The sequence below is a fragment of the Anas acuta genome, chromosome 19 (genome assembly GCF_963932015.1).
Source record: "Anas acuta chromosome 19, bAnaAcu1.1, whole genome shotgun sequence".
Taxonomy (NCBI): Eukaryota; Metazoa; Chordata; class Aves; order Anseriformes; family Anatidae; genus Anas; species Anas acuta.
Window position 1 is genome coordinate 6,796,166 of NC_088997.1, and position 133,703 is coordinate 6,929,868.

Below are 133,703 nucleotides of genomic sequence, written 5' to 3' on the forward strand. Positions count from 1 at the left end.
CAGGGTGGGGGAGATGGTATTATTTGCTCTGTGTAGCCTCTCAGGACCTTTGTGCTCCTAAGAGATGGAGGTGTCCATAGAAATAGAAAATGGCATTGAGACTCAGAGCTGAGCTCACAAATTTTTTGCCTGCTGATAGATCTGCGACTCCTGAATGCTTACAGCAGACTCAGAGGGAAAGCTCATATGCTGTGCTCCCCCTTTGCTCCCAAACAAAAGTATTGAACCTGGGGTGGGGAAAAGATTTCAGATTTCAGACCTCGGCCCCCTGCTCATCCCCATCGGCTGAGAGGGAGCTGGCAGCAGGGAGCGTTTGTGGCACTGGGTTGCTTAGGGCAAGGTGGGAGCACGGGGAGCTGGATGAGGCGCGTCCCTGCTCAGCTCCCACCACTCTCAGAGCAAAGCCTCTCTCTTTTTCTCACTTTTTTCCTGCCTCATCCTTCTCACACAGGTCCTTCCCTGGCCCCTTCCTCTGTTGTTTCCTTCAGGCAGCGGCGTGTCCGTCACGGAAGGGGAAAAAATAAAGAAGGGAAAGGAAAGGAATGGAAAGGAATGGAAAGGAAAGGAAAGGGAAATAAAAAAGGAAAAAAGGAAAGGGAAATAAAAAAGGAAAAAAGGAAATGGGAAAAAAAAAAAGGAAAAAAGGAAAGGGAAAAAAAGGGAAAAAAGGAAAGGGAAATAAAAAAGGAAAAAAAAGAAAGGAAAGGGGAAAAAAGAAAAGGGAAACGAGGTTATTAACATTAAACAAAAATAGAAAAGGAGGAGGAGAATCAAAAGTTTAAAAAATAGAGAAGGGATTAAAATTAAAAAAAAAAAAAGAGAGAATGGGGATTAAAAGTTAAAAAGAAAAGACAAAGGGGATTAAAACTTTAAAAAAAAAGGAAATGGAAAGGGGATTAAAAATTAAAAAAAAATAAAAAATAAAAGAGGGATTAAAAGATAAAAAAGGGAAAAGCGAGGCCCGTCGCCATGGCAACGGAGGGCCCGCCGCGCCTGGCGTTGCCATGGTAACGGCGCAGGCCTTCCGGCGGCGGCCGGAAGCGGGGTGGCGCGCGGCAAGATGGCGGCGGGGCGGCGGTGCCCAGCGGCCGGCAGCGCCCTCACCCTGCTGCTGAGCCTCGGCGCCTCCGGGCCCGCGCTGCTGTGGGGCGGGGGCGGCACCGGCGGCACCCCCGAGACCCCCCTGAGGGAGGGGGAAGGTGAGGGGGAACGTGCGGGGCCGCCTCCTGCCCCGGCAGCGGCGGGGAGCGGGGCTGCGGGGCTCTGGGGGGGGGCCCTGAGGTGCGCAGGGGGCTGGCGCTGGGGACCCCCAGGGCTGCTGCTGAGAGCAGCCGGCCTGAGGCGATTTGGTTCTTTATTTGTTGTGGTAGCTGATTAGCAGGGGAGGTGTGGTTGCTGGGCGGTCGTTTTTGTGTTGGAAATGAGGCGTTTCTGCTCAGAAAGGGCAGTCAGGCACTGGGACGGGTTGCCCAGGGAGGTGGTGGAGTCACCGTCCCTGGGGGTGTTCAGGGGAAGGCTGGATGTGGTGCTTGGGGACAGGGTTCAGTGGGTGACACTGGTGGTAGGGGATGGTTGGATCAGATCTTGGAGCTCCTTTCCAACCTTACTGGTTCCACGTCTCCTTCCTTCTCCTTTAATGAGACCAAAATTTACTATAGAAACCGTTGACTTTTTTCCAGTCACCACCCCAGGAAGCACCCGGAGTCAGTCCATCAGTGCAGTGCCCCCCTCTCCTTCTAGAATGTTTCATTATTTACGCCTGGTTTTAAACACCCCAAGCTCCCCTTTTGCAGCAGGGTAGAACAAAAAGCAATACTTTCTGCAGGCTCAGTCTCACCCTGCTCCAGCTAACCAGATCTATTTAAAACAAATCCCCCTTCTGGTGGCTAAAACAAACCCCTCGCTGTCCCTGCCGCTGTGACGTGCTGCTGTGCTCAGTCCACAGGCTGCTCACCTATGTCTTCAGCTACGACGACCTGATATCCCTGAGCTGCGGCGCTGTTCTCGTCTGGTACTTTGCAGGCAGCTTTGAGAAGAACGTTGGCACCGCCAAGCACTGCTTCCTCACCGTCCTGTTTGCCGTCCTCTCCGCCCTCCTGTACCTCCTGCTCGCGGCTGTCGTCTCGAGGGTGGTGGAGGTGGAAGACCCCAGGGGGTTCATGCCGGTGGCGTTTGCCATGTTGGGGGTGTCGACCACGCGCTCGCGGATGAGGAGGGCTCTGTTCCTCGGGGTGAGGGTCCCGGTGGTGCTGGTGCCGTGGTTTCTGCTCTGCGTGGCGTGGTTTATCCCCCGCTCCTCCCTCCTCGGTAACATCTGCGGGCTTCTAGTTGGGGAGGCTTGTATCCTTCCAGGGCCCAGCCCTGAAGCACAGCGTGGGGTCGCTGTTTGTGAGCGTGCTGCAGCTTTAGGGCATTTCCTGGGCTTTTTTCTGCACCGAATTCTCACCGGCTCTACTTGCCCGCAGCACACCCAGCTCTGTGTTGGTCTCTCGCCCTCTGCTTCCACTTCGTGGCTTCAGGTCGTGCAGAGATCCCGGAGCTGAGGAGGGCAGCGGGCTGTGGGGATGGCACTGGGTAGAACTGGGAGAGTTCTCCCGGGAAAACGGGTTTGGAGCCGGAGGGGGATGGTGCGTGGCTGTGTCAGAAACGAGGATGTTTTGTCTGAGGGCCTCCTTGACGTGTTGCTGGCTTCAGATGGGCTCGGCTACTGCTTCTGCCTGGATATTCCCGAGTCGGTGAGCTCTAAGCTGGATCGGCTGTTCCCCTTCACCCTGCTGAAGAGAGTGCCAGGGCTGAGATACATCCCGGGGGCCTCGGCGGAGAGGAGAGCCTCCGAGAGCATCAAGTAAGTGCGGGAGCTCCCGTGAGGGTTTCTTGTCAGGTAGAGAAATTTTGGGGCGTGAGGTGGCACTGAGCCACCCCTAAGAGGTTTGTGTTTGTATCGACGCACGCAGAGGTAACAGCAGCGTGAGAGCAGAGTCGTGCAGCTCTGCCCTGACACCAGGGCTCCTGCCATTTGTTCCTGGCCGTGTTGTGCCCCGGGGTGTGATCTTTATTTGTCTTTGCCCCGCCTGCCAGCAGCGCTGTGAGGTTGGTCACGTCCAAAGCTACCGTTGGGAACTGGAGGTGCCACCTTGCTGCGCTTGTGTTCAGCATCAAGCAAGGCAGCTCTGCCAAAAAGAAACCTTGGCACTTGAGCTGATGTTTGGGGGTTGTTTGAATTTTGTGTCTATCGCAGTCCCTGAGAATTCACTGGTATTTTCTGAAGCTCAGAAATCCGGTTAAATTTTTTCCCGTCTCTAAGATGCCACCTGAGTTTGGCAGAGGAAGGCTGTTTCTCTACGAGGAGTTAAATTCCACGTTCTCTTGAAGTCATAGGCTCATTCTAAAGCATCCTGAAGTGTTTGCACCTACCCTCACCTGAGGGGAAGCCATAAAACAGAACCTCCCTGGCAGGAACACGCTCCCAGATCCTGTGGGGCAATCAGCCTGAGCCCGAGTGCTTGCAGGGGAGCCCAGGCAAACCCAGGAGCGTTTTGCCTCCTCCTGTCAGCGCTGCCCCTGCAAGGAGGGTCGCTCTCGCTGCAGCAGAGCCCTTGTCTGCACCACTCCAGTGCTGCTGCTGGTAACTTGTGCTCAGTCTGGGCTCTGCACCTAAACCTGCTCTCCTTAGGTGAGCTGCCATCAGCGGGCGGTGCGGGCTCAGAGGTGTTTACAGAGACATTTGGCTGTCGAGCAGGGTGTGGGAAGGCGTTTCGAGGATGTTTCCATTTCTGCAGCTCAATTTGCATCTCTCTGCGGCTTAGGTGCAAGTCTGCTGCTTGCTTCTGGGCCTTCATGCTTCTTGCTTTGATCCCTTATTCCCGAGTGCGAGCTCTGAGCGGGTTTTCAAGCTCCAGGAAGCTGCAGGCACCGAGTTGCCAGCAGGCAGAAGCCGTTTCCAGGAGGCTCTGCCTCCTGTATCGCGCCTGCCTCCACAAACGGAGCTGTGGGGGGAGCAAACCCAAGCTCCCAGCCCCCGGCGTGAGCCAGCCCCTTTTTTTCACTGGGATCTGGTGGTCACAGCCGTGTGAGCGCTGCCTCGATGCCCTGCTGAGCGTGTGCGTGGGCCGGGCAGCGCTCCTGGAGGCCCCGAGGCTTTGGCTCTCAGGCAGATCCTGCTTGCTGCAGGGTGAGTCGTGCCTTCTGCTGGCAGAGGCTGCTTCTAGACCTCGCTTCTGAAGGATTCATCTCATCTGTAGCTCTCCTCCTTCCCTTTTGCTCTCTACACTGGCTCCTGCTTCCACCAAAGGCCTTTATGGTTCTCGATAGGTGATGCTGGGCCGCTGTGGCTGCTGCTGAATGGCTTAGATGGGAGGCAGGGGGGTGTGCGTGGAAATTGGGAGGCCTCGTAAAGCCAAACCTTGCAGTGTGGCTGGCATGTGCCCTTTGGGAAGAGATTTAGGGCTAAACCTTGCTTGTTCTGGGGGTTGGGAGTGGGCACATCTGTCCCGGGTGACCAATATCCCTGTTTTTACCCAAAACCTGCTTGTAATAGGGGTTCCTCCTGTTGTAAGAGACAGCATTTCTCTGATGGATTGCAGCAACTTCTGTGAGTGTTGGTCAGGAGGAAACCTGCCCTTGGGGCACTTCCAGCAGCAGCGAGGCAGCGCCAGTTCTGGAATAACCTTCCCTTTTCCTTCCTGCCCAGGATCACCCCTCCGCCAGGCTCGTACCCCACGCAAAGCTCCTGCAGCTCCTCGCCTCCAGCTCTTCCCACTTTCCCCCCGCAGCACCCCGCTGCTCAGAGCCCGGGCTTCCAGCACAGCTGCACGCCAGGACACAGCCCCGCGGGGGGACACACAGGGGCTCAGCACAGCTCTGCAGCAGGACACGGCCTCCCTTCCTCCCTCTCCCAAGCCAGAGGTGCCTTCGGGGACTTTTACCCCCAAACCCACGCCGGGGCCTCGCCGGGACAGTTCTGCCAGCTGGGCAAGTTCTCCATCCCACAACACGTGTGCCCACCAGGACTACAGGCACCCGCGGGCCCAGAGCCCCTGGCTGGGGTTCAGCAAGCCCCAGGGCATCCAGCAGCCCCAGCACCGCTCATTCCAGCTGAATTTTCCAGGATCCAGGTGTACTGATCCTCCCGAGGGCAGCAGGAGGACTGTGTATGGTGCTCGTGTGGCAGCTGGCCACTGTTGCTGAATGGGTTATTTAATTGTTTCCTTTGGAATTTTGATACTTTTTTAGTGTTTTCTGCCCCCCTAAACCCCCCTAAACTCCTCAACAAGGCAGCTCAGACACATGAAAAATAGTGTAAGGGTCCTCAGGGGGGGATTTTGGCCGTTTGTGCAGCGAGCATGAAGCCAAGGAGTTGGGAGGGACCTTGAGAGTGGGTTAGAAGAGTTAACTGGAGCGATGCCGTTCCACTGGGGTGCTCACATGGCTCAGCTGGAGGTGTGTCGCCCACCAGCACTAGCACAACCTCTCTGTTTCCTTCAGAGGGGGTGGGAAGATGTGTGGGAGAGGAGTTTCCAGCAAGGGATGGAGAGCAGGGCGCTGTGCGGTGCTGGTGGCAGAGGGCTGGGGTTGGTGGGACTTGCTGGGCTTTGTTTCCCACCGTGCCGTGCCTGGGAGGAATCTACTCTTTCTGTCTGTGAAACGGGCAGGATCTCAGCTGCTTGGAGGTTTATTCTCAGAGAAAATAACAACGAGAAGTGCTGCGTGAAGCTCCAGGTGCCTTTGTTGCTCCGGGGAATGGCCTCGCCGTGCCTGCCCTGCCTCCTCAGGGCTCCTCCGTGCTATCCCAGCCCGCAGGTAGGAGGCAGCACGGATGGCTGCGTGCCCCAAAGCACCCACGTGCCTTTTCCTTTCCCCCTTTCCCCTTTTTGGGTGCCTGAGGAGGCCCCGTGTTGCTGCACTGCCCCTGTGCCAGCATCTCAGGATCTCAGGTGGGTTTGGTTTCGTGGTCCTGTTCCTCCCGAGCTGCTGGCAGCAATGGCGTTGTTTAACGTGGAGCAACGACAGGACGAGGAGCTCACCTGAAACTTAACAGGGAAACTTCAAAAAGGAACTTTAATACCAGGAAGGAGCTGCTAGACGTGATTGAAGCCCTGATGTTCCCCTCGATTAGTGCCTTGGTGCTCTCCCTCGTGAGAGCCTTCCCCCGAACCGTGACGTTTTCCCACTCTTGTTTCCAGAAACGTGCAGAGAACCCAGGAGGGTGACGAGGACTTCCAGTGTCGTGTACCCTCAAACCAAAAGCTTGAAATACAACTGGAAACAAACCGCTGTGTCTCCTGGTTTGCTTTCAAGTGGGGAGAGCTCTCCTGGGGTGGGCTCAGCCCCCAGGGACTGCAGGGTGGGGCCGGGGCAGCAGAGCTCCTTCCAGGAGGAATCCAGGGCTGGGATTTGGCTCAAAACCCCTTAAAAGGGCTGGGAGGGAGGGGTGGGACAGGGTGGGACGTGGGCAAACGCGGCTGAAAGGAGGAATGGGATTGAGGAGAGGGAGGCAAACATCAGCTGCTTGGGGTTGGAGCTCTGAGATGGGGTCACTGATGGCGAGTTGCAGTTCCAGGTCCCTTCCTTGGAGGGGAGGCAGAGAACTGAAGTTCCTCGTTCCCTCTCTGCTTTTCTTTTTTCTTAAAAATCAATAAAACTGCGGGATGGCTGCCCCCGGGAACACGCTGTCTCCAAAGGTTTGTTACTCCGTGTCCTGCTGCGTTCCCAGTACAACCGGTGCTCTGTCAAAGCTCAGGGTCGCTTCCGCACCTGGAAGCGGGGTGAAACGTGACCCCGGAAAGCCCCTCGGTCACCCCTCTGTCCCCAGGGGGTGACAGGAGCGTGGGGAGGAGCACCGGGAGCTGGCAGGGTGCTCGCCCTGCACACGGGACAGCGGGATGGATGTTCTGGCAGAGCCCAGCTCCTTCCTGCTGCTTTGGGGTCTGGGATACCCACTCCCCTGCTCACCCCCCTGCCCCACAGGGTGTCCCCGACCCCTCTGTCACTGCGGGGCCGTGCCTGGGGACCTGGATCTCCGCAGCTCGCTGCTTCTCCTCGGTGCCCCTGGTTCACCCTCATGGACTTTGCGCCCTCCCCGTGGGCGTCATCGGTTCTGATCTCGGCCATAGGTGATAGCAGCGGGACCGTGGCCCCGATGGCACAAAATCCCCCCTGGATGCCCCACACCTCTCCTGCAGCCCTGTCGTGGTGGCTCACCCCCCAAGCCCAGCCCGTCACCAAAGTGTTCCTGTGGGGTTTGCAGTCACGGCGTGGGGAAAAACCCCAAAAGAGAGCCGTGGCCCTCTGCAGGTTGTGAAATTTCCCCCCAAAAGAGGCATTTTTGGAGCCTTTTGGCGGCGAGGCGAGCTTTGCCTGGGAGCCCTGCTGAAATGCCCAAAGAGCGTGCCTTGTGCCCAAAGCAGGGCGCTGAGTCTGTCTGTGTCCGTCTGTCTGTCTGTGCACACCTGTATCGTGCCCATGCACCTCTAGCTGGCCTTATGGCCGTGTACCCCTGTCTGTCTGTCCGTGTGCCTCTGTCTGTCTGTCTGTCTGCCCACATGCTTCTATCTGTCCGTGTACCTTTGGCTGTCCGTATGTCCATACACCTACACCTCTATGTCGGGTACCTGTCTGTCTGTCCATCTACCTACATCTGTCTGTCCGTCTGTCTACGCACCTCTCTGTCTTTATGCCCGTGTACCCATGTCTGTCCGTGTGTCTGTCCATGTACCTACATCTCTTTATGTCCGTGTACCTATATGTCCGTCCGTGTACCTATATCCATCTGTCCATCCACATACCTATGTCCATCCATGTACCTATGTCTGTCTGTCCCGTACCTATGTCCATCCATCCGCATACCTATCTGTCTGTCTGTCCATATAGCCATCTGTCCATCCATGTCCCTATATCCGTCTGTCTGTCCCCCCATACCCATGCTATATATAGGGTGGCAGGCACTGTATACCTACCATACCTGTCTGTCTGTCCCCGTACCTCTGTCTGTCTTTATCCCCGTGTTCCTATATCCGTCTGTCCGTCCACGACCCTGTCCGTCTGTCCATGTCCCTATATCCATCAGTCCATATACCCCTATATCTGCCCCCCATACCCGATGCTGTATATATGGCAGCAGGCAGGGTATATCTGCCATCCCTATACCCCTGTCCATCTGTCCCTGTACCCATGTCCATCTGTCCGTCTGTCCCTATACCCGTGTCCCTATACCCGTGTCCCTATACCCGTGTCCCTATATCCATTCCCCCGTCGCTGCCCCTTTAACGCCCCCCCCCATTTGGCGCGCCGGGGCCGTACCACCTCGGGCAGGACGGGGGGAGCCAAACATCCGCGGGGCCGCCCCCTCCGGCGCCTCCCATTGGCTGCTCGGCGGGGGCGGGGCGGGGCTCCCCCCCGCGCGGGGTCGCGGTGGTGCGGGCCGGGCTGCGCGCGGCGGCGGGGCCGGGCCGGGAGGGGCAGAGCGGGGAGAGCAGGTGAGGGGGGAGGGGGGGCTGGGGGGGGGCTATGGGGTGAAGGGGGGGGTGTGGGGTAAGAGGGGGGGTTATGGGGTGAGGGGGGGGTCGTGGCTACTCTGTTGGGGGGTTTGGGGTGTGGGGGGCTCGCTGCTGGGGGGTTTGGGGCGAGAGGACCCCGTTTTGGGGGGGGTTTGGGGGTGTTAAGGGGGGTTTGGGGTGCTGGGGGGGGTATTTGGGGGGTTGGGGGTGAGGGGGGGTGGGGATGGGGGGGGCAGGGGCCTGTAATGGGGGCTGGGGGTGTGGGGTGCTGTTAGGGGGGTTATTGGGGGGCGTTATTGGGGGGCTGGGGTAATTGGGGGGGCGTTAGTGGAAGGATTGGGGTGGGGGGGGCCCACTGGGTGGGGGGGTCTGGGATTGGGGGGCTGCGGGGAGCACAATCCTATTAATGGGGGGTTGGGGTGAGCAGGACACCGGTGCTGGGGGGCTTGGGGCGAGGAAGACCCCGGTATTGGGGTCAGGTCCCATTAATGGGGGGCTTGGGGTGAGCGGGGCCCCATTACTGGGGGGCTTGGGGTGAGGAAGACCCCATTATTGGGGTAAGACCCCGGTATTGGGGTGAGCGGGGTTACTGGGGGCTTGGGGTGAGCACAGTCCTTCTATTTGGGGCCTTGGGGTGACGGGTCCCCGTTATTTGGGGTGCCTGAGGTGATGGGACCCCATTACTGGGCTGCCTGGGGCAGGCTGAGCCCTATTATTGGGGGTCTCCTGGGGTTTGGGGCTCCCCCACTGCTGGGTTCCCCCCTCTGAGGGGCTGCTGTGCCCTGGAAGCCCCCTGGGGGCTCCCCCCTGACCTTGCCCTGGGAGCAGGGGGGCTGATAATGATGGATAATGGGTTGATAGATAATTATAGGTAACGATTGGGAGGAGAAAGGTGACATTTAGGGTTTCTGCCTAATCTCAGTAAATTACCCTGCTGCAGGTAACGAAATTGGGGAGCTGCCCCCCCCCCCGGAGCACCCCGTGCTGCCCCAGCGCTCGGTTTTCCTTCGGGCTCGTATTTTGTGGGGTGTTTCTGGGGTGCGCACAGCTCCCGGTGCCTGGTTTTGGGGCCGTGCTGGGCACCCTGCAGCACGTGGAGGTGGCTCCTAGGGTGTAAAAAGGTGGGAAAAAAAAAAAAAAAAAAGCCTCGGAGAGAAGGAACGGGGTGGGCAGGAGGGAGGAGCTGCCGCCACCCAGCTGGCTTCACCCTTACAGAGCTCGTAAATCTCCTCGTGCAGCCTCTCCCCGCGGATCTCGGAGGGAAATCTCCTGCCCTGTCATCGCTTCGAGCCGCCTCCCGTTCAATCTGCGGGGTGGTGCCTGCGTGGGGTTGAGCAAGTGAGTGCTTTCTGCAGCTTTTGCTTTGCTTTCTCCCCCCCCTCCGACCCCAAGCAGCTGCGGGGGGTGCTCGCCGGGACCCCCGGTCCCATTGAGGCGCTTGGTGCCACTCGCCCTCCGTGCTGGGGCTCCTGGGCACCCTCAGCGCCTGCTCGCGGAGCGGTGGGAGCGAGGTAACGAGTTTTTTCTCACCCCACGGGCTGGGGGGGCACCCCTGGGTGCTGGTGGGGGTGTGGGGACGAGCTGGCAGTTACCCCTGGTGGCACTGAACTTTGTGCTGTTGCCCGTGCGCCCGCCGGGGTTGGTTTCTGCGGGGTCTGAAATTTCCCAAAACGGAGCAAATAACGGCAGGCTGCTCCTAATTCCTCACCCAAATAAATGTTGGGGTCAGCTGGGTGCTGCCCGGTGCTCGGAGCCCTCGAAGAGGCAGGGAGTGCCCGCGGCTCTGGTGGCTTCTCCGAGGCCACCGGGTCCAAAGGGCGGCCGAGTTCGGTCCCTGGGGGCAGGTCATCAAAGTGTGCCCAGAGTTGTTCCTTTGCGAGGAATTCGGGAGGATTACTCATTAATTTCCCTTTTTCCATCCAGACCAGGGGATGGGGAGGATGGGGCTGGGTTTTCCTCCCTGGAAAATCTCTCTGAGGGGCTGGTGGGCAGCTCGGGGGGTTGGGGGGTCCTGGTGGCGCTGGGTGACTTTTTGGGAAACGTTTGAGCGAGCTCCAAGCTTCGGAGGAGGAAGCTGGTGGGGCGCCCACGAGGATTGTGCAAGCCCTGGTTGTGTAACGGGGCCGCGTGTGATTACTGGAGGTACGAGGAGCAGCCGGGCGTGCGGAGGGGAGGAACAACGGTGAGCCGGGTGCCTTCTGTTCTGTAGGGCTGGTGTGGGGCCGGGGAGCCACGGCTCTTCCAGGAGACCTCCTTTCAGCCTGGGTTTTCTTAACTTTTCCTCTCTTAAGTAAATCAACAACCCCTCCAAACACACCGCTCCCATCAGAGGTCTGTACGGACCTCAGGGTTAGGGTCAGGGTTAGGGTTAGGGTTAGGGTTGGGGTTGCTGGATGTGTTTTCGCCACGTCCCTCTGGTGCTCACCCAGCCGTTTGGTTCGGAGCAAACCTCTGAAGGAGAGCAGCGTTGGAGGCTTTTGCCACCCGAAGGTGGCCTGCAGCTCCTCCAGTCCTGCCCCAGCTTCTTGGTGCTCGTTCCCCGTTCCAAGCGTGCCCTCGACGCCCTGGGAGGGGAGGCTGGGGAGCAGGATTAGCCAGCGGAGGAGCTCAATTCACCTGCCCCGTCTCAGGTTTTGTTGATCCCCTAATCCTGCAGCCTTGTTTATCCGCGCTGGCTCCTGTTCATCGGGTTTAGGTGCCGGTGAGATGCCTCCCACCCTTGTGCAGGTTTTTTTTTACCTGGGGAAGGGAAGGGACAGGACAATGCCTCAGGTCCCCTGGTGTCCCCTGGGGCAGCGCCCTGCCCTCGCTGCTGGCCCCACCGCGGCGTGCCCGTGGTGCCGAGGCGCAGCACCTCTCCTCCTGTTCCCTTCCTGGCTTTTCCAGCTGTTTCGTGCTGAAAATAGCAATTCTGTGATGTCTGGGCCGGTGTGTCAAGGCCTGCTTGGAAGCGACCTTGCACAGCGAGGAGAATTTGTTTAAAGCTGTGGGTTTTATTTTTAAGGCTTCTTCTCCGCGGTGCCATACAAGAGCGGTCACCGTGAGCCAGCAGGGATGTTCCGGGGCACGCCGACATCCCCGGCACGGAGCTCCCGGCGCTGGGATCGTGAGAGCTGTGCTTCTGCTTTCTGTGCTAACCCAAAATCTGTGCTGAGTCAGTGGCACGAGGGGCGTCATGTGGCTGCAGGGAGCCAGAGGGGCGCCGTGCCGATTTCCGAGCTTGATTTGGCTCGGAAAACCCCCAAAAAAGCTCAGCTGGCTGTGTCCGTAGGCTCAGCGCTGCGGGAGGTGGATCTGGGGCAGGAGGCCACGTCCTGAGATGCTCGAAAGGCCCCCCAAGCACTGCGTAAATCAAATCCAGCTCGTGGAGAGCCAGCTTCCTGCACAAAGAGCTGAGCTGAGGCTTTTTGGTCTCCAGCAGATAACACGAGCAGTCTGCAACCCTCAGAAGTCCATATATGTGGTGGGACACTTTTTTTTTTTTTGGTGTCATCCCCTAATGCTGCCCCCAGCCGCGTGCAAGAGAGGGAGAACAGTGGTTCCTTTGGGGTTGCTGACTGCTTGTTTTTTTAGGGCACTTCCCCTTCCTTCTTGCTTGTTATAATGTCATTTAATACCTCCATACTGCTATCCAGAAGCACCTTTAGTCCCCATGGAAATCCTGGGGGATTAAATCAGCCCCAGGGATCTGCAAGCTGCCCTTACCATGCAAATTCCCAGGTTTGGGAGGCTGAAAAAATGGGGGAAAATGTAGCAGAGCTGCCTCGCTGCAGCCTTTCTGAACGGGTGAGTGGTTTGGTACCTCGCGTCCTGGCTGAGACGGGTGCTGTGAGCAGAAACCAGGAAATTAAAAAAAAAAAAGTGGGAAGAGATTGAATGTCTGCCTTATCTTGGCCGAGAGTACAATAAACATTGGGGATAGAAGAGCTGGCCTTGAAGCTGATGGAAGGGGAACTCGTGCATCGTGCCTTTTGTGCAGGAAAGGGGGCTGAAGATGGGCTATGGCTGGGGATAAATGTGCTGGGGATAAATGTGCTGCCCCGAGGTGGGCTGTGTGTCCTGGAAAAAGCATCCTGAAGGCTCGGAGGTGTTCCTGCAGAAGAGCTGGGGGTTTCCCGCGTGTGAGCAGCCACTGAGGCTCCCTGGGGAAGCCCCCGTGGATTTTTTTCTGCTGTAAAACATAAAAAAGCAGCTTGAGAGCTGAGCAGGAGCCCGGGCTGTGCGCGAGGGGGCGGCTGCCTGGCGGGGGCTGAGCTCTTCCCGCAGATGAACCGGGGTGGCAGGGAGAATTTGGGGTTCGTCAGGAGGGGAGGCAGCGAAGGAGCAGCACTTCCAACACTTCTCCTCCCCGGCATTTCCCTCCCTGGGTGCCAGTGGCTGGAGCAAACGGGGAGGAGGAGAGGAGGGAGCCCGCGGGGAGCTGCTGGCAGCCGGGCTCCCTGGCCTGGAGGTTTAGTCTGCGGCTGGGCAGGAGCACGGCCAGCCCTCGCCTGGCTCCGAGGGAGGGGAGGACGGGGTGCCCTGCCCAAAAGGAGCGGGCGTTTTGCTCGTCTGCAGCCGCATTGCTCGCATTTTTCTTCCCACCCCCTGCCTGGTGCCATCTCCGCCAGCCCAGTGGTAAATGGGGAGCTCTGCGGTGCTGTAGTGCCTTTGGTGGGGTGGTGTGCCGAGCTCCTGGCTAAATTAAACATCTGGTGGGGCTGAGGACCTGTTGGGATGCAGAAATGCCCAGGAGCCCGTCTGGGATGGCAGGCAGCAGGCTGTGGGTTCCCCCGAGCTGTGCAGGAGCTGGATGCGTCCTTAGCAGGGGTGGGCTGGGGTGAAAACCAGCTGCTGTGTGGTTTTTGGGGGATAAAATGATGGGCTGGAGGGAGAGCCTGGGTGTAGGTTGGGCAAACTGCCGTGAACAAAGAGTTGGTGGCTGGTACCTGCTCTCACATCCCACAGGATGCTGCCCCGGGAGTGCTTCTGCAATTTTGGGGTCCTTTGGTGTGGCTGGGGTTTGGTTGGGGTCAGCACCTGGCAGCAGGGCACACGCAAGGGGAACGGGGTCAGGGAGCCACCTCTTCCTCCCGACCCCCTGCGTTCCTCTTCCAAGAGCTTCCCCCGTCCCCCTCCTGCCCCCTGAGCATCGCCTTCTCTTCCCTTCCCAATTCCTTGATGCAATAACCTGAAACCTCAGCCTCTTTTCCTTCCCAGCCCAGGCACAGCTTGGAGTTTGCTGCTTCTCCCTCGGTCCTTTAGGACAGCCACCCAGGAGCTCCTCTAGCCGAGCCTCTGCCCCTCCTGTCCTGCCCTGCCACGTCCCATCCGCGGCTCTGACTCACTGCTGCGTGCGAGTTCAAATGTCCATGGTCTCCCTCCCGGCTTGGCGAGCTGCCCGAGCCCGAGGAGAGTCACTTTGCCCCCGCCAATCGAGTTTGGAGTTAATTATCTCTTTGCCTGGACACGGTGTGCCCTTGCGTGCCCGGATGATAAAGCTGCTATCGGCGCAGCGGGGTTCAGAGCCGGGCAGGGCAGGGGGAGGGGGCGAGGGGTGGCTCAGGGGGGGCAGAAATTGAGCTGGGGAATTGTGCGAGGGGAAGGGACGAGCTTGGCAGCACGGTGAGCCACCTCGGGACGTGCAAGCGCCTCGCTGGGCATGAAAGGACCTCGCCGAACCTGGTGGAAGCTCTCCAAAAATGCCATGGGGCTGCCTGGTGCTCCTGGAGCTGGATGCGTAGTGGAAAAGCGCGTTCCCAACAGCCTTCAGTTCTGTTCCTCTGTGCCCGTGTGCTGCCGCAGGCGTTCAGTTATTTATTTCTCCGTATTTCTCTCTCCTTCCAGCCTCTCTGATCGCCATGGGGGACGCAGGCGTGGAGGCGCCTCCCGCGGGCAGCGTGCAGCAGGACTCCTTCTTCAGCATGACCGACGTCTTCCTCATCTCCCTCATCACCGGGCTCTTCACCTACTGGTTCTTCTTCCGCAAGAAAAAGGAGGAGATCCCCGAGCTCCCCAAAATCCAGACAGCGTAAGTAACAACTCGGGGGGGCAGCAGCTTTCGGTCTTGGTGCCAGTCCCCCTGGGGGCTGGGGCTGCAGGCTCCCGGCAGCAGGGGGCTGCTGGCTGTGTCTGAGGGTGTTTAAATGGGATTTCCAGCCTTTCCCTCAGCTTGTTCTGTGGGGTTTCCAGATGTGGGGTCTTTTTGAGCCGTGCGTTTCCTTCACAATGCTGAAATCCCCGTGGCAGAACCAAGCTCCGGTTCTCTTACCCTGCTCCGTGGCTCAAATCAGTAATTTGTCTTGCCAAGCGAGGCGGGAAGAGGCTTTAAAATCCCCTGGCTGCACTTCAAAATGCTCTGGGATTGCTTTGGCTGTTCTCTTCGTTTTCTGATAAGTCACAGATAAATCTGAAGAAAGATGAATTTGTTCTTAAGCAGGTTTCTTCTGTCGGAAATCTTATCTGCTCTTAGCTGTCAGGAGAAGAAATAGGGCCTTGGGAACTGGGGGATAGTTTCTGGGCACGAGCTGCCTGGCAGCTCTTAGGAAACGTGCCCGGCTTTGCTGCCTGGCCTCTGCAGCAGTAGGAGGTTGGGGAGGGACGGGGAGGGGTCCTTGTTCCACCCCGTCTGCTCCCAGGGATTTAGGGCCAGGAGCGAGCTGCGCCAGGGGAGGTCTGGGGGAGGTTGGTTCTTCGCCTGGCACGTACAAAACTCAACATCAATTTTCTTGCTGGCCTTTTTAAGCCCGTTCCTTCTGTTTCTCCTGGGAGCAGGATAACACGGTCGGTACAGGCTGGAAACCCTGCCCCGGAGAGCTCGGGAGCCGGCGCTGTGCGGTACCGTCCCTCCTGGGATCCGCTCTGAGGATGCAGTTTGCCCTGGGGCAGAAAGCCAGCTCAGCGTTGGGTCTCTGCAGAACCTAACCCTGTGTGGGGTGAATCCTCTGTGTCTGTAGGGCTGGGTGCAGGCTCACTGCAGCTCCCTGCTGAGCTGGGAGCCGGGTGGGTGGCCGCGGAGCCACGAGGGGCAGGAGCTCTCCGTGGATGGGTCAGGTGGGGCCGTTTGGTGATGAGCCAGGGCACTGCGCAGGAGCCAAGGCATTTTGTACTCCTGTTACCCCGTGTGGACACAGCATGAGGTTGCGGGCCTCTTATCTCTTTTATCTCCTCGGCTTCTGTAAGTTTTGTGAAGCCCCTGGGTGATGGGAAGAGCAGCACACGCCTGGTGACCAGCTGTAAGGCAGGCTGCACGCACACCGGTGCGCATTTCCTGGGTGGAAAGGGTTTGGGAGAGGAAAAATGTCCCTGGCCGCAGTACCACGTGGCAAACAGGTGTGTACGAGGCTGATAGCAGCTATCAGCGAATGATTCCCAGCCTTATCTGGGGCATTTGTTTTGTTGAATCAGTGAAATACTTTCCCTCCCGTGCCCGCAAGAGCGTGTGGATGTGTGCGTGCGGAGCAGGGACCGCGATGGGGCACGGCCGGAGATCGAGCAGAGCTGAGCTGGCTGCAGGAACAGCACCAGCAGCTGGAAGTTAGATCCTGACCGACCCCAAAACTCCCATCCTGGCTGTCCTTGTGACACCCCACCAGCACACGCAGCTCTTCCCCAGGGCTGCTGTGACCTTGCAGAGAAGTGGCGCCGTGGAGGAGCTCGCCAGGCACCCCAGGTGTCTCCTCCTGCCCCGTTGTGCTGCGGGACCCCGAGCTGTGGGCATCATTTAGGGACCATTTAGGGACTGCCTGGTGGGTTTGCCCACGCTGTGCTGCCTCCTCTGCTTGTGAGCTGCTGGGGAGGAGCAGCACCTTGTGTCCCCGACAGCCAGGCTGGAAGGCCGTGGTGCTCCAGACCTCGTCTGACACGGTCCCGTTTTGGCAAAGTGACAGCCAGGCAGGTGAAAAGTGAGAAAAAAAAAGCCTTGAAATAGGTTTTTCTATACGGGAAACCTGCCCCTGCCGCAGCCCTGGTGTGGGCATCACAGACCCGTCATGGGTGATGGCACATCTGTCCCCTGGGGAGGGGACAGCAGCCTCCTGCAGCTTTGGCACTGTTATCTCATGGCACGTTTGGGTCTGGGAGGGAAAGGAGTTGGGGAAAATAAGCTCGTTCAGCCTTGGATTTCCTTCCCTGGGGTGGGGCTTCCTTGCTGTTGAGCAAGCAGATGAGGAAAGCAGGTCACTGTGGGGCAGGGCAGGGAGGCCTGGACCCACGGAGGCAGAGGAGCCCTTGGCTGGGGCTGTCTCAGGCTGACGTGGGGAACCTTGGCCTTTGGAGGTGCTGCCTTGCTTCAGCACTTTCCCTGCAGCTGCGCCTCGACTCACCAAAACGTCCCGATGTGCCTTATCTGGCAGCGCTGGGGGACGGTTTCTGACACGGCCCTTTAGCCCCCAGCTTCAGCCTTGAGAGATTGGGGGACAAAAAGGTTGGATAGGGGTTCAGATGCGTCGTGAGGGGAGCTGCCTGGATGGGTTTGCTGCAGGGTGTGAGAGTGCGAGCAGGGGGCTCCATCCACACGTGGGCTCTGGCTCCGTGGTGCCCTCCTGGGGCTTTTGGGAGCTGCCCACACACCTTGACCAAGCCAAGGCAGAAAGAAAATGCTTCTGCTGCTGACTGTGGAGGAAGAAATGCACAAAATCCCCTGTTCTGGGTGGGATCTGGGTTGGGTTCACTTTCTGTGGCCCCGCACAACCACGCTCCCCCTCTGCCTGCGTGTCTGGGGTCCCGGAGAGGGGACAGAGCTGGGACCAGGTACAAGCTCCCTGCAGGCAAGACGTGGTGTACCTGTGCTGTGTGACACACGTGGGGCAGCCCGGGGTGCTGCCACCGAGGATTTCTTGCGTTTTGGCCATTTCCAGAAGTAATTGAAGCCACCGGTGCGTTCCCAGCCGCCTGCTCTGCAGATGTCCCCGGGGAGAGCAGCTCCTGCGCCCTGTGCAGCCACGGCGAGGGTGGCTGTGTGCCCTCTCGGTGACATGCCTGGGGCATGCACTCCTTTTCCTATTTCCTTCCCCTCGGCCAGGCCAGCTCTGCGTGTTCCTCAATCAGAGATTTCCTCCCTCCCTCCCTCGTGTGCCTGCGGTGCACAGATTGCTCCCCCGGGGAGCCGCGGGTGAGCCCCCGATGGGCGCACTTGGTGTCAGCGCCCCCATCCTCCTCCTCCTCCCCCTCGTCTTTGACATTGTTTGGGGCAGAAAGGGGCTTATCTCAGCTCTGCAGCTACACAACCCCCTTCCCTGGTGCTCATTGGGTTTCCTGTGGCAGGAATCGCTCCAACTTCTCAGCCTGATCAGCTCGCTGCTGCCTGCGTGCGTCAGAGGCAGAGACCCCCTCCGATTCCATTGGGATTGGGATCCCGGGGGGAACAAACTCCTTGGGGCCACCCCCGGCGTGGCACTGCTCACACAGTGCCTGGAACCCTTTCATTCAGCTGCGACGCCGACTTTTGGTTTTGTTTTTTTTTTTAAAAAAAGGAGATATCTAAAAGCAGCTGGATACAAACCGTTTCCAAGGTAACGGGGCCGGAGGAGGGTTTTGTGCCCTGTCCCCCCCCCTCTTCCCTCAGCTCCATGGGGACGGGAGAGGGACGAGCGCTGCGGGGAATCCTGGGAGGTCTGGTTCCCTGCTCCTAATTCCTCGCTGCCCCTGCTGCCAGATGTTGCTGCCGCGGCTCGGGGCCGCGCGGATCCGCTCGGGACCTCCCCGAGCTCCTGCTATGACCCGCGCCGGGACCTCTTGCGCCGCCTCTCTTCTCCTTAACAAAAGGCTGACGCCCGGCTTCGGAGCCCGGGGGGAGCAGAATGGAGAGGCCTGTCCCTGAATCCCCACCGAGGAGCTAAGTTAGAGCCTTCCCCCAGCGCTCCCCCTGCAGACACGGCCGCCCCGGGACTCTTTGTTTGCCTGTGCCCTCGCCATGGGATGCGCCTACTCGGTGCCAGGAGAAGAGGCGGCCGTGGCCAGGTGAGTTCGTCTGCCCCACGAAGGGGATGGCTCGGAGCAGGGGGGAGCTCCCGCTGCCCCCAGGGAGCTGCTTGGGCAGGAGAGTGCAGGGAGAGCCGTGCCGGGAGGCATCTTGCTGCCAGGAGGTCCCCGAGCGCACGGAGAGCTGTGCCGGGGGGCACCTCGCCACCAGGAGGTCCCGGCCGTGGTGCCCGAGCCAGAGCAGTGCGTGTCCAGGTTGGTTTCTCTTCGGTATCTGCCTGTGCCTTCAGTAGGCAGGACGTTTTGGGGGGCTCTGGGAAGGAAAGGTGTCCAGCTGAACCGAGACCGAGGCTTGGTGGAGCGGAGGCTTTGGTAACGTTGCTGAGCTGCCGGTGATTTCCTCCCCTCCTCCTGAAATCGAACCGAAAGGGAGCTCTTTGGGCTTGGGCTCTCACCGAGGGCTTTCAGCCTGCACACACTAAGCTAAGAGCTAATCCCTCTCCTCCACCCGGCACTCTTTCTAACTCTCTTACAAATGCTACCCTGAGCTGTCAAACTCTAAGAGCGGTCGGTGCTAAAAACGTGATTTTCTGCTACGTTTTCTTTTCGTTCTCCGAGTAGTGAAAACGAGCGTCCTTTCCGTCTTCAGGATCTGTGCTTGGATTGTCACGCCGCCGTGCTGAGGCGGTTTCAGGGAGTCCTGGAGCTCTTTTTTGCAGAAGCCAGACTCGTTTCTTCTGTGCCCGAGCCGCAGGCTGCTCCACCACAGCCCCTCGGTGCGGGCTCTCCTCCTTTGAAAGCCGACCAGCTCCATGCGTGCCCTTTCCTCTTCTAAAGGGAGCTCACTGAAAAGATCCCAAACTCTTTTTTTTTCTTTTCTTCTTCCTCTCCAAGTGTTCTGTCAAGCTGCTGACCCAACAGCTATTGTAGCTGGATCTGATTGCCAGGGGGCAGTCAACCAAAGGGACGCACCCGCGGCAGCTCGGGAAGGCCGAACGGGGGCACAAAGCGTCCCTCCTGGGAGCACAGCCTCCATGGGAAGCTTTTTTGGGTAGCGTTGGCTCATCTTTCGTTCATGCTGTATGGGAATGTAAGCGCTGGGAGCTGTGGGGCCTGGTTACGGAGCTCCTTGTGGGGTTGGGGTGCTCGGGGGCGTGCTGGGTTGGACGCCCCCCACCCCGCTGCTCCCTGCGTGCGCTCTGCGAGAGCCTGCACAGATCCCCCCCTCCGAGCCACGGGGTTTAGGAAACTGTTAGTGAGCTCTGCACATTCTCACATGGGCCGGAGCCAAAACCATTTGTTTTTTGCCTGGAGGCTTCTCTCTTCCCACAGGAGACCCAGCCTTGCATTCTTCCATTGTGAAAGAGGAATGGGAACGGGTCCCGCGTTCCCCCCTCTTCCACAGCGGGGCAGGCAGCAAGTGAGCTCCTGGCACTTGTCCTCCTGCCTTGAAGAGGCTCCGGTGGCAAATCTGCTGCAGCCACGGGGCCTGGGGGTGCCCGGCTTCCACCGGGGCTGGGTCACTCTTGTGCTGTGACACTAAAAACTGGTGAATGCGCTCAGGGCGCTTAGGGCAGCCGGGTTCTCTTGGCGTCCCACCTAGCAGGGTAGCCGTAGCAGGGTGAGCTTGTGCCTGGCTGATCCTGACACCAGTGTGGTTCATCCCTCGTTCCAAGCAAAGAAAGCCACCTCCGTGCCCGCTGTGCTGGGGACAGGAGCCCTGCTGTGGGGCTGAGCACCGCAGGACCTCGAAGGGCAGCGGTCGCCTTGCCAGCGGCTCCGATCCGCCGCGGAGCCTCTGTGTGTCCCTGGGGCTCCTGGCTCTGGGATTCGTGTCTGGCACGCTCTGGGAAGGTCTGTTTTGAGGTCAGAACAGCTGGTTTTTAGCCTTGTGTGACTTCAAGCTTGGAGAACCCGCCCCTGGGGGCATGGCTGAGAATGCAGGCGGGGGGGGGAGGCAGGGAGCGCTCCCGTCCCTCCTCTCACACCGTGGTTAACCTGAAGGCACCCTCACATCCCAGCTCCGTGAGGTCCCCTCAACCTGCCCAGCGGTTACGGAGCAGTTTTCAGAGTTAAAAGTTTCCTGCTGCCCGGGGCTGAGCTGCTGGGCTCCTCCTAGCAGCTCGCTGTCCTCTGCTCCGTGGCTGTGTGTGCAGAAGCCACCCTGCAGCTGAGCTGAGCGCTGGGCAGCCCTGGGACAGGCTGAACACGTGTTTGGTGGGGAATCTCCCTGCTTTGAAAACCTTCCCGAGACCTGGGATAGGTTGGGGAGCTCTTTTTTCCCTACTTGCTTATTCCTGACCTTAAAGAGTGTGCTCATCTGAGCGGGGATTCCTCCTGTCTTTCAGACCAGCCTCGCCGAGAGACAGCAGCTTCATTGAGAAGATGAAGAAGACGGTAAGCTGCCTGCGTGCACGCTGTGCTGGGGGGGTGACGGAGCTGGTGGCATTCCCTTTCCCCTGGGGACTGCCAGCTGCCAGCAGGGGGGACCTCTTTGCCCCCAGAGACGTGTCTGCTGCAAGGGGCACCCGCAGACGGGGAGGCAGGAGCAGCTCGAGTGGTCTGTGCACGGGGGTTGCTCTTAGAGAAAGTTAAAGTGACAATTGGATGCAAGAAAAAAAAAGAAATGTAACATGAGATGAAGTCAGGAGGGAAATGGCAGGGACTTTGGGCAGGGACTTCAAAGCCGTTGGCTGCCAGCTGTGTGTCTGCGGGGCTGGTTCCCGAACCTGGCTCGCTCTGAGCTGGGAATTGCACACAGAGCTGGCAGCTGCTGGCTGCTGGACGGCACGCAAGAGGAAGCGTTGGGAAAAGCAAGGGCTGGATACGTTTTCTATTTTACATCAAAGTAGCTGGCTTGCTGCAGAGCAGGAGCTCCTGTGCTCGGGCGCTTCCCCAAAGCTTTGGCAAAGCTGCTCTCATCCAGGGAGTTCCCCGCTTCCAGGAGGCACCGCACAGCCTCGAGGCTGAGAGCAAACCTCGAGGGGTTGTCCTTTGCTTTGGGTTTTTGAGTCCCCTCGGAGACGAGCAGAGCGATATTCCTGCTGACAGCTCAGCCTTGAGGTTTCTGCCACGATCCTGGTGGCAGCTCCAGGACGAGCGCAGGCTCCTTCCAGCTGCAGGGCTCCCGGTCCCAGGCTTTTCTACAAGAAGCACTTCCTCTGCGCCTCTGCCAGATGAGTAATCACCATTTAACGGGGATTTCTTCTTCTCTCCAGGGACGCAACATCGTGGTTTTCTACGGCTCCCAGACGGGCACGGCGGAGGAGTTTGCCAATCGCCTCTCCAAGGACGCTCACCGCTACGGCCTGCGCGGCATGGCAGCAGACCCCGAGGAGTATGACCTGGTAACTGGGACACAAACACGGCCTCGGGATGGATCATATCCACCCAGCAGCCCCCAAAAAGCAGAAAGGACTTGGCCACGGGGCTGTTGCCCTGTTGGCGGTGGTACTTAGAGGAGAAAAGGACATTGAATGAGGCGGAGAGGTGCTGAGGTGGGCTCGGTCCTCGTCAGTCTGTGGATTTGGGGTGAACTCTGCAATGTGTCTGGAAAGGGAGGGTAGCCCGGGGTGTTTGGGAGCCGTGTCACGCTGTTGTCAGTGTGACAAATGCTCCGTGTTCATTCTGCAGTCAGCATTGGTCCCGTGGGCCTGCAGCAGCCTGGCACAGACGCACTGATGTTCCGCGCTCAGGATAAAACAACAATCCTGTCCCGTACAGCCCAGACAGAAAACCCAATCGCTTTTTTAGGGGGCAGCAGTGCTGATTTCAGCCCAGTGAGGGTGTGGTTGGCTTTATTTCCCTTGCCATTTCAGGTGGCTTTGTCCTTTCCCCAGCCCCTGTTGTAATTTTTTTGCCGTGCCGTGGTGCTGCTCTGCGCAGCGGGGCTGTGGCTGTGCTGTAGGAACAGCTGTGCCCGATCCCCCTCTCGTGGGATCCCTGGAGCTTTATTCTCTGCTGTGTTACAGTCGGACCTGAGCCGCCTCTCCGAGATCGACAAGTCCCTGGCCGTGTTCTGCATGGCCACGTACGGGGAGGGCGACCCCACGGACAATGCCCAGGACTTCTACGACTGGCTGCAGGAGGCAGACGCCGACCTCTCGGGTCTCCGGTTCGCAGTAAGTCAATTCCTTCCCATTTCTGCTGCATTTGGGCAGGAAAAGCCAAAAACCCTCCGCTGTGAGCTGCTCCGTTCCAGTTTCTGCTGCATTTGGGCAGCAAAAGCCAAAAACCTTCTGCTGTGCTTGCACGTGGCTTGGGTAAAGGCACAACATGATGCCTGTGCCTCGTCTGGATGCGGTCCCTGTTGTCTCTGTCTGCACAGATATTTGCAGGCACGTATCTGGGGGCTTGAAACGCAGCTGCTGGAGCCCTCTCTCCACTCCCTAAATCATGAGGGTTCGCTGGTGATGCCTCGCCGCAAACAGCCCAGCAGGCATCGAGTGTAAGGTCTGGAAATGAGTTACAGGCTGCTGCTGTTCAGAAGCTAATTGAGCAGCCCTTGGCCACATCTTCTCCCACAAATTAAATCACTCGGAGGAGTGCGTGGCTCTTCTCCTGTGCCGAGCTGAATAATTGGCGGAGACACAGCCACCTCACCTAAACCCCAGCCAAGTTCCTCAGGCTGCATCACAATTGCAAAGGGAGGGGAAAATCCTCTGCTGGAGAGGCGAAGCTGCTCGGCACAAAGCAGCCAGGAAGCGTTCGCTGGGCGGTTTTTGGGAGGGGGGGGGACACAAGTGGTCTGCTGGCAGCACAGCCCCTCACTGGCCCCTGGGGGAGCTGGCACGGGCAGCTCCTGCCTGCACGTCCCCTCGCTGTGCCTGAATCCTGGCTCGGAGCAGAGCTGAAAGCTGAGCAAAGGGGCAGGCTGTAACTCAGAAAGTCCACAAACAGCTGGTAGGGACCCGGGAGAGTTACTGCTGTCTGCCTTCTGCGTTCCTTATCTCATCATCCTCTGCCTGCTGCTGGCCGGGGGAAATCCCCTCCTTGCTGCTCCGTGCTTATCAGCATTCTCCTCCAGGTCTTCGGGCTGGGGAACAAGACGTACGAACACTTCAATGCCATGGGGAAGTACGTGGACAAGAGGCTGGAGGAGCTCGGGGCTCAGCGCATCTTTGAACTTGGGCTGGGCGATGACGATGGCAAGTGAGTGGCTCGGCTCTAGGGGCGGTCTGAGCTGGCTAAAGCAGCGTGGAAAGGACCTTGGCAGGGAGCTGGATCTACTGCCAAGGCAGAAATTAACTCCTCAGGGCTGGTTGTGGCAGCTGGCGTGTCCCTGAGCGTGTGTCTGGTCCCTCTCCTACAGAGATCAGTCAGATCCCTGGCTCCCTTGAGCATCCTGGGGAATCCCGAACCTGGGGAAATCCCACATCAGCTTTAAATGCCCGTAGCTGTGTTCTTTGCAAGGCTTCACAGCCTCCTCTGCCTTTGCCCTCCTGCAGCTCCCCTGATACCCCAGCCATGGATAAATTCCTCCATCCCCGTGGAGGCGCCAGGCTCCGTCTCCTTGTGAATTGTTTGTTTTATGCCAGAACGCAGCCCTGCTCCAACTCAGAGCTCCAGAAATGTCTGTGCTCACCTAACACCCTTCTGGCAGGAGCTTAAGCGTGGAAATTACATCAACCTGAGGCTTGGCCTCCAAGGACTGCAAGATTTAATGAGAGGGCTGTGCCGTGTGTGGGAGGCTCTGAGTCTAGGAAAATGAACCTTTCCAGGTCGGAACCTGCCGTGTAGGACGGCAGCTTAATGCCAGGAGTGGGCAAGGGGGAGCTGAGTTGGGCAAAGACCGAGCCTGAATAACAAAACCCTCCTTGGCAGAGCGCAGAAGGGAGGGGTGGGTGGTGCAGCAGGCGTCCCTCCCATCCCCTTCGTGCCCTGAAGATGCTCTGAGGCTGGTCTGGGGGCACGTGGAGGTACCAAAACTGCCCGGCTCCGAGGGCAAATGGTGAAGGAGGGGGTTCAGAGGGATCTGGGACGGTTCCTCTGGGAATGCCCCTCTGGGAGTGCCCCTCTGCTCCCTCGTGGACAGCATTACTGAACCCCTCTTCTGCCCTGCCTAGCCTGGAGGAGGACTTCATCACCTGGAGGGAGCAGTTCTGGCCGGCCGTGTGCGAGCACTTCGGGGTGGAGGCCACAGGAGAGGAGTCCAGGTGGGTGCCAGGGGGATCGACCCCCTGTAAGTGGTGGCTGCAGCATCAGGCTGGAGCCACTGCCCAATTCCTGCGGGCTGGGGGGCGCACAGGGAGCAGGTCAGTGAGTGGGGCTCTTGGGACTGAGCCTGTCCTGGGGCAAATTCGAGTGCAGCTCCGGATTTCTGGTTTGAAGGGTGGATGTGCTGGGTTTTTTACCTTGTTGTTCCCACTTTGACTTTTTTCCTCTTTCCTTTCCCCGTTCCCTCCAGCATCCGCCAGTACGAGCTCGTGGTGCACACGGACGTGAACATGAGCAAAGTGTACACGGGTGAGATGGGTCGCCTCAAGAGCTACGAGAACCAGAAGCCGTGAGTGCCGGGCTGCCCTACACAGGGTGTGAGGGGTCAGGCTTCAGCTGCTGCTGCTCCTGGTGTTTCAAACACCGCAGGCAGGGTCATTTTGGCAGCACAGCCATGGGGTGGATGTCTGCCAGAGAGATGTGGGCTCAGATCTCCCCTGGGACTCTTGGGGATTCCCCAGTTAATGAATCATCGGTGTTTGAGAAGTCGGCTGTGTTCACAGGCGCTGTTTTGGCTGCTAAGTTCCCAGTATTTGTGACGAGGTCAGTCTGGAGCCTTTCGTCCCCCGGAGTAATTAACGCACGATGGCTGCTTGCAGCATTGCTGGGGGGAGATGAATTGTGTAAATGAATTCCGACCTGAAATGTCGCTCTGAGACGTGACACTCCCTCTAATCCCCTGTTGCATCACTTGTTCTTCATGGGGTAGGAGCTGTTGACTGCTGGGCTGTGCTTACAAGGAAAATAATCTGTTTTCTTTGCCAGCGTGGGTAGCAGCAGGGTTGTAATTTGTTTCGTGCTGTGGGGTGCTTTGAAACAAGAGCCGGGGCAGCCCCGTGCTCCGATGGTGGGAGCCTGCTCTGGAGCATTCCTGGATGAAAGCAGAGCTGCGAGCCCGCGGGGGGGTAACCCAGAGGTCTTTGTCTTTCCTTCCAGGCCTTTTGATGCCAAGAACCCCTTCCTGGCTGTGGTCACAGAGAACCGTAAGCTGAACGAGGGCGGAGAGCGACACCTCATGCACCTGGAGCTGGACATCTCCAACTCCAAAATCAGGTAGTTGCCCGCGGGAGGCTGCTCCCCTCTTCTGGCTGGAGCCAAAACTTAACAGTGCCCCCTCTTGGCGCCTGGACCACACACCAGGTACTCCAAATCGGGGTTTTCTCCCACGTTTTGGGCTGTACCTGGCCACCCTGAGCCCCTCCATAGCAGGCTGCGCATCCGTCCCACCTGGGCAGTGCCAGCTGCAGGAATTCCCTAATTCAAAGAAGAAGGGGGCAGACAAACTGTGAGAGGCAGGAACTGGGATGGCTCATGCCTGTGTTTGCTTGGCTTAGATGTACGAGCAAAGGGAGGCTAGAGCCCTGCTCTTCAGCCCTCTTGCTGGCTTAAATTCATCGGTGTGCTTGTGAGAAAGCACAGGGCAGGGAGCTGGCCTGTCCTTGCTGGAAGTCTGGCCTCGTTAAAGTCTCTGGCAAAATTGCAGTTATCTTGGAGCTTCCCCAGGTTGTTAAAACCAGTATTCCCCAGTGGTCCCGTGCTGCTCTGCCTGCCAGCTCTGGGGTCTGGCCCTGCAGGTGCTGTGCAGCCTCTCATCTCTGCTGTCCTGCTGAGCCCCAGCCTGCTCGGCGTGGGCGAGAAGTGCCAATTTTCATCTCTTCTCTTCCTGTTTTTGTATCAGGTACGAGTCTGGGGACCACGTGGCCGTGTACCCGGCCAATGACTCATCCCTGGTGAATCAGATCGGCGAGATCCTGGGCACGGACCTGGACACGATCATGTCCCTCAACAACTTGGACGGTGAGTGTGGATCTCCCCCGAGCATCTGCAGCTCTCCTCCTGCCACGGCCTCTTGTCCTTGCACCAGAGCAGAGGTCAGATCCCCTTTGGGACTGAGGCAAACGGGGACATCCCGCGGCCACTCCGAGTGCGCAGCCATTTAGCGGCAGCGGCTCGGAGCCTGCTGCGAGCCAGCCGAAGTGGGTCAGTTGTGAAATGTCCTCGCTGTGCCCATCCAACAACAAGTTACGTAACAGCACGCTCCTAACCACGGAGCACCAGCCCACCAGAGCATCCCTCTGCTGCTGCTGCTGCCCCAGAGCTCGGGAGGAGCTTTGGAGCCTGAAACGCTGGTGGTGAGCCCCTGGAGGACGCCCAGCCCTGGGGACAGAGCTGCAGGAGGAGAGCTCTTCTCAGTGCTGATTCAAAGAGCTTCTCTTGGGCACCGTTCCCAGCAGAGCTGGCCTCTGGCAAGAGGGAGCTTGCAGCTGCTGCCCATCTTGCTCCCGAGGCGGTGAAGCCTGCGCCAAGGCATCAGAGCTGCTGGCCCAGGAGCTGGCTCCTGGTTTCCAGGGAGCAACTGGCTTTAATGCGCTGCTGGAGCTCTGTCCCAGTCTCTGGCCTCATATCATCGTTCGTGTCCCTTACGGTGCTCTTAGTTTGCTAAATTGAACAGCTCCAGCCTTGGCTGCTGCTGCTTCACCTCCCCGGGGGGCTGTGAGCACAGATGGCCGTGGCCAAAGGATGCTTCTGAGGGCAGGTCTGACGGAGGCATTAAGAGCATGAGGCCAAATTAGCCCTGCAGAGCCCCCTCCTGCTGGGCCTGGCAGTTCTCTGGGTGTCTCTGCCCTGAGCTCGCCCTGGGAAACTACTCCCACCTCTGCCTGGACCCCAGGGTCGGAGCACTGCTGCTCTCCAGGCTGAGGGCAGTGCCTTCTGCGTGGCCTTCCCAAGGTGTCTGTGCAGTGACGCTTCCCATGGGAGGCAGGGAACAAAACTGCGTCCACCTCCTGTGCTGCACACAGCTGCTGGCAGCAAATCTCTAATTTAACAAATAGTTACTGGTTTACTTTTTTTTTTTTATTATTTTTTTCCTCTTTCCTCTCATCTCCTCCAGAGGAATCCAATAAGAAACACCCCTTCCCCTGCCCCACGTCGTACCGCACAGCCCTGACGTACTACCTGGACATCACCAACCCGCCCCGCACCAACGTGCTCTACGAGCTGGCGCAGTACGCCACCGACAGCAGCGAGCAGGAGCGCCTCCGAAAGATGGCATCGTCCTCTGCGGAGGGCAAGGTGGGAGCTGCAGCCCTCCCAGCGCAGCTGCTGGGGTGAACTGGGGCTGGGGAGGGGGACCAGAAGGGGATGCGGGGCTGCTGGGCGCCCTGTGCGGGGAGCTCTGGGGGTGTTTGGTGGCTGCATGGGGTCACCGTGCGTGTGCCCTCCTCTCCCGCAGGCTCTCTACCTCAGCTGGGTGGTGGAAGCCCGGAGGAACATCCTGGCCATCCTGCAGGACATGCCCTCGCTGCGCCCCCCCATCGACCACCTGTGTGAGCTGCTGCCCCGCCTGCAGGCCCGCTACTACTCCATCGCCTCCTCCTCCAAGGTGAGCTGCGGCACCACGGGGTCCCTCCGTGCCCGAGGAGCGGGGTTACCCCGACCTGTGTAGGGTCCGCAGGGGGAAACCGGGTGTCCCACGCTGCGGCCAGCTGTGGGGGTTCCCCGTCTGCCTGCATCTGACGTCCCCTCCCCGCAGGTTCACCCCAACGCCATCCACATCTGCGCCGTGACGGTGGAGTACGAGACCAAGACGGGGCGGCTGAACAAAGGGGTGGCCACCAACTGGCTGAAAAGCAAGGTGCCCAACGAGAACGGCAGCAACTCCCTGGTGCCCATGTACGTCAGGAAGTCGCAGTTCCGCCTGCCCTTCAAGCCCAGCACGCCCGTCATCATGATCGGACCGGGCACTGGCATAGCTCCCTTCATCGGCTTCATCCAGGAGCGCGCCTGGCTCAAGCAGCAAGGTGAGCGCCCAAAAACCTCCCCGGGCAGGAGCTGCTGCAGGGCTCTGCTCTGCAGGGCCGCCCAGCGCCTCCAGCCTGGGCTGGCCACACGCTGATGGGTCAGGGATGTGGGCCTGGCAAAGCAGGGGCCGTGGAGCTGGGTGAGGAGCTGCCGAGTGCTTTATCACAGCACCAGGATGCTTTGAGCTCTTCTGCTGGCTGCAGAGGATGTTTGAGGGGCAGACAGACCTAAGGCAGTTTTTTGACCTCTGCCACCACCTCCCCAAATAGCCACTCGGGTCACTTACACTCATTTCTAACACGTGTAGCTATTGAATGAGCTTCTCCCTCAAACAGAGGCAGCAGCACAGCGCTGCCAGCCCCGAATCACACAATCATTAGGTTGGAAGAGCCCTCCAAGATCACCCAGCCCAACCTCTGACCCAACACAAGTCCTCCACTAACCCATACCCCTGAGCTCCACATCTAAACGTCTTTTAAAGACCTCCAGGGATGGTGACTCCACCAGTTCCCTGGGCAGCCCATCCCAGTGCCTCACAACCCTCTCAGTAAAGAATTTTTTTCCTGGGCGAGCTGGATGGGGGGAGGTGGGGGTGGCAGGGCCGGGGGATTAACGCGTGCCCTGGGACCCCGCAGGCAAGGAGGTGGGCGAGACGGTGCTGTACTACGGCTGCCGCCACGAGCGCGAGGACTACCTGTACCGCCAGGAGCTGGCCCAATTCCAGCAGGAGGGCGTCCTCACCCAGCTCAACGTCGCCTTCTCCAGGGACCAGGCTGAGAAGGTACTGTCCTGCCCGCTCGTCGTGGTGCTGGGGGGGGAAATAAGGCTGGAAACACGCAGCCCGCTGCCAGGGAACGGCCGTGGCAGTCACGGGAAGCCCCAGCTCATCTGGGTGAGCTGTGGGCCCTGTGACAGCTCCTGGGGGCACGGGGGCTCTGCCCCTCTCACCTCCCCCTCGTTCCCTGCCAGGTTTACGTTCAGCACTTGCTGAAGAAGAACAAGGAGAACATCTGGAAGCTGCTGCATGACGGAAACGCTCACATCTACGTGTGTGGGTAAGTCGAGGGGCGGGGAGGGGATTTGGGGAAAACATTCCTGTTTTTTGGCAAACGGGCGTGACTCAGCTTACCCACTGCTCCATGTGCTGGGCTGAGCAAGCCCCCCACATGGCATTCAGAGCCAACCAGGGCTCGGTGGCCCCGTGGCCCCACCTCGCTCATGGTCCTCTCCTTTCCAGGGATGCCCGCAACATGGCCCGGGACGTACAGAACACTTTCTACGAGATCGTGGCTGAGTATGGGAACATGAGCCAGTCCCAGGCCACGGACTATGTAAAGAAACTGATGACTAAGGGCCGCTACTCCTTGGACGTCTGGAGCTAAGAGCGGGGCTGGTGGGGCCAGGGAGAGAACGGGTCCCTGGGATGGGCCTGTGGGAGGCAGGAGGTGCCTGCCCGCTGCCCCCGTGGGCGACTGCCCCATCCCCAGCCTCCAGCGACCCCGGTGTCACCCCCAGCCCCTCCTGGGCCGCAGCCGACTCCAGGACAGGCTGGGTGGAAGGGGCTGAGAGGGGCAGGGGGGTGGCTGGGGCTCTGTCCCCGGTGTTCGCCTTGGGGTCGGTGACAGCCGAGGGACGGGTGGCACCGGGGGAGCTCTGGGCTCCTTCTGCACACGAGGTGCTGCCTTATTCCTGGTGCTGCCCAATTCCCGGAGCCCCGGGGCTGGCGGCCGGCTGCTCTGAGGAAAAGGCAGAGCCAGCGCCCAGCTGGGACCCCGCAGGCACCCCTCTCCTTCCCCTGCCACCCTCCTGGTGGCTCCTGTCCCCTCTGGAAGAGACCTGCTCTGGGGTCACGGCTGCCGGGGCCCCGCTGGCTCCCGTGGGTCCTGCAGCCGCCGGCTCCCCTGTGCCCAGCCCCCTCCGTCATGCTGTGTAGGCTCATTTTTTTAAATACTATTTTTATTTTAACATCTTTGTGATTTAATCATGGAAAAAAAAAAAAAAAAGAACTTTTCAGGCTTTCCAATGACTGTAAATTATTTAAATATACTCGCCCTTGGAATAAAAACACTGTTTCTGGAGCTTGCTTCCTGCCCTCCCCTGCACCCCCTGCTCAGCCAAAGGAGGCAGAGAGGCAGGAGCAGCCTCGCAGCCTTCCCTGCGTGGAGGGGACCCGGGGAAGAGGCAGCAGCTGTGGGATCAGCTGGCAGGAGGCTTGGGGCTCCCCGAGGTGCCAGGTGCAGGCAGGGAGGTGAGGACAGCAGCGGTGCTCAGCAGGCGGCTCGGGATGGAGAAACGGCTGCACTGGAAATGCTCTTTGGTTTCCTGCATTTCAGGAGTTCCCTGCAGTAGTACCGGGCTTTGGGGACACTGGATCCTGCCCGGGGTGTCCCTGCTCTGGAGGCACGGGGGGGAGCTGGCAGCTCCCAGCCCCGCTCTGCTCAGCCCTCCCAGCCCCAGAGCACCCCATGCTGGTGTGGGGGCAGCTGGGGATGGGTTTCCTCCCTCCCCACCACCTTCCTGCCACAGCCCACAGCCAGGCCCCAAGTGCAGGGCAGAGCCTGCAAACTGTGCCACAACCCCAGCAGACCGAGGCAGCGCCTTCCCTTTATTATTTCTGCACGTGCATCCTGCAGAGATGCAAGCCCAGGGTGCTGCTCACACAGCTCGAGTAAAGCCTGGGGCAGGCTCATGGTGCTCTCACCCTTTCCCCGGCCCCAGCTCAGCGCCCCCCTGCAGCAAGGAGGAACTGGGGGCAGCCCATGCTGGAAATCAGGGTGTCTGCACGGCCCCCGACCTCCCCAACAAGCCCAGGGGGCTGCAGGGGCAGCGACTGCTCCCTGCTGGCCTCTGCCTTCAGCTCCGGGAGCTGCCCTGGCTGCAGGGCTGGGGACAGGGCCAGCCTCACACCCAGCCCCGTCCCAAAGGGTGCTGATGCCAGCTGGGTGCCCCAGGCTGCTCCCTGCCCGCAGCAGGGTGAGGAGGATTCAGGCTCCACCCCAGAACCATCCCCGAGACTGTCTTCAGGGCAGAGAGGAGGGGAGCGGCTGTCCCAAGCCCCCCTGCTCCTCCCGGGGGAGGAAGGCAGGGCAGGACAGAGGTGCAGGGTGCTCCTGCTGCCAGGTGAGTGACACGGGCACAGCTCCAGCACCGCAGCCAACGCTTCTATTCACGAGCAGCCCCCGAGCTCTGTCCCACGGAACGGGGAGAGACACCTGCGTCCGGACGGCATCGAGGCGAGGAGCTGGGAATGGAGGACGGAGCCAGCGGGGAGAAAAAAACAGTCCTGGCCCCCGCTGCGCCCCGCTTCAGTCCCGCTTGGTGTCTTTGTTCTGGTTCTGAAACTTCTGGTGGACGACGCGGAGGGTGGTGAAGAAGTTCCCCAGGAAGAGGATGAAGAAGGGGAGGCCGCACATGAGGACCTGCAGGAGGCGGGGGTCAGCGGAGGGACGTGCCCGGCGCAGACGCCCCCTGCCCGGGCAGCTGCTGGAGCCCCCCCCTTACCTGCCACTCCTTGCACTCCGGGTGCTGGAGCATCCTGAAGAGCGTGACGGCGTTGTACAGCTGCCAGAACTGCAGAGACAGGAGGCTTAGGGCTTTTCCAAGGCTCAGCCCCGTGCTGCTGCTCATCCCAACACCTCCTCCAGGCACAAGCCTTGCATGAGGCCAGCCTGCCCCGGCACGGCACCGGGATCACAGCGCTCAGCCCCCAGGGGACCCAGCTGGGACATTTTCCCCCTGCCCTGCCACCTTCTGGAGCCCTGCAGCAAGCCCCCCACCAGCCCACTGCTTTTTCAGCCATCAGCCTGACCGAGTCAAGGAGGAACTGGACCTCGGGCAGCAGCTCGAGAGCTGACGTTTAGCAGGGTTTGGGGAGGGTTGGCAGAGCCAGCCCCGCTGCTGTACTTTGCACATCGCTCGAGCGCTTGGCACAGCTGCCCCACCTCGCTAGCCAGGCTGTGGAGGTGGTGCTTGGGAGGGAAAAGGAAAGGCTCAGCCTCTGCAGGGCACAGCAGGAATGTGCTAAGACTCAGCCCCGCCGAGGCTCTGGCCTCCTGCAGGTCCCCCCCGAGGCTCGGTGCGCACTCACCTGCCCAAAGAAGAGGAAGGGGAGCAGGAACGTGAGGCCTCGCCACATCCAGGACTGGAAGCCCTCTGCAGAGGATGAAGGTTTGCTGAGAGCACGCTCGTTACGGGGCCGCGTGGAGCCAAGCTCCTGAGCTCAGGGGCAGGGAGGTTTGGTGGCCGTGTCCCTCACTGAGGCCCCGAAGGCTCACGCAGCCTCCCCACGGGCACTTGTGCGTGCAGGGAGGACTCAGGCAGGTTTTCGTAGCCCTGGGGTCAGTGGGGACTCTGGAGGAAGCTCCTCTCGTGGGACCACCCTCCCAGCGAGCTCCCTGGGCTGCAGAGGCCGCCGTCTAGATTGCTGCTAACAGGAACCACAGTTCCCACTTAGCCTAGCACCAGTCGTACTGGGAGGGAGGCTGCCAGAAGCTGTGGGCCCAGGAAAATCAGTGACAGCAGGTTTGGGACAAGCAGCAAGAGGAATCCTGGCTTACCCACAGTGAGATCCATGTTGTGCCTCTCGCCCAGCGCTCGGAGCCGGTACAAGCACCCGCTCTGGTAGTAGTACTGGAGGAACTGCACAAAGCCTGCAAGGAGAGGGAGGGTGAGGGCAGAAGGCATCAGTCTGCGGTGCTCAGCCCCGGCATCGTCCCCACCCTGAGACCTTCCTCGCCCCGGGGAGGCCAAAAAAAGAGAAGAGCCAAGGGAAAAGCCAGGAGAGCTGAGAGCTGTGAGCAACCACAGCCAGTTTGCCACATGTCGAGCCCAGCAGGCCCGGCAGCACTTACTCTGGTACATGGAGAAGGAGAGGAACTGGTTCCTGAACATCTGGTACATCAACCCATCTGGCCTGGGGAGAGAGGATGCTGGTTGGGGCGTGCGGGGCTGCGAGGAGATGCCTTCAGCCCTGCCTGCCCCACGGCTGCGGTAACGGCACCGCTGCCACCAAAACAGGGGGCTCCCCAGCTCGGGTACCCCAGCGCAGCTCCCCTGCGTCAGTGCCTTGTAGAACAGTGCTTGCAGCATGAAAGCGTCCAGCCTGGGGAGCCAGCAGTGGGGAGGCTGGTGCAGGGGTCAGGAAAACACTGCGGCAGCCCTTGGAGGAGGATTGCAACACTTTGGGGTCGCGTTTCCCAACCCGGAGCCCCGAGCAGTGCTGCCTGCCCCGCTGGGTGCTGGTGGCTGCTGCTCTCTGGAGCGCTTGGGCCCGGTGAGGGCTGCGTGGAGCTGCCCGTTAGATCTCAACGTCCATGGAGCAGGAATAGAGCTACTGGTCAGAGCTTGTAGGGCCAACACCCCATCAGTGGGCAGGCTGCGGTCCCTACCCCCAGGAGCCGAGGGGACGCAGGCTTACCAAGTCAGCATGACGCCCGACAGGAACGTGGAGACGTAGTGGTGGAACACCCACCAGCCCTTGATTCTGGAAGGCAGACACAGGCCAGGGGTCAGGAGTTGAGATCCAAGCACGGCCCAGGAAGGCAGAGCCAGCCACGTGCCAGCCACCCCCTGGCTCCCAGGGCAAGGCGAGGAGCAGGGATGGCCACGAAATGGCTGCATGCGGAGCGGGGACCCAGTGCCTCCCATCCAGGTGGCACTTGGGGGCTGCTCCGGCTTCCCTGCCACCTCCACACGGTGAGTTCATCCCTCCCACGCCAGCAGCTGCCTCCTAAAGCCAGCTCGTGTGGCTAATTACCGGGGTTTGCTACACGCCCTGAGTAGGAGGCATCAGCTGCTCCCTTGGGAAGTGCAAAGCTGCACCGTGGCCCCACAGGGGGGGGACCAGGTGGCTGCACGCCCCCTCCCAGCCCCCTCCCCGAGCCCCCAGGGACTCACTTGGATCCGTTGTTGATCAGGATGCTCTCCCGGATGGTGAGGGTGCAGTAGTACCACACCAGGAGGAAGTTGAAGACGGCGTCTGTCACCCTGGGGTGCAGCAGAGCGGTGTCAGAGGGCAGCAGCGGGGCTCAGGCACCGAGCAGCAGCAGCTGCAAGACGCCCAGCACCCAGCCCAGGCTCACCTGGAGTTGAGGAGGAACCGACAGGAGAAGGACACGATGAGCAGGATGATGGTGAGGTAGAGCTTGAACTTCTCGTACTCGTCTTTGTAGGCAAACCTGCGGGGAAGCACAAGCTTGGAGCAAGGTGGCTGCTGCCAGTCTGCGTCCTCCCCTCCCGTCCTGCCCGGCCGGGCGAAAGCACTGCTCTGCTGGGAACCTCTCGGAGGTGTGAAGGGAAATCCCTGTCCCCGGGCACTTCTGGGAGAGCAAACCACGCTGCGCTCACACTGGTGAGCAGGGGAGCTCCCAGAGGAGCCGGGCAGATCGGGGTCTGGTCAGCATATTTTGGGGAGCTGATGGAACTGGACGGGGTCAGGGCTCTCTGCTCAGCACCTCCCTGCGTGTGGGGGCTGAGGGCCAAGCCCGGCGTTTCCCCAGGGGAAGAGGAGGGGGATGGCCATGAGACTGTCCCTCCTGGAAGTCCCTGACGTGGGGGAAACTCTGGCACAGCGTTGGTGGCAGATCCGAACGGTCTGTCCCAGCACGGCCCCGGGAGCTGAGCAGAGCCCAAGGGCCAGTTCTGGGAAAGGAAGAACTGAACAGAGCAGGGACGGAATCTGCACGAGGTGGGCCAAGGCAGCCACGTGCCCGGGGGAAGATTTATGGCTTCCTTGTGACGAGGGGCTCCCAAATCCCCCCCCAAAGCACACGCCCGCCGTGACACAGGGGCCGTACTTAGCCTGCTTGCTGAGCAGCGTGACGTTGACATTCCCGAGCACCAGACTCAGGTACAACCTGGAGAGAGAGAGCAGAGGCGTGCGGTGGGCGCCTGCCCAGGGCTGGCTGTCACCTCCCTGTCCCCATCCCTGTCCCGTGCACGGTGACACCGGCGAAGGGGCACACGGGATGTTTTCCAGCGGGCGCTGCCAGGAGGCGTGCGTGGTGCTGGCATCCCGCCCTGAGGGTGGCAGGGGGGTGGCTGAGGGCAGAGCCACCCCCTCTGTTGGCACCCAGTGGGTGCTGGCCAGGGGTTCAAGGGCAGGGGAAGGTGGTGGCGGGGCCCGGGGAGGCCGGGGCTGGCTCCGTCCCAGGCGTCCTGGGGCAGCGAGGCGGCTGCAGCCAAGGGCAGGGCGACAGCAGGGTCGTGCCTTGTGGTGTTACAGCTGCTGGGGGCTTGTGCTGCACATCGAAGGTTTTTGTCATCCCAAAAAGGACGCTAAGGTTCCCTCCAGGGGTGGAGGTGAAGGATCCGGCCCTGGGGACAGCTTCCAAGGGCAGCAGCCACCTCCCAGCCCTCCGCCTCCCCCAGGAGCTCCTCTGGCAGGGAGAGGATCAGCCACGGGAGGACCCTGGCACCCGCAGACCCCAGCTGACCCAAATCCCTCTGGAAAAGGGACTGTGAAGCACCTCTTACCCATTCTTCTTTGGCAGATAGGCCTCCATCTCGAAGAAGACGTTCTGCCGCTCTTTGATGAGGCTCTGGGTCTCCTGGATGGACTCCTGCTGCTCGGGACTCGCGTGGGCCTTGCATCTGGGGAGGAAAGGCAGGTGCTGGCAGCAGGGTAGCCTCGGTCACAGCCCAGCACGGGTTGGTGTGATGCGAGGCAGTGTCTAGGACAAGGACACCCCAAGGACGGGAAGGACACACAGGAGGGGAGTCGGCACCTCCAGCTGCACGGAGAGCCCCTGCGGGAGTTTTTTTGGGGGTTGCTGGAGGGAAGGGAGCAAGGGTGAAAGGGAGGGGGCAGCAGCTCTTCCCCCCACCAGGCGGGCAGCTCAAGCTCCCAACTGCAGCCTGAGCACAACTGGGGAAGGGAAAGCCGAGCAAAAAACCTGCCTGGGTACAGCCAGACCTAAACAGCCCTTTTTTAACATTTGCACTGGGGAGAGCTGGGAGCGCGTGCAGTAGCCCCGTCCTCGTGGCTCTCTCCTCCCCGGCTGTCTCAGGACGCCAGCTTACTTTTTGAGGGACAAGGACAGCTCCTTCAGCCGCTTCTTCTGCCGTGCGATGGAGCTGGAGATCCCGTCCTGCAGCTTGGTTAGCTCCTCCAGCTTCTGCTTGTACAGCTTGTGATTATCCTGGGCACGAGAGAGAGCAGCGCGCTCCAGATACCTGCTCCAGGAGGGCGCAGGGTGCCTGATGCCCACATGGAGAAACTGGGCAGGCTCTGTTATTTCGGCAGAACCCCCCAGTTGCAGCCAAAGGGCTGCGACTCAAACGCTGCTGTGGGGGGCACAGAGGTGGCTTTGCTGCTGCTGTCACCCCAGGTGCCCGTGGTTTGGGCCAGGCCCCCCCGGTCCTGCCCTGGGATGTTGGAGGGAGCCCCTGCTCCAGGAGGGCTCGTGGTGGGGCCAGCTGCAGGGCGCCACGTGCCGCTGTCACCCAACAGCACCTGGGTAACGCTAGATGCCATTCTTCTGCTATATTTAGACAGGAAAGGAGAGAACCGCGCTGTGTCAATGCTCCTTGTCCCAGTCAGCTGAAAAACAACCTTAACCCGGCCGCGGGCAGCCCCGGCGCCGCCACCTCCAAAGAATTCCACGCTGCTCGCGACAACCCTTGGACTAGACCTTGGTGCAGACGCGTTTCAGGCTCTGCGCTTCTTATCAAGCACTTTATCAGCAGCTGTCAAAGCCCTTCCCAGCAGGGAAAGGTGAAAGCAAGGCACAGAGGAGGGAAATACCTCAGTCTCCCTCCTGGGGCGAGCGGCGTGGCCGCAGCGGGGGGGGGGGACAGATCCCAGATGCTCCCCGCTCCCCCAGCAGTGATTTATGTCCCGGCAGCACGTTTGTGCTCCACAAACTCCTTTTCCTTGCTCCTGCTGCTCCCAGGTAGCCGGGACCCAGTGCCGTGTGTGCCCCCCGCTCCTAAAGAGCTTCAGGTCTGGGTCCTGCTGCTCCAAACCACCCCGGGACCACTGCGCTCCGAGGGGGCTGCTGGAGAGCCCGGCCAGGCCGGGGGGGGCTGGGGGCTATAGGATGGAGCTGTCACATCCCCAGGGCTGGCACCAGGCTGTCCCCACAACCCCTGTGGAGCAAGAGCGGGTTTCTCAAAGCCTCCCTTGCCCCAGATCTGGGCACAGCCGCCTGCAACAGCCGGGGGGGGGGAAGGAAGGAGGGGAAAAGGGAACCGGGGCCGGCCGGGAGGGGGGGGTCGAGCAGGAGGTGCCAGCCCCTGCCCAGGGGCAGAGCTCCGGGGAGGTTTCGCGGAGCAGAGGGGCACGGAGCCATGGGGAGGGGTGGTATTAAAGGGGGGGGTCCTGAACCTTTTGGGCACAACGGGGGTGCGGCTGGGTGGGGGCTGTGCTCGGAGCCCGGCGGTACCTGGATGCGCTGGTAGCCCTCCTGCAGCTCTTCCCACTCCCGCAGGCAGTCGGCGGCCGAGGCGCCGCTGGCCATGGCGGAGAGGCAGCGGAGGCTGGAGGCCGGCAGGGAAAGCAGCGGAGGAGGAGAAGCAGCGAGGCTGGAGGCCGCCAGGCACCGGGCCCGGCGCTGCCGCCGTCTTCCGGGCACGCCCCGAGCCGGGAGAGGCGGGACCGGCACCGGGGGGGGGGGACCCGGAGGGGGGCTGCCGGCACCCGGCCTCCCCCGAGCAGCCCCGGTCTCGGTTTGGGGTGTTTGGGTTCGCAACGGGGGTAACGGGTGGAGCTACCCCCCCCCTAACGATGCTGGGGGTTAGGGGAGGATGGGGAAGGGCAGGGAGAGGGGGGGGAGCACCCCGAGCCACGCGGTGATAAATGCTTAGCATGGAGTGCAGGGAGAGCCCAGGAGGGTTTTTGTGTAGGGTTTTTATTTTGTGGTGTCCGTGGAAGGAGTCAGAGTGCTGCAGGGCAGAGGGGCAGCAGGGCTGGCGTGGTCCTATAATATTACCAGGGCCTCGAAAGTGGCTGCCAGGCAAGGTCAGGTCGCTGGATTTGGGGGGAAGCACGGTCCTGCCTGCCAGCCAAAACCAGAGGGGGAGGGTCCGGTGCCTGCCAGGGTCTGCAAAGACTCTTATGGAACAGGGGAGCTCCTGAAATGGGGAGGTTCTGCCCTCGTCTCCCTGGGCTGGGACCAGGTGCAGTCAAATTCTAAATTTGCCTTTCAGAGAGAGCACTGATGACTTCCCTGTAGCTGGGGCAGGAAGCAGGCCCGATAATGTGGCCATAAACCCGCTGGCTTACAGAGGAGGCAAGTGGTGCTGAACGGGCTGCATCCTGCAGGCCTTGCCTTCCCCAAACCACCACCTTCAGCGACAGGCATGCTCCCCTAACGGCTCCAAAACTTCACCCAGTATAATAAAAGCTAGAGATGAAGGAATTCCATAATGTTAAGAGCTTTTCCAACTGCTTTCCGTTAACCTTCTACCTACGGGACAGATGGTGGTGCGGACAGGGAAGCGTCTTCCCCTGCTGGGTGTTCCCTGTGCTGTCAGTAGTTTGGTTCGGAGATGTCTGTGATCGTGGTCCCATAGATCTGGGCCTCCCAGTCCGAAAGCTGTTTCACAAAGCCGCGGTGCGGTCTCATGTTCTCTTTGCATTTCAGAACGTGGTCCCAAGCTTTCTGTAAGTAGAAAGAAAGCAAAGAAGTGTTAGAAATTCGAGCTGAAAAATAATTTATTGTAGTTACACTAAGCAGCTACATTTGTGAACAAAACAGCTTTGTATTTACTGCCCGTGATAGACTTTGGCAGATAAGACTTTGGCTACCAAAGCAAGGACATAACGGATCCAGATGTGAACTTCAGAGAAGCCTTTCATCTTTATACCCGGCTTTCCTGGCTATGAGGATAGCTCATGCTTCTTTCATTAGCTGATGTGTTTCTTGTATTGTTTACGCTGACAGAGCAGTGCAGTCCTGGATTTTCTATGCTAAAAAGCCATTTCTTCCATGGGTGATAAGCGAAGCAGTGAAGTATCAGCTATTTTCAGGCAAGAAACCAAGGTTTGCACATTTCTGAACTGGTGTGACCTGGTGTGGCAGAGCGGATATTAAGCTCCAGTTATCCCACCACGTTAATTACAGCCATCTTAATGATTTGTTAGTTCCGTGTAATCAGCTAGGAACTCTGCTGCACAGAGGGCAAATCCGCCAGCATTACTCTGCTTTGCTCAGCTACGTCCTGGGGTTTACCCAGTAGTGCTCATCTTCCTGCTGATTCCCCCCAGCAATCAGAGGATTGCTTAAGTGTAACGAGACCAAAGGTCACAAGATAGTGCTCCATTGGTTTGCTTTTTTTCTAATCTCAGCAATTCTGTAGGCTCTGAACCTCATCTTCCAATATTTACTCCTCTGCCCATGGTATGTGTGTCTGTAGTTCCCCTGAACCCCGCAGATCTACTCAGATCGATCCCTAATAGACTAAGGGGCCACACGTCCCAAATCTGTGTTTCTTTTGCAATATCTCTGAAAATTTTCACAGATCTCTGCCCAGATTGGGCCAAGGGTCACACAAAAATCTGTTGTGCTGCTTTAGTCTGCAAGAAACAAACTCCTCTGCCAGGAAAATCCCCCAGGAAGGCTTTGCCCAGGCCAGCTGCAGGACACCACGGCGCTCAGCAAAACGCTGAGACCAACCTGTTGATACCAACTGGGAGAAACTGCAAGGATCAGCTTTGACTTTTGCTCTGCCATCACAAACGTCTCTGGCAGTTTAGCATGCAGGGGAAAACAGCAAGGGAATGGTTATCGATGTGCCGGGGCAATCACACCCAGCATTACTAGCAGAGACCAAATAGTGTCTGCTGCCCAGCTGGCACGCTCAACCCGAAATTACCCTTTGGCACACACCGATGGTAAGAGATTTCCTCTTATGTTGCAAATGTTTGCACAAAATCAATTAAATGATTAGATACAGACCCAGCTCCAGTGAAGCTTGAATCAATCCTTTCAGGCTCCCAAAGGAGGTCACGCTTTCCAAACAAAGACAAGACTTTTAAGGAGAAACCTTCCAGTTCTCATGGGAAAAAGGCTGCTCTGTGCCAAGCAGGCAGCACGAGCTGGTGCCTACAGCAGCACAGTGACCGTGTTTTGTACCCAAAGGGATAAAGGGCTGGCATCTGGGGAGACGCTGCCAGTCTCACCACGCCACAGGGTCATTCTCAGCCTTCATTCCTTATTTTTCATATGTTATTCAGAGCTCTGGAACAGAATGTACCATCCTTTTCACCTGGGTGTCCCTCCCAGGCTAGTGTTATCCCGTTCCAGATTTCTTTACAGTGGTGTCTGTGGGAGGGGATTGCTTCTGGGGAAATATAACAAGGTTTCAGAAGTCAGTGCTGATGAGCCCAGCGGTAAATCAGAGCTCTGCAAGCACCGGGGTGTGAACGTCCCTGTAACCACCTGGCATTAAGAGACGGGATTAAGTCTGGTAGCTTCCAGACACTCTTTTTCTCAGATCCAGGAGAGTGGAAGAGCTAAGATCTGTAATCTGCTTTATTTTTATAGCCCTGTGGTTAAGTAGGGAAATACAAGAATATCACAGGTGCCAGGTAAGAGCTCAGAGATCCAAAATTGCACCTAAGCCGCCTCCTTAAAGGTACAACTAATGTAAGAGAATCTCTTACATTGTTAGGTGGATAGTCTGCATGAATGCACAGATAATTTCTTTCTTGTTAACACAGCGATGAGGCTTCGGGAACAGAAATAAACTGCAGACCCAGCCAGTATCTGTGGGAAGAATGACAGTGATGTACCTTCAGGGAAAACTGGTGGGAATGCATAAGATAGGCCATGGTGACTGTGCTGCTCCGGCTTATCCCCAGGGTGGAGAACACCAGCACTGCTCCGAGATCCAGCTGAGCATCTGAGTAAAGAAATGCCAATCACAGATTAGTGATCGGGGAAATCAAAATTCCAGTTGTAAAGTCAAGCTCTAATTCAGTGAAAACTGACAGGCAGCTAGCCTGAGAGACAGGAACCGTCATGAACCTTGATAGGAACAGATGGGCACTGCCAGCTTTTGTTTCTGTAACCATTTGCCTTTCTTAAAACCGCACTGAGTTAAAAAGTGGCTTTTTTGAGGACCAGAATCAAATGACAGTGATCAGTCAATGCTTCGTGACAGATCAGTGTCACCTTTTTAGCAGGTGACTGTGACAAAAAGTGGCCCACCAGGACCAAGCAGCTGTGGTCAGCATCACACCAGCAACTCAAAACTCTTCCAGGTAGGTTTAAAGCTAACAAAATGTCTGTTGAATGCAAACCTCACTGTTGTCCACTCAAGCTGGAGGAATTGGCTCTCAAACTGGCAGGGACTTGGACTTCAAATCCCTTACCCCTCGTGGGGATCACCAGTGGGAAGCACGTGCATGGCAGTTAGGGTGCTGTTTTTCTCATGTTGTGCGTGCTTTGCATGGAAATCTGTAAGGCCAGCAAACTCATTTTCTACAGAAGCCAAGCTCACTTGGCTTGAGGATGCTGTCATTCACTGCTAACCACATCAACTCTGCTACCTATTTCCATAATTTAGTAATAAACCTTTTAATTCTTTCCCTCCCTCTCCAGAGTAGACAGCACAACGTGTTTTTGGAATATCAGCAACTGTGCTCTAGAATTTGTAGGGCAAAGCCTATTCTGCTGTTGCTGAGAGGTTGTTTTCTTTTTTTTTTCTTTTTCTTCCAAGCACTCTTCCAGGCTGGGTAAAAAAACGGGGCAAAATGCAAGACAAGTAAGTGGATATCAGCGTTTGGGTTTCAATGCATGCAAGTCATGAAATTCAGGTTAGGACTACAGGATTATATCCTCAGCTTTCACTTCCTTGTTTCTTTGTGTCCAATTGTTATTTCTGACTTTGTACTTGCATTACAAGTTCTGTGGGGACAGGGTGGTCTTTTGCTCCTGGGTCTGTAGGGCACTTAGCACAGCAGGGCCTCAGTCTGAGGCAGATGCTGTTTTGTAGGTGCAATACAAGACAACGACGCAGGTGGACACCATCATGGGATGAAGCTGCAGGAATTATGCCTGCCGTGCTGCTGCAGGTACTGAGCTAGTATGTTTTTCTTTGCCCTTTCTGATATAATCAGCTGAAGGCAGGTTTATGTTGTCCAACCTGAAAGTTTCCCTAGGCCCTACAGCGAGTCTGCACAGCAAACCCCAAGGGTTGAGAGTGTCTCATGGTAAGTTCTCCAATGGGCATCACATTCCTGCTCAAATAAAGCTCTGGTGGTTGAAGATTTGGGCTGGTGAGTCAAAGAGTTGTATTTAAAAACAAAGGAATAGGAGGGGATCCTGTGAAGCCCTCACAGACATCCCATCCCAAAGCCTTCTCACACCTAGTGGAAAGCTCACTGCTATCACAGCGAGGTGTTCTTTAAAGCGAGTACTCTCTGTCAGGAATATCAGTGTCAGATGCCCTCTAAAATCTCCTCTCTGTGTCAGGCTGGTTACTGAGACACCTCTGGTGTACATTAGGGTGTGGGCTGGCTTGGGAGTATGCTGAGATCTTGAAAGATTACGACCCTCCCGTTTGAGCTTCCTGCTGGAGTCAATTGCAGTCACTCCCATTTAATATCTCAGAGTGAACAAGGGCTCAGGAATTCCAGATCAGGAACAACTCACCTATGAAATGACAAATGGTGGGAAAGGAAGAAAAAAGATTTGCTTCGAGTGAATCTGGAACAGATATATGGAGATATTTGTCTTCTGCAAACCTGTAAAAAGAGCACGCAGCATTACATGGGCCAACAAAGCAACTGTGGGGGAAAATTGTTTGTTAGAGGCAAGCTGATAATTTTGTTTGCTGTTACGTGTGTGAGTTTTTCATCATTAACATGGCAATAAGGGATTGTTATGGTAAGACACTGAGGCACACGTAATACAGAACCAGCTTAATTACTGATTTCCATTCCACGTGGTATCAGCATTGATGCCTTAACTTTATCCTACAGCCTCCCTTATCTGAGAGCTAAATGAAAACAGATGAACTGAAAGCAAGAGTGCCTTCGCAGCGTGCACGTTAGCAGTTATGGCAACAGGGCTCCATGATTCACTTCATGTGGTTCTCTGTGACAGCATCCTCCTGCTTCTAGAAGCTCAGAGAACTCAGCTCAGAGAACTAATGGCATAAAACACTGGTGAGGCATTTCTGAAATGTGAAAGCACGTCACACAGACAGCATGGGGAGATCACACAGGGTGCAGAGACCTTTGATATCTTCTGAAACCAGAGGCAGGAGAAATGCCTGCTGGTACACGTGTCGTGAGGTAAGTAACTGGACTTGTTGCTTACTTTACTTTGGCCAAGACCCTGAGAAATGCCACTGGATTTTTCATTGGATGAAATGACATTTCCAGCACGGCCTGACTGAGCTGAGTGGTCATGGACAGAAGAAGGTAAGGAAGGAAGATGAACAATGTGAAAAATCAATGATTTAGCTTTTACACTGATGTGTTTGTAAGATTTTTGTAAGATTTTGCTCAGAAGGCTACTCAGTGGTGTAGGTTCTACCTGAAGGATGTGGCATGTAACAGACTGAAAGTGCCGAGGACCTCCCAGTCCTTTCACCCAATCCATCCATGTCACAGTAAATGGCTACAGGAACACATTGCTGCTGTGCAAACTCTTGCTATGCAAGTACAGATCACAAAACTGAGTGTGAAATAGCACCCAAATCTGCAGTGAAAAAACAGTTTTCCTTGGAAGTTTATAGGCACTTGCTGCTGTGATGCTGTGCCACCTCACAGGCACAGACGTCAGTGAGAATACACCCTGAAAACTTACAGTGTAGAAGGCTGCTCAGAAATATTGACTTGAGCTTTGATCTTCAAATCCTTCTGAATCTGTTGGTCACAGGCCTGCTTGAAATTGCCCATGTATAGCTTTGCAGGCAGTATTTCTACAGGGTACAGCTGGAAGTTGTCTAGTTCCTGCAAGGAGAGAAGCCGTGGGTTCAGTTCAGAGCATATTTGCTCTTTTAGCTCCTTAAACAGAAGTCACGTAGAGAAATGAACACACACTTAGTCAGCAGCCCATGACACATTTGAATGTAATGATGCATTCAATCACCCGGACATTCTGAAATGTGGAAGTCTTGCTAGATTTAGTGAGAATAATTAACAAAAACACTGTCATTGTGGCATTACTTGAAACAAATCCTAACCAAACAGGGGAAAAATATATTCTTTGCAATGTCTGGAGGAACCACAGCATAACGGATTCATTTGATGTTTTATTGTTCACTAGGCCAACTGAAGTCGTCTGCCACCTGCAGAGCTGCAGGTGCAACGTCGTGGCACAGCACAAGTCCACAGAGATTTTGGCTCTGTGCTGCCGAAAGGCTGAGAACAAAAATATAGAAGTAGGCAGCAGTGCTTCTACATCCATAACCGGTACTCCATAAAGCTGCATCGGAACAAAACTGCAGCTCAACAGCTTAAAGCATCAGAGAGCAACAGCTTAAACTGAGCTGAGGAGGTAATTCTGTGTCCAGCTGAATCTGCTGGGGGAGTTTAGCAGTTTGCTGCCCCTCACAATGGAGCACAGTGAATTCATTTTCTGTGCTGTGGCATCCCGCAAGGTTAGCACTGTGTCGTGGGCTGCTTCGTGTGAAGCAGATGTGAAGTAGTAGGAATCAGACACAAAGGATGTTGCTGTACAGTGCCCTCTAAATCTGCCCTGCTGCAGGTCCTGTCCTAGATGTGAAAATAGGACAATTGTTTCTCCCAAGTTAAATAGATCAATGTTTGCAGGTGAAACCAAACAATCAGGGTACCAGTGTTCCAGTGGATGGCTCCTTTCTTTCTGGGCCTGTTGAAGCAATGCTCCAACATTTGCTTTGTGACCCTTCCAGACAAAAAGCTTTATAGGCATGAAATACAGGGCTTGATAGTTGCACCTCTGTCTGGAAACATTTACTGTGTAACATCTCAGATAACCTCATATAAAAGAGATTAAAGCGGAGCCTGCCTTATTTCATTGTTTGCTACTGTTTGTTTAGTTATCTGCACTCTCCAGTAGGCCAGTTTTGGGGTTATCAGAGGAGGCTTCCTTGGCTGCTTCCACGAGCTAGCTTTCACGCAATAGGAGAGGAAAAAAAAAAAAGACAGTGTGGCTGCAAAAGAATTTGTGGTGACACTCGGGGGAAGAGCAGTAATTTAAATTACATTTAATTCCTTTGTTTGAAATTACTCTGATAGCAGGCTTACAGCACCACTTAGCTATTCATTAGCTATCATCAGATGAATACGACTGCTCGTTTTTTTTACTTGCAAATTGGCCTAGTCTCACCTGAGGCATCCACAGTATCTTCTGAGTCCTCAGAAAATGATAGCAAGCGGAAAACCGCTTGTATCCTCCCCTCAGGACCAGCACGGGATGGCGGGTGAATTGCTGCAAGCTTCTGGCGTGTCGGACGGCAGTTCCTTCCTCAGCATCTAATGAGATCAAAAAGCTATTTGCTGGGGCAGGTTTAGTGTGCCTCCAGCAGCCCTGGGGGTTAAATCTGGCCCTCTGGCACCACCAGCAAACTCCTTTTCATTTCATCTAATGGTCTGGAGAAAGCCTTGTTAAAAGCCAGACTTATTATTTATGTAACTGTTGCTGCAGGTCAATAACAAGCTGCTGCTCACCTCTAGTCCTATTCCTCTCCTGTTTTCTTTTGTAAGTCCAATTAAAGCTTTTATTCTCTCCCCATTATTCTTTGGGAAATGCTTGTAATAAGTTCCCATAATAGCAAAGCATTATTAGTATAAATCTAGTAATTTTAGTTGCATGGATACCCTTTTCTATAGCCTGCAAAAGGAAGTGAAAGAGGTGTCTTGAACACATTCTTCCCAAGCGTTTCAAACACTCCCTCAGCGAAGCAAATCATATGAGAGATGGTTTTGCCCCCTCCTTCTTCCCCTGGATCCATCCAGGTTGCCTCTAGCTCTGCCTGCTTTAGAAACAGATGAGTGCAACAGAAACCTGCTGCTGACTCTTCACACCTTCCATGCTCATGTCTCATCACCAAGTACTTCTGAATGCTTGCTTTGTCCGTTCTGCTTATACTCCCAGATTTTTTTCTTTAAAATTGGGGTGTGGGCTAGATGTAGTCTTTGCTAAAACTGCAGTAGCCTTTATAAAGCTAGTTGGAGCCAAACAAATGTAAAGAAGTCGTTCTGCATAGAGCAGCACTCCTGGCTAGAGGATGTGTTGCAACTATACATTTCCATGGTTCAAAGAAGCCTGAACAATTACAGGGAGAAGTTTCCAGCTTTTCACACTTTTCAGTGAACTCCATTACCTCAGCACCCACGTTAAAGCTACGTCTTCTTCAATGTGATAACGTGAAGGTTTCGTAACCCTCAGAGAAGGAAATACTCACTCTGTGAACATACGGAGCTTGAGTCAGTGTTTTCAGTCTCTGAAGAACCATTGCTCCCTGAAAGGCAACCGTTGGACAAGCTCAATTTCAGTGAGATGTGAAAAAATAAGAATAATTTAAAAGATCAATTCCTTTCAAGCAACAACTTCAGAGGGGTCAGTCTACAGATAGGAAAGCAGGCCTGCCAGGAAGCTCACTAAAGTAATGAGGAGTGGGAAGAATACCCGTCCTGCAGTGAGGTCTTCACTGACATGAGTCACAGGTACCTTTTTCTTTCTCCTCTTCCTCATCGTCAGGCAAGTCTAAAGAGCTGGTCTCGCAGTCATACACCACGCAGTATTTGACACACGCAAGCTCCTCTGCATCTGGCACCAGGTACTCCCCTGTAGGGCTCTGACAAAATCACAGAATTCTATCAGGAGCACAGCTCCACGCTTTTCTTGTGGCATCATTACAAGGAGAAGGGACTAGGGCTACGTCTGCGCTTTATGCCGAAAGACCCAGGTAGAATTCAGAAATCATGCAGGCTGCTCCAGATTGCTTCATCTGCTGCAGTGGTAAAGATGTCAGCACTGTCCTTTGTGAGACAAGCCTGCAATATGTCAGTTCTTGTGCAATATTTTCTTGATACACAGCCTCAGCGTGCCAATCCTCTGGGCTACTGAAGCCAGCTCTTCTGTGTGACAGAACACATCCCCCCAGCGGCAGAGCTGGAGCATGGCTGAAGGAGGCAGGGGAGAGGCGAGGACAACTCCCTTGTTTTTTAAGCCCATTTCATGTACTGCTAATTGCTAAATGCAGAGATTATTTACACAAACTGCAATCCTTCCTCACCTGCTCAATCCTGCGTGCTGTAACAATGTGGCTCTCGTTGTACTCGCGCTGAGTACGGGCATCTGGAAAAAAAAAAAAAAAAAAAGATAACCAAGGGAGAGCAATTGGCTTATTTGGTGCTTTTAAGGTAGAATGCTGCTTCTAATTCAGCAAGTGGGAATTCAGGCACCAATGTCAGCAAGAGAAAGACTCTGTTTCCTATAAATGGAGACTTTACATGTGGATAAACAACCCCCAACACTGATGTAAGTATGAGCAACACAAGGCGATGCCAACAGCCCCAGAGCTGCCCTGCGCATGGTGCTGTGCCCTCCAGCACCTCCTGGGGAGGGCACACGGCAGGGCCCCCATCCTGCTCCCGATCTGTCTGACCCCCTGACCAAAAGGTGCAGTGTGCGGCACCATTTGTGGGCTCTGGGCTCCCCGAAGGACGCAAACACTTATCGGGATGCTTTGTGTGATGGCCAGCACCTCTCGTCTGCCTGCCTGCACCGCTGGGAGCAGGGCAGGGGGATGCAGGGGTCAGGGAGCAGGGAGCTGGATGCGGGATGGAGTTGAAGCAGCAGCCAGGATTATAATTAAGTAGAAAACCTCCTTATTTATATTTTGCTCTCCCTGTGGGGCCAAGTGCCACACGGGGCCGCTTTCCACTCCACATGAAGAACGACAGCAGCACATCCCTGCCTCACAGCGAGCAACGGGGCGGCCACACACCCCTCAAGCAAGGCCTCGGTGACCCACAGGAGCCCTCCCTACGCCTTCACGAGCCCCGTGAGCCCGCACAGCTCCTGCCCGTGGGCGTCCTCACCCAGCAGGCTGAGGTAGTTGTGCTCGGCCAGGCGGGGCAGGCGGCGCTGCTGCTGGAGGGCGTTGTAGAGGCGGCCGGGCTCGCACAGCAGCACCCCCGCCATGGCTCCCCGCGGACCAGGCCGCGCTCCGCCCGTTGCCATGGCAACGCCTCCCCCCCTTCCCGCCCAGCCCGTTGCTAGGGGGTGACGTCACGCGCCGAAACCTCGCGATGCTTCCTCGCCGCGGCGGCCGGGTGGATGCGGGGTGAGGGCGGGGAAGTCTCGCGAGAGCTGGCGGCGGGAGGGGGCGGAAGTCTCGCGAGAGGCGGCGCTGTGGAGGTCGTTGGAGTCGCCTCAGCCGCCGCCGCCGCCGCCATGCTGCCCCGCATCGCCCGCCCCGCCGCTGCCGCCGCCGCCCTGCGCCGAGGGTTGGCCACCTCCGGGCCCGTGGGTGCTGGGGGGACGGGGAGGGATGAGGGGGAACTGGGGGGGACGGGGGGGAGCGGGGGGAAGCGGGGAGGGAGGTGGGAAAGCGTGGGGGGGGGTGGAGGGGGAGATGGGCCTAGTGGGGGGGGCTGGGTCCTGTCAGGGGAGGTGGGGATGGGAGGGGAAGGGGGGTGGGGGGGGTCTGGGGGTGATGGGGGTGATGGGGGGGGCAGGGAGGTGGGCACAGGCAGGGGAGGTGGTGGGGGGTGATGGAGAGGGAGCTGGAGGTGGTCCTGGCAAGGGGGAGGGGGTGAGGGAGGGCTGGGGGTGATGGGGAGGTGGTGGGGGGGTGAGTGGGGGTGATGGGGGGGAGCTGGGAGGTGTAACCGGCTAGGAGGAGGTGATGGGGGGGAGCTGGGAGATGGGTACAAGCAGGGGAGGTGGTGGGGGGGTGACTGGGGGTGATGGGGGAGCAGGGTCCTGTCAGGGGGAGGCGGCAGGGGGTGTCTGAGGGTGATGGGGAGGGAGCAGGGGGCTGGGAGCAGGTTGTAGGGATCGGCTGGGGTGGAGATGGGGATGGGGGAGGGCTGGGAGGTGGCAGGGGGGTGCCCAGGGGTGATGGGGAGCAGGTTGTGAGGTTTGGTCTAGGGTGGTGGTGGTGGTGAGGGAGCTGGGGGCAGCTGGTGGGGCTTGTCCCAGGGGTAATGGTGGTGGACAGGGAGCTGGGAGCAGGTTGTGGGGCTCAGCCCACGGGTGATGTGAGGGAGCTGGGAGCCTCAGCCTGGCCCTGCACAGTGCGGGCTGTCCCTGTGTGCCTCCCGGATGGGGAGCTTGCAGCTGGCCACCCTCACAGTGGGTGCTCAGTGTCTGAGCGCTGGGTGAGCCTGTCAGTGAGGGTGTGTGGGGAGAGGTGCCAGGCTCTGCACTGCTCCCTTCCCCTCCTCAGTGTGTGCCCCAGCTCTCAGTGTGCTGAGAACTAGGGTGGCAGCTGCAGCTTTAGCAGTAAACCTTTAATACGTGGTATCCCTGAGCTGAAGGAGAGTTCACACAACGCTCTCAGATGCATGGTCTGATTTTTGGGTGGTGCTGTGCAGAGCCAGGAGTTGGACCTGCAGGTCCTTGCGGGCCCCTTCCAGCTGGGGATGTTCTGATTTGGGGCTCCTGGGGGCAGGAAGGGCTGGGTGCTGGGGAGCTGGGGAGACCTCTGCCATGGAAAGGAGACAGCTCTGCAGTGCCATGTGACAGAAGGGCTATCGGAGCCATAAAGATATGCCCTACAAGAGAGAACTGTGTAATTATTAGGAGTCGTGTTTAATTGCAATGAATTTTGACTTAATGGCATCAGCCCAGCCATAAATACGGGGCACAGCACTGATTAATGCTAGACTTTGCTTTCCCTCAAAGAGTTTTTTTTGCTAAATTGCATTTGTTGCAGTAGCAAGGACGTTGAGCTAAGCCGAAATTGATTAGCTTCTGGGCGGATTATTTGTTGTCAGAGCATAATAATTAAGCTGTTCATGTGGGGCCTTAAAGCAGTTAGGGCTTTATCTGGTGAGACAACGTGATGCAGAACGTCACTGATCATTCTGTCAGCACGTTCTGTCTGCAGGAGCCTGTGGTCCTCACCGAGTGTGTCAGAACATCCCATTTTACAGTTCCTCTCTCTTTTAAAGGAGCTTTCCTCTAATTTCACAATGGGAGTGAGTCTTCAAGAGAAATCACTTTCTTCCAGAGAACACATTTGAGTAAAATTGGTTCACCAGGGCAACACAGCAGGGTTGATTTTACTTCACACATTTGACCAAAGCTGGGATTTGGTCCCTTAATGTTCTCAGAAGCCTGCAGCTGAGGAGAGCTGATCCTCTGGTTGCTCTGCCTGGCCTTGCTCCTTCCTCAGCTGCAGATCCCAAAGAACATCTGTAGCTGATGTGTCCGAGCAGGGAAGCTCAGAAGTCCTTGGGAAGGTGTTACGATGATCCCTTTGTGTGCTTAGGCAATCCAATTTGCGTAGTGCTTGATAAGAAGTTGGGAAACAGAACAAAAAGCAAAGAAAGCGTGGTGAAATCCCTGGGGTCGCTTCTGCAGCCACTAGGAAAACATCTCCTCAGTGCTTTTCTCTCGTTTTTTTCCTCAGAACAATGCCAAGGTGGCAGTGCTGGGGGCGTCGGGAGGGATTGGGCAGCCGCTGTCCCTCCTCCTGAAGAACAGCCCGCTGGTGAGCAGGCTCAGCCTCTACGACATTGCTCACACCCCCGGCGTTGCAGCTGACCTCAGCCACATTGAGACGAGGGCGACCGTCAAAGGTTTGTGGGGCTGCTGCCACCCCTCGTGGGAGCCTAAACCTGCTGCAAGGCTAATTAGGGCTCCGTTGATTGGATTGATGTGTGTGGAGATGGGACTAGCTCCTGGTTGCGCTGTTGGAGGGGAATTCATAATAACTGGCAGGAAATATCCAGTAAAGTCATCTCGAGGGGAAAAAAAAATGAGCATTGGATTTGAAATTTTGTCTACAAATGGACTGATGCTCTCTGGGTGCCTCCATGACCTGTGTGTCACTAAAAGGTGACATTTTACTTGGGTGTGCCTGTCTCTTCCCCCTCTGCTCTGCTCTTTTGAGACCTGCCCCCAGCTCTAACACGGAGCTGTTAGAGCAAGGCCAGAGGAGGCCACGAGGATGCTCAGAGGCTGGAGCACCTCTCCTACAGAGCCAGGCTGAGGGAGCTGGGGGTGCTCAGCCTGGAGAAGGGAAGGCTCTGGGGAGACCTCACAGCGGCCTGCCAGGGCCTAAAGGGGGCTGCGGGACAGCTGGGGAGGGATTCTGTCAGGAATGTAGGGATAGGACAAGGGGGAATGGCTTTAAACTAAAAGAGGGGAGATTTAGATTAGATCTAAGGAGGAAATTCTTCACTCAGAGGGTGTGAGGCCCTGGCCCAGGCTGCCCAGAGAAGCTGTGGCTGCCCCAGCGCTGGCAGTGCTCAAGGCCAGGCTGGATGGGGCTGGAGGCAGCCTGGGCTGGTGGGAGGTGTCCTGCTCATAGCAGGGGCTGGAGCTGGGTGATCTTTTATGTCCCTTCCAACACAAACCATTCTGTGGTTCTGTATTCTGTGAGCACTGGCTGTAGTGCCCAGCCCAGCTTTTAGGACAGTGCATGTTGTGTATACGCGGTGGGAAGGCCCTGTTTTCACACAGATGGAGGTTCCCACCACTCCTACTCCTTGAATTGTGAAACAGTGAAGATAAAAAATGAAATTGGGTCCACCCATAACTTTACTGCTTTGCTTCTCAGTGTGAGTCTGAATTGAAGGGTAAATTAAAATCAGGATTGGGTGCCTTTAGGTATAATTTTGTACTTCAAGCTGTCAGATACTTACAAAACCATAACATCTGAATGCCTTCCACTCCAGGCTTCCTGGGACCTGAGCAGTTGCCAGAATGTCTGAAGGGCTGCGATGTTGTAGTTATTCCTGCCGGAGTCCCCAGAAAGCCAGGTATGTTCTTCCAGGGCTTCACTGCTGTGTCGCTGCAGTACTTCTGTTCAAGGGGCTGGTGCTTCACAGCACTTCCCTTGTTGGTTGGGATGGGAGTGGGCTGGTAATGATGCTGCCCTAGAGCTTGGTGTGGTGTCAGGCACCTCAGTTAGCTTTTGTCACTTGTAAAACAGGGACAAACACTGATTTCTGGGGTTTCTGCATAAGGGTGAGGAGCAAAGACGTACTGCAAGTGATCCTGAATCTCTCATAGGATTTCTTGCCCAGAGCATTACCATGTTCAACAACTGGTTCTTTGTTTCCTTTCTCAGCAGAATAATAATAATCCATTTGTTCTGCGTTAATTGTGTGGTAACTTCTCTGAGCATCTCCGAATGAATGCTCTTAAGTCTTCCTCATCTCCCTGATTCGTTCCATTTCCACTCTTGTTTTCAGTACCCTATTGGGAATGCTACAAAAGCCTAGACTTTAATTTCTTTTTCATCCTCACTGTGTACTTTTCATGGTTAAAGTGGATGCTGCAGCAGAAACAGAGGTTGCCACTTCTGCATCTAGCAGTATTTTGCAGAGAGCAGTTAGCATTCGAGCTGTAGTTGTGGAGGTGACTTCAGAGGGGAGGAGAGTTCACCCAAGAAGCCATTAGGCTGCGCTGAGCACCCTGGTACTGATGCAGGTCTGCAGGGTGATGCACCACCTCTGGCTGAAGGGCAGCCTGATAGCTGGCAGCCGGGCCGGTCGCTGCTGAAAAACGCTGATCTGTCTGAAAGGGCAGGTAGCCTTTATCAGTGGGTTACCTTTGGAGCCAGTTCCTTATTGCAGCAGGGGAGCTTTCTCTTGATACGTGAAACCAGGAGCTGAAGCTGGCATATCGCTGTCCAGAGCAGGACACTCTGATTGGGTAGCCTGCCCTTTAGTGAATAGGCTGCGGGTAACTTAAAATACTCTGCTGGGTGTGTTCTAGGTATGACCCGCGATGACCTGTTCAACACCAACGCTAGCATTGTTGCTACTTTGACAACTGCCTGTGCGAAGCACTGTCCAGAAGCCATGATCTGTATTATCTCTAACCCGGTAAGCGTTTCCTGGAGACCTTCAAAATGCAGACAAGAAAATCCAAACTGAGAACACTGGAGTAATCTGTGAACTGCTGTTAGTTTGGAGCAGTATCTTTAAGGTCTATAAAGTACTTGTAGGGGAAAGAAAACCTAAAAGCCTGGCTCTATCAACACATTTTTTTGGGCTGTATCAAAATCAGATTAAACTTAGATATAAAAGTGCTTGATATCTCAGCTTCTGTTTGACTGTGGTTAATAGTACATACTGCTGTGTTAGCTGCAATAGAACAGCTCAGGAAGGGAGGAGCCTTTGTAACATGAATGAACAAGTTACTGCCTTAGTGGTTATTTAAAATGCGCTAGTTTTGGCCTGACTGTAAATTGCTCTTCCTATTAGGAATTGAAGTAATTGGCTAGAGCTGACGTGGAGATGCACTGTTTAGTTACTGGCCTGTTCACTTCATGAATTGGCTTCATTATTAGCCTGGTTCTAATGAATGTTTGCCTGTTTTTGCTTGCAGGTTAATTCAACCATCCCAATAACTTCAGAAGTCTTCAAGAAGCACGGTGTGTACAATCCCAACAGAATCTTCGGTGTTACAACACTGGACATTGTCAGAGCGAATACCTTTGTGGCTGAACTAAAGGTACGTCGTAGAGAGGGGTGCTGTGTGCTTCTGTCATCAGATCTACCAAAAATGCCTCTAAAATCCCTGCACAGAGCTAAAGCAGCTCAGCTTTATGTGGAGCTAGAGCTAGAAGCAACGATTCCCTGTTCCCACTCTCTAGAGGAGCCCAGGGATAGGGTTTCTTGCAAAATGTAGTTCGAGAGGCTTTGACCTTTCCTTTCATAGCTCTCCCCTGTGAGCGAGCTGCATGTTTGCCTTAATTCTCTTGGCATTTTCAGCCCTGCTGGTGCAACCAGAGGAGGGGGTTGAATTGTAGTATATCTTCCCAAGTCATACTGTGCTGCCAGTTGCAGGATATTCTGTGGGGTGTCAGGAGATGCAGCAGTTTCACTGCTCTTAGTAGCCCTGGTGGGGTTTGGATCTTTGCTGCTGTTTATCTTGCATTAATGTTGCTCTGTACTACCTGAAGTTGTCAGAGTGAATAACCTGGAGCTGACTGTGTACATCTGGCTTTGTCCATGGACTGTTGCTGCCTCTGAAACTTCTCTATGTTTCATGGGAGTTTGTGGATGTGTTCAGATACAGAGGGAAGAAAAAGTGTAGTGGCTTTAAATGGTTCTCTCGTTCCTGTGTCTCAGAATCTGGAAAACTTCATGTTTCCCCTAGGGTTTAGATCCAGCTCGAGTAAGTGTTCCAGTCATCGGTGGCCATGCAGGGAAGACCATCATCCCTCTGATCTCTCAGGTAAGTCACGTAACTGTTGCGTGTGGCGTTGTGCTGCGTGGTGTTCCTCCTCAGTGAGTTACAGCTGATGTGAAGTGCCTTTGTGATGGCATGTGGCGTGCTGAGATACGAGAGTAGGGAAGACTGTCTCGGCTGTGGCTCATTTTATTCCGAGATGAAGTGCAAGCTACTCGAAGGTAAAGAGCTAAATCTGAGCTCCTCTGGGTGGCTTAAATAGCAGCACTCTTTTTTTCCCTAGAGCAGTTCTGGAATAAGAACTGAGGGGTAGTGTGGGTGTTCAGATATCTTGGCAGTGTTTTCTTTTGTCACTTTTTTGATGGCAGTTGTATGGTATGAATGCTTTGCTACAGCAGAAAAATTAAACTGCTTTTGCCATGGTGGACTAGAAACCCTCCTTCAACAGCCAGTGTTGAAACGAGGAGGCACAGCTCATCTTGTGTGGGGAGATTGCTTCAGAAATGACCGGTTGTCAGAGGGAGGCTCCCTTCACGTGTCTAATCCAGAGTGAAATGCAGCTCTAAAGCCGGCTGTAGCTTCGTGAAGAGATGGCCAAAAGCAGCCAATGGAGAAAGGGCAAAAAGCTCTGCTCTCAGCGAGGAATAAAGTGCCCTTCACAGAAGGAGGGTCTTAGGGAATAAAGCTGAATGCTGAGCGGGTGCTTTCGCTAGAGGCAGTCAGGGCAGCCCCAGCTGTGCTTAGCAGACCTGGCTAGCTGTGTGTGAAGGTTCACTGACTTCTTAAATACCTCTTGCAGACGGGATCCTCCATAAGGCTCTAGACTTCCATAATGCCACAGTGACCCAAATATTTATAAGGTGTTTCCCCCCCCCCCCCCCTAAAGGTTGTTACATGCTTGGAGGGCACCTGTCTAGTGCAAAGGACTAGATGGTAGCAAGTAACCATGGCCAGCCCTGGTTTTGCCATCAGGCTGCAGTTTGTCTCTGAGCAAACTAGGCATGACTAGCATGCTGTTAGAGTTCTTGCAACAACCAGAAGCCTTAGTGAATGCCTGCAGCTGCTGGCCAGTCTGTCACACCATCTGGGAGCTGGGGTAGTTGATTTTTCCCCTCTGAGAACTGTTGGTAACGACTGTAGTGGTAGGAGAAGTATCACGTGGGTGGCCTCGTGCTGGAGGGGTGCTGGTATTTAATGCTAATTCATTTTTTCTAATCCAGTGCACACCAAAAGTGGACTTCCCCCAGGATCAGCTGGAAAAGCTTACAGGGAGGATTCAAGAAGCTGGCACTGAAGTTGTCAAGGCTAAAGCAGGAGCAGGTTGGTTCTTGGCTACAGCTTCCAACTAATTCTTGTCGTCCAGCTGAATGGACGCAGTCCTCTTTGGTTTAATCTTATTTACAACTGCGAGGCAGAAATAGGAACTGCTGATTGCAATCCTAGCTGCTCTCCCACGTCAGTGACTGCCTGAGCTGTGGCACTAGAAGTAGCTCAGTATGTAGGGAAGACCAAACAGTACTGGATCCCTGAACGTGTGTGACTTCGAAAATCATCTTCTCTAATTAAGCTCTTTCCTCCTGTAAATCTGGTGAACTGCATAGCAGGTGGCTTCTGCCTTCTCAAACTGTCTATGAGCTTGAAGTCAGTGACGCTGCAGCTCTGTAAGCATAACAGTGTGGAAGCCTTTGATACTAAACCAAGTACTGAATTTAAATGTGATCTGTTCTAAAAATGGTTCAACTCTTACAGGATCTGCTACCTTGTCTATGGCCTACGCCGGAGCTCGCTTTGTGTTCTCCCTGGTGGATGCCATGAACGGAAAGGAAGGGGTTATCGAATGCTCCTTTGTGCGGTCGGAAGAGACAGAGAGCCCCTACTTCTCTACACCTCTGCTGCTGGGAGTATGTGGTTCACGTGGTGGGGCTTAGAAACACCAGTTCTTGATGCAGTCTGTAGATTTTGTGTTTTTTACTCAGTGATTTCAATTCAGCCCAGTGCTGGATAACAGGAGTACTAGATAACAGCTGAACACATGTTTAAGAGTTCTTGGGTATTTGGGTATTGCAGGTAAGCACATATCCCATGTTTGGATGTTTGCTGCTGCTTTTATCTGCTCTCAGACTGCAGCTCACTGAGTAACCAGCGATTCAGACCTTTCTTAAGAGGTCGTGTGTGCCCCAAGTTGGTGCCCAGTTATGAAGAGCTTTCTCATGGTTAAGGAGAGTCAGCAATCTGGTCTCCTCAGCTCGATCTGCTACAAGGAAGTTACTCAGAAATGGAGGCATGTGGGGAAGCACTGTGTGAATTAGGATTAATAGATTTCCTTCCAAGTTCAGTAGAGGTCCCAAAAGCAATGTTATCCTAACCCCGTGGGCAGAGTGAAAGCAGTGACATGGCTGCTGGATGCAAGGGATGGTGTACGTTGGTTTGGGTGGTAGCAGGTGAAGGAATGGATGTAGAGGAGGATTAAGGGGGAAGCGTTTGGATTCAGGCATGAGATTTTGGAAACCCAGGAGTGCAACTCGAAGCAGTTTCGGATTGCAAGCCAGTGGTAAACGAAGGGTGTAAACAGAGGAGAGCTGAACGGTGGTTCTGAGGGCAGGAGAAGGCACAAAGGAGCAGTGGGTATCAGTCTCCCCTGGAAGGAGCCGAGGGGCTAGCTTCAAGTTTCACACCCCAATGAGAACAGTGAATGAGAAGTTTGTGAAGGGTCTAGAAGTCACTACAAATAGCAAAAAGCCTCACAGCCTTGCAAGGAAGCACAAGGTTTGCAGGCGGTAAAAGTGTCAGAGGTCCTAGGCTGGGTCTCCATCTCAGTTGGGCAGTAAGTAATCAGGGCTGTTAAGTTGCTCTCTAGGTCACTGAATGAATGGTTAATCCTTAAATCCTCTTTCCCTCAGAAAAATGGCATTGAGAAGAACCTGGGTATCGGCAAGATCACCCCCTTTGAAGAGAAGATGGTTGCTGAGGCCATGTCGGAGCTGAAGGCTTCTATTAAAAAAGGAGAAGATTTTGCGAAGAACTTCAAGTGAAGCGTTGATGATGAGGAGGAATTCCAACTTCCTTAATTTATTAAGGCATCATGTCACTTTACAACTTCGGGTTCAAAGCTCAGGTTTTGACTGAAGTCTGTCTGTACCAGTATAATGATTGTTGTCAAAGCAGAGTCTAATCATCAATAAAATGGCCTCATTTTTTTCAGCGTACCAGCTGGAGTTGTCCTGTTTCTGTCTTCTGAAGGTAGAAGCTGCAGGTCTCTGAAGCGTTACCAGAAATCAGCCTCTTAAAACGGGTGAACTAATTGCTGGATTTTGTGAGAGACATTCCAGGGAAGGGGCTCAGCTGTTCTCTGCAGAAGGAGAGGTGATAATGCAGCCTGACAGTGATGGGCACTTCAGGGTTGTTAAGGAAGCTTAAAGTTGTATTTAGTATTTAAAATAGTCCCGTATTTCTTCCCCAAATCATGAGATCTGACTAGGTAACACTGCTCTGTGGACAGAGGTGATGGAGCCAGGGGAGGTGGCCAGTTTACAAAGCTTCCACCAGTCCTCAGACCTCCTTATATACTTCCCCTGGTCTCTGAAAGCTGCAAAAGAAGCTACCTTTGAAGGCAAGGTTGGCGTTTCACACCCCTGAAGCAAGTTTTTATCTGAAAACCCAACCAGAGAGACTCAGTGCTGCAACAGCAATTGCTTGTGGCCACCCCACCTGTAATCTGGGAAGGATGTTCCCTGCGTCACCTTCCTGGTCCTGCTGCCTGGCTATGCTGCAGCTCCTCCGAGCTCGCAGCTGTGCTGCTGCTTCGGTTTTGTCTCGGGCTGCTTGTTCAGCACAGCAGCTGGGAAACCAGGGATGATCAAACAGGACCGGGACAGGTTGAAGAGGCTTGCAGGAGGGTATCTGATCAGAGCGATCCCAGGGGTGTTTTTTCAGGTCGGCGCATCGCCTCTGATACATTGTGTTGCCGGAACCCTTACGTAAGTTGACTTTTAAAGAGTTAGTGAAAGAGCACAGCGGTTGCAACGTCAGTCCTGCTGTAAGAAAATAATTAAAATGCTGAGAGTGACTTCTTTCTAGTTAGGAACAAAAGCCTTGATTTAGCATCTGCATAGATTTCTTTTACATTCATCCCCTTGTGCATATAAAAATAAACGTCTGCACGAAAGCGGTGATGACAAGTTCTATCACCGACTTCTTTGAAGGTAAGCTTTAATGAAGGAAGCTATTAATTCAGTCTTCCTCCATGCTCTGTGGGCTGCTTACCCTATTGCTTTGAATTGCTCTAATCCACGTAGGCTGAATTCTAAGTTGAGCAGACGCTGTTTTGATGAGCTGGAGGAAATGCCAAAGCCCAGCACCTCTGGTTTGAGCGAGACAACCTGATGTTGAAGGTTCTCTTAGGGAACAGAGCTAAAGGCAGGAGATACTGTTTGGTAACTGGCTTAATTTCCTCCTTCCTCTTGTATTCTAACTCTCCTGAGCTATTCGAACTATTTATTTTTTATTTATTTTCTTATTTTGATCCAGCCCATCATCCTGAAACGGATCACACAATTATCACGCTGCTGAAGACTGACAACGAAGCGCTTGGCTCTGTCCCTCTGTGGAACATGTAGGCAGAGAGGACAGCAAGCCCAGCTCTTGTGCCTCTGTCTGCGGCAGCTCGATGTGTTAAAGCTTGGTTTCCTTACAGAAATAGTAATGAAATGGAAGGGCCGGCACTCATTACTCAGCAGGCTTGGAACAAAGTGGTTATTAGGTGGTATTAATAGAATTAAAGATCACGCTGGGGGCAGGGGAGGATGTCCCAGCCGAAGGACACAGAGGATGGGTGGCACAGGCCTTGCACGTGCGACCTCAAGGTTGTTCAAAATGTTCAAATTGAGGACTGGGAAGCATGTGGTGGCCTTGGCAATAACGCAGGCTGCTGGGAGGGGGCTCTTGCAGAGCCATCAGCAATTCTGTACCCAGGAGCAGGCGGTGGGTTATTTAATCAGGGTGTTTGTCCTCTGCAGAGCGAGTGGCCTGCTCCTCTTGCTCGTGCCCAGGCTGCTGGGGAAGCCTTGCCTTGGACCAGGAGGGATGGATGTGAGCTGTGCTTGTTCCAGTCCTGCTCCTTTATGTGCAGCAGCTAGAGCAGATTTCCGAGGGCTGGAGTGTTTTGGGACTTCTGATGCAGGGTGCAGTTTGAGCCCTGGGGAGGGAATCAGGGCGCACCCTGGCAGAGGTTCCTGGAGGAACAGGAGCTAACTGGATGCTCCTGGGCGAAGTGGAAAGGTCCATGCGCAGGTATCCTCAGAGAAACAACCTCGTTCTTCTGTTTTATCCATTTGTGTGGATTAGGGCGATGTGGCAAAGCACAGAAGAGGATAAAACGAGGAGAGAAGCAAATGGTGAGGCTTAGGGCTTGGCTATTTCATCACCCTTGGTGCCCAGGTGCCTTCAGGTTGGCAGAGTGCAGGCTGGCAGCCTTCACCCGCGTTTATTCCTGGGAAAACAGTTTTCCCCATTTCCCTTCTTGGTCCCCAAGCACACGTTTGTTTAACGGGACCGTGTGTCGGGGCGGGGTGCCAGCACCCGTCCCTGTCTGAACCCTGCTGGGATGGAGCCTGCAGTCTCCAACGCATCTCAAACCCTCACGGTGAGCACAGCGGGTGGGTTTTAAAGGCAGATTGGGGAGAATGAGCGCTGGTGCAATATCCATCCCCATAAGGAGCCGTAATCCTTCGGGAAAATCCAGCCCTAAGCCCATGCGTGGTGGCTGTGCCCCCTGGAGCCTCCTCTCCCCGGGGACACTCAGGAGATGGCAGCAGCAGCTTGCCTCGGGCAGGGCTCACTCCTGGCATTTCGGTGATATTTGGGAGAAGCAGGGAAACAGCAAGGGGAAGGCGTTTGGGTGCTGCTTTACGCAGAGCATCCTCAGCCCGTGGAGATCACAGGGGAGAGGAAAGGGGCCCAGAGGGTGACGCCAAAGGGTTTGAGCATCGTCAGGAGGATCAGAAACCACCCGAGCTGCGGCTCCAGCTTGGCAGAGGCCTCTCTTCCCCCTCCTCCTTCCCCTCGCTCCCTTGCCTGGCCACGGGCACCGTTAATCCACCACGGCCACGTTCGCTCTCGATTTACTCAAATGCCTCCGAGCTCTCCCTTCCCTCCTGGGCGCCTCGGAGCGGGTTTGGAGCGCGGCGCCGAGACGGGCGGGTTTGTTTGCATTTACAGGGAAACCTGTTAATAAAGGCCACCGAAGGGACTGCTCTTTTCCCGGCTGCCGGAACAGATGGCGGGGTGAGGGCAGTGCAATTAATGTGCAGGGGGACTCCTGCCGGGGCGGAGGGCACCCCGGCGGCACGGGGAGGTGGGCGATGCCCCTGTTGGAAGGGCTGTGATGCGGGGAAGGGACGGTGGCACGTCCACCCCAAATCGATGGGAGCCTCCAGCCGCGATCGAACGCCCCAAGGTCACCCCGGGACGCCCTGTCCCCATCGCAGCCACCGCCGGGCTGCCCCCGAGCCCGAGCCCTTTCTCTGCGCAACTTTTTCTTTTTTTTGCAGCATTTCTCGGCTTTTTCCTCTCCCCCCGCTGCCTCGCTGGGCTGTGTGGGGTTGCTGAGCACCACACGGGTTTGGCTGGGCGGGATGGGGCCGTGGCCGTGCCCGCAGCACGTGGCGGGGCCGCTCCCGGCCACCCTCCCTCGTGCGTCGGGAGGAGGCTGGCAGCGATTTTTTTTTATATTTTATTTTATTTTTTTGGACCCGCAGCGTGAATCCTCGCAATTAGGCCTTGTTCTGCTGCCTGCCTCGTTTGATCTCCTTTAATTATTTATCGCCGATCTTTCCTTCCCCGGGCCTGGCTTTCTTTCAAGTGAGGCTTTTCTCCCGCTCCCCCTCCGCCGCGCCTCGCTCCGGCTGCCTCTTCTCCTGCAATTAGCGGCCCCTCTCCCCGCTCCTTCCCTTCTTCTCCCCCTTTTGTTCTCTGCCAGCTCTTTCCCTGCACCGCAGAGCCCAGCTCCCCCCTCCAGCTCCCTGCCTGCGGGTTTCTCTCCCCTTTTTCCCTTTTTTTTCCCTTTTTTCCCTTTTTTCCCTTTTTTCCTCTCACCCCCAGCCCCTGCCTTCCTCCAGCCCCAATGATGCCGCAGCAAACCCCAAGACGGCCCCGCTGCGAGCCCTGGCTCCCCGTGGCAAGGTGCCGGGGGGCTGCTGCCCTCGCAGCGGGGTCTCCCCGCGATGTTTTTGCCGCGGGGAAGCCCGGCCACGTCTCCCCATCCTCTTTGTTTCCCAGGCCCTGATGCATTATTCAGCGCTGCGGACGCTGCGGGTGCTGGAAAGGGAATGGCGCCGCGCGGGGCACGTGCTCGCCCCGGGGATGCCGGATTTTTTTTTTCCCCCCTTTATGGGGTCTTTGTCCCCTCTGCCATCAGAAAAAAAAGAGGGAGCGAAGCACCCCGGGGGGCTTCTCCCATGGGGCAGCGTCTCCTCACGTCCTGGTGGGGATGCAGAGGGGAGAAAGCGAGGAGCGGAGAGCCCTAAAAACAGCCTGGGGATGCTGTGGGGTTGTGCTCGGCCCCTTTGTCCGGCCCCAAAGTGCCTCCTCCATGGGATGGGGTTGGGGACAGGGATTGGGGTGGGGTCAGGGATGGAGATGGGGATAAAAATGCATTTGGGGATGGGACAGGGACGGGGATGGGAGTGGGGAGAAAGGAGAGGGGCGGCTGTGCCCCAAAGCCTCCTATAGGCAGCAGCCAGAAGCAGTTTGTAGGATGGATCCTCCCTCACCATCCCCATGGGGTCAGCAGGGTGCCTTCGTTAGCTCCCCGCATGCTAACGAGGAGCCAAAGCTGGGGGCAGCTCCCCAGGGCTGCAGCCAGCAGGTGTGGGGCGGTTTGGGGCTGGTTTGGGTAACCCGCCCCTTGCTGGGAGCACAGCGGGTGGATTTGGGGTGCTTCGGGCTTCCAGCCCTTCCCGTAACTGTGCAGGGAGGATTTGGGGTCTTTGGGGCAGCCTATTCCTTGCCATGACCGGATTTCAGGCAGGTTTGGGTAATCTAAACCCCACTATGGGGGCGTAGCGTGGCTCTGAGCATTGCAGCACTTTCACCTGGATTTTCTCTCATTTTGGCCCTTTTTGGGTTCAACACAAACCTTTTTGGGTTCAGCTCTCCTCCTCGGGCCTAATCCCGCCCACTGTTGCTCACGGTCAGCCTGAGCAGGACCTTACTGGGGGCACTGGGAGCTCCCCCCCCAAACCCTCCTGCTACGTGGGGTATGGGAAGAGGTGGGGTACAGGGTGGGGTGTGGGGTGGGATGTTGGGAGGGAAATGGGGTTGGATGTGGGGTAGGGTGGGCTATGGGGTGGATGGGATATGGGATGGGATATGGGATGTGGGATGGGATGAAATGGGATATGGGATGACATACAGGGTGGGGTAGGATACGGGATGTGAAGGTAGGATGTGGGATGTGAAGTGGGATAGGATGGGGTATGGGTTATGGGATGGGATGTGGGATGAGATGGAATATGGGATGGGATACAGGGTGGGGTGGGATATGGGATGTGAAGGTAGGACGTGGAATGCGAAGGTAGGATATGGGGTGGGAGGTGGGATACAGGAAGAAATGGGATATGGGATGGGATAGGACATAGGATGGGATTCAGGGATGGGATATATATGATGGGATGTGGGATGGGATGGGATATGGGATGGAATGTAGGATGGTATGGTATATAGGATGGGATAATGTATAGGATGAGATTTAGGGATGGGATATAGGATGGGATGTGGGACACAGGAAGAAATGGGATGTGGGATGGGATATAGGATGGGATATAGGATGGGATGGGATATGGGATGGGATATGGGATGGGATTCAGGGATGGGATATAGGATGGGATGGGATATGGGATGGGATTCAGGGATGGGGTATGGGATGGGATATAGGATGGGATTCAGGGATGTGATATAGGATGGGATGTGGGATGGGATATAGGATGGGATTAAGGGATGGGAGGGGAGGGGAGGGGGGTTTGGGGTGGGAGCCGGGCTGAGGTGCAGGACGGTGTGAGACAACAGGGGCCTGTGCGGGACGATATGGGATGACGGGGGCCGATTGATACGGGATGATACGGAACGATAAGGACCGATTGGGGCCGATAGGGACCGATAGGAGCCGATAGGGACCGATTGGGACCGACAGGGCCCGCGTGAGGCGGGGCAGGCCGCAGGCCCTGTGGGGGGAGGTGTGCACTGCGCCCTCCGGCCGCCAGGGGGCGCTGCGGGGCGGTGTGAGGGGGGGGGGGCGCTGGGCGGGCTGAGGCGAGCGGAGCCGAGCGGAGCGGAGCGGAGCTGTCCGCTTCAGCACCGCCGGGAGGGGCCGGGTGAGCGGGGCCGGGGGGGCTGGGGGGGCCTGGGGGGGTCTAAGGGGGATTTGGGGGGGATGTAAGGGGGATTTAAGGGGGTAAAAGGGGGATTTGGGGGGGTATATAGGGGATTTGGGGGGGTATACGGGGGGTATGGGGGGGCTCAGGGGGGGTATAGGGGGGGTATATGGGGGGTATGGGGGGTGTTGAGGGGTTTGGGGGGGATTTGGGGAGGGTGTGGGGCGTTAAAGGGGGCTTAGGGGAGGTGTTGGGGGTTTAAAGGGGGGTTAAAGGGGGTTTATGGGGGTTTTGGGGGGTGCAAGGGGAGCACGGGGGGGGAAAGGGGGTAGGGGGTGAGGGGAGATGCCATGAGGGGGGGGTTGGGGTTTTTGGGGTTTGGGGGTTTGGGAGTGTGGGGGGGTAAAGGGAGAGGGGTGGTTGTGGGGTGTTACTTGGGGAGGGGTCAGAGGAGCGGGGTTTTGGGGGGGGTTGGGTTTTTTTTAGGGGACACACGGGGAGTAGGGAGATGCTGGGAGACCCCATGGGATGGGGGGGGTGGGGGGTACCTAAAAGGATAGAGGTGTGATTTGGGGATGGTGTTATTGGGATGGTGTTACTGGGGGGACAATGGGGTTGGGGAAGGGGGGTCGGACAATTTTGGGGCTCCTCAGGAGCACCCCGTGTGCACGGTGGGATGGGGATGGGCCGGGAAGGGCCCAACAGCCCCATGAGACCCCATAGGGGGGGCTGGGGGCTCCCTGTTGGCCTAGAGCTTGCGGCGAGGGGAATGCACAAATCACCCCAAAACCCGGCCCCAAAAAGGGGCAGGTTCCTAAAACCCTCTGTGGGGTTTGGGGGGGGCAGAAGGGGCAGGGCTGGGCTGCTGGCGGGCTCCGTTATGGGGTCGGGGTGGCTCGGGGCCGGGCTGGGGTCCTTCATCCCCTTGGTGTCCCCACTTTGGGGGGGCTCGGGGCTCGGTGTCCCCGCTGTGGCCCCCCAGGTCCCGGGGGTCCCATCCTCAGCGTCCTGATGGAGGCAGCCCCACTCCCTACGGCACGGGGGGGGGTTACAGGAGCTGGTGGGGGGCTCTTGGGGCCAGAAGGTGGCCGGGTTTTAGGGCAGCATTGCCGGGGCTGTGCCTGTGTTCCCCCCCCCTTGGTTTCCTGCCCCCTAAATGGGTTTTGTCCCCGCAGGGAGATGCGGCCTTGCCCCGATGAAGGGCTCCCTGGGGTGCCGTGCCTGCTGGGCACCCCGCAGGCATCCTCAGCCCCCCCAAATTTACGCTGTGGGGATGCGGTGCCCCCCCACCAGCACCCTACAACCCGGGAGGCGGTAGCTGGGCTGCGACACGCTGCCTTAACCCACTCCCGGCTCCTCTCCGTGGAGGAAACCCCCAAAACCCCCCCAAAATCCCCATCCCCAATTCCCCTGCCCCAATTTTGGCGTGCCGTACGGCGCCGCGGGCAGGCGGATGGGGCCGAGGGGGGGGGGACACAGCGGGACCCCCGCTCCTCGGCGTCCCCAAAGCCCTTCGCCTTCCCTCCCAGCTCGTGTCTTCTCCCGGCCAGGTGGCCCGCGGCTTATATAACGTGCTCAGCCCCGGAACAGCTCCTCCCGTTACACAACGGGCACCGCGCCCGGGGGGGGGGGCCCCCATTGCCTGCCCACCCCCCCCCCGGGACCCCCCCCTTGCACCCCGTTACCGCCGCGGGGAGGCGAGCCAGTAGGGTCGGGATTGGTGCCGCAGCCCCCTGCTGCTCTGGGGGCTCAATATTTGCTGCTTTTATTATTATTTTATTATTTTATTGTTATTATGGCCGTGCCCCCCCCCACATCATCTGCTGTAGGGGCGGACGGGGTGAGGGTGCCCCCGGGGGGTTGTCCCCAGCCTGGGGGTGTCCTTAGGGAGGGCTGGGGGTGTCAGGATCCATCCCTGGCCCTGCTGGTGCCTTGCTGCTTCCCCCGAGCCCCCGCTGTTTAAGCACCCCCCCTTGGGGTGAAGGCTTTGGGGGCAGCATGGTGTGGGGTGTTGGGGGGTTCCTGGGACAGGGGCTGGGTGAAATTTGGGGACTTTGGTGTCACCCGTGCCGTCCTGTGCTGTGCCGTGACACCGGGACTACCAAAACCCATGGATTTCGATGCTGCCTGCTGGACACCCTCCCTCACACATTTGGTGGTGCCCCCCCCCCCACTAATAGGTTGCTTTTTGGGGCCGGGAGCACACCCCAACCCCTCTCCTCCCTTCGGGCTCCTGGCTCCCCTGCAGAGCATCTCCCCGCTCCTCGGAGGACCCGTGGCACCACCCGTCCCTCTCCACGCACCACCGTCCCCCCGTGCCCACCATCCCGTGGGGTCCTGCCCCTCTCCGTGCCCCCCCGGACCCCCCCGGTCCCATTTTTTGGCACTCCGGGAAGGAGCCCAGTTGCTTAGCAACTCTTTGGCTTCTCCGCCAGCCTCCTCAGCTATTTAAAACACGCAGCCACGCGCACACGCCGCGTACGCACGGGCAGCAGCGAGCCCTCGCCCGGCTCGCCAGCCCCCCGTTAGCCCTGACGGGGTGGTCCCAAATCCTTCGGGTCCATCCCGGTGTCCCCCCAGCTCTGGCCGTGCTGGGTTTTGCTGCGGGATGGTGCGGGACATGGCTGGGGTGTCCCCAGGGATTGGGTTTTTGGGGTGCCCTTTGGGCGCCCAGCGCTTTTCTGCTCCCCAAATTGTGGGGTCCCCGCGGGCTCAGGGCGGAGCTGATGGGCTGAGCCTTTGCAAGCTGCTCTCCTTCTGTTTTCTTTTTTTATTTTTTATTTTTCCCCTTCTTGGAGGTCTGACTCATGGGTTTTGGCACCGGTCGGCCCAATTAAGAACAGCAACCCGAGACTTTTCCTCCTGCTGACTCCAGCCGGGTTTTCTGCCTTCGTGCAGCCAGGCGGAGGCCTTCTCCGGCCACCTTCAAATAATTAGCAGCCTGTAACGAGGCTGGAAATGCTTAGGGAATGGGGTGACTCCTGCTGTGGTTGGGCACAGATTTGGGATGGGACGGGGATGGGTGGAGGATGAGGATGGGAATGGAAATGGATGGGGATGGGATGAGGATGAGGATGGAGATGGAGGATGGGAATGGGATGGGGATGGGGATGGGATGGGATGGGATGGGATGGGATGGGATGGGATGGGATGGGATGGGATGGGGATGGGGATGGGGATGGGATGGGATGGGGATGGGATGGGTGGCGGATGAGGATGATGATGGAGCTGGAGGATGGTTTGTGGAGGATGGGGCTGCTCCCTGGAGCAGGTGGGCTCTCCTCCTTCCAAACTGTGCCGTCTCGGCGCAAGCTGCCAGCAGCAGCTGAAAGCTTCATCCCCCCGCTTCCTGGTGCTGCTTCCCTCCTGTAAACAAGTGGGAGATTTTAAAGGGAAAACCGCTGCTCTTCGTCTAAAGGGCAGCCATCCCCTCAGGGGACCCCGCAGCAGCTGGAGCCTCCCCCGAGGGGATTTTGGCCTTTGGGGGGGCTCAGCGCCGGCCTCAGGCCCCGGCCAGAGGCTCGCCGCCATCGCCCCGTGTCTGGTGCAGCTGGATGCGGCCAGAATTAATTGAGCACCGGCCGGAGGCGGCTTTAATTAGTGCAGCAGCAAGGGGGAGGCCAGCTGGGTGGGGGGCACCCGGGGGGGTGCTTCCCTGCCCCCAGGAAGGGGGTGCCCGGCCCTGGGCACGAGCAGGGAGCTGGGTGGGGAAGGATTGGAGCAGGCAGCTGGGGAGAGGTGTGTTTGTGGGCAGGGAAAGCTAAAGGCCAAAGAGGTTTGGTGGAATAATGTTTGTGGGGATGGGATGGGGATGGGGTGGGGACGCAGCACCTCCAAACGTTTCCAGAAGCTGAACGCAGGCAGCAGAAAGCGCCTGTGAGGTGAAAACCTATTTTGATTTCCCTCTCCCCAGCCCTAATGGTGGCTCTTGGAGTGCCAGCGGGGAGGATCGGGATCCCAAAACACGAGCACAAAGGGCTCAGCAAAAAGGGATGAGCTGGATTCACTCGGGAGTTCCCCCAGAGCTGCCCCCAAAGCCCTGGCACGGCGGTGCTGGGACCTCAGGCGGCTCGGTGGCACCGCGGTGGTTTGGGGACGGGTGGCAGCACTCGCCCCGAGACACCTTCTGCCCCCCTCTGCAGGGCGGCCGGGGTCTGGCTGCCAGCGCTTGATGATTTGTGGGTAATTACTGCAGATAATGAAATATTTAACCGTCGTGGTTAGAGCTGTGGAGAGCGCTCAGCCGGGCAGGGAGCCGCTGGCCTTCGGGCAGGGCTGATATTTGGGGAGGGGGATGGAGGCTGGGGAATGGGGATTGGGAACGAGGATGGGGATGAGGCCAGGGACTGGGGACGAGGATGGGGATGGAGGCTGGGGATGAGGTTGGGGATGGGGATGGAGGCTGGGGATTGGGACTGGGGACGAGGATGAGGATGGAGGCCAGGGATTGGAGATGAGGAGGTTGGGATAGGGCTGAGGATGTGTTTGGAGGCTCAGGATGAGGCTGGGGATGGGGTTGAGGATGGATTTGGAGGCTCCAGGCCATCCCCGCCGTGTCGTGGCCGATGACTGAATGCTGCGGAGCTGACAGCCCCCCTCCTGCAACGTGTCCCTTGCAGACGGGGTGTTTTTGGGGTATCTCCTCTGGGGACAAGGGGGCACAGACCCAGCCCACCCCTCCGGGGGCTCCTTCTGCCCCAGCACGCTGTGCTGTTGGCACCAGGGGTGCAGGGTTTGCTCCGTTTGCTTTTTTTTTTGTGGTGTGTGTGTCCATCCAGGGCTTTTGCTCGTGGCTCTGCTTCGCTATTTATAGCCGGGTGGTGTTTGTGGGTAGTTTTTTTTTTTTTTTCCTCTTCCTTTGTTTTCCTGCCTGTGCCTGTGCCGTCACCGAGGCAGGATTGCTGTTATTAGCTATCATGGGGAATATTACTCACGGCGGAGCACTTCCCCTCCCTGCCACCCCCGGCCCCTTGTCCTCAGCTGCCTGGGGAAGGCTTCGAGCCAGCCGGGGGGGGGACTGGCTGCGTGACACCCACCCGGGCACCCCACTGCTCCCCCCACCACCACCCCGAGCCCTCCCGGGTACCCGCGAGCAGCCAGGACCCATCTGGGGACCACCGGGTCCCAGCCCCTCTCCCCCTGCCCCGCAGGGACCCTGCGGAGGGGATGGGGACACGGATGGGGACATTGGACGTGGCTGCGGTGATCTTTGAGCAAATTGCTCGCCGATCGACCCGGGGGTGTTGCACAGAGTGAGGGCTCTGCTCTGCTTGCCTCCAGCTTCTTGTGCAGAAACCGGGAGGCTTGAGGATGAAATTAATTCCTGCTGGGGGAAGCAGGCAGAGGCTGCTGCTGCAGGAAGCATCCCCTCCTTCCCCCTCTCCATCCCCCGTGGATGAAACCCCCCAGCAGGGGAACGTTTCCCGTTTGGAAGCTCCCCCATCCCCACATTTTTGCCCTGATGGGGGAAAGGCAAAGATTTTGGGGAAGAGCAGCCCCGCAGCCGGGTTTCCTGCAGCATCTCCCACCCAGAGCCACGCGGGAGCTGGGCAGCTCCTTGCTGCAGGGCATTGCAGGCCCCGAAATTCGGGCACTGCCCTGCTTGCTGGAGCAACAATCCCAGCCCCTCCGAGGGCTTTTAAACCCAGAGGTGCCTCCTGCAGCTCCCTGTGCTGCTGGGGGTCCCCGTGTGGCTGGGGTCCGAGGGGACTTGGGGCGTGCAGAGCTCCCCCCCCCCGCTGTGGAAACGCAGCCTGCTGGCTCCTGTCGGCGCGGTAATAACGGGGAAAAAAATAGAAGGAAGAACGCCGTGTAATTAAGCAATCAGCTGCCGTCCTCGCCGGGCAGGGCTGTCAGGAGACAAATGACGCGTGGGGCAGCCGGGGGCAGCGGGGAAGCCGGGATGTTCCCGGGGCCCCCCGTGGCACGGCAGCTCTCCATGCTGAGCCCCCGTTTTTGGGGTGCTGGGGGCACCCCTGCCTGCCAAACGGACCCCATTGTGCCCGTTTCTTCTCCGTGGCTGCCCCAGGCAGGGCTCGGAGGCTCTGGAGGGGCGCAGACAGCAGAGCTTTGCCCTCAAACCCCGCTGCCCCGGCTCCGTCTGACCCCACACGGCTGCGGGTGAGGGCATGCTGGCCGGGAGGTGACATCTCCATAGAAATCCTGCCGTAGCCGTGCCGCTTTCCGCGGGTTTCAGCCATGGGAATCAATAGGCTTTAATAATGCAGGAAGGTGCGCGGGGAGGACGGGGATGTTGGGCCCTGCTGCTGCTTTCACAGCCGTGCTGGAGGAATCAGAGCTCTCCACCGGCTCCGCGTCGCATCCCGAGCTGTGGGCAGATAATTTTACAGCCGGGGGCGCTGGGTGACCCGCTGGGTGTGCAGCCACAATGCCGGGATGTGGCAGGGCGTGCTCGTTCGCTCCTTTTCACTCCTTCTCTCCCAGCCCTTCCCCTCCTCGTCCAGCTCTCCCATCCCTGACTGTGCCATCTCAGCCCCTGGCGTGGCCGTGCCAAAGGGACTTGGCTCCCCTTCTCCCTGCCCTGCTTTTTTTTTTGGTGTGTGATGGCATCGACGCCCACGTGCCCAGGTTGCGTTCACGCTGCTGTCCTTGTCACCCCTGTGACAGGGTGTGCAGGCAGCGCCTGTCCTCAAAAAAGCCTCTCAGGCAGGGTGCTGCCAAGGGGAGCACCCCCGAGGTTCAGCTGTGTACACAGAGACACGTCTCCGAGTCCAAAATGAATGTGGGGGGAGCGTGTGTGCATGGGGGGTGCTCTGCCTGTGCCTTTGGTCATTTTCCTTTGGGTAGGGCTTTGTGGGAGAAGCGCTTGTGGGAATCTGAGGTGCAGCAGGGGGGTTGTGCGCTCAGGGGTGCTCCAGAGCTGCTGGGATCGGGGCTGTCACAACCTGCACAGACACCCAGTGGGGCAATTTGCGCCTTTCTGGCTGATTTGGGATTTTTGGGATCTAAGCACGGTCGCAATTCTCCTTCCCCACGGCTTGGGGACATCATCCAAAGCCCAGCACAGCACTGTCCCCTCCAAGGGGCTATTTCTGGAGCCTCACAGCCCACACCAACATCCACCCAGCACCATCCCCAGCGCTGATGCACCTCTCTCTGAGATTTTGGGTCACGGCAGAAAGGAACGAAGCCAGGGCAAGGAACTGACCTGTGGCTCTTCCTCCCCCCCCCAGGTGCTGCGTGCCTCCAGGCCACCCCCCCAGCACCATGGCTCTCTACAACAACGGGGCCAACGCGCCCTCGCCGCAGGAAGCCTCCAACGGCTTCGCGCAGCCCGGCGCCTCGGGGACGTGGCACAAGGCCGAGGAGGAGGTGAGGCTGGCGGAGCCCAGCCTGGTGAAGAAGGCTCACCGCGAGATCCTGGACCACGAGCGCAAGCGGCGGGTGGAGCTCAAGTGCATGGAGCTGCAGGAGATGATGGAGGAGCAAGGGTGAGTGCTGGGCGCTCGGGGCTGGGTTGGGATATCCTGCAGTTGGGCACCCCCGTTGGATACCTCCTGGCACCTCCTCCTGCCCCTTTTTCTCTCTAAACCACCCTGAAGTGGCAAACGTCCTCATTTGGGGGAAAAAAAAATGTCTTTGGGTGGATTGGGCTGGTCTCTGCAACGCCTCATGGGGTCTTTTGGGATGAGAAAGGGCCAGTCTGTGCCTCGTGGGTTAGGGAAATGAAGCAGAGCTGTGGCTGAGCCCCAGGTGAGGCCGGTCCAGTGCTTCGGTTTGTCCCTGCCTCCCCTTTCACCCTCCAGTTTTGGGGCTAAAGACTAACTGATGGAGCAAATTCTTCAGCGCACGCAGGGCGACGGGGACTGGCATCAGCTGCGGAGAGGGAAAATGGATTGAGGGAAGGCTTCGCCAAGGCTTTCATTAAGAGCGCAGCCGTGACCTAGAATTAAATTGTCTCACACAGACTGGAATAATGATTACGCCTAATTTGTCGTTATGGAAATAAATAAGGCTGACCTGGCGCCTTGGGGAGCCCGGGTCCTCCTTTCGGGTTCCCGTGCCCTACGAGGAGCCTTACTATGAGTAGTAGTAGTAGTGCAGCGGGTAGTAGCGCCGTGGTGATGGGTATTGTTGCTGCTGTAATTGTCTTTGCTGTTATTAAGGCTATTAATAACAGTGGGGACAGGGATCCGCCGAAATGATAATGTAATTACAGCAATAATCTTGGCCGACCTGGTTCACCCCCCTCTGCGCGGGGGCTCTCCCGGGGGCTGCAGGGGAAGCTCCTCAGGGGTTTGTGCCTGGCCGTGGCCCCTGCGCCTCAGGGATTTGTCTCTAAGGGCAGAGACCCTGTGGGGTGAGGTTCCGTGACAGCAGGGGAGGTTTTTGGGGATTGAAGTGCTCCCTGGTTCCCTTCAACACGGATGGATCCTGCCTGCTCTGGATCCGCCCGCTCCAGGCTGCCTGCGGGGTTACTTGCTGGCTGGTGCCTGGATTTCTTCTCTGGAAAAGGAGCGTCAGCAATTTCTGGTTCCTTCCCCACCCTGTTCTCTGTGTTAACAGCAAAAAATCCTTCTGACAGGGTTAGGAGCAGCCGCTCTGCAGCCAAACCTCAGGCTCCCCTTGCTGCAGGGCTGGGGGGAGCCTTGGGGCAGGAACGCCTTTACGGGCAGGATGGAAGCAGATTTTGGGAACCTGCCAGCCCCCGTCCCTCTGCATGGCACAGCCAGATCCAGCCCTGAGGTGCTGCTGTCCTCCTGCCCGTGGTTCTGATGACAAATCCAGCCCTTCAGCCGTCTGCAGGCTGCTGGAAACGCCTCGTGGCAAGCTCTGAGAGCGTGGTGGGGCTGCTGGAGCAAGCGGGGAGAAAGGCAGGTCCCCAGAAAGAAAAGGAGAATTAAACGGCCCCTTGGTGGCCGTAAACTTGGCCACGGTCGCCTGTCCACCACCTCCAGCTTGATTTCATGTCCCCACTCTGAAAGCACTGCCCATGTTAATACCCCACTGCAACAAATCTTTGCCAGCTCCCTGCTCGCCAGTGGCCCTGGGTGAGGTGCAGAGCTGCGTTTTGGGGTGCTGCTTTGTTTTTAGGGCCCCCCAGCCCTGGCGTGCTGCAAGGCGTAGGGAAGCAGCCAGGGCTGCCTGGTTCACTGCCCTCCTCCCGCTCAGCAGCCCTTGCCGGCTGGAGCATTAATGAGCCCGTTTCAGTGCAAATGAGCTCGTTAATATTAATCCCCATCTCGTTCTGGCGGTGGCAGAGCTCTGCACCCCCCTCACCCTCCTGCAGGACGCAGCCCAGGTGCCACCCTGTGCCTCCCCCTCCCGGGGACGCTGCCGAGTTGCTCCACATGGGCATTTCCAGCACGGCACCGCTGGGTTTTGGGGTCGGGGATGCGCCCGGTGCCCTTGTGCCGCTGCGGGATGCGGCACAGGGCTGCCCGGCGCGGGCTGTCACCGATCCCTCCAGCGTCTCAGGGACAGCTGGAGCGCCGTGCTTTGCCGCGGCTGTTTGCAGATGCCAGGGACAAAGTGATTAGTGTCTCTCGTTAATAACCCTGCAGTGGCCTGAGTCAGCGTTCGGTGCTAGTGCAGAGCTGGCTCGGCTGCGGGGCCGTGGCGCAGCGCGGGGACGAGCGAGGGGATGGAGGAGAATCCCAGCCCTGCTGGCTGCGAGGACAGCCTCGTGGTCATCCTCCTCCTGCACCTTCCTCGTGGCCCCTTCGTCTGGAAGAAGGGGAAGTGGGGCTGAGAAGGGCACGGAGGGTGGTGGCAGGGCTCCAAGTGGAGGGCCCTGCTGTCCTCCACGCCCTGATGGCCGTCCCAGTGCCACCTCTCCTCCCCAGCCCCTCTGGCCACGCGCCAGTCCTGGAGGTACGGAGGTCATCAGCAGGGCCCTGCCCTGAGTGCCCTTCTGTTGGTCACCCTGCTCCTGTCCCAACCCTCGGGGGACGTGCAGCAGCCCCTGGAGGGCCCGCACAGCATCCCCGCCTGCCCTGACCACATCTCTGCCCATCCAGGTACTTGGAAGAGGAGATCCGGCAGAAAGTGGGGACCTTTCGGCAAATGCTGATGGAGAAGGAAGGCGTGCTCACCAGGGAGGACCAGCACGGGCGCCAAATGTAAGTGAGGCAGCTCCAGGTCGGCCCGTCTGCGTGTCCGACTCGTCTGTCACACGTTGTGCTGCTTGTCTGGGAGACACAACCCGGGTGGCCACCAAGGATGGATGGATGGATGGATGGACGGAGGGTTTGTTAGATGGTTGGTCGGTTAGCTAGTTAGATGGTTAGATGGTTGGTTGGTTAGATTGTTGGTTGGTTGGTTAGATGGCTGGTTGGTTGGTTGGTTAGGTGGTTAGATGGTTGGTTGGTTACATGGTTAGATGGTTGATTGGTTAGAATGTTGGTTGGTTGGTTAGATGGCTAGATGGTTAGATGGTTGGTTGTTTGGTTAGAATGTTGGTTGATTGGTTAGATGGTTGGTTGGTTAAATGCTTGGTTGTTTAGATGCTTGATTGGTTGGTTAGATGGTTAGATGGTTGGTTACATGGGTGGTTGATTAGACGGTTGGTTGGTTAGATGGTTGGTTGGTTAGATGGCTGGTTGGTTAGATGGTTGGTTGGTTAGATGGCTGGTTGGTTAGATGGTTGGTTGGTTGATTGGTCTCTTTGTTGCTTGGCTGGTTGGTAGGAGGCAGGTTTGGCCTCTCTGAGGCAGGGTACTACCTCCGGAGGGGTTCTCCTGCCCCGGTCTTTGGGCAGTTTCTCAGTGCCCATCACAGAAGATGAAACCAGAGCGCAGGGTGCTCAGCTCACCCATCAGCTGGTGGCAGAGACCAAGCCGCAGGTTTGGGGTGCAGCACGGGGTGCAGATGGCTCCAGCCACTCGTGCCCTGCCTCTGCCTGGCCACAGCTGTCACCAATGTCACTGGAGCAGAGCAGGCACCAGCTTGGTCCTGGGGAGAAAGATGAGATGTTCAGGCCATGCCTCACTTCTGCCTGCTCCTGCTATTTGGTTGCCTTTCCTGCTCTCTCCAGGGCTGAAATCACAACTCTGCCTCCATCCAGGCAAGGACATCGATTTCGAGTCCTTGCTATTAACTCCATAATGCAGAGTAATCCTCCTGCCCAGCTGCAAAGCTGGGGTAACTCACCTTGGGGATGGTCTGGGAGGCTGCCTGCTGTCCTGTAACCCCAGTAATATTCGCGTTAGCAGTACTAATCCTTAATAATAGCAACAATAAATAATGTAAGAGGCCCAGGCAGGGCTTGAGCCTGCTTTTCACCAGCACAGACCCAGAGCAGTGCCACACCTCTGTCAGACTGCCGTGAAACCCAGGAACCCCATGGAGAAAGCTTCCCCAAGCAGCTCTGCCCTGTGCTGCTGCCTCCTCATTGCTCCTCGCGCTGCTTCTGCCCCGGGATGGCGCCTGGGGCTGAGGTTTGCTGTGCAAAGCAGCCCTGCTGCTGCTGGGGACGTGCCACCCGCTCCTCCCGCCCTGCACGGGACCATCCCCAGCCCCGCGAGGGGCTGTGCTGGCTTGATGATGATTTATCTGTGCGCTGCTTAATGGCCCAGGCAGCGTGGCTGGCCCGGCGCACACCATCCATCAGCCTGGAAACCAGGTCACTTGGGACAGGAATAGATGCTGCAGGTTCACTGAATATTAATGCTTCATTAGGGTCAGGAAATCAGGGCGAGGGGGAGGCGGGGAAGCCGTGGCGGTGGGGGCAGCCTTCCCCTGCCAGCAGCCTCCCAGCGGGGACAGGGCTGGGCTGAGCCCGTCCCGGTCGGGGTGCGCAGCCCCATCCCCATCCTGCAGCAGCCACGAGCGTCTGGGGTCCTCCTCCAGGCAGGGATCAGTGGGATAAACAAGGTGTGGGATAAACCAAGGCGCCTGGGTCACCCAGGTGTCCGAGCATCCAGGTGGCGTGTTAACAAGTGGCCTTTGCCCGTGGGACCTGAGTCATCTTCAGGGCATCTTCCCGAGAGGCTGCCCAGCTCGTTAGGGCTGGCGCTGTAACGAGCACAGGGGTGCGTTACGGGTACCCCAGCAGCCCTAGCTGTCACCTCTCCCCACTGGTAGGCTACCTCTGCAGTCTGAAGGGTAATCGTTAGATTAGCCCCGGGGCTATAAATAATAGTGCTGAGCTGGAGGGAGCGGCCTCAAAGCACAGGAGAGCTCCAAGGAGCACGGAGGTGCTTGGGGGAAGCTGGGAGGGGATCCCAAAGGAGGTGGTTCCCCATGTGTGGGGACCTGGCCTGCAGAGGTCCCCGCCAGAGGATGTCCTGGATGCAAAAACCTCTGCACTTGTTGAAGGAGAGGCTGAGGGAGGGAGCTGCAGCAGTGCTTCAGATAAACACGCCCAGCCTTCTGCAACGGCTGGAGGCTGGGAGAGCCCCAGCGCAGGCACCTTGTGTGCTGGTCCTGTTCCAGCACCTCCCTGGACGTCTACAAATCAGCCACTGGGCTGGCTGGGCTGCGAGCCCAAACCAGCTGCTCTCGTTTCAAAGCACACGCGAAAAGCTCAGCATCGGCTGCGGAAATCCCCAGGGGAAACCGAGGCACCGAGCAGAGCCGTGACCACCTGAGCCCCGGCTTGCTCTCTGCACCCTCGCAGCTCCTGTCTGTGCGTGCACAGCCCAGCCTCACGGCCCTCTGCTGGCTGAGGGGCTGCTCGATGGCCAGGTTAGGGGGCCTGAAACAAAATGCAGGCGTGTGGCAGGAGGGGAGGTGTGAGAGGGGCACTACAGGCTGAGCACAGCTGGCAGCAGGAGCATGAGGTCCAGCACCGCGACGTGGTGCCGTCTCAGCTGCCCACCGAGCAGAGGGTGCAGCAAGAAATTATCTCCGTTTGCTCAGCTCCCTTCTTCCTTCCCCCTTTCCATGGTTTGGTTGCTGTTCGAAAGGCATTTTCGTGGAAAAGGAGGGTCAGGAGCCGAGGGGCTGCGCTTCTCCAGCAGCTTCCCCTGCTGCCAGCCCCCCGGCTAGCACATCTGGAAGAAGCCAGGGTGGGACACCAGCTAAAAATCCTGCTTCCTGAGGCCACATCTCCTCTGGGGGGTGAGAGCCTGGGCTTGCTTGATGTCAGCACCCCCAGACACTGCACCACCCAGTGCAGTTACCCAGAGGGGATGGAGAAGTGTCCCCAGTGCCTTCACTTCCCTGGGGATCTGCCCTCGCCCAGCACCCGTGGCAGCTGGATGCCGTGGGCCGTGTCCCGGAGCACCCACAGCCTCTGGGACCCGAGGACATCCAACCCACGTGTCCTTCTGCTGCCAAGGAGCTTGAACACCACCTGAACTCTGGCAGAAAGGGAAAAACAAAAAAAAGAGGGGGAAAAATAACATCTGGCACCATGTATCCTGCACCCAGAACTACTCCTGGCTGTGCTGGTGGCACCGAGACGCCCTGAGCCCAGTGCCACCGGTGCTGGAGGCAGCTCGTCCTGTGGGTGGCCATCCCCAGTGGTGACATTGCTAGGAAAGATTTCATCAGGGCTCTTTGACGTGCTTTTCCTGCTCCACCTCCCTCTCCTGGCTGCTGTCACCGAGCCCCCAGACCCCTGGCAACATTTGGGGCTCGGGAGCTCAGCCGCTGCCCCACATCCTCACCAGGACATCCCCAGCCCACCTGATGGGGATGGATGCTCTGCCCCGGGGGGATTGAAATTGGTCCTGGGGCTGATGGCACAGCAGGAGGGGGGGAGCTGGGGAGCTGGGGGCAGCAGGGAGAGGCTGGCCAAGGGCTCCCGGGTCCCTCCTCTCCGGGTCCAGCCCGCAGCCCCGGTAGTCAATGGCAACCTCCTGTCCGTTTCCATGGCAGCGGGAAAATTAATGTTGACGAAGCTGCTCGAGAGGGAGAGGAGACCCTGGTGGCTTCAGGCCTGATGTCCCCCCCTTCCTCGCCTCGGCTGGCTCGGGGGGACGTCACCCATCACCTCCCGTGCCAAGCCTGCAGCAGGCTGGGCACCGGTCCCAAAGCCCGGATCATCCCGGGAGCTCCTGCCACCAGCCGGATAATCCCCGAATCCCCGGTCTTCCACCAGCTCCTCTCACCCTAATCCGTCCCCTGCCACCCACCTGGGCTGACCCCGCTCAGCCCCGCAGGGCAGCACGGGGCTCTGAGTGATGCTGGGGACAGGGAGGTGGTGGCACGGCCCTGGGGATGTCCCTGCGGCAGCCCAGCGGTGACGTGCTGCGGGGACAGGACCCTGATGATAACTCAGGTGTCACCAGGGTGTCCCACCCAGAGCTGCCAAGCATCCCCTTTCCCGGCCCCGATTCAGCTCCAGCAGAGCCCCGAATTCATCCCGCGTCTCCTCCTTTGGCAGAGTGATAGAGAACCACCACGGGCTGGACGGGGAGGACTACGCGGCGCAGTACCCCGAGTACGGCGAGGGCTGCCTGCTGCAGTGCGACTGCTCGGCCGAGTGCTACCGCGACGACAGCAGCCACCGCGAGTACAGGTCCGGCCACGGCGGGCAGCGGGTTTTTGGGGGACAGGGGGATGGATGTCCCCGCGTGGTGACCCCCCATGCACCCCAATCCTCATGCTCTGCCTTGGCACAGCCACACCGCGCTCAGGACACCTAGGTCAAGGTGTGATGGCCACGGTGACGGTGGCCAGGGCGCAGTGACAGTGGCCAGGGCACGGTGGTGGTTTTCTGTTCTCACCCCAACGCTGCCTGTTCTTTCCCTCAGGCTGAAGAGACGGTCCAGCAGCTCCACCTCGCCGCCGCCCAAGAAGAAAAAGAAAAAGAAATCGGGTCACCGCCGGAGCCGGTGAGTCCACGCTTGTCCCCATGCTGCCCCCGAGACCTGGAGGGTTTGACCCTGCAGCTCTGCTGGGTCTCCCCAAGCAGGTCCCCTCCCTGCTCACCCCGTCCCAACAAGCTGAAGGCTTTCAGAGGGGATTTAATGATTTTGGGTCATTAACCCAGCCCTTGCTGTGCTCTCGGGTTGTGGCTGGGGGCTGCAGGGTGCTGGTGCATCCACACCCAGCACCATCAGCACCCAGCCTCCCTGGGAGGGCAGAGCACAGCCCCGCGCAGCACCGGGCAGGATTTGGCTGCTGGGAAGGGGCCGGCTCCGTCCACCACCCAGGTCCTGCCCCAGTTTGCATGTCCTGGAGCAGTGGGAGGATGCTGTCCTTACTGTCCCTTTCTTCTCTGCCTTTCCCGCGGCAGCAAAAAGAGGAAACCCGGCTCGGAGCGCAGGTGAGTGTCCCGCTCCCAACCCCCCGGGGGAATTGGCTGCTCCAGCCCCGGCTCCTGCTGGAGGCTGTGGAGCCCACGAGGTGGCAATGGGACACAACGGGATCTGGCTGCCCTGGCACCGGGGTTACCCTGAGCTGGACTCTCCTTTCTGCCCCCTGGAAATAAATCCCATGCAATATTCATGCGTCCCAGGGGCTGTCCGGCGACGTGGGGTGCCAGGGGTTGGTGGGTCACGAGGATGGGACTTGGGGTTCCTGCTGCACCCCAGCTCCTTGCTCCCACCCTAAAGGCACCCACTTCCCCCCCCTCAGCTGCGACAGCTCCTCACCCATCCGCAAGGAGAAGAAGAAGAAGACTGGAAAGAAACACAGACGCGACAGGTAGGATGGATACGGCTCCTCCAGGCGCCGTGCTCCTGGGGCTGGGGACAGCGGGGCTGCTTGGTGGCTGCGGGGAGGGCTGGGGACCGTGGGGAAGCCCCCGGGGCTCTGGGACTGGGGTGGGTTGGCAGCATGGGCAGGGCAGGGTGCTGGGTGACCCTCCAAGGGGGCAGGCAGTTCTCCGAAACACAGGCTGTCACCTCCTGATGGCCAGGCTGCCCCGTCCAGTGACCCAAACTGGTGGTTCCCAGCCCCCTGCCCTTGTCTCTGTCCCTGCCATCCCCTGGGGCTGCCCAACCTTCGCCCCCCGCCACAGCTCACGGTGTCTCTGCGTCCTCTCCATCCCCAGGTCTGAGTCGGGGTCCAGGAAGAAGAGAAGACACAGGTGAGAGCGAAGGCAGCCGGGAGCCATCCCACCGCCACCTGTGCTTGGTGCCAGCGTCCCCCTTGCCCCATGACAACTCTGCTGGTTGTCCCCCACCCTTGGAGGTGGCACGGGGCCACCCCACGCTCTGGGTGCGCGTTGGCCAGGGCTCAGCAGGGTGACCCATCGCGCCGGGCATCATCACTGCCCCTCTCCCCCTCTCCCACCTCTGCCTTTTCACCTCTCTGCCCTCCCCGCAGGTCCCGCAGCCCCAAAAACAAGCGGAAAGAGAAAAACAAAGAGCGCAAGAGGTGAGGCGCCGCGGGCAGGCAGCTGGCAGGGTGCTGCCCTGTGGGGCCAGCCCCCCCCCCAAACCTCTGAGCTGCCCGGCACGGGGGGGCTCAGCCTGCCCATCGGCCCCGGCCGTCCTCCCCGCAGGTCCCGCAGCGAGTCGCCGGCCTGGCGGTCGCACCGGCGCAGCAGCTGCAGCTCGCACAGCGCTTCGCTCTCCTCCGACTACAGCAACTCCAAATCCCCCGGCAGGTAGGAGCACCCCCGAGGGGGTGTCCCCAGGGTGGGGACCCTTGGAGAAGGACGGGAGGGGAGCGGGGCGATGCTGCAGCACCAGGGGTGCTTGGAGGGGTTGGAAATGCAGCAGCAAGGTTTCAAACCAGAAAATGTGCACTGGGAGAAACTCCAGAAGCAATTTCTTGCCCCATTTCTTGCTTTGGCAAAGCCTGTGCTGCAGCCCCAGCTTGGGTGCCACCTCCGTGCCGGGTTGGGGATGGAGGGGACACATCGGCCACCCCCCTGACCGTGCCGTGCCCCTCAGGCTAAGCCCCAAGCACCGCGAGGACGGCCCCAAGGGCAGCAGCGCCCGCTCCAGCCGCAGCCCGTCCTCCTCCTCGCCGCGCCGCTCGGCCTCGCCGCACCAGAACGGGCACAAGGGCAGCGCCCAGAACGGCCGCCACAGCCACGGCGCCGCGCTCGAGGAGCCGCCGGATGTACGTAGGCTTTTCTTGCACCACGGTTCGCTGCCCTCTCCTCTTCCTCCTCTTCCTCCTCCCTCCGCAGGACCCCCACCCCCCGGCTCTCCTCTCCCCTCTTTCCCCACTCACCCGGCCGCCATCTGGGGGGCACCGGTGGCGTCGGGGTCGGGGAGATGGATGGGGGCACCGGGTGCTGCCCGTCCCCCTCCCCGGCCGTTCTCTGGCTGCACAATGTCCCCCCCACCCTGGGGGGTGCCAGCCCCTCTCACACGGCCGCTCCGTGGATGTCACACCCCGGGGTGTCCCCGATGGCTCAGTAGGGTCACCACCAGGCTCAGCGCTGCCATGGGAGTGGATTGAGCCCAGATGGCTGAGAAATGGCTAAAAATGGAAAAAATGATTTCCCTGCCGCTGCCAGCCCATCCCAGCACCAAGGTGCTGGTGCCAGCGGGACCCCAGCACCAGTCTGGGCACTGGTTTAAGGCCAGGAGAGGGCTCGGAGGGGGGGCTGGGGCTGGGTGCTCACATTTTAGGCACTCAGGGTCCCCGCGGCGGGTGACTCAGGGCTGACTGTCCCCAGCCCTGCCAACTGCCCCGGCAAAACCCCGCTGCGCCGGGGCCGCTTGTCCCCACAACGCTCCCGCTGCCCCAGCGGGACGAGGGGGCCAGCCCCAGTTTAACCAGTAGAGGAGGGGCTGGGAGACCACCGGAGCCCACCTCTCGGGCCCCCCTCCACTTTCTTCTTTGCTGTGGTTTCGGCTCACCTTTTTGGGGGTGCGGGTGCTGAGGAGCCCCCACCCTGGGCACCCAGCATCGCCCAGGCCGCACGAGCTCCCTTGGCTCCCCGGCTCTAGCGGGACTTTTCTCCGACAACTTCTCTCTCTTTCTCTCTCTCTTTCTCTCTCTGTTTATTTTTTTATTTTTGGTTGTTTGTTTGTTTTGTTTTTTTCTTTTCTTTTTAATCCCATCTGTGTTTTTCTTTAGCCTCCCATTTGAAAAAAATCCCAAACGGTAATATACAATTCCATTTCTTGCTCAGCAGAAGCAGGGAAGAGGGGGAGGGAAGGGCAATGAAACATGCTTTTTTTTCCCCCCTTGTTTTAGTTTCCTTTATCATGATTTCTTTTCTTTTCCTTCGTGATGTACAGAAATGCAAACGATATATATCTCTTATTTTTTTTTCCCCCTGTCGTCGTTGTGTTGTTCTAGAATTTTTTGCTTTTGTGTGTGTTAATGTGGAGAAGAAAAACAAAAACAAAAAAAAAAAAGAAAAAAAAAAAAAAGAAGATGTGTTTTCTAAATATTTACGACCGTTGAACACTGTATTTCCATTCTCTATATTTTGAACACGGAATTTAAAAGGGAAGATAACCGAGCAGCTCTGAACCGAAAAGGGAGCGCGCTCACCCCAAAACCCAGCCGCAAATTGCCCTTTGCCTCCTCAAATTGGCTGTGGCCCCACTGCCCGTATGGCAGCCAACCCTGGCACCATGGGGATGTTTTCCCCGTGGGTCCCCACGTGTGATCCCGTTAGGACGGGGCCGTGGGGGCTGTGGCATCCACCCAGCCATGACCCCTCCGGGCTGGGACCCCCGTGCTGCTCCCCGAACATCCTCAGCATCCATCCTGAGCTCGGCCCCACAGACCAGCAGCAGCAGGGCTGAGCGCCCTCCGCCTGCCTCAAACCCTCCAAAACCACCAAATTCAGCCCATTTTCCCCCAACGTCCACGCCCGGGCTTCCCCAGCTCCCCAAGCCCCCCAGGTGCCCAGGGCCGGGGCGCTGCGTGGGGTTGACTTCCCTTTTAAATGCCCAGTCCCGTCTCCATCCATCCCTGCCTCCGGCTGCCTGCCCATCCTCCTCGCGCTCGCCCTTCCTCCCCATTTCTCTCTCCTCCTCCTCGCTCTCTCTCCCACACGCACTCTCCGGCCCCAAATTTCTCTCTGGTTTTCTTGGGGCCGCTCCCGGTGCCGACGCCGCCCAACAAACCTCCACGCGTTGCGCTCCATCCGCCGCTTTCCTTGCATGACGTTTGGGATCGGTGACGTTCGGCAGCCACCTTCCAGCCCGAAAAACGCTGCCGGGTAGGGGCCGGGCACAACACGCAAGCCGGCAAACCCGCCGCAGCCGCGAAAGCCACGGGCTTTCCATTGAAGTGAAATAATGTATAAAAAAAAGATGCAAACGAGACCAATTTAAAAACAAAAAAAAAAAAGTCTAAGCAAAGCAAACTTGATTAGCAAAGGGGTCTAAATCACATTACTAAAGAGTCATTGTCTTTTTCCCATTCTGCACTCCAAATGTGGAGATTATTGTTTTCTTTTTTATTATTGCATTCCTGTCACTGCCAATTCAGAAGGTAGGTATTTCGTCCACCTCTGCACGTTCACTTCTGCAGATGAGCCTGTTGAAAAGCACCGTAGCTTGATTTAATGTTATTTTCTCTTTCTTACTTTCTTTCTTTCTTTCTCTTTCTTTCTTTCTCTCTTTCTCTCTCTCTCTTTCATTTTGTCTCTTTTTGGTGGCTATATATAATTTTTTTGATTTGTATGGTTTTCCCCAGTTAGCTGCAAAGCCATGCTCTTCTCTTACGTTCTTCTCTTTGATTTTTTTGCCCTGTCCATGTAATATTTTTCTTTCTTTCCGCCTTTTTCTCTTCCTCTTTTCCTCGTTCTGTTGGTAGAATGCATTTCTGTGTGTTTTAGCCCTCTGAGTTTGTGTTCGTTCCCACAGACGGTACAGTTACCATGAGTCGGTTTGAGTTCCTCCGTGCTTCTTAGGGGCTGGCTAATGAGACCGAGCACAATTAGCGAAAAATAGAGGCAAAGAGCAGCAGGTGAACCCCAGTGCGTCACAAGGAGTCGCTGGGGCACGGGTGTTTTGGGGCGAAGGACTGGGAGGGAGGATAACGAACGAGAAATTTGGGGAGATTGGGATTTTTTTGCCCCTCCTGGGGCTGTGGTCATGGTGGTGAGCTGGAGGACCGGGGGAGAACATTTTGGGGCAGCGGTGGTGAAAGGCTGAGACCTTCCATGCATGGGAAGGAACCAGGTGAGGTGAGAGGCAGGACGGGGAGCACAAGCACCCCGAATGCATTTTCCCTTTGGGGCCAGACCTTTGCAAAGGATTTTTTTGGGTTTGTTTGTTTGTTTTTTTTCAATAGAAGCCCCCTCTGCCCTCCCCATCCCTCTCCCTGCCTTGTGGGTGTGAAGCCCACATCCCCACAGCATGGATAGCAAATATGTGTGCGAATAATGCGCTCGGGAAGAGGACACCTCGCTCTGGCTTTCTCTCTCTTCTTCTTCTCCTTCTCCATTTCCAGTTTTCCCTCCCCAAAAGTAGGGGTGGGGACAGGTGTGGCTGAAGCCCCTGTCCCCTGTGAGGATGCTGCTGGTGGGGCATCCATTGCCCCCACCACTTCTCTGCCTTGCCGGAGAAATTGCAAAAGAAGTTAATTGTTAAAGCAATCATAAAAATGCACCAAACCACCCCATTTTGGCTCCGGCAGGTGGGGCGCACTGCTCTGTGGCTGTAGGGGCTGGCTCAGCCCCCTCGTCAGTGGGGACAGGGGCATGATGCAGGACAAGCCACTGGCGGGGTGGCCTCGTGTCCCTTTGTCAGCATCTTCATCGCGGACCCGTGGTGCATCGTCTGCTTCTCTTTTGGGGGAGAAAAGCAGCGTTTAGGATTAATTGTATTTGAGGCAAAGGGACGGCAAGGAAACGAGGTCCCCGGCTGCCCCCGGGTGCATCAGCACCTCCCAGCTCCCCGTAGGCCCCACCAGGTCACGCAGGATTCACCCCTCTGTGGGCACTGGGGGCTGCCGGGGGCGAGACCCCAAAGCTTCCCCATCGCCCTCTGCCCCCCAGACCACGTTCACCAGCTCGGTTGGGGCTGGAGCCCCCTGCTCCCCAAATCCCAGCCCAGAATTCGGGGCTGTCACCGTGCCGGTGGCCCGATGTCACCGCCAGGTAGCTAGGAGGGGTCCTCCCGGTGTCTGAGCGTAGGAGAAGGGAGTTGTTTTGTTTTATTTCTCTCCTCTCGCTGTCTCTGTCTCTCCTCCTCTCTCTCTTTTCTTTCTCTCTTGCATTTTTGTGAATCTAATGATGCACTTATATTGCCCCGCTTTTCCCTTCTCTTCATACCTTACCTACTAAAGGAGGAAATGCCACTTTTTTGGTAAGTGGATGTTAACCAAGAGGGACTTAAAAAAAAAAAAAAAAAAGCATATAATGGAAAAAAAAAAAAAAAAAAAGGAAGCAGAAAGCAAAGTCTGTGTTGAGTGCTGATGAGGACTTAGCAGTTCCCTGCAGAGTCACAGCTAACAGATCAATGCGTATCCCAGGAAGAGTTCAGAGACATTCGTTTATCTCAGTACCGATGACATTTGTGAAGTTTTGGTTTGGTTTTTCTTTGATTTCGATGTTTTCTTCTTTCTTTTGGTTTCTTTTTCCCTTCTCGCCCCCCGCCCCCCGACTCCCTGCCTTGCCCTCCATCGTTGCTCTGTGCCGTCTTCCTCGTTTCTTGATTTGTTTTAAGCCAAAAGCCGTACTATCTATAAAACCTATGCATATATAAACGTATAGATATCTATATATGTGCATGCATCTGTGTGAGCAGACCTCCCGCCCCGCGCCCGCCCGGCCCCATCACCTCTTTGGTTTCACCCTCTCTCCCACTGCTCACTCTGATTTATTCCCCCCCCCCGCCTCCCCTCTTCTCATTTGTTCTTTTTTTTTTTCTCATTTTCCTCAGTTTGTTTGGGTTTTCCGCCCCTTTTCCTTTCACCTTTCTTGTTTGGGGCGGGCGGGCACCGGGGGTTTGCTTTATCTCCTCTCCAGGTGTCCGGGGGGGGGGGTCGTTTCTTTCCCCTCCCCGACGACTTTGGGGTTTCTTGGATTTTTTTGGTCCCTCCCTTCTTCCCCAAACCCTTCTTCGTTTCTTGGTTGTTTTTTCTTTTTTTTTTTTCTTTGGTTCGTTTCCTTATTATTTTTTTTTTACGTTTTTGCATGCGGAGGTTTGCATGACCCACGTTGTTGAGGGCGAGAGGCTGAGGAAGGTGCAGGGTAGCGTCTGTGTAGCCTGCCTTAATGCGATGTGCGTTGACGTTGTGCGCCGAGCCCCGGCCCGGCGCGCCCCGTTAAAAACCTCTTTCTCCTTCTTTCTTCTCTTCTCCCCTTTCCGCCTGTCCCCCCTTTTTTTTTTCTCTCTGTCTCTCTTCCCCCTGCCAGAGGCCGGCCTCGCCGTCCCCCTCTCCGTGGCCTCGCGGCAGGACGGACCCGCCGTCCCCTCGCACCCGGGGCAGCCGTCACGGCGCCCGCTCGCCCTCGCCGGAGCGAGCCAAGCACGGCCACCGGCACCGCTCCCGCTCCGCCTCGCCGCCCCCGCGACACCGCGGCCAGGCCCCCCGCCAGCCGCCCCCCACGGGGCTCAGCCCCAGCGGCTACAGCAGCGACTCGGAGGGCTCGGGCTGCTCCCACCCGCTCGGCCCCGACAGGACCCACGGCGCCCACGCCAAGAAGTAAGGGGCTCTCCGGGTGCCGTCACGTAGGAGCCACAATTTGGTTCCATAGGGTTGGGGCTCCAGGGTTGGGTGCAGGTTGGGGGACACCAGGATGGAGGTTGGGGAATGGGGGAGGCCCATGGTGGTGTCCCGGTGAGCAACGCAGTGCCTGGATGGCTCTGTGGGGTTATGGAAGATCCCGCTGTGGTGAGGCTGCACCTTGAGTGCTGTGTTCAGCTTTGGGCCCCTCACTACAAGAAGGACGTCGAGGCCCTAGAGCATGTCCAGAGAAGGGCGACGAAGCTGGTGAGGGGCCTGGAGCACAAGGCCTGTGAGGAGCGGCTGAGGGAGCTGGGGGGGTTTGGGCTGGAGAAGAGGAGGCTCAGGGCAGAGCTCATTGCTCTCTGCAACTGCCTGAGAGGAAGGGGTGGGGAGCTGGGGGTCGGCCTCTGCTCACAGGTAACCAGTGATAGGAGTAGAGGGAATGGCCTCAAGTTGTGCCAGGGGAGGTTCAGGTTGGGAATGAGGAGACATTTCTGTCAGAAAGAGCAGTCAGGCACTGGGACGGGTTGCCCAGGGACGTGGTGGAGTCACCGTCCCTGGGGGTGTTCAAGGGAAGGTTGGACGTGGTGCTTGGGGGCATGGCTCAGTGGGTCATAGAAGTGGTTGGGGGACAGTTGGACCAGTTGATCTCAGTGGTCTTCCCAACTTTAATTATTCTATGAGTCTATGATAATCAGGGTGTTTTCAGGGTGCTTCTGCTCCCCCGTGGTCACAGAGGGAAATGAGGAGCAGTGGGGACACCCTGGGGACGTTCCCCCCCTCTGCCCCTTGCAGGGTGAAGGAGCGGCACCACCGGGGCCGGCCCAACAGCAGCTCGGAGTCGTCGGCCAAGCACTCTCGGCACGGGGCCTCGGAGCGCAGGAAGAGCCCCTCGCACAGCACCGGGCACCGCAGCAGCTCCTGGAGCTCCAGCGGCTCCCTCTCCAAGTCCCGCTCCCGCTCGCGGGAGAAGAGGGCCGGGCGCAGCCGCAGCCGCTCGCCCTCGCAGAAGAAAACCGCCAGCAGGTCAGCTCGGGGGGCACGGGTGGCATGGGGGGGCACGGCTCGGGGCTTGGGGTGTCCCGGCTGGAGAAGGGCTGGGTGTTCCTGCAGCCCGCCCCGGTGCTCCTGGTGCCCCTGACACCCCTCGTCTTGGTTTAGAGAGAAGGACAACGAGCCCCGAACACGCCACGGTGACCCCGATCCCGCCCGGGCCCGGCGCCGCTCCCGAAGCTACTCCCCCATCAGGAAGAGGAGACGCGATTCCCCCAGCTTCATGGAGCCCAGGAGGATCACCAGGTGGGGCCCGGCACGCGCAGCCACCACCGCTGGCACGGCCCCTGGCTGAGCTGTGCCCCCAGCGAGCCCCAAAGGGGTGGGGGGTGGCAGAAAGGATGGGTGGGTGTGTGGGTGGTCTGGACCTCAAGTCCTGTGAGGAGCAGGTGAGGGAACTGGGGGGGTTTGGGCTGGAGAAAAGGAGGCTCAGGGCAGGCCTCATTGCTCTCTGCAACTCCCCAAAAGGAAGGGGTGGGGAGCTGGGGGTCGGCCTCTTCTCGAAGATGACTGGTGATAGGACCAGAGGGAATGGCCTCAAGTTGTGCCAGGGGAGGTTCAGGTGGGAAATGAGGAGACATTTCTGTCAGGAAGAGTGGATAGGTATAGGGACGGGTTGCCCAGGGAGGTGGTGGAGTCACTGTCCCTGGGGGTGTTCAAGGGAAGGTTGGACGCGGTGCTTGGGGACAGGGTTTGTTGGGTGACAGTGGTGGTAGGGGATGGTTGGACCAGATGAGCTTGGAGCTCCTTTCCAACCTTAATGGTTCTGTGAGGCTGTGGGTGGCTGGCAGAAAGGATGGATGGATGGGTGGATGGGTGGATGGATGGACGGACGGACGGACGGACGGACAGATTGACAGACAAGGAGCTTTGAGGACAGACACACAACCCTGAGGATGAATGGGAGGATGAACCAGGCTGGCCCTGCAGCTGGGTACCCAGCCTGCCTCCAACACCACAACCTTCTGCTCTCCTCCCGTTTGCAGACAGCAGATACGAACTCGTTTTACTTCCAGCAAGAAGCCCAGCCCCAGGGCGTTGCCTCCTGCCCTCCAAATGCCATTTTCTCCTCCCTGAGCCCTTACTGACTCAGGATGCGGGGCTCCAAGGCGGGCAGTGCTTAGTGCCAGATGAAGCAGTGTGCATTTATAGCATCTCGTTAGCATGCGGTGCTGGCCGCACTACGGGTGCGGAGCTGAGATCGCCTCCTGTCCAACCTATTTGTCTCCCGTGCTATCAGCGGGGAGATCGGGGGCTGTAGCACGGAGCTGGCTGGATTTTGCTTGCTCTGGAAGGATTTTGGTTTCTCCTGGGCTGGACATAAGGAGAGCAGGCAGGAGAAATGCAGCCTGTACGCTGCGCTAAAGCTCTCTGCAGGCTTCCCCTGTGAAATACATGGGCCAGGAGAGGTCCTCCCAGCCCAGAGGAAGGTTTCTTGCTCGGGTACCGGCTGGTTCTGCCCTTCCCCAGCTGAAATCCCCCAGGGACAGAGGGGCTGCCAGCACGTGGCCCCGAAAGTGGCAGCCTCACATGGATGCAGGCAGCAGGGACACCGTGGGCATCCCTCCTCGCAGTCCTGAGCTGGATTTTCCCGGGATGCCCCGAGGAAGGTGGCAGGGAGGAGCTGTGGGGACAGGCTCGAGGACACAGCCCCTGGTCCTCACCATCCCAGGGGACACCAGCCCCGTAGCCTGGCCAGAAGCCCCCTTCCTTCGCCCTCCTGCCCTGTCCTTGTCCCCCTGCCTCCCCGGGGCCCAGCACCGCGTGGTCCTGCCTCGTCCCTCAGTGATGCCAACGTCTCCTTTTCCATTTCATCCCAAGGTTCCTCTCGGAGAGCATCGCCGCGGGCCTGGCTCCCAGGGTAACCTCCCCCCTTCCTCCTCCTCCTCCTCCTCCTCCTCCTCCTCTTCCTCCCAGACCTCTCCGTGTCTCCCCGGCTGTGTCTCTCTTCGGTCCCACTAACACCGCTCACCACGACGTGGGGCTGCGAGAAGGGGGCAAGGGGCTGCCTTGTCCCCCCTCCAGCCTCCTCAAGGATCCACAGGGCTCCGGGCTCAGTGTCCTGCACCAGTTCCAGACGTCTCTGCCCCCGGTCCCCCCCTCCCCGCTGTCCCCCTGCTCCCCACGTCCCCGTAGGAGCCGGGGAGGGTCGGACCGCGGGCAGCCCGGCGCTCGTCTCCCGCTAATCCCTAACGTCTCTTTTTCAGCAGCTTTCAATCTTTGGTGGCTGGGGAAACACAAAAGCCACATTAACCTGCTCACTTTCTGTCCTCGCCGCTGCCTAATCCAGGACTAACAGCCCGGGGGGGGGACCCGGGGAGGAGGAAGGGGCCGAGGGGGGGCCGGATCCTGACATCCCCAAACCTGGGGATGCGCGGGGCCGGTGCTTGGTGCTCCCTCCTCTTCCCCAACCTTCAGCAAGGCCCTGACTCAGTTTCCCTTTTCCCTCCGCAGCGCTCGCAAGCGTCCCATCCCCTACTACCGCCCCAGCCCCTCGTCCTCCAGCTCGCTGAGCACCTACTCGTACAGCCGCAGCCGGAGCCGCAGCTACGACAGCTACAGCACCAGCCGCAGCCGCAGCCGGACTCGCAGCCCCCCCAGCCGCTCGCGAAGCCCCAGCCGCAGCCCCAGCTACAACAGCCGCAGCAGCTCGGAGAGCGCCGGCTTCTGAGCCCCGCAGCCCCCCCACCCCAGCCCCGGGAGAACCCCCCCAGGAGGTGGAAAACCCCCTGGGGGGAAGCTGCAAAGGATGGACCCGGCGGTGTGGGGGGAAAGTTGGGGGGCGGATGGAAACCTTGCGGGGCAGTGGGCGCCCCCCAGCCCTCCCGGGTATTTTGGGGGTCGGGAGAGGGGAGGGGGGGGGATGGCTTCTTATTTTTGCAAACGCCAGGGTGGGGTGGGACGGGGTGGGCAAGCACAGAGCGAGGGAACAAATTGCTTGGCACAGACCTTGGACCGAGCCGGCGGGGCCCCCAGCGCGGTGCGCTCCCCCCGGCGGTGCTTCTTTTGGCTCGGTTGGACTTTTCTAGCACGCCCGAAATCAGCGTGTTTCTGCTGCCGACACCGAGAGGGGAAGAGGACACCCCCGGGGACAGAGGTGACACCTCTCGGGGGGGGTCCTGGCAGCCCCAACACCCGCGGAGCCGCAGACGAACAAAGCGAGGAGCAGCCCGGTGTCACCCCGTCTGCTCCCACGTGGGGCTGGGGTCCCTCTGCCTTGGTGCTGTGCGCCCCCAGCCCCTGCTGAACAAATGCTGCCGGGTCCCCTGGGTGTCCCCGTGAGGGGGAGCTGACAAATTTGGGGTGAGGTTATGCTTTGGGATGTGCCCCACAGCGCTTGTGGGGTGCCCTTTGGGGTGCTCCCCGCCTTTCCCTTGCTTTGGACGCCTCTGGGCTCGTGCGTGGTGCATGGAGAGGCTCCTCCGAGCGCTGGAGCAGGGGGACCCCCGGCAGGGCACGAGGGGACAGGGCTGACCCCGAGACCCCCCCTGGCTACCTCCTCACCCTGGTTTGCCACCCACTTCCCGATCCTAATGGCTTCCCCATGCCACTTCCCCGAAGAAACGCGGCCCCGAGTGAAGGCTTTGACTCCTCTTCTGGAAGATGCTGCCACTGGTGCCCTGGCTGTGGCAGCCGGGGTTTTGCTGTGCCTCGGGGCCCAGCGGGCAGGATCCGGCCCCCCCTGCTCCCCTTCGGCCTCCCCCCGAGCATCCCTGCGCCCCTCCAGCAGCTTTTATAAATTTCATTTTAAAAAGAGAGGCGGGGAGGGGGGATGACAAGCACGGGCCGGCCGGGTGCTTTGCTGACAGCCCCGGTTCTGCGCCGTTTTGCTGATTTCCCAAAAAAAAAAAAGCCCTTCCTGGCTGTGGGGGCTGCTCCCCAGCCCCGCTGCGTGCCGGCCCCGGGGCGCTTTGCATTTAATCCTTGTTGGCCACGCGTTTTCCGCCTGGCTGGAGGAGGACGAAGCAGCTGAGCCTCCCGGGGTGGGGAGAGCAGCTGCCGGGATTAACGCGCGGCCCCGCGGGGAGAGCCGGGCTTTGTGCGGCCCTCGGACACCCGCCTGCAGCCAGCCCGGGGGCACTGGGGGCACTGGAGGGACTGGGATGCTGTTTGGACGCCAGCCCAGGTGGTGACGTGGTGGTAGAGCTGGTGAATGGGTCTCCGGAGGGCTGCGGGTGGGCACCTCGTGCTGGGTGCTGCTCCCACCTGCCAGCACCGGGGCGAAGAGCGGGGTGGGTGCTGTGTGCGTGACCCCCCCGTGCTGCCACCAAGCCAGCAGGACCCCTTGGAGCAGCGTCCCCAGGAGCTGGCCGTGCCCCCACCCAAGTCCCTTGGTTCCCCAGCCCTCCCAGCAAAGCCTGAGCTGGGAAGGAGGCCGATTGCCCAGAAAAGGAAATCAGAAAGAAATCGGCTTTCCTGGGGATGGAGGAGAAACACCTGCAGCTCCCCATGGCTCGGGGCTGGCAGTGGGGTCTGGGTGTGCCCATGGTAGGAAAAAACGGAGATCCTGGACCCCGAGCTGGGACACGAAGGGCGTGAAGTCCCTGCAGCCCCCCTGCCACCCCCACAACTGCGATCCCCCCAAAACCATCCCTCTTTCCTCTGGCCATGGTACCCAGCCCTGCACCCCCGCATCCCCCCAGCATCGCCCCACTGCTGCACGGGGACGCTCGGAGGCCACCCCCAGCCCCGTCCCCGTCCCCACCCCAGCGGCCACGGCTCCCGAAAGCGACAGAGCCCCGACTGCAGCGACGGCGCGGACAAGACAGCACATCAGGGAAAATTTCCAGTCTTCCTCTTTTACAGTCTCTGTCTCCTGCCGTGGAGGGAGCTCACTGGAACAAATACTCTGTAGAAATACTTCAGTATTTTCCTCTCTCTCGCGCGCGCTCTCTCTCTCTTTTTTTTTTTTTTCTTTTTTCTTTTTTTTTTTTTTTTTCCTGGGTTGTGAGTACAGCTGTAGATTCAGTGAGCTGGTTCAACTACAATAAATATACAGTATATATTGTAAATGGCGCTGCGGGGCACCGAGCGGTTTCTTTGCGGGGTTGATTCTGCTCCTTCCCTGCAGGCTCAGCCCCTTCTGCCCCTGGGACCCCCCCCCAGCTCTCCTCCCCTGCCCCCTGCCACCCATCCCATCGGATGGGTGCCCCCAGACTGTCTGACTTAGGTGCTGGGGCCCCAGTGGGGTTGAGGGGCTGGAATCTGGCCCCAAACAGGCACCAAGGGCTCCCAGAGGGGTGTGTTTGGACATGAAGGCAAGGGACTAAGGGAAGGAGCCATCCTTCCCCTGCCCCAAGAGGGTGCTGCCCCCACCAGCCCCTCTCCAACCCACCAGCCCCATCAAGCCCTACTGGCCCCACTGTGCCCCAGTGAGCCCCATCTGCCCCTATGGCCCCATCAGCCCCTACCAACCCCATGGCCCCCGTTGGCCTCGATCAGCCCCATTGGGCCCCACCGACCCCCACCAAGCCTTACACCCCCCTTATATCCCCACTGACCCCCACGGCCCCCACTGCTCGGAGTTTGGACAACCTCACCCCAACTTGGCCAAGCCCCGGGGGCCACCTGGGGGCCACAGAGCTGGGGGGGTGCTCCAGAAGCTTCTGGCATGGGCTGGGTGACGCAGTGGGCACAGGACCGAGCACGGGCTCCTCCACTGACTCATCCCCCCCGCTGTGCTGGCCCCCCCAGCACCCTCCCCACGCCGGCGCAGACGGCCCCGGAGCTGTGCAGGGCAGGGATTGTTTTACGGGAAAGGGCTGGGAGCGCTCCAGGGACCATCCATCACCCGCCAAGCAGCCGAGCCCCCGCCGCGGGGGTGTGCGGCCGGGGGGCTCCCAACACGGCTGCGCACGGCCTGGGAAAGCTTCTGGTCCCTTCCCGGGCCCTGCTGCAATTTCCATTAATAGCCAGCTGAGCCTCCCGGCTAAAAATAACCAGCGGGACGGCTTCATAAGGCCCCGCGCCGCCGGCCCCCTCCCAGCACCACGGCCCCCGCGCATCATGGCTGAGCGCCGCGTGCCCTTCACCTTCCTCAGCAGCCCCAGCTGGGAGCCCTTCCGCGACTGGTACCACGGCAGCCGCCTCTTCGACCAGTCCTTCGGGATGCCCCACATCCCCGAGGATTGGTACAAGTGGCCGAGCGGCAGCGCCTGGCCCGGGTATTTCCGTCTGCTGCCCGGGGAAAGCGCCTTGGTGCCGGCGCCGGGCTCGCCCTTCGGCCGGGCGCTGAGCCGCCAGCTCAGCAGCGGCATCTCCGAGATCCGCCAAAGCGCCGACAGCTGGAAGGTCACCCTGGATGTCAACCACTTCGCCCCCGAGGAGCTGGTGGTCAAGACCAAGGACAACATCGTGGAGATCACCGGTGGGTCCGCGGGGTGGCAGGGTGCTGGGTTGTGGGGCTGCGGGTGGGGGATGAGGGGTGCGCCGGGGCTCTCCCCGTTCCCTTGGGGTGCTGGTGGTGGGTGCGCAGGTGTCTGGGTGCTTGCTGGGGAGGGAGGGCAAGGCAGAGTGAAAAAAGGGGAAAATAAGGAAGAAAAGGGGAAAGGGAAGAGGAAGGGGAGGATGAAATTAAAGGGAAAGGGAAAGAAAAAGAGAAAGGGAGAGGGAAAGGGGAAGGGAAAGGGAGAGGGGAAGGGAAAAAAGAGAAAGAGAAAGGGAAAGGAAAAGGGAAAGGGAAGAAAAAGGGAAAGGGAAAAGGAAAGGGATAAAGGAAAGGGAAAGGGAAAGATGGAAAGATGGAAAGAGGGAAAGGAAAGAGGAGGAGAAAGGACAAGGCAAAGTGGAAATGAGAAAACAGCCGAGGAGAAGAAGGACTAGCACTACAAGAGCATTCTTGCAGGGTGCAGACCCCCCGGGGGGGCACAGGTGGCTGTGACGAGCCCCACGGCATCCCGAGCATCCCCGGAGCGCCGCGGGTGCCTGGGCGAGGGGCGTGGTGACAAAACGCAGGCCCCCGCGGCACGGAGCCAGCAGCGTGCGCAGCGTGCTGGGGAGCCAAAACAAAGGCGTTGGGCACGGGTCGGGGCCGTCACCGCAAGAAATTCAGTCCCCTGGGGGTTGGGGGATGCTCCTGGAGGGACCCAAATCCCTCCTGTGGGTCAGCGTGGCTCCGGGGTGTTGGTAGGGCACAGAGATGTGGGATGGGCAGGATCGGGCCCTTCCTGGGGAGGGGAGCGGTGCGCCCTGAGCGTGGAGACCTGCTGGGCACTGACCTCCGCTGGGTTTCTCTCTTCCAGGCAAGCACGAGGAGAAACAGGATGAGCACGGCTTCATCTCCCGGTGCTTCACCCGAAAATACACGTAAGTACCGGGGCAAGGAGGAGACGGGGGCCCCCGGCACCCTGGGGACCTCCTCCCACCGCCCACCCCGACCCGCACACACCGGGGTCGCCACCAGCCCATATGGGGAGGGCGATGTCCATGGCCTCGGGGCCGTTCCCGAGCTCTCCCCCTCTCCCCCGCAGCCTCCCCCCCGGCGTGGAGGCCACGGCCGTGCGCTCCTCGCTGTCCCCCGACGGGATGCTGACGGTGGAGGCGCCCCTGCCCAAGCCGGCCATCCAGTCGGCCGAAATCACCATCCCCGTCACCGTGGAGAGCCAGGGCAAGAAAGACGAGCCGGCCAAGAAGTAGGAGGCACCGAGGAGGAGGAAGAAGAGGAAGAGGAGGAGGAGGAGGAGCCCCCGCCGCTGCCCCCGTGGAGTGCACCCTCATGCCTTGCCCCCCCCCCCCCCCCCAGCCCCCTTTGTATTTTTTATTTTGTACTCGCCCGGTCACCCCAGTGCCTTGAGTAGATGGGAAGGAGAAGGTGGTGTCAGTGGGAATAAAAAGTGGTGAAAAAAACCTGCCCCGTGCCCGCTGTCTGCTGGCCAGAGCCCCCAGCCCAGCCCTCCTCACCCCAGCCTCCAGCACCCCGGGTCTCCACCTCCTGGGTCTCCAAACCCCGGGGTCTCCATGTCCTTGGTCCCACATCTGGGGTCCCCAGCAGCCCAGGCTCAGCACCATGGGGCTCTGTACCCCGGGCTCTGACATCTCAGGTCTCCAAAACCCTCAGCATCACGCCTCCCGCACCTCAGATCTCAATTTCCCGGACCTCCAATATCCCTCGTGGCTCTGACATCCTGGGGCTCCAAAATTCGGGGTCCCCACAGCCCAGTCTCCTCCATCCCAGGTCTCCACAACCCCACACCTGGCACCCCCGGGCTCCCAAATTCCAGGTCTCAGCACCCCCCAGCTCTCCAAAACCCCACCTCATCCCTCCATCCCTCCACGTGCCCAACCTGCCGGGTCCCCACACCCCTCAAAAACAAGCTGCCCCCCCCCAGGTCACAGAGGAGACCCCCAGAAGGTGGGAATGGGCCCCCCCCATCCCCTACCCATGCCAGGGTCTCCCTGCCCCGCTGTGCCCCCTCCTCTCACCCCGTGGCGATGCCTCAGGTGGATGGGGGGGGGGGCTCCACGCCCAGCCCTGGCCCCAGCTCAGGGTCTGGTGCCACGCAGAGGGGGGGCCACGCTCCCCGTGCCCCCCACGTGCCCGTGCCTCAGCGCAGGGGCTTAGGGCTGGCCCTACATGGCCGCGGGCAGCAAATCCCCCTAATCCCCCCTGAGTCATCCTGCAGGCAGGCAGCCGGTGACCTGAGAGGAATCCTGCGGCCGGGGGGCCCTGCTGCCAGCCCCCCCCCCACCCACAGCATCCTCCTGCCCCCCCACCACCACCCCGCTGTGCGTGCTGTGCCATTTTGGGGATGGGTGGCCACGGCAACCGGCGCGATGGAGACGGTTGCCATAGAGAGAGCAGCTCCAGCATCGGGGACCAGCAGCCGGAGCTTGTAGGGGATGGGGATGGGGGTGTCGGTGGGTGCTGCCCCCCCACCCTGCAGCACCCAGCCCCTGGCAGGCTGCAGTGCCCCGGTTTAGGGCCAAATCCTGCCCGGAGAGCAGAGACGCGCACAGGCACTGCTGGTGTGCACGGTGCCGGAGCTGGGGGGGGCGCTTCCCTCTCCAAATGGGGAAACTGAGGAGAGGGGAGCATGGGGGGGGAGATGTGGGGCTAATTTGGGGCTTGGGAGATGCTGGGCTGGGCTCAGCCCCAACCCCGTGACACCCCTGTGACACTGGAGCCCTGGGGAAACCGAGGCACCACGATGGCGCGGGTGCCAGCCCCCAAATGTGCCATCGGGGGGGGGCCAGGAGAGATCTCCCACAGCACCCACCCAGGTAGCCCAAGGGATGTAGGGACACAGGGACAGCAAGGGGGAAACCAACAGTGTAAATCTGGGTGATGGATGGTGCAGGGGAGGTGTCCTGGCAGCGAGGGGGGGCAGTGAGCACGGGGAGGTGGCCGTGGTGGCGAGGTGGCACTGGAGGTGGAGGTGGCACCGCTCTCCTGTGCCCCTTTTGTCACCGTCCCAGGGGTGTCCCCAGCCCCTTCCCCAGGGTTTTTTTGGCAGCCCCAGAGGCAGGGGCCCAGCCCGTGCCCACCCCGCAGGGCTCAGGAGTCACCGAGGGGTTCCAAGGGAGGGGATCCAGCCCCAGGACCCCGCCGTGCCCACCCTGAGCACGCAGAGACCCTCCCCACCGAGCCCTTCCCTCGCCATTTCGGGAGCCCAAGCACCACCAAGGTGCCCGGTGGGGACCCAGCCGTGATCCCAACTCTCCCCCCACCCCCAAACTGCCATGATTTGGGGCTGGGGTCCAAGCCCCCGACCCCGATCACGCCACCCCCTGCCCCGGACCCCCAGAAACTCGACAGACGCAAGAATTGAGCAGCGCTGACGTCAGATCTGTAAGTTTATTTGCTCAATGTACGACGGCTACATAATGACTCACATTCATGATATTCCATCACTGAGGAAAACTGCTAAGAATGGTCCGTGTGTGAAATAATTCCTTACAGAAACACGGAGTTGGAAAAATAATCACTGATTAGACCTTAAAAATAGTTCACTGCATAACATGACAAAAAGCACAAACAAAGGCTCATTCAAAGAACACAGTCATTGTTCTCCTACACTGTAATAGTTATAATTTCACCATGACGAACACCAGACATTAAGATTAAGCTAACACTGGTGTTTTCTTTTGCTTTTTTTTCCTTTTTAAAAACAAAATCATATATAATTGCATGTCACTATAGCAACATCCATAACAGATCAGTTTGTTACGATCACTATTTGGTAGAGCAAACTTTACCCCCAAAAGAAAAATAAATTAAAAAACTTTAAAAAATTTTTGAAGACTATTTTGTCATAGGAATACATAACATCTACAGTATAAGTTAATAAATTTCAAGCTACTGTATAGAAATACGACACTAGCATGCACAATATTGTATCAATAGAGTAATGGAGCAGTAATCATTTCACTGGAGAGACAGTATCATAGGCAAGTGCATTTCTTAAAAAATGAAAGAAACCATTCAAGCTGCTTAAAAATCAAGTCCCTGACCCCACTCCCCTTTTAGCCCTCTTGTGCGATCTCTCCTGCGTTAAGTTTCCTAAAGCAGCCAGAGCAAAAGCCGGAAAGAAAAAAAAAATAAAAATAAAATCGGTTTTGTAATTCCAGTAAATCACTTCCAAATCATACAGCTGGGACAACACTGCTCACTGGACACGACGGGGACTCAAAGGAAGGTGAGAAGCCTACACAGATCTTCCAAGTCCACGGCATTTACCGGCGGCTTGTCGGCCGCGGCTGGGGCGCGTGGCACGCCGCCGACTGCAGGGCTCGGCAAGGCTCTCCGTGCAAAGGCACCCGATGGGAAGCTTGGCTAGCGTGGCCGGGGCAATCTCACCTCTGAGCGGGGAAATCGCGGCCCCTGCGGCTTCGTTGGAGGGCAGCGAGGCAGGGCGGGTGCCCCCCTGCCACCCCGGCGGGACCGGGGGGTCCCCGATCACCGCCGCCGCCGCTCGCTGCCTGCGGACGGGCTCTCGGGAGGGAGGATGAAAGCCTGCTTCGAAATAAAGCTGCCCCGAGTGCCGTCCTCCCAGCCACGAAGCTTTAGTTAAAAAGCTCCGCGGGGCAGCACGCCGCAAGCCGGAGACCAGCAGTGAACTTCCGACAGTTATGCAAGGGGGGGGAAAAAAAAAGAAATAGAAATTTTACGCAAAATGGGGTAAATATTACCTGCTAAGCAAACTCAGATGCCCCGTCTCCCACCCCCAACCAGGTAAGACAGATTTGGAAAGGATTTTGTTAAGAAGAGAACTAAGTTCCTGGGCTCCCGATGCTTGATAGAAATGTCTATGATTGTAGCTCTTCCCTTGAGGATTTCTCTACCAAATTAGTTTCTAAGCTCCTGAAGTTCACTCATTACACCACAAGCTTCCCCAGGAGAAAGAAAACGCACCTGGCTTCCCTGATGACAAACAAGGGAGCCTGGGTGCTGCGGATCTGCTGACAAACCTCATGGTACAGTGGGAGAAAGTCAGGCAGAGTGAAATGGCAGTGCAATCCCTGAGGAAGCAGCTGTGGCACCTTAAATCAGGATGGTCTTTGAAATACCAAACACAGTACATGACATACAGACCTGAATTCTCTTTTTTTTTTTTTTTTCCTCTTAAGTGGCATTTTAAGTTTAAACACTTCCCCCTTTTCTAATTAAGTTCTTAAACCTTTTGCTGTGGACTAAAATAGTTTAAACAGCCGCTAGCCAAGCACCTGTTAAGCTGTTGACCAAAAAACTAGAGCAGCTTTGATGTTCCTCGGGCGGGCGGTCTTCTTGCCTTGGGCGACACAGAATAGCTAAGCCAGTCCACAGGCGAGGACTGATCAGGAAGGCAAGCCAAAAGAACTAGCAAAAGAAAACAGACAATCAAAGGCTTGATGTCATATGGCTGTAATGTAGAAATACTGTAAACTGCAATTTAGTGTTAATACTGTAAGCTACCCTAATAAATATCTTAAAAAGATTAAATGGCCTAAATCCCGGGGCTTTGCAAGTCCCAAATTCTTTAGTCTTTTTACTTATTCTGATTCCTTTTCAATTTGGGGATTTTAAGCTATGCCCTGACAGGCAGAGCGCTCCAGGGAGACGCCCCGCGACGTGGTACAAACACACGGCACTTGAACTGAAGAAACAAACGCACAAAGCCTTACTGGAACCACAGAACTTCCTTTTTGTGTTGCTTTTCTTAAAAACGAGGGCCATTCCGTTCAAGTTAATTCATCTTTAAACCCTTTTATTTCTAGCAATAAAGTTAAATTAAAGACAGCTCCACTTGTATTAATAATCTACAGAACAGTCCATATGCCAGTGAGGCTGCTATTCCATACCAGCACAGCCAGCCTGACTTCCACTAGTGGTGTTTTGGCAAAAATGTCAAAGAGGCAATCAAAGACAGGTTGTGGGGGGCCTCCCTGGGAAGGTGTCCCCTCCCGTTCCCTCCCCCACCCCTGACCCCCCCACTCGTGGGAAAAAAATAAAGACTGCAGTAGTTAGCATCAGCGTGCGGCTGCCAGTCCATCTGGGGGTCTAATTGTTGCCTTCTCCACCGTCGTCGTCTTGCTGATCGCTTGTCCAGAGCGTTAGGTTGTCGCGGAGGAGCTGCATGATGAGCGTTGAGTCCTTGTAGGAGTCCTCGTTGAGGGTGTCCAGCTCGGCGATGGCGTCGTCGAACGCCGTCTTGGCCAGGTGGCAGGCCTGCTCCGGGGCGTTCTGGATCTCGTAGTAGAAAACTGAGTAGTTAAGTGCCAGGCCGAGCCGGATGGGATGGGTCGGCTGCATGTGCTCCTTGCTGATCTCATGGGCTTCGCTATAGGCTTTCTCCGAAGACTCCACCACGGTCGCCCTCTTCTCACCAGTGGCCACCTCGGCCAGGTAGCGGTAATAGTCCCCTTTCATCTTCAGGTAGAAGACTTTGCTCTCGTACTGCGTCTCGCTGCAGTTCTTGATCAGGTAGTTGTCCAGCAGGCTCAGCACATCCTGGCACACGGCTTCCAACTCCTTCTCTATTTTCTCGCGGTAGGCCCGGACCATCTCGATCTTCTTCTCGTTCCCATCGGCAGAGGTCTTCTGCTCGATGCTGCTGATTACTCGCCAAGACGAGCGCCGTGCCCCCACCACATTCTTATAGGCTACAGACAAGAGGTTCCTCTCTTCGTTGGACAGAGGCTCGTTCAGTTCTGTCACCTGTAACGAGAGAGGAAGAGAGAAGAGAGAAACTTGGGTTAAGCCACAGCCACTCGCCATTCCCGTCACCGTTTAGCACCAGGTGCTCCCCACGTGGAGCGAGGTGTGGAGAACGCAGCCAGCTCGCCAAATCCCCAAATCATTGGGCATCCGATCTCCTCCCAGCTGGGAAATCGTGCTGCGGTCCAGCCCCCCAGCCAGGGAAGGGTGGCTTTCATTCAAGGCATTCTCCATCTTCGCAGATCGGCGTTTTCCAGAACGAGAGAAATCCGCTAGGAAAAAAAAGATGCATTTCACCTGCAGGATGAGCATCAGACATCGAGAGGCAGACGTGAGGGACCATCAGAGCAAGAGGGTGGAGACGTTGTAGGGTTACTAGCTAGGAGAATGGATTAACAACACAATTCGGATACGGCACATTCATCTTTTCCGCTTCCCATGAGCAAGGTACGTTCTTTTGAGATGCCTCAGGAATACGTTAGATGTTAAAATTGTAGCTGCCTAAGGCATCTGAGATAAGGATTTAAAAGCTCACATGGTAAGAGTATGCTCTTCCCACACAGGATTTTCTTCATTGACGATCAGAGCGTTAATGCACAGTATCGCTTCCACCTGCCTCACGCATCACGGCAATTTAGTCATTACAGCGTGCAGCAACAGAGTGATTAAGGAAGGAGACGACGGAGCGGAGCCTTTCCACAACCAGGCTGCCAAACACCGCCTTGGGCGCTTGAGTTCCTGGAAGCGCTGCACTTGGTACCGTGACCTCCTTCCACTTCCCACTGATCCACCGCTGGCTGATGGCACCGGGGCAGGACCCGGGAGCGGGGCTGAGAAGCCAGCCAGGCACTGTACAAGCCATACGGCCTTGCTAGAGCTGGGCAAGCTCAGAGATGCGTGGGCTCCTTCCACAGCCACCCATGGGTGCTGGGACAACCCTGCACAGCCACCTGGTTGCGTGCTGACAGCTGCCGTCCCTCGTCCAAAGGGCGCACGCACCCCGGGCCCTGCCGCGTCTCCTCTCCGCAGTCACTTCCCACGAGGATTAGGTCACAGTTTGTAAACGAAAAGGCTTCTGCAAATACTGAGTCATTTCTGCAAGGGCGAGGTTCGTTCGGGGCCCAGATAACCACGGTTACGATGGCGATCAGGAAGCTGAGGGACTTGGCCGTGAGGGGCAGGTGACCCACCCAGGATCTCACTGGAACGCTCACCTCGCTCCTGCCACCACGGCAGCTCATCCCAGTGACATCCACCTCTGCCCCCCTCTGCTCCTTTTCCTGAGGTGCTTCTGCCCACAGAGGGCATGAGGCAGAGGCTCAGCCCTGACGTGCTACACGACCCATTTATAGACACTTCTATGGTGCCTTGTGCCATAACATCACACGTGTCTAGCCGCGTTTTTATAGGACTTGACATCTTGAGATGGCTCTGTTTGTTCTGCCCTTTGCACAACACCTGCACAAACATTAATTAGAGACACTGTGGTATAAAGCCAACTCTCAGAGATAGAGAACAATTACAGTGTCCCCCTGCCCTAGGGCTTTTGGGTTGTCCATCCTTGGAAATGGGGGCGAGAAGCATCCAGAAATCCCAACCCAATATATGACCTAACCTTCCGGCTGTAAATCCCGAGTGTCCAACACTGGCTGCTGTAATACTACAAGAGACTCGCTAATCCCAGAGGTTTTCTATCTCGACGCTAATTACGGAGGCTGATAACCAAGTGAGGTCATGCTTTTAGCAAGATGCTCGCCGAGCACACCAGCTTTAAATTGGGCCCAGGCGGGTGGATGGCAGAGCTACCCCACAGCCCTGCCTCCAGATATTCCCTGCCGCAGAAGGCACACTGCAGTGGGTTCACCTCCTCCCACCACAGGAGTCTTGCAGGAGGACAAATTCATCAAAGCTACAGGGAGTTTCGTAGGATTAGCTTTGCCATCAACATTTTAAATTTGAAGCTATTAAGGATTACGGAAGAAAGTCGCCTGTCAAAATCCTTTCAAAAAAAATAAAATAAAAAAAAAATCGCTGACAGATGGAACATACACCTGTGGAGAATGCAGAGATTTCTCCAGGGAGCCTGCGGGGAGCTTATCAAAGCAGGAAGGGTTCCTCATTAGGCACGTCACCGGGAGCAGTGCTAGGCCTGCTGCCACTCCCAAACCGAGTCCCAAAATAAAAGCTGCGACACCGTTATGGTCACAGCGATAATCGCAGCTGCCCGTTGGAAAGATGAGAGGAAAAAAGTGTTCACAGCCCTGCCAGAAGGCCATGGCACAGCGGCTTTGGGCTGGGCACTTACAAGGCCGCAGCGTGACCGCGGGGTACGGGGCACAGCCTCACAGGATCCTTGTGCCACCCAGCTACTGCTCCATGTGGTGAGGGTAGCTCAAGAGCCAAAATAAATAAGTGAATAAACAACAGCTTGACATTCAAAGGGCTTGGCAGGAACCGAGCCAGCCTCTGACTGGGAGCCAGAGCTCCCTTTGGAGCTTTACTTCCCTGGCTGGCGGCACAGGGAAGCAGATCTCGACCTGCAAATCCTCGTACCCAGCCTCGTTTCCCCCTCATGGCCCTGCAGATCAGCAAGGCACTGGGGGGCAAGGAGACGTGTCTGAAATGGAGCCCAGTCTTGCACGTGGCATAGGAAGGCCAGTGAAAAGAGCTGGTCCATCCAGCCACACTGCTGGAAGCCTGACAGACACAGCCCCTTCAGCCTGGAGCGGCCCTGCTTGAGGAGAGGCACAGAGACTGGAGGGCCCCCAAACAACGGAGATAATCCAACAGGAATGTACTGCGAGTTTAGGGTTTCTACTGCTCCAGACTCTAGAGATTTGTAAATCTCTAGGTTTAAGAAGCCCACCGATTTGTAAAAGCCCTTCAGAGGCAACAGGAGCCCAGAGGGGGTTCTCCCAGTTTCACCATTACACCCTTGAGCTCTGACCCAGCTCTTGGCCACCAGCTGGTGAGTTTGCTTATTCCAGGACTCTATTCCACACTTCTTGCCTCCCATCAGTAGGTCTGAAGGAACCATTTCTGAGCACACGTGGCCCCTTCAGCTACAGAGCAGCTGCAGCAGAGGTGCATCACAGGGTTTAGTTTTCCCCACTTACCCTTACAATAGGTTTTCATCGATATTTTTAACCAAAGTGCCCACCCATTTATGGCTGCTACCTCGTTTTGATGTCTTATCTTACAGCACACAGCAGAGCAAGCTGAACAGACGCAGACATTCTTCCCTGGGGAAACACCATCAACAACTTAATCCATTTCATAATCCCCAACACTCGCTTTTCTGATTGCCCAGGAGAGATCTCGAGTCCCTGAATACACAAGACACCTACGAGGAGCCAAGCTTTCCTGGAGAGAGACAACCACGGGAGCCCCGAGCTGTCCACAACATGTCACCCTTTCAGTGGAGCAGTCACCAATTACCACAACCCTGTGATCCTGCGCGTGGCTGATTGACAATCTGATATTACACGCAATTAACGGGAGCGATGTAGGGCCAACAGCTGCTGGCTCCCTTCACAGGCCTCGCAAACACCTCGCGCGGCCTGGAGGGGCCTGCCCGAGCCCAGCCCTTGGCCGCTCACTTCTTTTAGGCTAGAAAAGGGCCATTTCTGTGACACCCTGTGAGTACAGCCACAGCTCCCCTTCCACCACGACACCCAACAGCCATCCTCAGCACGTGTCTTCACTGTTTGATCCGTGGCTTCTGCACCTTGTAACCCAGCACATCATCTTCCAACAGAAACCCGAGCTATCACCTCATTTTCCCTCACAGGTGGCTCGCTAGTCACACTGAGGCCTGGCTTGAAGGTCCCATTTTCTCTTTCATTTTTTTTTTTTTTTAAAAGGTAAATGGGCTTTTAAGACAACATTGGGCCTGAAGTCCCCACCAGCGACATTCTCACTGAGTCTGAAAGCACCAGCAACTGGAGCAGCCATCTTTAGACTTCTACATCACTACCTGCATTTTCTGTCCCTGCTTCACTCCATATCTAGTTTCTGAAGAAATGTCTTCCTTCAAGCGCATTAAATCCTTGCCATTACCTTGTAGCGTGATTACAGTCGTGGCTAAACGTCACACGACTGAGTCAAGAACAGCTTCTCCTTGAACACTCAGGAGCAAGCTGTCCTAGGAAGCCATCATGCAGTTGGGAAGATGCTTTTCTTAAGCACTGTCCTACTTTGACACAGAGTAGGCGTGTGTTAAACTAGATCTAAATCAAGACTCTTACCAGACTTCACGGGTTCGGGTCTTCTTCACCTGTATTCTAGCCTCCTCCCTGACGTTATACTTCTAAAATGGAAGTCGTATCATAACTACTCCTCTCCTTTCTGACCTCCTCCACCATCCTCTTGTTTAATCTGAGCATAGCTGGGGAATTTTAGGCTACAGATAAGACCCTTCCTCTCATCTCAGACAAAACCAGAGAAGCACATGCAGGCTGTGGGCAGAAGTTAGTTCCCCTCTGCTGTCTCGTTCAACTCTTTCAGGATGAATAATCACATTCTGGTTCCCATTTTGAAGTTCTCAGGGGCCATCACAAGACAGTGGCTGAAAGAAGCTGAAGGCACACTGAGGCACAGTGGATGGTTCTGCCATTAAGGCTGAAATGGCTCATAATCCATCACGGAGCAGTGTCTGCAAAGTAAGGCTGCTCATTACTCAGAGCATAACTGGATCTCAGAGGATACTTAGGTACTCCAGACACTGATTAGGATTTCTGCATGCTCCTCCAGTTAACGGGAGCTTTCATCATACGCTGTAGCCTTTACTATTTAAGGCAACTTTGAACCACCTAAGACAAAGCCTCCAAAATTGAGAGACATGAAAAGCAAGAGCTCATTTATTTCATTGGCCTCCATAGCTCAACAACTACTTAAGCCAAAGTGAATTTCATCATACGACACATGAGTTTGATCAGTCCTTAGAGCCTGCAGATCTACTTCAGTTTCAGCCTGGCTCTGCTGGATTTAAGCTAGACAAGAAAAAAACAAGTTTCAAGTCCTTGGGTCATTGCTGCCTCAAGTTTCTGCATGCAAAAGGTCATAAGGGAGCTGTGGTGAGAGAGCCAGTGCCAGAAGCAGAACTCTGAGCCGTTCCCATTCTGCATTTGATAGCACTTCAAGGATCGGCCTTTATCTGCAGAGCTGCAGTCCCAATGTTTGGTCTAACGGCTCAAGGTTTTCCTGCTACACAACACCTGGGTGCCAAAGATTTGCCCCACCAGCTTCTTCTGCAGCTTTTCAGATAAGACAGCCCCAAGGGAGCATCTCTTTGTTTTTCCACACACGGCCTCTAGGTATGGTACTGGACCCTGCCATCCGAAATGGTTATTGACTTGAAAGAGGACAGCCCAGACACGTTGCAGTGAGGAGGAATAGCCCAAGCTTCCCAGCGTGGGCAAGGTGTATGTATTTCAAGTGCCTCCATGCCAAGCTACGCACCGTTTCTGAATTAGCATTGCACAGTCTTGTAGCAGGGAGCTGCGGCTACAGCTTGTATTTGCTTTGAGTCATTAAGGATTAGAGCCCAATTCTTGCTTTCCTTATGAACACCCTGATTCCTGTTAGCCCTACAAAGAGGCAGGCTATTTAACAAGATGAAAACCGGACGCAGGACAACTTGTTTCGCTGTCTTGCTGCCACTAGCTGCCTTGTACCTATTAAAAACCCTTGGGAAAAATCATCAATCTCTGCTGGTCTGATGCCTTCCTACCACCAGATGGAGGAAGCAGCAAGTCCATCCACATCAGGCTGAGCATTTCGAAGCACTGTCACTCAGGGCTCATCACACTGCCTGTGACAGATGGGATACCAGCACCTTTGCCTGCAAACTGCAAAGGAACAGAAGGGACGCCAAGTTATTCCTTCCCCAAGATATGGCAGGCTGGCAAGCAACATCTGCCCACTCTTGCATTTCTGCAAGCACCGTAGCAGCAGCCCAAGATCACCACCCTGTTCCATCACTCAACAGCCCGAGGAGCTCTCCTGCCTCAGACTGCTTGAAAATATTGTTCAAAATGTGCCTTTTATATCAGCTTTCTGCAAAACATGCAGCAGACCAGTATGGCAGCACGCCACTGCCATGGAAGCTTGGATATGGTCTGGGAGCACGCCAAAAGTTTAAAAGGGATTTATTCTGAGCTATTAGAAGGAGAATGTCAATTCAGTGATGTTTTGAGTTGCGTGAAGAAGCTTCTTCAGGTGTCAGTTGAGCAGCTCTTGAATAACTGCAGCTTTTTCCTCAATGCCATTTTGGTTATGCTGAAAGAGATGGACTTTTTCCATCCAAGTATCTTTCTTCTTCAGAGAAGCCCATCTGTTCACAGCATTTTTAGCTGGAGAAACCATCCAAAGGACCACCACTGGTCATGGCTCACCTTGAGCCTTACGACTTGGTTAATGCAGGCAGACTCACTCCCCTCCACTTTATGGCAAAACAGTAAAACCAAGCAAGGCAGCCTCTAGGGGATCCTGGCGCATCAGTGGGGGCAAGCTAAACAAGCCAGGTTCCACGCCAGGAAGCGTGCCTGGTGCTGCTGGGAGCTTTAGCTGCTTAAAGACTTACCTCACAGCTTCTAAGAGGACTAATCTGGCTCAGGTATTAGTGTTTCCCTACTCACCTTCAGCCCCACTGCTGGGAGGTGAGTGACCTGGCACCACATCATCGCATCCCTCCCGGAGCTGCCAGGAAGGGCCAGGCCACCACGAGATGTTCGTCTTCGATGAGGGACCCACCAACCCCATTCAGATAGACCAAGTAGAGAGAGGAGAACCAGTTTGCCACAGGCCAGGCGAGCATCTTCTGACTGCGGGAAGCTGCTGTCTGCAGCCCTTGTCCTGCTCAGTGCCTGCAGGGCCATGTCTGGACGAGGGGCAGAGGCGTGCAGGAGCAGGACGAACCAGGCAATTCTCGCCTGCTCGCAGGGCTTCTCCCAGCGAGAGGCAACTGCCACAGCTGGCAGGCTGCTGCTCCAGCAGGATGAAACGGGAGAAGCTGCCACCATGCAAACAGCTCCCCTGCAGCTAGCACAGAAGGTTTTTAACCGCTTCGTTTCATTACCCCAGTTGCTTTGGGCAAGCCTGCTCAAGGCGAGGTTCTAGAAGCATTACAGAAAAACGGTTTTGCTCTAGGTCTTCTGGTCTGCAGAACCAGCTGCTCCTTGCAGTGTCTGAACCGTGTTTTACCATTTTAAGCCAGAGCCCCTCCAGAACACACAGGTGGACTCCAGCGTGCCAGCCCCACGATGGGTTTAATTTCCGCACCGGCGAGCAAGGTGATTATCCCTCCAGATGTACTTTGCCCTCCCACCGCTTCAGGGATTTCAGGCTTGATCTTACACACCTCTACCAAAGACAATTTTATTTCTTAAATGGACTTGCAGAAAAGCAACTCGAGTCTTCGCTCTGGCAGCTTTCTGGAGCACTGCAGCCAATTTTCAATGGGTACCCTTACAAGGAGGGTCACTTTACCGATCCAGATCTGACTGCAGATTTAACCACCGCCGCCTGGCTCTGACCATCTCCTCCCAGCCCTGTCCTGAAGCCCACGGGACGTGTACCACAGATCTGATCCCAGCTCATTGCAGGTGACAGAGCCCGTAAGCACCAGGGTCTTGACACCAAATGCGAGAAGCCAGGCTCTCAGCTCCAAGGTAATGAAAAATTCATCCCACGTAACAAAGCCCCACAGCATAAACAGGCAAAGCTCCGATGACTTCCCCAGCTGGGTGTAAATCAAAGCCTGTTAATCCCCCCTAAATTCTCATTCACTGCTGAAGACTGAGCGTTAGTCTTTTACAAGCGCAGATCTCCTGCCGCAGCTTTCGGGCGTATGTTAGCGCACTGCACGGCAACGGCTTCTCCAGCTACTATTAATAAACTTCTTGCTGCAGAGAAGCACAACTGTCCAAACAAGATGTCCATCAGCAACCTCGTTAGCCCTGAAGCTCAGCCTTCTCGCTGATATTTTCCTAGAGCCTTGCCGAAGCCACCTTAAAGAGGAATCAGAAGCACATCGACGCGCCAAGCGGCTTTGCCTGATACGCAAGCAAAGATTCGTCCCGAGCTGGCCAACCCATCCAGCAAGATCAGAAGGAATTTGCAAACAATTAAGGAATGCTTTGTACTTTGAGTCCTTGCAGACTTGCGTACGTCCGAGCACGGCCGCCTCGGACGCCCATAGGCTGACTCAGTCCTAACATCTCCTTTAGGGAAGAAAAACATTAAGCACTCTAATCCCTAATCTGGGGATCACTTTAAGGGAATCTCATGCCATCAGGGACATGTTCTCTAGTTACTCTCCTGCTGCTGTTAACTAATGCACTGCCCTTGGTCACCAGATCACCGGTGCCGGGCCAAAAACCAGGTTTTAATACCCAATAGAGCATGTGCTGGGTCATTCTTCAGATGTGACCAAACCTATTTTAGCACAGGAGAAAAAGAAAAAAAAAAACTGACACCTCCTCTCCCTATTGACTTCTTTTGTCTTCCTTCATGCCCCGCAGCTGCCACAGATCACCTGCTCGGTGCATTTTTTGCAGCCGCGCCGTCATCGCTCCATTTTCAGCCGCCTGATCTCAGCGCCAGGCTTTCAGCCCCAGCGCCGTGCCAGCTCCTGAAGCAGGTTTGGGCTTGGCGAGGGCACGGCCAGAACACATCTGAGCGGCATGGGCGTGCAGGACGAGCAGTTCATCCTCGGGTTCACGAAACAATGAAAAACCTGCCATCGGCGGACGTTTGCACCTAAATAAGCAGACAAAGGCTTTTGTTTCGCCAGCACCAGTAAGCTCTGCTTTTGAGATGGTGTTCTCTGCATTTCCTGGAACCCTGGCACTGTTGCCTCATCATCTCAGTTCCCTTTTTCTTCCAGAATTTACCATTTTGGAGCATTCCCAGATGCCACCGCTCCCCGTTACGGCGGAGAACCGCAGCCACCGCGCGACGCCTCTGTGCGCATCCAGCCGGGCTCCAGCAGCCCCAGCACAAGGGCTGCAGCCCCCCCCGAGCTCCAGCCCACAAAAAAAGGCAGCCGCAGGCATTTTGTGGGGCCAGAGGGCCGAGCAGCTCGGCCTCGCTGCCTTTGTGTGCCCAGCCCAGCCACACAAAGCCCAGGGGATCCCGAGCTCCTCCCCGCGACAGCACCCGCAGCACGGTGGGGCAGGAATCCCGCATCTTGACATCTGGAGGGAGGAGCCGGGCCTTTTTGCTTCAATAAATAAATAATAGAGTGCAGAAATGGCTTTTTGTCGTCGTTTTCCTTCGTTTGGGGATGGGAGGAGGGAGCGTTCATTACGCCAAGCAGCCAGGAGGAAGGAACAAGAGAAAGCTGAACGCGACAGCAGGGGCTGGGACGGTACCAAACCACCCCACAGCCGGCTGCTTGTGGGTTTATATCCTTCCCCTTTCCCACTTGCTGTCAAGAGGCTCATGAACTGCCTCCTGTGCTGCCCAAAGGCTTGGTTTGCTCCATGCCAAAAGGAAGGGAGGCAAAAGGAGGATGCAGGTACCGGGAGGGGACTGTCCTGAGCCAGTCCAGGAGCCTGCACAGGAGAGCACGGCCAAGCTTGCAGGCAGCACAGCACAAAGCGTGGCTGGTCCGGGCTCTCAGAAAGCCATTTTGACTCCACAGGGGGAGAAAATAAAAAATAATAAACAAATAAATAAATAAAAAAGACTTCCCACACCTGCAAAGGCTGGGAGCTGCAGAGGCAGGAGCACAAACAAGAGCATTTTACCTGCCCACTGCCAGCGTGAAACCAGCCCCCGGCTATCGAGCTGAACATCCCCAAGCTGGGATGAAGGCTGCAGAGGCTGAGCCACAAAACCACGGTGCCAGCACAGCCACCAATTCACAGCCACCTCCCCTTCGTTTGAGCAGGTGGTAAAATTGGTTTCCAATTATCGCCTTCCAGCAGGGCGGCCGTTGCTTCAGAAACCACTGAAGTAAATACCTGCTCCTGTTTTTATGGATTTATTTGTGTTCTGCTTCCCAGATACCAGGTTGCCATTTGTCTGAATGAATCACAAACATGAGTCTAATAGGAGGGACAAAGACTTCAGCCAAGGGCAGGTTAGTTACTCATCTTTTCAATAAAAGGAAAAAAAAGCAGTTGGTTAAGGCTTCCAGCCTTCCAGAAAGGAGTAACGAAGGCATGAATAGCGAAGGAAAGAGGGTCTAAGCTGGCTCCAAATCACAAAAATCCTCATTAAAGCATTACCTTCCTGAAATCTATCTCAAGTTGCAGAGCACCAAAGAGCAAAATTGTGCCTGGAAGCACCACGGGTCCATCGGTCAGCCTGAGACAACCAAAGCCCTGCGGCACAGCTTGGCCACGGCCTAAGATGGTGCCTGTGTCCTATCTGTCAACCAAGTGTCTGGGAAGCCAGGCAAATCCCATTTTTTCTGTGTTTTGCACTGCAGTTATTCCACTGCAAGTCCATATTTCATCGTCGGTCACGGTTCAGGAGGTGGAAGGGGGCAGAAAAACAGCGAGCGGCTTTAGCTCTGCAGTCCTACAAGCCCCAGACACCGACTCTGGCAAGGAAGGGCTCCCTCGAGCTCAACCACAGGCATTTTCAAGCCACCCCTTCCTCTGCACCTGCCTGCAGACCACCCGATATTTGGCTGGGACACACAGAGCAGCCAGACCTCCTCACTCATCCCTGCCACACTGGCACTGAGCCCCCAACCCCAGCACCTCAGCCTCCGGGACATGGATGAGCAGGGACAAAGCCACCTCCCAAGAAGCAGCTGGTTCCTCAAGCACCAGCAGCTGGACCCCAAAACTCAAGCTTTTTGTTGGTTTTCTAGAATATGTGACCCTTGCCCACAATGCTCCAAGGATTCCTTGGATCACTTGGCACGAAGCTGCCCAGAATGGAAGCTGAGGAGCTCAGTGGTGGAGTTGGTTCATCGTTTTCTGCCCAGGGAGGTCTCTCCAGGTCCAAAGCCGTGACCACTGCTCCCCTCTCCCAGCCACGGCAGCCCAGGGAGCCCCATCAGCTGCGCCATGAGACATGTTTCTTCTTTTATCCTGCAGAGTCAGAGCTGGTCATCGGGGATCGATTCCAAGCTCAGCTGAAGCTCCAAGCATGTATCAATCAAAGTGGCGAATGTGCAAGCACATCTCATCTTTCCCCATGCCTCCTGGTGCACAGGGCTGGGCGCTCAGCGCTTCAGCCCCACCAGACCTGCCCCAAAACCAGGCAAGGCTGCGATGGGATCACCCCCAGAGCCCCAAGGGAGCACCGGGTCCTTCCAGATTTAAGGCAGGAGACTGGATGTGAGGCTGAGCAACTCGGGATCAAGGCTGGAGCCCTCGGTTCAGCCACCTCCTGCCAGCACAACCCAAACCCCAAAAGCATCTGCAGGCAGCTCCGTTGCTGCATGGAGGGGAGCAGAGAGGCAGGAGGCCAGCACGCTGCTGGGAACTGGTAAAGGGCTGGATGCCCAGTGGCATCGCCCAGTTAGATGAGACAAGATGGGAGCGCTTGGGCTCCAGAGGTCCAAGAGTTTTCAATTCAGAACAAGCACGAGAAGAAACCAAGAGCAAAACAGCTCCCACCAAGCCTCCTGCACTCGCAGGGCTGGCCAGCACACCAAATTCCTGCTGGTAAGCCCAGAACACCAAAGGGCCCTTGGAGAGCCCCTGCCCAAGACCTTCAGTGTCTCCAGGGACCCGAGGCACCTGCAGATGATTCAGCAGCTGCGTTCTCCAACACAGCCTCAACAGCTCCCATTTGGTTCAAGGAAAGCTCTTTGTGATCAGGCTGCTCCTCGCTGTCACACTTGGCCAAGCCAGAAGAGCCCAGAAGGGTTTTACAGGACTGGCTCTTCCCAAAGCCTGGAGATAAGACTTAGGAGCTCCCAAAAGCTCAAGGACTGGCCAGCTAATAGGGTTAGGGTCCCTCCTCCCGTTATCCCCCAACATCCACACAGGACTTCAAACCTCCTTGAACCTCGCAGGGTGCCAGACCCCAGCGCCACCCCAGCCTGGGGGTCCCCTGGAAAGGGCTGGGGCAGTTTGGGGAGGGCCACGGCTCGCTTTGGGTTGCTGATGGGGTTTGAGCAGAGCCAAGAGAACTCTGAACAGGGTGCCTGAGGGCACAGAGCTTCCTACAGAGCCTTCCCCAGCCCACCAGGTGCCATCTGCTGTGGCCACCCGGGCACCCACAAGGTCACCTTGAGCCCGGAGAAGCCTCCTCGCCTACACAAAATGGTGCCAGCAAGGCAGCCAGGCCGAGAACCCCTCAAAACTCCAGTGGCAGCCAGAGAAGGACCACATTTGGTAGATGCCAGCAGAAATTCTGCGTCCTGGCGCTGGAAATGGCTTCCCCAGAGCCTCCCCCAGCCCTTGGGGAGCGCCACCACAACAGCTCAGGCTGTGGCCGCCACAGCTGGCCCGCCATGACAGGCCTCCCTCCCCTCCTCGCGAGGTGCAGGCACCCCTCAGGCACTGATCCACGCTTCCTGAGGGAAAAATCAGCGTTCAGCTGGTCACAGGACTCGCAGGGTGGCAGCTAGCAAGCCTGGCGAGCAGACGTGGCAGGAGCCCACGTAACCTGCGTGAAGGACAGGCTGTGGTTCTCCACGCCCGGCCTCCTCCTCCTCATCCTCCTCCTCCTCCCACAGCAGCCATTTGCTGCACCAAGGCTCGGGCAGCGGCTTTTGGGCATCCCCAGCAGTCACCCACCAATATCCCTCACCCACAGGGCACGGTTGGGACCCCAAAACAAGCGACCAAACATTCCCCTCACGGGGACCTTCAGGTGGCCTGAAGGCTCCTGCACGTGCCCCCATTCCTACACGGTGGGTAGGAGCAACGAAACAGCCCCCTACCCTTTTTAGCCAAGCTCTACCCTGCACAAGTCACAGCCTTTATCTCGCCAGGAGCTGGTGGGGCTCCCGTGGGTGCCCTCCCATGGGTGCCCGCCCCATGGGTGCCCTCCCAAGGCCAGCACCGCACCCAGGCGGCTCCCGGCCCCATAGCCTGGCACAGAGCCACGGCCGCTCCCTGCCCGATGGATATCGATCCCGGGCCCCGGCTGCAAGGCTTGAGAGGAGGCAGAGCTGGACAAAAAGGCAGCTCACTCCCAAAAAAAGCACTGTGGGGCAGTGAGGGAGGGAGGAGAAGGCTCTCTGCTTGCAAACCAGGGCTGATCGCAGCCCCACACAGCCCAGGGGCACCACCAAGGTCACGCACAGGCAAGGCCTGATGATGTCTCACCCCTGTTCCCTGGGGTTTTCCTGGGGCACCCCAAGAAATCTGCTGCATGAAGGAAGAGCCAGGTTCCCACAGCAGCACCCGTGCTGCTGCACGGCAACCCTAAAACTCTAAATAACCCTACAGGGCACGAGGGGCAGCAGACAATGGGGGACCCCATCGCTGCTCCCATTTTGAAGCCTCACCACCAGCCACGGGTGCCACAAAAACCTGCTCATGGGGCAAGATCTATGGGGAAAATGAACCCCTCAGGCACACGGCTGGACTTTGGGGGAACCCGACCCCGTGAGGGGACGGCGAGCTGCGGCGGCGCTGCCCCGGGGAGGACGTGAGGCAGCGGCGAGCTGCGGGCTGCTGCATTCCCCGGGCTGCGTGCTCTCTGCTACCACCTGGGCGCATTGCAGCTCGTCCCACCGCACAAATGACATCACTGCGCGTTGCCACGGAAATCGGCGCGAGGTCACAAGCCTCCCTCCCGCACAGCCGGGGCTGGGGGCTGGGCAGCGGGGAGAACGGGAGCGTGAGGTGCCCGTGGGAGCGGGGATGGAGTTTGGGTGGTGGTGGCATCGCAGGGACACGGGGAACAAAGCTCCGCCAGCTCTGCCTTTTGTTCGCCCTGGCGGGAGGCAGCAGCACAACCGTGATTCAGTCCCCGAGGGCCAAGGTTATGTTTCACCAGGGCCGGTAGGGGCTAAAAGGAAAAAAAATAAAATTAAAAATAAAACTAAAACGTACGTGCGATCTCTAACCACAAATTGGGGTTCGGGACCTGGCCCCAGCAGGCAGGTTAGGGAAATCCCCACGGCAGAAATCCTGCCCCAAGCCTCGGTGCTGAGTCTGCAGGCACATCCCCGCTGGCTTTGTGCTAGCGGCTGTGCTCCCCCAGCTCTGCCTCCCAATGAATGGCTGCTGGGATGGGGCAGCGGAATAAAGCCCACGGTGCGGCAGAGGAGCAGCCCGGGGGGGTTTCACGCGGAGCCATCTCGTCCTGGTTATCCGTACCCCGTCCCTTGAAAAAGCCATCTCCGCCCTCCTCCCCGATCGCCGCCCGTGACAGTTTTGTCTGCTTGATAAATGCAAGGTTATTGTCAAAATGGTGCAATCTGGGCTCAGCGAGCTGCATCCCAGCCAGACTGCGACATTCCCAGATCAGCATTCCCTCCTCATCAGCAAGGGAGGACACCCCAGCTCCTCTCAAAGGCTCAGACCTGACTAAGAAGACAAACATAAAGAACAGTTTTCCCCTTTAAAGCACCCCCTCCCTCCCTCCACCCAGTCTAGCCTCTCTGCAATATGACAAATGCAGAATCTTCTGGAATGACTTGATCCTGCCTCCCACGATTGCTTTGTTTGCAAGATCAGATCAGAGATATGTTTTTTTTTACTTTCTTACATTGTCAAAATGTCAGCATTGAAGGGGAAGCGTTCGGTGTCACAAATCAGATCAGCCTGCTATATGCAGAGTCTTTATTTTAAGAGCGTGAAATGAATACAACATGACTCAATTCATAAATCTCGAAACAAGTGCAGCAAAAAAAAAAAAAAAAAAAGAAACACACAGAAGGCAAAGCCCTGGCAGCTAAAGGCTCAGCTCCTCGGGGTCAGGGAGCCTCGCAGGGGAAGGAAGGGATGCACGGGGACAGCGGTGCGCGGGCAGAGCCCCCCAACCCCACCCCATAGCCTCACCCCACGGGGTTGGGAGCCCTGTGTGGGGCTGGGGGCAGCGCCGCACCCCACGGACACCTCTTATGGGATGGGGACGGGGGCTAAGGAGGGGATGGGGACACCGGGATGGGGTTTGGGGCAAAAGGATGGGGACCACCGATGGGGGCACGGCGCTGAGCGGCTGGGGCAGGGCCGGGGGGGCTCAGAGCTGGAGATACAGCAGGGGAGGGGACCCGGCGACAAGAAGGGGGGACCGGGAGGGGTCCGTGTGCCCTCCCCCACCCCCTCCCCTCCCCGCAGCCGCCCCCTCCCCACCCCGCAGCCATCCCCAGGGGGCCGGGGGCAGGGAAGGGGCTGGCGGGGGGTCCCCCCCGTGCACCCCCAGACCCGGACAGGCAGACAGGCGGGCAGGCAGCCCGACCCCGGGCGGACACTCACGTTTTTCATGGCAGCCGCCATGTCGTCGTAGCGCTCGGCTTGCTCGGCCAGCCGGGCCTTCTGCACCAGCTGCTCGCGGTCCACCATCTTCGCGGGGGGGAAGCCCGGGAAAAGGGGGGGAAGGGCAAGGAGGGGGTCTCCGGGAGGAGAAAGAGGAGGAGGATGAGGAGGAGGCGGCTGAGGAAGGAGGAAGAGGAGGAGGAGGCGGAGGGCGAGGAGGAAGCGGCGGCTCCCGGCGCTGCAGCGGGGACGGCGGCGGCTGCTGGCGGGGCTGCGAGCGCGCCACAACCCCCCTGCAGGCCACGCCCCCCTCGGGACACGCCCACTCAAGCCCCGCCCCCTTCTCTCTCCCCTCCCCGCGCGCGCGGGGCACGCTGGGAGTTGAAGTCCTCTCCCCATTGACCCTCCCCGCATTGCTCCCCCTCCAGGACTACATTTCCCAGCGTGCCCCGCGCGCCGCGCCTCGCCCCGGCTGGCCGCTTGACAAAATGGCCGCCTCCCTTCCCCCCCCTCCCTCTCCCCCCCCCCCCTCCACCATCCTCCTCCCTTCCCACCCCGCCCGGGCCGGGCGCGGCGGCCCCGCTGCTGATTCACCGCTGGGAGGGCCGCGAGGCCCCTTCCCGTGTCCCCGTGTCCCCAAGCACACACTGAACCCCCCCCCCGCCATAATCGTGCCCGTTTCCCCGAGCCCCACCTCACGCTGGGGTTCCCCGGCATGGTGGCGGCGCGGTGCTGAGGCCCGCCATGGTGCTGAGTCACCCCACGGGAAGGACGCCCTCAGGCCTGGTGGGCTGCCTGGGGTGCTCGGTGGGCTGTAGGGAATCCTAAAATCACCAGATGGGGAGGTTGGAAGGGATCCCCAAGGATCCAGGCCAGCCCCCTGCACAGCGGGGTCACCCCGAGCACCCCACACGGGATGGCACCCGGGTGGGTTTTGGGGGTCCCACACAGAATTAGGTGGGAAGAGACCTCAAGATCATCAAGTCCAACCTCTGACCTAACGCTAACCAGTCCTCTGCTAACCCATACCGCATATCGGGTCTCCAGAGGAGGAAACGCCACAGCCCCTCTGGGCAACCTGTCCCAGTGCTCTGTCACCCTTAAAATAAATAAAAACTACAATTTTCTGAGTGAAGTAGAAGCGTGCCTTCACTTAGCACCTAGCAGAGCTGCTTCTGTGCGTTAGGAACCCCATAAGAAGCCACTATTGAGCCCTTTTTCCTACAGCCTATAGATAATACCACATTTAGAGGATGCGCCAGCACTGTGGGAAAGGAAAAGGTTTTACAAAAGGTGCTGACCGTGGTGGCAGCATTCATCCCTGATGCATTTTGGTGCTGGCAAGTGCCATCACACTTCTGCCGCAGCATCTCTGCTCGTCCCCAGCCCTTCCAAACACCACCGTCCATGGAGATGTCATCACCATCATGGCTATAGCTGGAGGGATGGGCGGGCCTGGCGACTCGTTCATATCACCTGCTGGTCCCCTGGTTTTGTGGTTTTTCTTCTGAAATACCTCAGGAAACCCTTATGGCCCTGGGGCACGCGGTGTGCTGGTTTTCCTGGGGTGATACCAGCCACAGGTGACTGTGCCTATCCCAAACCTGTGGAGATGGCCTCAGCCAGGTGGAGATAAATTGGTTTGGAGATGCTGGTAGTGCTTTATGATGGTGAGCAGCACAAATTTTGCTAAGATCTCCATCTTTGTTGTGTTTTTAGCGCTGCTTTACAAGCAACAAAAATAGTATTGAGTGGATTTGTTTCACTCACACAAATGACTTCTTCGTATGCAGGTTTTGACAGAAGAGATCACCTCTTCAGACAAATAGCTCCTTAAAACCAGAAATACGTGCAGATCCTCTCCATTTCCTTCCTGAAATAAACCACTGCCTATCGCATTCCTTCCCCTCCGCCCTCCTTCCTTTGGCCATCTTGCTCAACAGCTGACCAACACGTCGTAGCTCGCGGGTGAGGTTGGACAGGTTTCCAACGAAACCAACGTTAAACCTTCCCCACACCCTGCAGGTTTTTAGCTCAGGCTGTTCAAGGCTCCTCGAAGGTCCACGTTCAGCAGGCCGAGCTCCAAGCATTCATAACCAGTGGATGGAAATCCCCCAGCGATGCACCATGCCGTGTCTTTCTCCCCTTGAAGGCGTTTTCTCTCACTAACCTCAGCACCAGCTCGGTGTTTTGGTGGGCCCACACAGCTTTTTGCCTTTACAAAGTCGAATTTTTCCTCTCGTGCAAGCCCAGTGAAGCCAAGCACAGCTCAGGACTCTTGAGTCGATGGCCACAAACGTGCTCCAGCGGCACTCAAGGGCTCTCCCATCCCCTCGCCCGCGTCCCCTGCATCTCCGGCCTCACACCCCGCGGCACACGCGGTGCCCGGCTGTGAAAGCAGCCATTGTGCCCTGCTTTTGTTTACCACGGCGGCTGCCCCAGGGCAGCGCCCGCACACAACAGCAATTTATTCCTCCTTTATGATAATGGCGCCTTCGTTCTTCCAGCAAGGGGCGCAGCCTCTAGAGAGCTCAGTTTTTGTGTTGTTTTCGGTATGATACCAGCTTTGGGGATAAAATTTGAGCAAAAAAAGGTGGAAAATGTAGGAGAATATTAAAGAACTTTGTGGGTCTCAAGCATCTTCTGTGTTTTTTCAGGTGTTGCTACAGCCACAGGGCATCATCCAAGCCAAAGAGGACGATCTGCCACAACGAAATCAGGTCTCCGTGTACAGACCAGCCCGGAGCTGTGTGCTCGTCCTGGACACCCAGGTTTTAAGGCTTTCTGAGTGATATTTCCACACGCGGGTCCAATATATTGTTCCTCTAACTTGCAAAAAATAAATAAAAATAGTATTAGCCCTTAGGTCCCAGCCCTGGATCCTCACAGGTAAGATGTAACACAAGCCTGGGCCTGAAGAAGCATTGTGTGCCTGGAAGCCTGTCTGTTTTTCCAAATATATCAGCAGGCCTAACAAAAAATATTGCCTCTCCATGCAAACCTTATGACACTTACCTAGTAATTTGCAAGAGTATGGCGGATTCGCATCTAGCCCAAATCATTGCAGCTCTCCTATTTCTGGTGACCGTGCATATGCCCCAGACCGAGCAAATACTGATTTATTCCTGTCGAAGCACCACAGCAATAAATACGTCTCACACAGCAGACAGTTTTCTTCCCCGTCACAGGTCAGAACGCTATATTCATAATGCTGTAAATTCTTCAGGATAGCAATCAGGCCATAATATTTATCTGTGATGTATCCAGCCCCCTTTTTGCTCCGAGGCATAAATCAGCCCTCCTCACACCGCTCCGTTATTCTGTTTTACAGACCAGGAGGTGGTGTGGGGGGGGTTTATATGGTGCTGAGCTCGGTGCTTCTGGTGTGTGTGATCTGTCGGCCCATCAATAAAAACCCTGCTCCTCTCCACCTCTGCCTGGGACGTGTATAAACACCCGAGCACGATCCCAGAAGGCTGCAGGTTTGGGGAATTACAAAGACGCAGAGGATGTGGGTCTGTTCTGCAGATGTCCCTGAAAAACCTGATAACCCTTATTCCGCCTGTGGTATTAAAATAACTCGGGAGCGTTCAGATGTGCCACTTTGTTCGTTCCCGTGGCCTGGAAGACAAGTCCTTCTCCTCGCATTTCCCTGCCTTCCTACGAGCTGCAAATGCCTTGTGACACTGCGAGGGAAGGCAGCAAATGGTCTTAGGCTTGGAGGCTCGCTTGCTTTAGCTGCTGACTACTCCAGGAATTTGCCCAGAAATCCTTACCCCCGGCTTGCTGCGGGGGGCACCTGGGTGAGGGGGGTTGTAGGGGCATGGCCACAGTTCCTGTCTGTGACCCTAAGCGGTGTCCCCAGCACCCTGGTGCTTGGGGACCTGCGTGTCCTCCGTGGTGGCATCAGGGATGGGGTGCTCAGCAGCGGGGAGCACGAGCGAGGATGCTTGGGGGCTGTCCCCACCGGCAGGAGCCCTGTCTGACCCCATAGCTGCAGTCCTATGAAGGATTTATGGCATCCTCATTCCCTGAGTGTTACAACACCTCCTCGGGGACACATCCCTGGCTCCAGCCAGAGTGCCCTGCAGGTAGACTTAGACATCACCATGGTGAAAACCCCCCAGGGGAACAGCAGAGCAGGGGGACAGGGGGTGGCACTACCCAGGGCTGATGTGCAGAGCCGGGATTGGGGTCTCCCCACACTGCTCCTGGTGCTCGCAGGCAGCCTCCAGCCTTGCTGCCTGCCCCGGGGAGGCAGATCCTCCAGCCCCACAGCCTTCTCCCTCTGCTCTGTCGTGCACCAAAGCTGGGGGTCCCAGCAGCCCTGAGGAAGCCACGGGGAGAACATCCTTCCCCCTCTGCGGAGCTGCAGCGCTTTGTGCTCAGCCCTGGGCTTTCATCCGAGGCTTTCTCAGCGCTTCCCAAGCCCAAATTAATTCTGCTGCAGCAGCTGCCCTCCTGCGCTGCTCAGCGCCAGCCCTGCTGCCTGCCTGCACCGAGCTCGCCGCGAGGAACCGGGGCTAAAACCTGCCCGCAGCCCTCACCCCACATCCCTGGGGACCATCCCGCTCCCCGCCGGGGCTGCTCGGGGCTGGGGTTTTCTGCTGCTTGCTGAGAGCAGCTGGGGAAATGCAGCACAAGGGGGGGGGCAGAAAAGGAGCTCAGAGGCAGGGCACGGGGCCAGGGAGCTGGGAGGGGCGGCAGCAGGAGCCGGGGAGGATGGAGGATGGAAAACGGGGATGGAGGATGGAGGATGGAGGATGGAGGATGGAGGATGGAGGATGGGGAAGGGGGCAGCCGGGACCCTCCCCTCGCCCCACGTCTGCCTGCATCTGCTCGTTAGCAGCAGGCTGGGATTTGAGTCACCAGCCGAGGCGGGGAGGGGGCCGGGGCCCTGCCAGCTGACGCGCCACCGCCGCTGGCACGGGGACAAGCGGGGCTGGCTCTCGGTCTCAGCCCTTGGCGGATGCGGGAGGCAGCGCGGTGCACCCTGCAGCACGAGCAGCAACTCAGGGCTGAGCCCTGCTGCAGCCCCAGGAGCTCGGGGGTCCCAAGCAGGAGCCCTGCAGCACCCAGAAATGCAGTGGGGGCTGCACCAGGATGCTCCCATCTTGGAAAATCCCCCCCCCCGTGAGCCTTCCCCGTGGCCCCAGGGAGGATGCTTGCACGGGGATGATCCTGATTTTAGCTGGGGTGGCTTCAGCTCCTGCTGGGACACCAGCCCTGGTGGGGATCGGGGGTGCAGAACCCGGTCCCCAACCCCTGAGGGACACAGGGACCAGCCACACACCGCCTCCCCACGGGGCGTTAATAATTCAGCAGGCGCAGCAGGCTGGGGTGGCAGCTCTTATTTAAGGAGCCGATATAAATACCGCCCAGACAGCGCTGATGGAGCCTGAAAAAAAAAAAAAAAAAACACACAAAAAAACACAAAAACCTGGCTGTCTCGGCCCCTCCAGAAGCACCCTGGAGCCCTGCAGGGCCGGGGGGCGGCACGGGGCAGGGCGTCCTTTGGGCTCAGGGCGCTGTGTGAGAGGTGACAGCACCTGGGTGACATCCCCACTGTGCCTCAGTTTCCCTCTGCAGGGTGTCCCTTTGTCCTGCAGTGGTGTTGGGGACCCAAAGCAGGGCTGGCCCCATGTCTCCCGGGGGGGGGTTGGCACCAGGGAGGGAGCTGAGAGAGGGTCTCCACACCCCAAAATTAATTTCCAGGTGGAAAGCTGCCCCCCAGTGCTGCGGGGTTGCTGTTAGTGCCATCCCCTGGTCACAGACACCTAGGGACAGCTCTCCGGGTGTCCCCACACCGCATGGTGGGGGTCCCACGGGGGTCCCAGAGCCGCCCCATCCCTGCTGAAGGGGAGAGGAGCACGGAGCTGCACGGGGACAGCCAGCACCCAGCACGCAGCAGGACCCCATCCTCCCCCAGCCCCCCATGGCACCCCCGTAACAGGCATCCCCCCATCCTCAGCACCCCCCCAGCCCCTCCGAGCTGCCGGGGGGGGGGGACGAGGACCACCGGGAGGGACGGGGCTGTCACATCCAGCCCCGGCAGAGGCGGCGGGCGAGCCGCTTGCTGCAGTCTTGCTGCGTGGCTCTGCAGCGTGACTCAGCACAGCCTCGCCCAGCGCTCAACCCCCCCCTCAGCCCCCCCAGCACCCCCAGCCCCACACGATGTGGGGCAGAGGCACCCCACATCACTGCCACCCTCCCCTGGCAGCTGCCCAACGCCCGGAGTCACCCCCCCTGCCCGTGTCCCCCCCTCCCCGGGAGCTGCACGGCTCCCCGCGCTGCAGCTCCCGAGCATCTTGCAGGCTTTAGGAGAAAGGATTTTAATTTTTTATTTTTTTTTTCCATTTTATTTATTTATTTTGTCTAGGGGGGATGGGACTGAAGGATGCCGGGGTCGCATGGGAAAAACTTGGGGTTTTTAAAGCAATTTGGTGATCTTGGAGCCCTCCTTTTGGGGAGGATGGAGACCCCAGGCTCAGCTTCTCACGGCACCAATGTCCGCGTCCCCTCTCGCTGTCACCCAGCGGGGGGGGCGGCTGGAAAAGGGTTGAGCACCCCAAATGTCCCCGTGTCCCCCTGGCAGGGCAGGAGCTGCTCACTGCGTGTGCCGTGTGCCGGGGCCGGGCGTCCCTCCGCCGTGACAGCAGCACGTGGCACGGCCCCAGGACAAAGCACCAGGCAGAGGCGAGCGCCCGGCCTGACCCTGACAGCAGCTGTCCCCCGCGGGGAGCCGTGCGGGTGTCCCTAAGGAAGGTGACAAAAGGGGACAGCCCGCTGGGGACAAGGACAGCGGCAGGGAGGGGGAGATGGAGCTCCGAAGGGGCTGATCCTGCACAGGAGGGGGGCGCCCACCACCTTAAATCAGCCCCTCACCCTAAATCAGCCCCCTATCCTAAATCAGCCCCCTATCCTAAATCACCCCCCCCACCCTAAATCAGCAGAAATAAGGCACAGGACCCCTGCAACACGCAGGGAGCACAGGAGCAGCACCGGGAGGGGGAATTTGGGGCTGGTGCCAGCTCCCAAACCCCACCACAGCTGAAGGCAGAGCCCAGACCCCCCCAGACCCCCCCAAACTGCAGCCCCCTGCCCTTGGGCTGTGCCGGGACATTGTCCTGGGGGGGGACAATGTCCCCACATTGCCACCAGCTCACTGCTCCCATGCCTCGGAGCTGGATGTCGCCAGCGCTCGGCAGCCCACGTGGGATGGCTCCCGCCAGGGAGGAGCGGGTGGGAAGGGGGGGGGGGGGAAAGGAAAAAAAATAAATAAATTAAAAAATTCAATCCCACAGCCCACGGGAGAGGAGCTGAGAGATGGGAGGAGGACCTGCAGCCGCGGCAGGGACAAGGAGAGGCTCCGACCTCCGTGCGCCCCAGGGCTGCGGCTGTGCGGACCCCCCCCCTCTCCCGGCGCAGCGGGGGCAGCCGGCCCTGCGGCCCCCCCAGCTCTGTGCGCCTTGGCCAGCGGGCTAATTGCACCAGTGACTCTGCAGATCCCAAAATAGCTGCTGGCTGCGCCGGGCTGACGTCACCGTGAGACACGGGAGGCGCGGGGAAGGAGGACGCAGCGCGGCGGCGGTGGCGGTGGCGGACGCATCCCGCAGCCCCCCCCCCCCCCTGCAACGGGTCCCCTTGTCCCCAGGAGCCCCCCCACAGCAGGGGATGGGGTGGGCAGGGGTGCTCCTGGGGAAACTGAGGCAGAAAGGAGGGCTGGGAGCGGAGCTCAAGGTCATCCAAGTGGTGCTGAGCACAGGGGGGGCCCTGCAGGGTCTCGCCCCCGGCTGTGCCCGGTTATAGGTTGGAGTGGGATTGCCCTACAGGGGCACGGGGGGTGCTGGGGGGAGCAGCCTTGCACCACGCACCGAGCCCAAATCACGGTGAGGCGACCCCACCAGCAGCTCATCCTCCACCCCACTAGGGAAATGGGCTCCTGCTGGTCCCCAAATGGGACCCCCGCCCACCCCGAGTGCCCCCAGACCGGTAACGGGGATAAAATCCCGGCTCAGCACCGCTGCCCCGCAGCACGCAGTGAGCCCGGGGCCCTGCTGGGGCAGCTCCAACCCCCCCCCAGGGGGCTCGCAGGGCTCTCGGGGTGCCCGTGCCCCAGTTCCCAGCGCTGCCGAGCCGAGTTATTGTTCTGGAACACGGTGAAACCGTTCCAGCCTCCTCCATTTCCCCTTGCTCATTGCTGCTCCCTCCGCCTGGATTAATGGGTCTCCTCTCCCCGGCACAGACTCATTCCTTATTCCTAATAGGCCATAAATCCCGGCCCCAAAATAACCCCGGCTTTTGCCCGGACCTCGTGAAATATTCATGCTCTCTCCCCGGCCTCCTCCGCGCCATCCCCTCCCTGGGGACGTTGGCAGGAACTAATCGATGGCATCGACCCGTGCGGGGCCGCAGCTGCTCCGGCCGAGGACAGGGGGGGGGGAAGCAGCTGATGCAGCATGAAAAGGGGACAGCCCTCGGCACCCCGCTGTCCCCGTGGCCTCCTCCCCGCTGTCCTGGCAGCGGGTGACAGCAGGGAAGGGACAGAGGATGGAGGGGATGTGCCCACTGAGTGCCATCAGCGCTGCGGACCCTGTCCAGCTGCACAGCACCAACCCCGCAGCCTCCGGGGCTGCCAAAGCCAGCCGGGAGCACAGCCAGACCCCAAATCCCTCCCCTGAGCCCAGCAGGGTCCGAAATCGGTTCCCGGCTCGCTGCGAGCTGCTGGGTGCACGGGTAGGGTTTGTGCCCACCTCACACGGCCAAACCCGAGCCCCCCTCGCGGGGGCATCGCCTGTGCCGAGCCCCGGAGGGGTTGCAGAGAGGCGAGCGCTCACTTGGAAAGGGATTTTATTTATTCACAAAACAACCCCCAAAAAAACACGTAAGAAAAGTGGAAAAAAATAAAAGGGAATGTGCACAATCTTATTTACAAAAGAATTGTACAGACATGGGACCCAGGGGGGAGAAGGGGCTGTACTGCGGGGTGCCGCCATGCAAGGGGTCTGGGAGGCACCAGCCATGGGGACACGGGGACATGGGGACACGGGGGGGTTGGGGGACACGGGGAGGCTGCAGGGGGCCCCGTCTCGCCCTGCTCCCCGGCTTTTTGTGGTTGTGCTGGGGAGGAGCAGGAGGAGAGGAGACGATGTGGGCACAGGGGGAAATTAGGGGGTGGCTGCGGGATGGGGACCCGTGTGAGGATTTGGGAGTTTTTTTGGTATTTCTCCTGGCGGCACAGGGAGAGAAAGCTTGTCCGTGGGTTAAGGGGGGGGTGCAAAGCAAAGGGGAGAACGGCACCACCTCGCTGCGGAGCAAAGGGAACCTTCTGGAAGCTTCTGGGTGGCGTTCAGCCCTGGGTGACGTTTCCCAGGTACAATCCCGCATCATTTGCACAGCAGCAATCCCATTCCTCTCCCCTCGCCTCATAAGCAAAATGGCTGAAACCAACCCAATTTCACACCAAAGCCTTTTTTTTATTATTATTTCTTTTCATGTTTGGTTTTGCTTTCCAATGGGCAGGCTGGGGGGGGGACAAAGCTTCAGCCAACACTTGAGGAGCTGAGGAAACCCAGGGCTGACCCCAAACACCCAAGGGAGCCCCGGGCAGCGCCCCGAGGGACCAGAGGGGCTGCGGAGGCAGCGGGGTGGCTGTCCCCAAGCTGGGGACCCCGGCACCAGGAGCCACCACTGATGGGCCCCAGCTGTGCCGGCGGGTGGTGCTGGGGCACAAATTGTGCTCGCAAAGGCTTGGGCCCAGCAGAGGCTGCTGGTGGATTCTCTGATGGCTCCTACGGGGTTGAGCCATTTAGGTTTTCCCCCTGCAGAGGCCTCTCCCTCCCCCGGCTGTCTATTTTAAAGGATTAAATGGGAACGCAGCCCCTTGGAGACCTCTCCCCTTCTGCCCAATTTGGGTGAAACGAGCCGTCAAGGCGCACGTCCAGCATGATGACCCAAACCCATTCCCCTGGGAAACCGGGCTCGAAACACACCCCGTGTCCAATTGAACCTCCTTGGGGCGCTCCCACCCACCCGATTTACACCCCACTGCATTAAAACCCCCACGCAGCCCCCCCTATCCCTCCCCAGCTCCTAAACCCCGAGCCCCCTCCCCACCGTACCCACGGGCGGGCGGTCATAGGAGGCTGCAGACGGCGCCGGCGTCCTCGGAGTGGTCGCAGTTGTGGACGTCCCAGCGGATGTGGGAGCAGCTCAGCAGCGAGGGCTCGCTGCCCTTGCACTTGAGGTTGTCGAGGAAGATGTAGCCGGCCCCCCGGCCGTAGGGCGCTTCCCCCGGGGCCGCCACGGCGTGCCCGCAGCCCAGCCGCCGGCACACCACCTCGGCGTCCCGCAGGTCCCAGGCGTCGTCACACACAGTGCCCCACTGCGAGAGGTGGAACAGCTCCACGCGCCCCTCGCACCGGTGGCTGCCGTTCACCAGGCGCAAGGAGCCTGCGGGGAGGATGTCAGGGTTGGGGGGGGATCCCCAGATGGTAGGGGAGATGGGGCTGGTCCCAAAAGGAGCCTCGTTTCCCCCAGTCTCCATCCCAAGGAGCCCCCGGGGGCCGCAGGGCACCTACCGTCCTCGGGGTGGGTCGGGGCTGGCGTGGTGGCGGTGACGGTGGCTTCTTGGGAAGGGTCGCCCGAGTCGTCAGCACCTGGAGCAGGTGGGAAGGGGTGAGAAGGGCAGTTTGGGGGATGTCTGTGGTTTTTGGGGGCGGCTCGGAGTCCCCGTGTGAGAAGGCAGGGGGTGGGAGCTGGGGACAGGCGATGTGGTGTGGCAATGGGGTCACTGTGCAGCAGGGAGCACCCCTGGGGGCAGAGGTGGCACCCAGGTGTCAGCCACCACCTGCCAGCATCCCACTGCTGCCACCCTCCCCAAAACAGAATCCCAGAACATCCCAAATGGGAAGGCACCCACAGCATCAAGCCCAACACCCAGCTCACCACCAGGTCCCCAAAACCCACCCCGTGTGCCTGAGACCACCACCCCACCACCCCCAAACCCACCTTTTGGCTACCGCAACCGACCTCACCGTGCCAGTGCCCGACCGGGGTACCCCAAACCCCATCTCCCACCGCCAAAACGAGCACCCCACGACCTCTCCCCTCGGACCACCGACCCCATTGGGGCGCCCACCTCGACAGACGACGCCGGCGTCCTCGTGGTGGCCGCAGTTGTGCCGCCCCCAGCCCAGGTGGAAGCAGTCGGCCAGGCGCGCCTCGCCGCCGGCGCACCCCACGTTGTCCAGCAGCACGGGCCCGCTGCCGAACCCGAAAAAACCGAGGACGGTGGCGGAGATGGCGGCGCCGCAGCCCAGCTGGCGGCACACCACCTGGGCGTCGGGGAAGTCCCAGTCGTCGTCGCACACCGTGCCCCAGGTGCCGCCGTGCCGCACCTCCACCCGCCCGCGGCAGCTCCCGTTGCCGTTCGCCAGCCGCACGCCGGCACCTGCGGGAGGGCAACGGCACAGCCACGGCGGGGGGGGACCCTAAAGGGGTGTGGGGGGATCCTAAAGGGTGTGGGGTGGGATCCTAAAAGGGTGTGGGGTGGGATCCTAAAAGGGTGGAGGGTGGGGTCCCTAAAGGGTATGTGGGGGACACCCTAAAAGGTGGGATCCTAAAGGGTGGAGGGGGGGTACCTAAAGGGTGTGGGGGGGATCCTAAAAGGTGTGTGTGGGGGGGATCCTAAAGGGTGTGTGGGGGGGGATCCTAAAGGGTGTGTGGGGGATCCTAAAAGGGTGGAGAGGGGGGACCCTAAAGGGTGTGTGGGGGACACCCTAAAAGGTGGGATCCTAAAGGGTGGAGGGGGGGTACCTAAAGGGTGTGGGGGGGATCCTAAAAGGTGTGTGGGGGGGGGGATCCTAAAGGGTGGGGGGGGGGGATCCTAAAGGATGAGTGAGGGGGACCCTAAAGGGCAGAGGGGGGGAATCCTAAAGGATGGAGAGGGGATCCTAAAAGGGTGGAGGGGGGGGACCCTAAAAGGTGTGTGTGGGGGGGATCCTAAAGGGTGTGGGGAGGGATCCTAAAGGGTGAATGGGGGGATCCCTAAAGGGTGTGTGTGGGGGGGATCCTAAAGGGTGTGGGGAGGGATCCTAAAGGGTGAATGGGGGGATCCCTAAAGGGTGTGGGGGGAGACCCTAAACAGGTGGATGGGGGGATCCTAAAAGGGTGGAGGGGAGGGAACCTAAAGGGTGGGGGGGGACCCTAAATGGTGGAGGTGGGGGGAACCCTAAAGGGTGGAGGGGGATCCTAAAGGGTGTGGGGGGGGGGAGGGTGGGGGGAAAGGGGTGAGAGGGGGGTGATGGGGGGAGTGGGGTGATGGGGGGGCATGGGGAGGTGGGGAGGGGGCGTGGGGAGATGGGGGGAACAGCATGGGAGGATGGGGGGGAGTGTGGGGAGACGGGGGGAGCCCCTGGGGAGATGGGGGAGCCCCCATGGGTTTAGGAGGTAGCTCTGTGGGTATGGGGTGAGCACCGTGGGAGGATGGGGGGGGGCTGGGACATCAGGGGAGCCCCCTGGGGATGTGGGGTGAGTCCCTGGGGGCAGGGGGTGAAGCCCTGGGGTGCCAGACCCCGTGTGGTGCCAGCGGCGGCCTCCCACTTACTTTCCATCGGGGAGGTGAGCAGCGCGCTTGTGGCCACCTCGGTCACCGGCGTGGGCTGCTCACGGCCGTCTGTCACCGCTGGGACAAGGACAGGGACACGGGGACACTGGGGGTTTTGTCCCCGCCCCACGCTGCCCCCCAGCCCCATGGTGTCCCCATGGCAAAGTCATTTGAGGGGCCAGGAAGAGGGTCCCGGGGATGTGCCATGGGGAAGGGCACCCTGGAGAGCCCCAAAACCTGACTGAGATGCGCCTGGGTCCCTTGTCCCCCGGGTGGGGACAGCCCAGGGAGCCACCAGCCCCTGGGGCCACCCCCGTACCTGTGGCCGTGGCGGTGAGCGTCTCCTGGTAGTCCAGGGCCACCGAGGTGGTGAAGGACGTGATGGTGGACGTGTCCAGCCCTGCGGGGACACAGAGGGGGCGAGAAGGGAGAAGCTGCAGAGCAGCTGGAACGGGACACGGAGCGGAGCGGTGAGAGGGCGTGGGGATGGAGGGGATGGGGGGAGATGGAGGAGGTGGAGGTGATGGAGATGGAGATTATATGGAGATGGTGGAGATGGAGATGATGGAGAAGGGGATGATGGAGATGATGGAGGTGGAGATGGAGATGCTGGAGGTGATGGAGATGGAGACGATGGAGATTGAGATTATGGAGATGGAGATGATGGAGATGGAGATGGAGATGGTGGAGATGGTGGAGATGGAGATGGAGATGGAGATGGAGATGATGGAGATGGAGATGAAGCTTCCCCTTTCATCCCCACTTCCCACACGCTGGAGATGGAGCCTCTCCAAGCCCCACAGAAGTGCTGCAGGACATTTCTGAGCCTCGATACACCAAATATTCAACTATGGGCAGGGGCAGGAGCAGCAGGGGGCACGGTGGAGGCAGGCAGCGTGCAGCCAGCCCCACCGCCAGCTCCAAAACCGGGTTCCTCGAGGTCCTGCCCCACCTGACGGGCTCAGAGCGCTGCCACCCATCCCCGTGTTTGAAGGGCAAAGGGGCACCCTGTGGGCACGCAATTTCCCCCCGGTTACCCGCGCAGATGACCCCGGCGTCCTCGTGGTGGCCGCAGTTGTGGATGCCCCAGCCGAGGCTGTAGCAGGCGGCGAGGACGGGCTCGCTGCCCTCGCAGTTGACGTTGTCCAGCAGGATGCGCCCCGTGCCGTAGCCGAAATAGGCGTTGCTCTTGGCCTCCAGGGCCCGGCCGCAGCCCAGCTGCTTGCAGACCACCCCGGCGTCGCTCAGACCCCAGTCGTCGTCGCACACCGTGCCCCAGCTCCCCCCGTGGAAGATCTCCACCCGGCCCCGGCAGGCGTCCGCCCCGCTCACCAGCCGGACGCTGCCGTCACCTGGAGGGGGACAGAACAGGGGGACAAATGTCTTGAGCCCACCGACCCACAAGGCTGGGCTCCGGTGGGGTGGAAGACACCTAAGAGGGTGGCAGGGGGGCTGCTTTGGGGCAGCACGACCGATGGGGTCCTGCATGAAGTGCTGGAAAAAGGATTTGGAGGATTTGGCCCCAAAGGTGGAGGTGCCAGGGGGCTGCTCCTTGTGCGCAGCCCACCGGGGTGGCTGGCGGGGAAGAATGGGGCCGTGCTGGTGGTGGTGGTGGGGTTGTGGTGGGGGGGGTACTGTTCTGCTCTCCCCTTGGAGACCCCCCAGCCGGGCCAGGCTCCCAGCCCCTCACCTTCCCCACTGCGCCCCGAGGCCGTGGCGGTGCTGCTGGTCGGTCCTTCGCTTGCTGGCGTGGGCAAGAGCTCTGCAGAGGGAATGAGAGATGCCAGCCCCTGCCCGGGAGGTGACCAGCACCCAGAAAAGCCTCACAGAAAGGATGCAGAAGCTCGGCTGACCCCGGGGCTCCTCGGGGAGCCCCCTGGAGCCGCCAGCCCCCCCGTGCGCCCCTCTCCCCGTTACCATTACACACGACGCCCACGTCCTCGTAGTGGTAGCAGTTGTGGATGCCCCAGCCGTGGCTCCAGCACTCGCTCAGCGCCGCCTCCCGGCCCTTGCAGTCCACGTTGTCCAGGAAGATGGGCCCGCTGCCCTGCCCGAAGGTCATGGGCGCCGGCAGGGCGATGGCGTGGCCGCAGCCCAGCTGGCGGCACACCACGTTGGCGTCCACGATGTCCCAGTCGTCGTCGCACACCGTGCCCCACGTGCCGTTGTGCAGGATCTCCAGGCGGCCCTGGCAGCGGCCGGGCCCGTTGGCCAGGCGCAGCTCTGCGAGGACGGGCACAGCGAGGTGCTCAGCGGGCCGGCCACGAGGTGCCAGGCACCCAAAACATCTCCGTTACGGAGGGTTTGGGCTCATTCTGCCCCAAATCGCTGCTCCTTGGGTCGAACGGGTGGCTCTTGGCCAGCTGCTGGCTTGCTGACCCCATTACTAACACCCAGTGAGCTTGCTGCTGGGGACACGGGCACCCCTGCACTTTTTTTTTGATCACACAAGGTGCAAAAAACGTCCTCCTGGATGTTTGCAGCCCGGGGATAACCCAGCCGTGTGCCACCGCGCGGCTCGGGTGACGAGGTGCAATTAGCAGGTTGCTGCTCGCCTCGATGAATGCGGCCACAGCAGGTCCCTGGTGGGAATTGGTGGCAGGGAAATGCTTCCCCAGGCTGCTGGCAGCAGGGACTGCGTGTGTCTGTGTGTGTGTGTGGGGGGGGGGGGGGGGAGCTGTGCCCTCCAGGGACTTCTTGGCGGGGGCACGCTGAGTGACACGGGGACAGGCAGCCGGCGGGGGCTGCCAGGGTTTCCTCACCTGATAACGAGCAGCGTGGGGCTGAGAAAGGATCCCTATTTCCCCTCCCTAAAAGAAGTTCAGCTTTCTGCTGCCGCTCTTTGTTCCAACCCAACATGCCTCCTGTCTGAAGCCCCGTTTGGAACAAAACCACTTATTATTTTTTTTTTTTTCAGCTGCAAAACCTGGAGGAAAGCGGCTCGGAGCGAAGGACCTCACCTGGGAACAGCAGCGGAGCGGGCTCGGAGGTGCCTGAAACAGAGAAAGCAGGGTCAGGGCTCCCCAGATAACCGCACAGGGATGCAGGGAGCAGGGCTGGGACCGGCTGCACGTGCTGGGAATTATTTCAGCTCAGCCCCAGAGGAGCTGGCAGCTCCAGCCCCCTGCGTCTCGCCCGCCACCGCCCTCGCTCTCGGCTCCCCGTGGCTCCCCGAAACCCTTGGATGGAGCTCGGCAGAGAGGTGCCAAGGGTGCCTGTTAGCAGCCTAATGAAACCAAGCTGCTCTCCTGGCGTGCGCCCGGGAGCTGCTAGCTTGCAGACAGAAGGAGCCTTTCAGTGCTGCCTCTCCTCCCCGCTCCCCCCGTTGTCTCACTGCCAGCAGCTTTGCTTTATGGGCACGGCGAGCGGCGGCAGCAGCAGCCCCCGGAGAAAAATGTTCCTGCCTGCCACCACGGGGAGCCTGCTGGTGATTTCCTGATGGCAAACACTGCGCCGGGCAGCTCTCTGTGCATTGTAATTTATTTTTTTTTCCCCACAACGCAGTCAGCACTTTGCAGGCTGTGTGTTTCTCCGCGTGGACCAACGCGGCTGATGGGGTGAAGCCACTCCAAGGGTGGCCCCGACGCTGGGCGAGCTGCAGGGTGCTGCTGCTGGTCCACGTAGATCTGCCTCTTGCAATCACATTTTCCACCTCGCAGTGGTGCAAGCACCTGGGAAACACCCGCCTGCTGCAGCATCCCCACCGGGGAAAGCTCAGGATGCGGCCCCAAAAGCACGGGGACCCTTACGACCCCTGGCAGCAGGGGTGGTGGGTGCCGGGGGAGGAGATGGGGCACGTTGATGGGGTGGGCGCACAGCAGGGCTCACCTGCTGGGAACTGATCCCTGCAGGAAACAGGAGCCCAGGGGATGCTGCCAGGAGGAGAGGCTGGGGGGAGATGCCAAAGGGTGGGTGGAGGTGCCGGGGTTTTGAGGAGTGATTGATCCTGGCTCAGGCGGGTTTTTGCCACCTATTCCCAGCGGCGGGTGAGAACGGCTTTGTTAAATATTCCATATTCATCTCCCGTCCATCAGGATCAAAGCTCCGAAGCGTTCATTTAAGAGCATCCTCCAGCAAAGTCAAGAGATGCCCGAAAAAATGCAGGCGGTGCGGCCGCGCTAATGAGGAAACCGCTGTTCCTGGGGAACTGCCGCAGCTCCCAGCTCCCTCTGATCCAGCCTCACAAAGCCATAAAAACAAAAAAATAAAAGAAAGAAGAAGGAACTGTGTAAAGACAGCCCCTCTCCGGGCACATTCCTAAACAAAAGCACCAGCCAGGAGGACTGCTCAGCCCACAAAAGCACCGTGGGGATGTCCTGGGTATGCTGGCAGCTGGCTCGCTCCCTCCTTCTGTGCCACCAGGGCCACGGTGGCACTCTCCACACAAGGACAATTTGCCCACTGCAGCAAGCCAGGAGGAGGACCTCGGTGCCCAAATCCCCCCATCCCACCGTGCCCAGCCAGCGCTCACCCGTGGGGCCGAGGAGGAGGAAGAGGAGGAGCAGGGAGGCAGGCAGCGCCCCGCACACCGGGCACGGGCCAGGGCTCATCTCCGCTCGAGGGTCCTCCTGCTGCCCCTGGAACACACAGACACCAGGGTTAGTGATGGTGGGGGTGGCTGGAGCAGCAATCGTGTCAAAAAAAAACACTGGAAGAGGTGGAAAGAGGCTCCCCATCCGCATGGGTAATTCCTAACCCACCACGTGGACGTGGCACTCAGCACAGCACGCAGCCCCCTTCTGGGAAGTGAAAGTGCTTCGTATCGCCCCAGCAAGTCACGGCCCTGTTTTGGGGAGGCTCCTGGCATTGCTCCTCTGGGGCTGAAGGATTCACAAGAGCAGGAAACCCAGCAAAAAGCCTCCGAGGCTGCGCCAGGCTCCCACCGCACAGACATGGAGAAACCCTCCCTGAATTATCGAGCTGGCTACATCCACGCTCAGCCCTCTCCATCACACAGCTCCTCTCCCTCCCTCGGTGCTCTCCTCTCATTAAAGAGACACAATTCCCCCTCCATTTGCTGCTCGGTTCAAAAGATGGTGTAGAAAAGGTGAACATCAGCTCTGCTGGG

General features: G+C 58.1%; 9 protein-coding genes and 1 long non-coding RNA gene across 13 annotated transcripts; 6 read left to right on the top strand and 4 right to left on the bottom strand.

Moving 5' to 3' along the window:
* Positions 1-1,024: 1,024 nt before the first annotated feature.
* RHBDD2 (rhomboid domain containing 2) lies at positions 1,025-6,269 on the top strand. Its single transcript, XM_068656028.1, has 4 exons — positions 1,025-1,199; positions 1,939-2,340; positions 2,695-2,845; positions 4,691-6,269. Exons 1-4 carry the CDS (start codon positions 1,061-1,063, stop codon positions 5,121-5,123), a joined length of 1,125 nt encoding a protein of 374 aa, XP_068512129.1. The 5' UTR covers positions 1,025-1,060; the 3' UTR covers positions 5,124-6,269.
* A 2,064-nt stretch (positions 6,270-8,333) lies between these two features.
* POR (cytochrome p450 oxidoreductase) lies at positions 8,334-30,421 on the top strand. 4 transcript variants are annotated; one of them, XM_068655564.1, is made up of 17 exons: positions 8,456-8,474; positions 9,734-9,833; positions 14,322-14,505; positions 20,744-20,792; positions 21,614-21,742; positions 22,367-22,516; positions 23,422-23,546; positions 24,461-24,550; positions 24,802-24,900; positions 25,548-25,664; positions 26,290-26,408; positions 27,505-27,686; positions 27,847-27,996; positions 28,147-28,414; positions 29,051-29,196; positions 29,385-29,470; positions 29,653-30,421. In XM_068655564.1, exons 3-17 carry the CDS (start codon positions 14,336-14,338, stop codon positions 29,795-29,797), a joined length of 2,025 nt encoding a protein of 674 aa, XP_068511665.1. In that variant the 5' UTR covers positions 8,456-8,474; positions 9,734-9,833; positions 14,322-14,335; the 3' UTR covers positions 29,798-30,421. The 4 variants fall into 4 exon arrangements, with proteins under 4 accessions (XP_068511666.1, XP_068511665.1, XP_068511664.1 ...); XM_068655565.1 differs by lacking the exon at positions 9,734-9,833 and having other exon boundaries at positions 8,334-8,474; XM_068655563.1 differs by lacking the exon at positions 8,456-8,474 and having other exon boundaries at positions 9,705-9,833.
* Positions 30,422-31,560: 1,139 nt separating this feature from the next.
* Positions 31,561-37,938, bottom strand: TMEM120A (transmembrane protein 120A). The gene is made up of 12 exons (XM_068655568.1): positions 37,799-37,938; positions 36,435-36,553; positions 35,889-36,005; positions 35,210-35,269; positions 34,496-34,591; positions 34,311-34,400; positions 33,832-33,897; positions 33,266-33,327; positions 32,972-33,064; positions 32,503-32,567; positions 31,917-31,985; positions 31,561-31,834 (listed from the first exon to the last, which is right to left on the bottom strand). The coding sequence occupies exons 1-12, from the start codon at positions 37,871-37,873 to the stop codon at positions 31,721-31,723; spliced, it is 1,026 nt and encodes a 341-aa protein (XP_068511669.1). The 5' UTR covers positions 37,874-37,938; the 3' UTR covers positions 31,561-31,720.
* Positions 37,798-48,609, bottom strand: STYXL1 (serine/threonine/tyrosine interacting like 1). The gene is made up of 9 exons (XM_068655570.1): positions 48,400-48,609; positions 47,592-47,653; positions 47,024-47,150; positions 46,758-46,814; positions 45,680-45,825; positions 44,174-44,319; positions 43,013-43,104; positions 41,149-41,258; positions 37,798-39,016 (listed from the first exon to the last, which is right to left on the bottom strand). The coding sequence occupies exons 1-9, from the start codon at positions 48,539-48,541 to the stop codon at positions 38,885-38,887; spliced, it is 1,014 nt and encodes a 337-aa protein (XP_068511671.1). The 5' UTR covers positions 48,542-48,609; the 3' UTR covers positions 37,798-38,884.
* Positions 39,012-44,178, top strand: LOC137842006 (uncharacterized). Its single transcript, XR_011088885.1, has 4 exons — positions 39,012-40,248; positions 41,539-41,619; positions 42,354-42,443; positions 43,342-44,178. It is a non-coding gene; the product is annotated as an uncharacterized lncRNA (long non-coding RNA).
* A 55-nt stretch (positions 48,610-48,664) lies between the features above and the next one.
* On the top strand, positions 48,665-57,882 carry MDH2 (malate dehydrogenase 2). The gene is made up of 9 exons (XM_068655567.1): positions 48,665-48,826; positions 50,940-51,108; positions 52,210-52,293; positions 53,255-53,364; positions 53,870-53,995; positions 54,644-54,721; positions 55,897-55,996; positions 56,426-56,577; positions 57,577-57,882. The coding sequence occupies exons 1-9, from the start codon at positions 48,755-48,757 to the stop codon at positions 57,706-57,708; spliced, it is 1,023 nt and encodes a 340-aa protein (XP_068511668.1). The 5' UTR covers positions 48,665-48,754; the 3' UTR covers positions 57,709-57,882.
* Positions 57,883-63,964: 6,082 nt separating this feature from the next.
* On the top strand, positions 63,965-90,373 carry SRRM3 (serine/arginine repetitive matrix 3). Its single transcript, XM_068656019.1, has 15 exons — positions 63,965-64,044; positions 71,238-71,495; positions 74,025-74,126; positions 78,338-78,472; positions 78,708-78,788; positions 79,193-79,222; positions 79,534-79,602; positions 79,952-79,987; positions 80,227-80,277; positions 80,405-80,509; positions 80,799-80,970; positions 86,186-86,475; positions 87,295-87,525; positions 87,661-87,798; positions 90,007-90,373. The coding sequence occupies exons 2-15, from the start codon at positions 71,272-71,274 to the stop codon at positions 90,221-90,223; spliced, it is 1,881 nt and encodes a 626-aa protein (XP_068512120.1). The 5' UTR covers positions 63,965-64,044; positions 71,238-71,271; the 3' UTR covers positions 90,224-90,373.
* Positions 90,374-93,313: 2,940 nt separating this feature from the next.
* HSPB1 (heat shock protein family B (small) member 1) lies at positions 93,314-98,630 on the top strand. Its single transcript, XM_068655616.1, has 3 exons — positions 93,314-93,919; positions 94,794-94,857; positions 95,022-98,630. Exons 1-3 carry the CDS (start codon positions 93,559-93,561, stop codon positions 95,185-95,187), a joined length of 591 nt encoding a protein of 196 aa, XP_068511717.1. The 5' UTR covers positions 93,314-93,558; the 3' UTR covers positions 95,188-98,630.
* Positions 97,332-116,341, bottom strand: YWHAG (tyrosine 3-monooxygenase/tryptophan 5-monooxygenase activation protein gamma). The gene is made up of 2 exons (XM_068655615.1): positions 116,029-116,341; positions 97,332-100,684 (listed from the first exon to the last, which is right to left on the bottom strand). The coding sequence occupies exons 1-2, from the start codon at positions 116,113-116,115 to the stop codon at positions 100,028-100,030; spliced, it is 744 nt and encodes a 247-aa protein (XP_068511716.1). The 5' UTR covers positions 116,116-116,341; the 3' UTR covers positions 97,332-100,027.
* An 8,727-nt stretch (positions 116,342-125,068) lies between these two features.
* SSC4D (scavenger receptor cysteine rich family member with 4 domains) lies at positions 125,069-131,719 on the bottom strand (the record flags this gene model as incomplete). Its single annotated transcript, XM_068655903.1, has 9 exons — positions 125,069-126,480; positions 126,609-126,686; positions 127,169-127,480; positions 128,636-128,713; positions 128,955-129,035; positions 129,673-129,987; positions 130,326-130,397; positions 130,553-130,858; positions 131,596-131,719. Coding segments are annotated over 9 exons (1,683 nt in total), but the record flags the coding sequence as incomplete, so codon positions are not given.
* Between the last annotated feature and the right edge of the window lie 1,984 nt (positions 131,720-133,703).

What these genes read in the sequence shown, in the direction of transcription:
- RHBDD2 (XM_068656028.1), top strand. Translation starts at nt 1,061, where the DNA reads ATGGCGGCGGGGCGGCGGTGCCCAGCGGCCGGCAGCGCCCTCACCCTG. An exon ending in CCCCCTGAGGGAGGGGGAAG is followed by an intron (nt 1,200 to 1,938) that starts GTGAGGGGGAAC and finishes TGCTGTGCTCAG; the next exon opens with TCCACAGGCTGCTCACCTAT. An exon ending in AGAGCCTCCGAGAGCATCAA is followed by an intron (nt 2,846 to 4,690) that starts GTAAGTGCGGGA and finishes CTTCCTGCCCAG; the next exon opens with GATCACCCCTCCGCCAGGCT.
- POR (XM_068655565.1), top strand. Translation starts at nt 14,336, where the DNA reads ATGGGGGACGCAGGCGTGGAGGCGCCTCCCGCGGGCAGCGTGCAGCAG. An exon ending in CTCCCCAAAATCCAGACAGC is followed by an intron (nt 14,506 to 20,743) that starts GTAAGTAACAAC and finishes CCTGTCTTTCAG; the next exon opens with ACCAGCCTCGCCGAGAGACA. An exon ending in CCATCGCCTCCTCCTCCAAG is followed by an intron (nt 27,997 to 28,146) that starts GTGAGCTGCGGC and finishes CCCTCCCCGCAG; the next exon opens with GTTCACCCCAACGCCATCCA.
- TMEM120A (XM_068655568.1), bottom strand. Translation starts at nt 37,873, where the DNA reads ATGGCCAGCGGCGCCTCGGCCGCCGACTGCCTGCGGGAGTGGGAAGAG. An exon ending in CTGTCCTTGTCCCTCAAAAA is followed by an intron (nt 36,006 to 36,434) that starts GTAAGCTGGCGT and finishes TTTCCTCCCCAG; the next exon opens with ATGCAAGGCCCACGCGAGTC. An exon ending in TATCTGCCAAAGAAGAATGG is followed by an intron (nt 35,270 to 35,888) that starts GTAAGAGGTGCT and finishes CTCTCTCTCCAG; the next exon opens with GTTGTACCTGAGTCTGGTGC.
- STYXL1 (XM_068655570.1), bottom strand. Translation starts at nt 48,541, where the DNA reads ATGGCAACGGGCGGAGCGCGGCCTGGTCCGCGGGGAGCCATGGCGGGG. An exon ending in GGAAGAGGAGAAAGAAAAAG is followed by an intron (nt 46,815 to 47,023) that starts GTACCTGTGACT and finishes GTTGCCTTTCAG; the next exon opens with GGAGCAATGGTTCTTCAGAG. An exon ending in TCTGAGCAGCCTTCTACACT is followed by an intron (nt 43,105 to 44,173) that starts GTAAGTTTTCAG and finishes CTCTTTTTACAG; the next exon opens with GTTTGCAGAAGACAAATATC.
- MDH2 (XM_068655567.1), top strand. Translation starts at nt 48,755, where the DNA reads ATGCTGCCCCGCATCGCCCGCCCCGCCGCTGCCGCCGCCGCCCTGCGC. An exon ending in CAAGGCTAAAGCAGGAGCAG is followed by an intron (nt 55,997 to 56,425) that starts GTTGGTTCTTGG and finishes CAACTCTTACAG; the next exon opens with GATCTGCTACCTTGTCTATG. An exon ending in CTACACCTCTGCTGCTGGGA is followed by an intron (nt 56,578 to 57,576) that starts GTATGTGGTTCA and finishes TCTTTCCCTCAG; the next exon opens with AAAAATGGCATTGAGAAGAA.
- SRRM3 (XM_068656019.1), top strand. Translation starts at nt 71,272, where the DNA reads ATGGCTCTCTACAACAACGGGGCCAACGCGCCCTCGCCGCAGGAAGCC. An exon ending in TCGGGTCACCGCCGGAGCCG is followed by an intron (nt 78,789 to 79,192) that starts GTGAGTCCACGC and finishes TTCCCGCGGCAG; the next exon opens with CAAAAAGAGGAAACCCGGCT. An exon ending in AAGAAACACAGACGCGACAG is followed by an intron (nt 79,603 to 79,951) that starts GTAGGATGGATA and finishes CTCCATCCCCAG; the next exon opens with GTCTGAGTCGGGGTCCAGGA.
- HSPB1 (XM_068655616.1), top strand. Translation starts at nt 93,559, where the DNA reads ATGGCTGAGCGCCGCGTGCCCTTCACCTTCCTCAGCAGCCCCAGCTGG. An exon ending in CAACATCGTGGAGATCACCG is followed by an intron (nt 93,920 to 94,793) that starts GTGGGTCCGCGG and finishes TCTCTCTTCCAG; the next exon opens with GCAAGCACGAGGAGAAACAG. An exon ending in TGCTTCACCCGAAAATACAC is followed by an intron (nt 94,858 to 95,021) that starts GTAAGTACCGGG and finishes TCTCCCCCGCAG; the next exon opens with CCTCCCCCCCGGCGTGGAGG.
- YWHAG (XM_068655615.1), bottom strand. Translation starts at nt 116,115, where the DNA reads ATGGTGGACCGCGAGCAGCTGGTGCAGAAGGCCCGGCTGGCCGAGCAA. An exon ending in TGGCGGCTGCCATGAAAAAC is followed by an intron (nt 100,685 to 116,028) that starts GTGAGTGTCCGC and finishes CTCTCGTTACAG; the next exon opens with GTGACAGAACTGAACGAGCC.